The sequence below is a fragment of the Prionailurus bengalensis genome, chromosome B2 (assembly GCF_016509475.1).
Source record: "Prionailurus bengalensis isolate Pbe53 chromosome B2, Fcat_Pben_1.1_paternal_pri, whole genome shotgun sequence".
NCBI classification, from domain to species: domain Eukaryota; kingdom Metazoa; phylum Chordata; class Mammalia; order Carnivora; family Felidae; genus Prionailurus; species Prionailurus bengalensis.
Window position 1 is genome coordinate 98,034,024 of NC_057349.1, and position 121,896 is coordinate 98,155,919.

The 121,896-nt window shown below is 41.7% G+C and overlaps 1 protein-coding gene across 1 annotated transcript; it reads left to right on the forward strand.

The window, feature by feature from the left end:
* The first annotated feature begins 7,744 nt into the window (after nt 1–7,744).
* Nucleotides 7,745–115,819, forward strand: ARMC2 (armadillo repeat containing 2). Its single transcript, XM_043592066.1, has 19 exons — nt 7,745–7,966; nt 14,436–14,482; nt 16,130–16,390; nt 16,868–16,940; nt 26,036–26,207; nt 33,333–33,540; nt 47,548–47,624; nt 52,569–52,667; nt 56,791–56,966; nt 62,700–62,802; nt 63,877–64,100; nt 82,494–82,639; nt 85,785–85,884; nt 98,306–98,621; nt 101,816–101,938; nt 102,247–102,360; nt 104,945–105,077; nt 105,840–106,000; nt 112,783–115,819. The coding sequence occupies exons 3-19, from the start codon at nt 16,173–16,175 to the stop codon at nt 112,938–112,940; spliced, it is 2,601 nt and encodes an 866-aa protein (XP_043448001.1). The 5' UTR covers nt 7,745–7,966; nt 14,436–14,482; nt 16,130–16,172; the 3' UTR covers nt 112,941–115,819.
* Nucleotides 115,820–121,896: the final 6,077 nt, after the last annotated feature.

The window sequence follows — 121,896 nt, forward strand, 5'->3', positions numbered from 1 at the left end:
GAGGCCTATCTCTCCTGGAGTCCCAAGCCCTGGGGGCTGAAGGCTCTGTAGGGTGGCCCCAGTACACAGGTGTTAGCATAGCACAAGAGTCTTGAGGAGCACACTACTGACAGGTCCGGTTCTTCTCTTCCCCTGCTCCCTCTCCATCAGTGCCTCCCATCACCCTGACTTTCTCCAGGGCAGCGGCCAGCCAGGCCACACCTTGGACCTCCTTTGGCTCTCACAACTGAGCCACCTCCCAAATCTCTCACCCTCAGTCCCCTCTCTGACTATAGCCTGTCGCATTCTGGAGAATTCTAGAGCTTGGCTGTCTCTTGGGGGTCGTTTAGTTCAACCTCCGTATCTCACAGATGAGAAAACTGCAGCTATTAGGTGATGCGCCCACAGTCACCCAGCTGAATGACGGCAGAAGCAGCAGTTGAATTAAGGTCTCCTGACTCTCAGCTCAGGGCTCTCTCTACCAAAGCACACCTCTCACTGCCCGCCTCAAACCGCCTTATCTGCTCTGGGCCCTGGTGTGGCCTCAGTCCTCCACCCTCTCCCAGACCTCACAGACCAGCATACTCCCCTCTCACTCTACTTCCCCGTGCAGCCCAGGCTTTCGGCCTTTACCCTCTGAGCCATCCCCAGTCCTAGGTACTGCTCTTCTTTCTGGGCTGTGGGGTGTTGTATAGAAAGCCACAGAAGTGTCTTGACCGGATCCACCATGAACTTGACCGGTGGAAAACAGGAGGCAGGAGGGAATGGGCAGATATATTTCATCTTCTTGTCTCTCCTATGGACTACTCCAGGGTAAGTGCCTCCTTGCAATACTTCCGATGTTCCATGAACATCATGGCTGAGTGCCTGGGGTTTCGAAGAGAGAGGCACCATCCAAAGCCAAGGCACAAAGGTGGGGAGATGCAGGGAGAGTCCAGGCAGTGGCAGTAGTCAGTCTGGCTGAGCACATGGTGTGTGTAGGGATATGGCCTTCAGAGTCAGACCAACTGGGCTTGACGCCTAGATCCACCATTTTTACTACCCATGTGACCGGAGCAGGTGAGGGCACTAAACCTCAATTCTCTTGCATGTAAAGTGAGGATAATACTTGTGCTTTTAGTTTTGAAAGATTTACTGGTTTAAAGTCATCAAAGCACCTAGCACAGGGTCTGTTAGAACCGTCAAAGTAATCCTAGTTATCATAATAAGGCAGAAGTATAGGCTGTAGTACAGATTTCAGAGGATCTGGGATTTAATTTGGTGGTCAGCAGGCAGACACTGAGAGCTTGTGAGCAGAGACAGGCACATCCAGGAATGTGGTTCATGACAGTTACTTTGGTGGTGGAGTGAGAGAGGGGCAGAGAGAGAGTGGGAGACAGAAGTCTGAAGCAGGCTCCAGGCTCCAAGCTGCTAGCACAGAGCCAGATGTAGGGTGGCCTTGGAGCAGGTGGAGAATAGAGTGGGATCAACGGGGCCTAGTTGGAGAGTAGATCTAAAAAGTGCCCAAGACGGCAGTGAAACAGAAGGGAGGGATACCGAGGATAGCATGAGAGTCAGTGAGATCCATTCTTTCATCTCTGGGCATGCTGAGTCCTAATCTTTTTGCTCTGAAAGCCAAGGATTCCTTTTACATCCCTGCTTCTTCTTGGGTCCTGGCTGAGGCCCTCAGGTAGGAGAGCTCTGGTCTTCCCTAAGGCTGGGTTTCTCCATGCTGGCTGCTGCACATTCCAGCATTTTCCACGGCCCTAAAAACTGCAAAACCCATTCCCCTGTGCTCCCTTCTCCTGCAATGGAATCAGAAAATCTGGGGTGCTGGGCGGAGATGGCTTTGGAAGCTCCCAGGGTAATTTAAACGGCAGCTAAGATTGAGCAGTGGTGAGACCAGGGACCATGGCCTCACTTTGGGAGTTAACACCAGACTAGGGTATCCGGCCTTGGTGTTACTTTCAGCTCTCTCCTTCCAATCAGAATGAGTAGCCTTCAAAATCTCTTATCAGGAGATACTCTTGGGGCACCTGGGTGGCTCAGCAGGTTAAGCTTCCAACTGTTGATTTTGGCTCAGGTCATGATCTCATGGTTCATGAGTTCAAGCCCCATGTTGGGCTCTGCGCTGGCAGTGAGGAGCCTGCTTGGGATTCTCTCTCTCTCCCTCCCTCTCTCTCAGCACTTCCCTTGCTTGTGTTCTGTCTCTCCCTCACGAAATACTAAATAATAAATAAAAAAATAATAAAGTTAATTTAAAAATTAATTAAAAAAAAAAAAAAAGGAGACACTCTTCACTAGGTTAAGTTCACCCAGGCCATTGCAGCTGATGTCAACATCTAACCCAACAGATGCTGGAAAGAACTCCCATTTGGTTCAGGTTGTGGCAGCAAAGTGTGCAGAGAAGATGGAATCCCCCAGCAGGCCCCAAACCCCAGGGGATGAACATGGACTGATGTAAATCAATCATAGTAATAGTGATCCATTCGTCTCTGGCAGGAACTGGCACTGTGGGCATGTGACACAGTTCTGAACAGCAAGATGTAAGGACAACACAGCTAAGAGGCTTCTGGGAAAATTTTCCCTTCCCCCATGTAAAGAGAGGTACACGGAGAGGGCCGTGCCCTGCCCCTACTCTGTCTTCCCTGTTTTGAGATGCTATCATGTGAGAATGCACAGCTTAGTCCTGCCACAGCCATCTTGTGACCATGTGGGGAGGCATTACTGATAGTTTTTAATGCCATCCCTGAGTTGCAGGAACAACACTGAAGCAGCCTGCTTTGAGATTTATTGTTTTTTTTTTTTTCATTAAAAAATTTTTTTTAATGTTTATTTTTTGAGAGAGAGAGAGTGTGAGCGAGGGAGGGGCAGACAGAGAGAAGCAGAGTGAGAGTGAGGGAGGGGCAGAGAAAGAGCGGGAGATAGAAGTCTGAAGCAGGCTCCAGGCTCCAAGCTGTTAGCACAGAGCCAGATGCAGGGCTTGAACTCATGAACCATGAGACCTTGACCTGAGCCAAAGTTGGATGCTTAACCGATTGAGCCACCCAGGATCCCTAAGATTTATTGTTAAAATAATAAATGTCCTTGGTATTTAAGCTACTTTGGATGGGGCATTCTGTCATTTGCAGGCCCAAGCTCCCAGGCATGCTCACTTAGTAATCTTAGTAATCTAAGTAGTCTCACAGGTGAGGATGACAAAAAAAAAAAAAAAAAAAAAAAAAGCTGGTTTCTGGTCTTAGTAGGTCTCTTTCAACATATCAGTCGGCAATTTATGATGAAGCAATTCAGACGTAAGACTCCTACTGACTCAGGGGCGCCTGAGCGGCTCGGTCCATTGAGCATCTTGATATTGGCTCAGTTCATGATCTCACAGTCATGGGATCAAGCCCCATGTGGGGCTCCACGCTGAGCATGGAGCCTGCTTGGGATTCTCTCCCTCCCTCTCTGCCCCTCCTCCCTGTGTGTCCACTCTCTCTTTCCTTCTTTCTCTCTCTCAAAATAAATAAATGAACTTAAGAAAAGACTGACTCCTACTGACTCAATCCCTGAAAACTAGAACACTCTCTCCTCCAATGAAATCCCAAGTAGTTAGAAATTCTTTGTAATAAACTGGTAATTAAATGAACCCTCATTCATTAGCATCCCCAGCAACAATTTGACTTGACTACTTCTGAGAACATGGCCTAGGGGGGTAGGGCTGCTCGGGTGGGAATGATGTGCTTAAAGGCAAAGTAACACTTAAGATGCACAGGTAAAAGCTAAGCCCCATTAAATAGAGAATTTTCATGTAGTTTTTTTTCAGCTGATAAATTTTAGCACCATTCCACAGTCTTGTAGTTATGCAGTTCCACTGAAGTTAGTTAATTTTCATTGCATTGTAAATTTCCACCAAGTTGCATTTCAATGTATTTGTACCTTGAAATTTGTATGCAGAGATTGCACAGGCTATCAATTTGATGAACTCCTCACAGAAATTATGTGATAAATATAATTAAAGCACCGAGATTCCATATTGACAACAGCAGAAAGTGTCTTGAAGTGAATGTTAGAGTTCTAAATTGGTGATTTTTATTCCATGCCAGAAGCAGTTCCCCCACCCCCCCACCCCCACCCCGGGAGTCCATCTCTGTTATGTCATAAAAATCACTGGGGGAATTGTGAGCATCAGGGAAGTATTTATTTAACATGCATCTTTTCAAGAATATACCTAATATATAAACCAAGACAAACTTACAGATATTAAATATGAGATGTGTGTGATGGAAACTATAATATAAACTATAAAATCCACTGGTAGCCTGTGGATAAAAGCAGGAGTTCAATATCTTGTTGCATTTTTGCATCGTAGAGTGTGTAAGATAACATTATTACCCATCCCAACACCTGTGTAATTCTCATCTTAACTCAAAATCCAAAAGTCCAACAGGCATTTTCAAGTGAATGTAAAGATTCTTAAGTTCCTCTTGATCCCTATAGCCCTACACAGGATGTACTCAGAGATAAGTGAAAGGAGAAAATGAACAGCACATCTTAATGTTTCAGCAGCCTAGGAAGTACCTCTCAGTGCCTCTCAGAGGCATCAGCCTGAAAAATTGCATTTATCTGTGTACAATGACAGGTGGCACATGGGACTGGGCATCAAAAACACCAGGTCTTAGGTCACTTTACTAGCTCTGTGGAAGTGGGCAGATCAGATCATTTACCTTCTCTGAACTTCAATTTTGGCCAGTTTCAAATTGGGATAAGAATCCCAGAACTAATCACCTCTCAGGCTAATTGTAAACTCCAAATAACGCAATGAAAATGAAATGCTTCAAATAGATGCAATTTGGAAATTATAAAATGCTTTATAAATGTCAGGTACTTACAATTAATATTTTGTTTTCCCCTTTAATCTTTCTAAGGTGTAAAAAAAATAGCAATTTTGTGTCTAAAATAATTCCACTTGCAAATTTAATTATGTCAGATTCTGTTAAATAGCCATCAGGTAGCCATGTAGGAATAGCCAGGTCAGTATAACAGTCCATTGTTATGATAGCCTCAATATTTTCTCATGTCATGTCTTTCAGTGAGATAATCTGGGCAGCTTTATTGCTTTAAATAATTTCTTCCTAAAAGTCTTCCCTTGTCACTCTTTTCAATTGTTCTAATCTGTCTGGCAGACATTTTCCTGGCTATCTGAGTTGGCTGGCTTCAGGGTCCAGGAGTGAGCTTTCTTGTGTATTTTAGACCAAGACCCTGGGTGCAAAACCATAGTTAGCAGTTGGCTGCACCACAGATTTTTAAACTGCAGTTTCAGCTGAAATGGTAATTGAATAATCACCAGTCCCAAAGTAAAGGTAAGACAGAGTCTCCATAGGGCAAGTTATAGGGAATTATATAGACTCCTTGGACCCAAGTGTCCAGGCTGAAGCTAAACGTGAGAAGCTAGAGTATGTGTGGGGAGGATGGGTGAGGAGATTTCTTTGGAGAATAGTGTGGGGTGCCAACTCCTTCATCTCAAACCCAGTGTGAGGACTTCCCAGAGGGGTCTACAAGAGACTGCAGTTAGGTAGTCTAGAAGACTGGAGTCTGACTTACTCAGGGAAAGCTAAAGCTCCACCCTATGACAGCATGGGGGGCCACAGGAGGCTGCATTAGGATGTGCCTGCCCTCTCACTCTCAGAGTCACCGGGGAAAGAGATGTCTGTTGTTTTTCTTGGACAAGATGTGGTGCTGTCTTGGGACCCATCTCAAGGGGCTGGAGTAAACCCTGGATTTCTAGGGTCAGAGGAGGAGTTGTAAGCAAGCGGTGGATATCTCTGCATCCACCTGAAAAGTTCCCTTGGAGAGAGATCTTCATTAATGGGAAACTATGAAGAACCCAGGAGTGACCTGCATGGGCTGCTTTAATCGTAGCCCAGGCACAGCAAGCTCAAGGCTATTCAAATCCCGGAAGAAGAGCTCCATCTCCTGGCTTCTCTTCTCCCCACTTCCTGCTCACCTCCGTCCAGGTGGTGTCTTTTTTTCCTTTATGTTTATTTATTTATTTATTTTAAGAGAGAGAGAGAGAGAGAGCAGGGGAGGGGCAGAAAGAGAGGGAGAGAGAGAATCCCATGCAGGCTCCACGTTGTTAGTGCTAAGCCAGATGCCAGTCGTGAGATTGTGACCTGAGCCGAGATCAAGAGCAAGACAGACAATCACCTGAATAAGCCACCCAGGGACCTCCACCCAGGTTGGGTCTTAAAGTAGCCTCTAGTGAATGGGGGAGTGGAGCCTAAGCCAATTGCATCCCTGCTGGGAAAGTCATCTGGAGACCTGTTACTGGAGAGGGGAATGAAGGGGGCAACTATCAGGTATCTAAAAATGAGCAGAAAATACAAGGACTTGACCCAACTTTCCATGTGGGGTCAGGGGAAGATAACCAACACTGAATATATCTTAAAACAGCTGTGAGACACAAAAATATAGTTGCATTTTAATTACATGTCACAAGTTGTGAATTCAAAACATTAGTTATGGTTTTATATTAAGTAGTCAAAGTTCCCTTTGCACAATGGAGTCCAGTGGCAGTAAAAGGGAGTTGATGATGTGATAAGTCATGTTGACTCACCGGAAAAAAAAATTCCAACCCGGAAGAACACAAATACTTCGCTTCAGATCTTAAAATTACCCAACCAACTAAGTGTGTATTGTCTGCTATGTGTAAAGTCCTGTTGGATACTTTGAAGACTACTTACATTCCTTTAGTTTTCAGTTAGTATTTCCCAGCTAGCATGATGCCTTACACATAATATGCACTCAAGAATATTTTCAATTTAATTATTCTTTACAAGATACTTAGCACCAAGGCATGTGGCATTTTTTATGTTGACAACACTTCAGCTGAAAAATCCCCATATTTATAAAACGCAGTGCAAACCTGAATGGAGTGATTATGGTCTCACTTGTATTTAACACTGTAAATAAAGTGTTGCTGAATAGTCTAAATAGGAGAGAACAGAATTTAAACCAAAAACATAAATGGGGTACTTTTTGCCAATCAACGGTAAGGGCGCAATAAGAACAAAAAATGTTTGTCTATGGGAAGCCAAGACTTGAATCTATCACTGTCACTCACTACACCCTGGAACCCTATTTTGTCTCCTGTGAATGCGGACACCAGGCTTGTTAGGTCAGAGTGGCAGGGACGCTTCAAAAGAAAATATACAGTAAAACACCCTTTGTAAACTCTAAAGCGCTGCACCCATGCAAGGGCTTAAAAATAGCTAACAGTTCAACATTCATTCCTTGCCACGTGCATAGCGCTTTGTATCTATTTTCTCATTCAGTCTTGCCACAGCCACAAGACCTAGGTAGGTACTCCTAATTCCTTTCATTTTACACATGAGGAAACTGAGAGGTTAAGCAACTAGTTCAAGTCTATACAGCCCTGCAACTTGAATGAGTATACCCTGACTCTTAACCCTAAAGCACTAAGCTGCCATCCTGCATATTGTTACTTAATAGTGGTGCTGAGTTCTCGTAGGGTCTCAACAAATGTGGTTCCTAAGCTGCTAATTTAAAAGGTAACTCCTCGCCACCCGTCTTCCAGGGCGATGCAGCGCACTACGGCTCGCAGCTCTCGCCCAGGATCCTCCCGCCAACGCACTGACCCGCCAGAGCCTCAGCATTTCTACGCATGCGCGGGGAAGGGCGGGGGCGGTGGTGGTGGGGGGGTGGGTGTTGTGGGTGACCCGCGCAGGCCCAGTGGCCGAGCGACGCCGGGAGACCTCCCAGTCTTGCCTCTCCGGGCCCCGCCCCGCCCCGCCCCACCCTGCCCGCGCCTTCGCCGCAGACGCTGCCTCGGGAGAGCTCGAGGATGAGCTGAACCTCCGCAGCTGTTAATGTCACCAGCGCTAATCACAGGGACTTTGGGGCTGGCCGGAAGCCCCCTTCCCTGCGCCCACTCCCAGTTCATTTCCTGTCCCGTTCCGCCCGCCCAGCAGCGACCTGGCTCAGCAGGCAGGCGGCCCAGGCGCCCCGGGTAGGTAGTTTGTGTACGGTTACCATGGAGACGCTGGCAGGCCTAGTGGAGCGGGCGGGCTAGCAGGCCGGGAGGAGGGTGGGCTGGCAGGCAGGGTGACCACGCTGTACCCTGGCCTGAACCCGTGGAGGAGGGGGCATTGCCGGGAGTGGGGAAGCTGCTGTCCGCACGGGAGGTGAGGCGTCCCTCGTGGGTTCACCGGGGACCTCTCCTGCCCTGGTCCGCCTTTCTGCCCCCAATGTGGGGAGAGAGGCCCTGTGTATGCTCTCGGGGTCGGTTCGCGGCTGTCCTTATTTCTTCTGTACACTGCTCATTTAGCTAAGTGCATGGCGCTTAACAGAAGCTTGGAAATACTTGTTGGATGCCAGAGTGGTAAACCAAGGGGCTTTGTCTAGACAGCGACCTCGCCACCGTCACACAGATTGTACATAAGGAGGGCCCCAATAAATAAAAAAAGGTGTGTGTAACAATATACAGTAAACTATATCGTATGTACATATAATGCCTCTTATTATCAGTTCCCACGACTATCACAGCAGGCCTTCCATCCCTAGAATTGTTTTAACTTGGTAGAAAAGCAAGTAGCACTCTGTTTGTATCCTATTTTGTGAGTCTACAAAACTGATTAGTTGTTGATTTGGCCTACCTGATATTCGATAAAATACCTATTAAAAATTCTCCCTTTTCATAAAAAAACACTCCTCATTTAAACTTGAACTTGTGAAATTTATGGAAACACTGAAGAAACATCATTTACTTTCATTTTGCCATTTCTTATTTTAAATGCATTTTTTTTTTTATTCATGGGAGAATTCTTATTGTATCCTTTTATGATATAGTGCCTGGGTAGTAGTTAACTCTTCCTTAAGGGCCAGGCACCATGCTAAAGCACTTTACATGAATTATGTCATTTCGTTATCAGAACAATCCTATGAGGCAATCAATTATTGTCACCATCGTCGTTTTACAGATGAGGAAAAGGAAGCTTAGAGTCATTACAATCCTTGCCAAGGTCACCTAGCTGTGAATTGCCAGAGAGTATTTGGGCCCCTGTTCCAGCACTGCACTTTAACCACTACCCCTCTGGGTGCTCAGATCAACAGAAAAGTATTTCAAAATCATGGAAGGTCTTGAGTACAGATGGCCCTGACTCACAGTGGTTCAACTCAAAAAATTTCAGCTTTACAACGGTGTGAGAGCAATATATATTCAGTAGAAACCATACTTTGAATTTTGATCTTTTCCCGGGCTTGCACTATGTTCTACGATACTCTCTTGTGATGCTGGGTAGTGGCAGCCAGTGGTAGCCCTCCAGCCAGCCATGAAATCATGAGGGTAAATGATTGATACACTTACAACCATCCTGTACTCATACTGCCATTCTGGTTTTTATTTTCAGCATAGTATTCAATAAATTACATGAGCCCTTCAACACTCATTCTAAAATAGGCTTTGTGCTAGACCATTTTGCCCAACTGGGGGCTAATGTAAGTATTCCTGAGCATGTTTAGGCTGTGCTGTCCTATGATGTTCAGTAGGTTAGGTGTATTGAATGAATTTTCAACTTAATGATATTTTCAACTCACGACGGGTTTTTCAGGATGTCACTCTATTAGAAATTGAGGATGATCTGCATTTGATTTGCAAGGAATAGAGGGGTGGAGATGGTCAGCCTTTCTCTTGTCGCCGACATCTTGATAGTGCAGTGCTGCGTTTAGCAAGAAGGCTCTGGTTCAGGTGACTACTGGCAGCAAAGGTAAAGACAGGTCTTTATAATGAACTATGAATTTTTACAAATAATGACTCTGAAATGTTCCCCCAACGAGTGAGAAATATTTTGTTAAAAATGAAGGTCTCCAGCTTCAAGTATCCTACTGCTGGTGGTGTTCATCCTCTAGGGATCCTATGGACGTCGTAAACTCAGGACAATGATGCAAGACAGAACGCAACCTTTTTCTTCTTTCCCTTCAAAGTCTACTCCTGTTTTCTTTTAAAAAAGATCCCCTTGCCCTCTGATCCCACCCCTTCAGGTTTGCATAAAGTGTCACCTCTGGCTCCTTCCTGTCCTCTCCGACACCAAATCCTATTAGTTCTTCTGTTCTTGTTGTCCCTCACTTATTCTCATCTCTCTTCTTCCCTTTGTTTTGCCTTTACTCCTTTATCTCAGGCTTTCCATGCTGCATTCACAGATCACCCCGTTGATCAAGTCTTACTCCATGCCAGGCAACTTGAAGTAAAGGCAAGGAAGGAAGAGGCGACTGAATTTGATCTCATATCACCACATGGCTCAAGAATCAGATACCATTTGAGATAAAGTCCCATATGCCTTTCTAACCCATTGTAACAAATGTCTCCAATGAAAGAAGCCATATTGCCTTCAGCTGGATATTTCTTAGATCTATATTTGAATATGGAGTTCAGCGATTCTACGAGTGTTGACCTCCACACCTTCAGCTGTGCCTCACATAAAGAATTGCGGCTCAGAGTCTGGTGAGGCAACACCAGGAGCACAGTGGGAGGGTGTACTGCTAGAGGCCAACCAGTGACCTTGCAGAGTATGGAGGAGGAACACCTAACTGAGGCTGGAGGAGGGGGAGAGGCATGTCCAGGAATGCTTCCTTGAGGACCTCTAAGAGTTAGTTGGCTGATTACACAAGAACTACCTGATTTTGTCCCTTCTAGTCTTTTTCCTTTTCGTCCTACCCACCCCTGCCGGATCACAACATGCCTCAAAATCTATTAATTAATTTGCTCAGCAGCTTTTATTTATTTTCTTGACCTGCTATTCCATTCTCTCTCTGGTCCAACTCCAGTTTATATTTCCAGAGCTCATTCTTGTCCAGCACACACTCCATATGTTCTTGGCACTCTGCCTTGGCTCACCCATTGACTTTCCTGGAAATTCCTTCTCTACTGCAGCCCTGATATCAGCCATTGCCGCATGCTTCAAATTCAGCATTTTTCAGAACCCAGCTCAAGGACCAGCTCCTCTAGGAAGTCTCCCTGACACCTTCTCCCAGTCAGAAATCCCTTCCTTTTTTTGTAATAACATGGGAGTTATCTCAGTTTTTTTCATTGACCCCATAGTTTCTACATTGTATTAAGATTATTTGGAAGCAAGGCTGACATTTAACTTGTACACTCCAAGAAAGCTGCTCCTGATGTGAAAATATTGGCATGTCTCTATATTGGTGCATAAATAGCTGTAGCCCCAGGGCCTCTGACTGCCCTGCTCCTCCCACCCCATCTCATGAGTAACAGTTTGAATATCATCTCTGGGCATATGTCATAGCTTTTGTACTATTGTCTAAGACTCCCTCCCTCACAGAACTGCTGTAGGGATTAACTGAGAGGATGTACTCGAGACTGTTTAGCATAGTGCTTGGTATTTAATCCATACTAACTGAATGGATTTGTTCCAATTGTTAGGAGAATTTTTATAAAGTTAAAATTTCTGTGATACTATTGTCTTCTAGTTCAGGTGTACTTTACTATAACAGACAAGCTTTCAAACTCTGAGTGATTGTTGAAGTTGGCAAAAATCCTCTTTGATAAGAATTTGTAATTTAACAAATATAAAGAAAAAAAATACTTCCCTACCCCCCCAAAACAAACTTCTAACTCAGTTCACTTATATCACTGAACATTTCCATATTTGATTTAATGACATATTAACATTAATATAATAATAGATTAACTGTGTAGATCTTACATTATTGAAACTGCTTCTCACAATGTAACTGTTAAGGTTTGGGAGGAGGAGAAAGGAAGAGGGAGAGAGAAAGTTGTGTTAGAATTAGTGGTAAAATTTATGTACAAACATATTTTTAAGCCCATTATCTATATTATTTCCTCCAATATTTAATCAATTTAAATTACTGTGTGCCCAAATAAAGTACAAAATTGTTAGCATTTGACCTGAGTAAATATTCCTGCTTCCTTACTCCATGAAAGAATATAGTTTTCCATGCAAACTAAAATACAAAACCTCAGTCAGGAATGATGGTCCATTATCACTCATCCAAAGCACTTTCTCTAATCTTTATTGTTTGCCAGATTACCTTTGATATTGCTAGACTTATTAGTGCTATGTGGGGCCAAAGGAATCACAAACCTGATTTGGGCTCTGGGGGACACCTGTTCATTATATAGAACTTCTTCTCACTGAGTGGTATACTTTCTTTACTGCAGTGGGCCTTTTAAAAAGTGATATGGCCACTTGAATTAGATGTGATGGGACTGAATTTATATTATTTTGCATCCAGAAAGAATACAGGTATGTCCTACTTCTGAAGATTCATGTTATATCACTTTGCTTTTATGCAAGACCTGCATTAGGGCTTTCTTTGTAAAAGTGAAAATCCTCTTCAGATTTCTACTGAAATCTATTTCAGTGAAATCTATTTCACTGGTGAGTGAAAACAGGTTATTAATGTAGGTCTTTTGTAAAAGCAAACTGGCAGAAAGTGGGGAATACGGTATGCTTTACGCCATTTCGGCTTACCAGAGTTTTCATAGGAATGCTCTACTTTTCGATAGCAGGGGAAACATGTATATATGGCTCTATAAAAAACACTTTAGCGGTGCCTGGGTGGCTCAATCAGATAAGCATCCGACTTTGGTTCAGGTCATGATCTCATGACTTGTGGGTTCGAGCCCCGCGTCGGGCTCTGTGCTGACATCTCAGAGCCTGGGGCCTGCTTTGGATTCTGTCGCTGTCTCTCTCTGCCCCTCCCCTGCTCATGCTCTGTCTTTCTGTCTCTCAAAAATAAATAAACATTTAAAAAATTAAAAAACACTTTATACATATTTTTAATAATTAACATTGAATATTTTAAAAAGAAACAGGCAATCATATCAGAAGCATTAGAAGCAAAATGTACTTGGCCTGTCGGTTTTTTGTGTTTTATTTTTAAACTTTTTTTATTTAAGAGAGAGAGTGAGCATGAGTGGGGGAGGGGCAGAGGGAGAGAGAGTGTGAATCCCAAGCAGGATCCGTGCCATCAGGGCAGAGCCCCATGTGGGGCTCAATCATATGACCCTGGGATCATGACCTGAGCCAAAATCAAGAGTTGGATGCTCAACTGACTGAGCCATCCAGGCGCCCCTGGCCTGTCATAGTTTTTGTTAGTTGTATTAATCTACATGATTTTGGAGACTTTGCTTAAATTCAAAATCCTAGATCAAAAATTCCTAGAATATGACTGCTTAAAGTAATTTTTTACTGTTTTACCTCACTGGGCCTTTCCATATGAAAGGAATGGCATATTGTTTGTGGTTTTCATCATGCTCTTTTCCTCAAAAACTTTTAGGGTAGGGCCTGGGTAGAATGAAACACATGTTCTTGTTGTCTGTTGTTATATAACAACTTAATGTATACAATCATAATATAGTAAATCCTCTTTACTTGTCTAAGGAATCATCTGTTGACTCTACTTATGGAAATGAAGTCTTTTTAGTTTCCTTGGGCATATGTCACAAAAAATTTTTTCTTTTTTGCAGAAGTTATTCTAAAATTGGGCACTGAAATATAGGAATAATTTCCAGTCCTCTTTCTCCTTAGAGATATAACATTTTCAGGACATCCGAGTTGTTACTGTTTTTTTTTTTAATGAACACCTATTACCATATACTAATTAGAGTTATGTTTTTAAAATCCCTTTTTAAAGTTTAGAGCTGTAGAGGTGTCTTGCCATGTTAACCAGACCTCCATGGGGACACATCAGCATTTAAGAAGGATCTGCATTCTCAGGGTGTCTGGGTGGCTCAGTCAGTTAAGCATCCAACTCACAGAATCTGAAGCAGGCTCCAGTCCCCAGCTGTTAGCACAGAGCCTGACACAGGGCTCAAACTCACGAGCTGTGAGATCATGACCTGAGCTGGAGTCGGATGCTTAACCGACTGAGGCACCCAGACACCCCAAGCATCCAAATCTTAATCTCAGCTCAGGTCTTGATCTTAGGGTCTTGGGTTCAAGCCCCGTGTTGGGCTCCATGCTGGGCATGGAGCCTACTTAAAAAAAAAAAAAAAAAAAAAAAGAAGGATCTGCATTCTCATTGCCCTTGGACATGACTTTAACTCCTTAACTGAGAGAGTGAGCCTGGAAAAGGATATTTGATATTGATATTTAGCATTTATTCATCTAAGACACTATCTCAAATTGAAGGGGACTTGAATCAATTCATTCAAATACATCATGGGCAAAGGTGGGGCAGAAACTTAACCTGAGTTTACAGACTACATTTAGAAAAGCAAATATAGCTTGGAAATAGGACTCATCTGCCTAAATCTAACCTTATACTAGCAATTTGTGTGGAGGACAGTGGGGGGGAAAGGAAACTTTAGTTAAAATTTTAACAGATCCCCCCAGTGTTGTTGTTGTTGTTGTTGTTTTAACATATTAGAGAATATGAGATGATTTTCTCTTCCTAGTCTGTCTTCTTTCACGATCTATTGTCTTTCTCTCCAGGTTTAGCTTTCATCTTGACTCTCTTCCTTGAACATCATTTCCCTCGAGTAAGTATATTCCCATAGGCATAACTGTGCACATCAACCTATATTGTTGAAAGCTTTTTTTCCACCCTGATCTTGTAACTGTAACTGTCTGGTAGATTTTTAATTAAAAAATGTTTGTGACTTTTTCTAGTTTAGTTATAGAGGAATGGCTTAAGCATGTGTGGATGAGTTTAAGTACTCCTTTCTTTCTTTTTTTCTTATATTTTAACTTTATTTTTTAAAATTTACATCCAAATTAGTTAGTATATAGTGAAACAATGATTTCAGGAGTAGATTCCTTAGTGCCCCTTACCCATTTAGTCCATGCCCCCTCCCACATCCCCTCCAGAAACCCTCAGTTTGTTCTCCATATTTATGAGTCTCTTGTTTTGTCCCCCTCCCTGTTTTTATATTATTTTTGTTTCCTTTCCCTTATGTTCATCTGTTTTGTCTCTTAAAGTCCTCATATGAGTGAAGTCATAGGATTTTTGTCTTTCTCTGACTGACTAATTTCACTTAGCATAATACCCTCTAGTTCCATCCACGTAGTTGCAAATGGCAAGGTTTCATTCTTTTTGATTGCCGAGTAATACTCCATTGTATATATATACCACTTCTTTATCCATTCATCCATCGATGGACATTTGGGCTCTTTCCATACTTTGGCTATTGTTAATAGTGCTGCTGTAAACATGGGGGTGCATGTGTCCCTTCAAAACAGCACACCTGTATCCCTTGGATAAATGCCTAGTAGTGCAGTTGCTGAGTTGTAGGGTAGTTCTATTTTTAGTTTTCTGAGGAACCTCCATACTGTTTTCCAGAATGGCTGCAGCAGCTTGCATTCCCACCAACAATGCAAAAGAGATCCTCTTCCTCCGCATCCTCCCCAACATCTGTTGTTGCCTGAGTTGTTAATGTTAGCCATTCTGACAGGTGTCAGGTGGTATCTCATTGTGATTTTGATTTGTATTTCCCTGATGATGAGTGATGTTGAGCATTTTTTCATGTGTTGGTTGGCCATCTGGATGTCTTCTTTGGAGAAGTGTCTATTCATGTCTTTTGCCCATTTCTTCACTGGATTATTTGTTTTTTGGGTGTTGAGTTTGGTAAGTTCTTTGTAGATTTTGGATACTAACCCTTTATCTGATATGTCATTTGCAAATATCTTCTCCCATTCTGTCAGTTGCCTTTTAGTTTTGCTGATTGTTTCCTTCGCTGTGCAGAAGCTTTTTATTTTGATGAGGTTCCAATAGTTCATTTTTGCTTTTGTTTCCCTTGCCTCTGGAGACGTGTTGAGTAAGAAATTGCTGCGGGCAAGATCAAAGAGGTTTTTGCCTGCTTTCTTCTCTAGGATTTTGATGGCTTCCTGTCTTACATTGAGGTCTTTCATCCATTTTGAGTTTATTTTTGTGTATGGTATAAGAAAGTGGTCCAGGTTCATTCTTCTGCATGTTGCTGTCCAGTTTTCCCAGCACCACTTGCTGAAGAGACTGTCTTTATTCCATTGGGTATTCTTTCCTGCTTTGTCAAAGATTAGTTCCCAGATGTTTGTGGGTCCATTTCTGGGTTCTCTATTCTATTCCATTGATCTGAGTGTCTGTTCTTGTAAGCACTCCTTTCTAAAGTCCTGGATGAAAACAGTTAATATTTTGTACCATATGTTTGCAGAGTGGGGTGTCTACCTGAAGAACATTTTATTTTAAAAGGAAAGATGCTATCTCCAAATGATAAAAAGTTAGAAAAGCTGGATCCATTTTATCGACCTTCTATGTCCAAGCAGAAGACCAGCGCAGAGATCATAAGTGAAGCACGAAATGCATTAAGAACAGTTAGGACCCAACGACCATTTACACCACGGGAAGACCAAAGAAAGCTATTTGGGCCGGCATCTTCAAGAACACCAGAAAATAGACCTCCTTCCTCCTTTAGGTAATGACATTTCTCTTGCCTGTACACTTGGATATGTAGCTACCAGATGACATTTTCCCTTAATTCTAGTTATGGATAGTTGCTTTCTAAAGTTGGATGTCTGCTAATTGCACCTCTTGTATCTATTCAAGATTCCTAAATATTAAGTCCAGACCTCAGGTCCCAGAAGTTGCTTTGGTTTAAAATGGTAAATAGTGGTTGTCATAGCAAATCTGTAAAGCAATATGAACAAAGCTTTTTTAAAAAATCACTGTATACATTTCTTCTCTTCATTATTCGGTAACTTGTAATCCCCCTAAAAGTAATGAAAAGACTTACTAATAAAATGTTCTAAGTACTGTGATTTTTTAAAATTGTTTCTTCCTCAAGGCTTATGCATTAAATGCTTTTACTTGGTTTGGGCTAAAGTTAACTAACATATACTAGAAATAAATGATTCTTCACAAACTAATATTTCTGTTCCATCTCCTCTGCTAGCCTCCATGCATCCAGTTTTGAGTCATCTGATTCCAGGCCTATCTCCAGTGCTCGTCTCAGTCCACTAGAGCTTGTGAGTACTTTATATTTAAGTGCTGTGAAATGGAATTGACCCAAAATACTTGGAATCAGTACCTATATATGCTAAGAAAAGGATCACGTAGACCTAAGTATACTAATAATTTAATATGAAAGCAATTTATTTTTTTTTCAAATATATTTCATGTCTAATGAAACACTTCTATTATTTATCTATAATTTCATAATAAAGAAGAATTTAGAAATATACAGTGACCTGGCAAACAGAATGTTTTGCAACATTTTTTTGTTTTTCACAATTTTGGGGGTTTTTTAAAGTTATGCATGTATATTATTTTTAATAGTTATGTATACAAATAAATTATATGTATATGTACATAAAGTTTCAAAGATTTGTTACCCAAAACATTCCAGTGGTCTCCTGTCCTCTTATTCTTCATTTTATCCTTCCCATTGGTTCTCACTTTAAACTCTTTTAGCACATTCCTTTGGTATATACATCCAAAATTTTAAATAACAGTGTCTTGCTCCTCTCTGGCTTATGAGATTGAGGAATTATCTAATGACTTCTCACTAAGGAAGATGAGGATTTAACTCTTGTCTGTCCTCCCACACATCATTACAACACATTCATCTTTTCTGTCCCCACTGCTACTCTCAATATAGATACATCATAATTTTGGTTAATCTCTTTTCTCTATGATTATATAAACCCTGTTTATAACTGAGCCTTGAACTATTGATGATTACTTCTCCTTCCCTGTAGCACTTTTTGTTTTCCCTGGTATTAATAATTGCCTTGCTTTTTTAGTTTTGTATTATTACCATTTCAACCCTAAGCTCTTCTCCAAGATCTAAATCTCCTTCATATATCCAGGTACATAAGGTATTTTATTGATTAATCTCTTTGGAGAACTTTTCCCACTTTCTCTCAGACCATTTACCCTGGGCACCTGGCACACATGTAGTTCTCCTTCTTGTGAAAGCTTTCTTGTTTCCTGTATCCCAGATTTTTCTCTGTCTTGATTTGCTTTTGGAATACTTGCTCCAGTAGCTTCTAGAGAAAGAGTGTATGGGAAGTACATTATTTGAGATCTTGATGGCTGTTTTTGCTCTCTAGAAGTTTGTAAGATTTTTCTCTTTGTTTCCAGTGTTCTGAAATTCCATGACAATGGACCTTTGTATTAGTCTGTCTGTCATGATGGGTATTCTCAATGGAATCTCATGCCCTTCAACTCTGGGAAAGGTCCTTAAATTATTTTGGTGTCTCTTCCCCTCTTTTTTGTTCTGATTGCTCTTTCTGGAATTTATTATTCCAATATAGGATTCCCTGGACTTGTACTTTAATTTTCTTTTCTTTTTTTAAATTTTTATTTCCCTTCTCTTTTTGGAAGAGACTTTATCTTCTAATCCTTTTATTGAGTTCTTTTCATTTCTGCTATCATATTTTAAAAATATTTATTTTTAATTTTCCAGAAGCTTTTCCCCACTCTTAAGTTTTTTCTTTTTTTAAAAAAAATTTTTTAATGTTTATTCATTTTTGAGAGAGAGAGCCAGAGCATGAGTGGGGGGAGGGGCAGAGAGAGAGGGAGACTGAGAAACCGACGCGGGGTCCAGGCTCTGAGCTGTCAGCACAGAGCCTAATGTGGGGCTCGAACTCACAAACTACGAGATCATGACCTGAGCTGAAGTTGGAAGTTTACCTGACTGAGCCACCCAAGTGCCCCGGTTATCTTTTCATATGTATATATGTATGTATGTGTGTATATATATATATATATATATATATATATATATATATGTATGTGTGTGTATATACACACACACACACACACATACATATACATATACGTATACATATATATATACATGTATATAGTATTCTTGTGTTTCATGGTTGTATCATCTTGTCTGAGTATATTAGTGATAATTTTGGTTTTTGAATTGTTTCCTTCTCCCTTTAAAATTTTTGCTGTTTGTGTGTGTGCATGCATCTTAAACAAGAGAAATTTATTTTCTCACAGTTCTGAAGATTAGAAGTCCAAGATCAAGGTGGCAGTAGGGCTGATTTCTACTGAGGCCTTTCTCCTTGGCTTGTAGATGGCCATCTTCTCCCTGTGTCTTTACATGGTTTTCCCTCTGTGTCTCTGTTGCATTTTTATGTTTATTTTGCTCTCTGTTTTTCATATCAGAGGCTCTCCCCTGATAGCTCATGCTGCTTGTTTGGCTGCTCTTATTTGGAAGTAGAAGCATGCGGAATGGGTTGATCAACCGGTAGGTGATACCTACTCATATCAGGGAAGTTTAGCTGGGCTGTGTTGTTTGTGAAAGTCCCAGTGGTGGTAACTTTAGGAATTTTCTGTGACTAGTTTATTGGAAGTATCTCAGAATATCTTCCAAGCTCTTGCCTACAGGATAAAAGCTGGTTGCTAACTTACAAGAACCAGCTGGAGGATGAAGTTAGGAATGTCTACCATTCAGTAGGTAAATATTCAATTAATATCTATGTTTATAATAAGTACCCTGACACTCAACTCTGGAAGGCAGCTATGCTTAGCACTATACCACCAATGCCTGCTGTGACACTCAACTCTGTATGATTAGCCTGATGAAGAGACCCTCTGTTTTACCTTCTCTACAGAACAAATCTCCCATCCATGTGGCCTGACTTCATGGAACTGGGAGGGAAGGAGTTACACAGATTTTTACCCACTCGTCCTTATTTCAGTCACCTCCCCTTATAGCCCTGCTGCATAAGTACCTGGTGATACCAGTCCTTTAGACTTTCATGGAATTGGGGTGTTAGTCAAGCTACTTTTCAATTTTTTCTAAAGTTTTATTTATTTTTGAGAGAGAATGAATAGGGGAGAGGCAGAGAGAGGGAGAGAGAGAATCCCAAGCAGGCTCTGTGCTATCAGCGTGGAGACCAATGTGGGGCTCAAACTCATGAACCTTGAGATCATGACCTGGGCCGAAATCGGGAGTTGGAGGCTCAACCAGCTGAACCACCCAGGTGCCCCTGCTTCTCAATTTTTATTACTATGCATGTATGCATATTTGTGTGTGTGTGTTTGTTTTTGATGAACTATTTGTGGGTTTTTTTGCTGAACTATTTGAAAGCAAGTTGCAGATCTTTTAAGACTTCATCCATAAAAGTTTAATTTGCATGTCATGTGAACAAGGACAGTCTCCTACATCACCACCACATTATCATCACAGCTCAGAAAATTAACATTACTCGGTAGTATCATTTAATGCACAGTCCATGTCCAAATGACCCCAACTGTCTCAAAATGTATCTTATATTCTTATGCTTCTTCTTATATTGCAGATGGCAAAAATAGGGTTCCAAAATAGTAAGCATGAACCGATATGCAATAAATACTTTTGCCAGCCATTTATTTATATGTAGTTTCTTACACTTACAGTCTTGGAGAACACTTGGGTTCTGGGCCAGCTACAACAAGAGGGAACCCCTGTTTGGCAGCCCAGTGGGTCCACCTTATCGTAAAGTGGCTCTCTATTTTATGATTCTGTCATTGGACTCCTATGAATTGTTTTTAACATTCTGTAGTTGTGAGTGATTCACTCAATAGGCCTATTGTTTTCTAAAAATTTCTAGTTGTAGAGTTAACCTGGTCCTTGTTACACTGGTACAGTCTTTAGACTGCAGGATTGGATGTTAGACAAAGATAATATGGACATTTGCCTCTGTTTAGGGTCATTATAATTTCATTATAAGTTTAGGGTCACTATATTTCTTTACTGCAGAATGTCTAGGTGCTATGTACAAAGTAAAAGTGGACTCAGAAGTCCCCATGTCAAGTAAAATAGCTCTTTTAGTTTGAAATCTTTTTGTTATAGCAGACTATGTGAGGGTCTTAAGTATATTTCATTTTAAACATAATTAAAGTTTGGAGCCCCCAGTCAAAAAAATCCTAAAAGTGAACTTATGCTATTGCCCCTCCGCCTTCTTTCCTCTTTTCCATCTCACCCCTGAGAGAACCTCTACTCTGGGGACTACTATCCTGGCAAAGTGGGGAAGTAGGAATGGAGGAGGAAGGAGTGGGGAAAAAGGAGGCAGCTGGAGGCTGGGGCTGGGGTAGCTCACAGATAAGGGGCTCACTTGTGGAAGGAATCTGTGAATACCTAACCAACAGAACCTCAGTACTTTCTGGCTCTAGGTTCCTTTCTCAGGCTAGTTTGGCTTTTAATGATGCCTTGACTATCAGTCAGTCGAGGAAGAGGGACCAAGAAAGCAACCCATTCCAGCTCCTACATTTAACAAATCAGCTCTACTTCTTTGAGCGTAAATGTACTTCTTTGAGCGCCTTCTCCCTGTTTCTACCCCCCCACCCCACCCCTCCCCCCGGATCTGGCCTGTGCTCCTCCCACTGCCCATCCTCCTGCAGGTGGTGGACTGTCTCTACTCAGGGGCACTCTGGCTCCTTACCACCCAGGCCTTGACTGCCCATTAGCACCTGTAATCCTATAAGACATGAAGTAAACATGTATACCTACTTGCTATATCAGTATGCCCTGGTACCCCTGTTTTCTTTTGTAGCAGCGCCCCACGTTCCCACGACAACTCGACATGTGGGGCTGCTGGGTGGTGGTTGTTATGGCTGCTTTCATTCTGCTCCCCTGGTTATAGCTGGTGTTCAGATTTATATTTATACAGGAACAGCTGCTCTCTTACTTTGGATTGTATAAAGTAGGAAAAGAGATGTGGGCCTGTGCATAAATAGGAAGTTTTGTCTTTCATCATTATTATTGTCAAAACTGAATTCTCTTGTGTTTCCTAAACTTACAAAGTCTAGTTGTTTAAACCCCAAGTGTTTTTTTATTAAACTTTTTATTGCCACACTAAAAAGACACAGATCATGAGTGCAGCTTGATAAATTTACACAGACTCAACATACTCTGTAACCAGCATTCAGAAAGGAAAAATAGATCATTACCAGCATCCCAGAAACTGCCTCCCTAGGGTGAATATTGTCTTGATTAATCACAGCATAGATTAACTTGAGCTATTTTTAAAATATTTTATAGGAACCATGCTCCAATTATTTGACAAGGAAAACAATGTGGTTTATTTTTAAAAGAAAGGACTTGGGGGGTGCCTGGGTGGCTCAGTCGGTTGGGCGTCCGACTTCGGCTCAGGTCATGATCTCACGGTCCGTGAGTTCCAGCCCCGCATCGGGCTCTGTGCTGATGGCTCAGAGCCTGGAGCCTGTTTCAGATTCTGTGTCTCCCTCTCTCTCTGCCCCCTCCCCCGTTCATGCTCTCTCTCTGTCTCAAAAATAAACGTTAAAAAAAAAATTAAACAAAAAAAAAAGAATGGACTTGGAATCCCATATATACCTTGGGGATAGGAGAGATCCAGGGTAAGAAAAAGAATGAGAATGAGAATGTCAAAGCAATGTTCTTTCTGTCACCATTTCTGAATGGGAACATTACAACAGTGAATCACATGCTGAGAGTGACAGAGGAGCCCAGCGTACCTGTGGAGAAAATCATAGTAATAGAGGTGCACATACAGTTACCACATCCAAGGGTTATAGGCTTGAAGGAATTGTTTTAACAGCTTTACCGAGGTATAATTTATCTACAATTGTATCAAGACTCGGAGTTTTCCAGAGAAAAAGACCAGTAGATAGATAGATAGATAGATAGATAGATAGATAGATAGATAGACAGACAGACACAGATAGATATATAGAAAGAGATTTATTTTGAGGGATTGGTTCACATGATTAAGGAGCCTGAGAAGTCCCCCTCGGTCTGCTGTCTGCAAGCTGGAGGCCCAGGAAAGCCAGTGGCCTAATTCCAGTCAAAGCCTAAAGGCCTGAAAAACTGGGAGGGGTGGGCTGGGGGGAGAGGGTAGCAGGTAGCCAGTGGTTTGAGTCCCCATCCGAATGTGAAGGCTCGAGAACTGGAAGTATTGGTGTCCAAGGGGAAAAAGATGGATGTTCCTGCTGAAGCAGAGAGGGCAAAAACACCCTTCTTCATTTCCAGGAATTTTTAATATTTGCTTTCTAACTTCCAAGAGGTCTTGTGTGTGTGTGTTTGTGTGTGTGTGTGTGTGTGTGTGTGTGTGTGTGTGTGTGTTTTGTTGCTCTGCAAATTAAATCATAGCAACTTCCTGAGGTGGGATATGGCAGATTCCCCTTCCTGTAGAATAGGGGAGACCCTGCCTTTCCATCTGGTGGCCCAGAGGAGCCGTGCCAAAAATTGGTCAAGGCCCACAATACTGGGAGAAAAGTCAAGGCCAGGCAGATTCCTTAAATGTTCTAGGAATTCTGTCTTTTTCGATTGGGTTATTCTATGAAAATTCTTTCTTTCTTCAACAAACTCTAGCAGTTTGAACAGCCAGAACAGAGCTTAAAATCTGACTTTGTCAGTGTCCTTGATTATATTCACGTCACTGGTTAGTGTCATGACACACAAAGTGACTGAGGTGAGGTTCTCAAGTGAAAATTTCAACTTACTTACATTGTTCTCTGAAATTCTAAAATAAAGTGAATCTTATAAGAAAAAAAGTTCTTTTACTGTTTTGCTTCATAAAAGCCAGTTTGCTCTACAAAGTGGAAGAACATTTTGTAGAACCTGGCAGGATAGAAATTGATGTCTTGTTCAGTGGTTTTCCCTTGAAGAACTAAAAACACTTACATGTATTACTTATACTTTAAGTAGTCCAGTGAGGTATATGTTTAAATGGGGTACATGATTTTAGTTAAGGACAATAGTCAAATGGGACTCATTTTTCACTATACAATGACTAATTTTGCACTAGGAAAATGGTATCTTTTATCAAGGGGCAGTTAAAGGGATTTATCTTGCCATGCAGAGATAATTGAGTTATTTTCCTTTGGATAAAAATTAGCTTTGCATATTTTCCCTTTTTATAAGATCTTTTACTTAGTACCCAAAACATTTATAACTGTTAGGGCATCTATCAAAGAAGTCATCTACTTTATTTACATTATTATTAATTGGCAGACTTCTCAATCTTTGTTTCAGATTCAGGGTACCTGCAGAGCACTGGCATTCTGAGATAAGAAAACCTCCTATCTACATTCAATATTGACATTATCCTTATATACTTCACCTTTCATAAAGCTCTTATTTTCCTGTATTATATTTTTTGCTTTTTTTGTTACTATTAGTTTCATGACCTAAGTGGCATTCTTATGAATATTTTGTAACAATTAGACTAAACAGTAAAGGGACTATTACGTAAATATAGCATAATTTATACAGACAAATGAGTGTTGCCCCTTCAGAAGAGACCCCTCTGAATTCAAAATCTCTTTTTCCAGCCAAGTTGTGTCAGAGGCTAGGGCCTTGACTTTTGAGACTTAAAAGTAACTTGGAACCAAATCTGGTTAATAAAGGGTGAGCAACTTACATAGGGAAGGGAGCTTCATTTCTTGAGTTTCCATAGAGGGAATTGTATGTATGTCAGCGTCCCTGAAAGAAGAGGCCTCCTATCTCCATTTGGTAGCTGGGCAAGTTCAGAGAAAGGAATGGCCTGCCCAAGTTCACTCCACTACTAGTAAATCGACTGCACTCCAGTTTGGGTTTGATCTCAGAGTCATTTACTCTTCCCCTATATTAGGCTGAGTATTTTATTTACCTTTAGAGAAGGTTTATTTACCTTCTTTATTTAAAGCCGCTTTATTTACCTTTAGAGAGGACACACTTCTCTAAAGTCATGAAGCTAATATTTTTCTATCTGGCTTATGGGTTGATTCTAATTGCAAATGAATGAAATGATACAAAACAAATATTTTGAAAAATATCATCAGTGTTGAAAGAAGCAACTTATTGGAAGGAGAAGTCTAATATAGATGTCGAGGCTCTATTAATGTATACGAGAAAATGAGTGTTGGGAATTATGTGCCATATATGATAGATAACCTCACTCATTTTTCCAAATTATCTGACTTAAATTTCACACTGGATTTTTAAGAAATTTGTTGATTAACCTACCAGATTGAGAATCACTCATTTCACATATTACGTAAGTAACTTCAGGAACTCTAACTCAGTTGTTTTTGGTTAGAGAGCTAAAAGCACCTGCTGCCATAAAATTGCTCGTTCATAAGCACATGATCTTGTTAAGGTTGGAGGGAGGCAGGGTCTATCACCAAGCCACACCAGAAGTGGGAGTTGAGGCCCACGTGAGGTTCTGGCGCTGGGCTGGGCGCTGGGCTGGAGGGCACCACCACCTGAAAGTGGGACCGCAGGGTGCTCTGGGTGGCACAGTGCTTGGTGCTGGTATTTCTATTTATTTATTTTTAAATGTTTGATTTATTTTTGGGAGTGAGGGAGGGAGGGAGGGAGAGAACGAGCAGGGGAGGGGCAGAGAGACAAGGGGACAGAAGATGCAAAGCAGGCTCCATGTTGACAGCAGCAAGCCCAGTGTGGGACTTGAACGCATCATGACCTGAGCCCACGTCAGCCGCTCAACTGACTGAGCCACCCAGGCACCCCGTTGTGCTGGTACTTTTAAAAGTACTTTTAAAAGTAAGGAATTGGAATGTTGCCCATAATATTCCTTTTCAAGGGGTATCAGCATAGAATTCTGAGAGGTAGAAAATAAAACATTTTTATATCATAAGTCCAAGACAACTTCTTGCTCTTAGGTTTTATGACTTTATAATCTAAATTATTCAAGGATATTTATACTCTTAAAAAAATACTTTTCTGGAGTCCAAAATATGTTAAGGCAGTATTTATATTCCCCATAATTCTTGACATGTATGGGTGCCAAGTAACTGTTTTCTGAGCTGGCAGGAACACAAAAATTTACAAAGCATTTTGAGTATACTCTGTCAATATTGCAGTCTCTTATACAGATACCTGTTTCCTAGCGTGCATAAATTGTTTTTTCGAATATGCTAAGCCCGATAGAGGATTTAATACAATATATTTGACAAAAGCAATGGGAAGTTGCTATACATACACATACGTGAGATAAAATGGCCCGTGAGGTGTAGAATCGAGTGGCGGGGTGAAGCGAAGCTGGAAACCCCCCCTGGAGGTGTCAGTGCCAGTGCCAGGGTGGGGGTCTTATTTGAGACGCGGAAACTCATGCCAATCATTTGAAAAATCTCTTTCCAGAGACCGAAAGCTCCGGCATCTCCCGCCCCGGAGGAGGACCTGTGCTTTTCCTTTCCCAAACCCCCAGTGGACGCTGCAAAGATGAGAAGAATAAGCAGTGCCCGGGCGCGCTTATTCAGGGCGGCCTCCCAGGGGGCTCTTCTGCCTGACAGGACGCTTCCTCCCGCTGAGCGTAAGGCTGGGTGACATCCTTTAAACCGGGGGGTGGGCAGGTGATTTGAATTTGCACATACAAGTTATTTTTACAGGACTTTTTTTCAAACCCCACAGGATTTTTACAGTAACACTTAGTTAATATTATGCAAAAGCTGGTGAAGAAACATTGTTCATATATTTTTCTGAGCATTCATGAAGAGTACCTAAATATCACAGTTTTTCTAAAAAAGTTACTTGGTAGGAAAAGAGTATTAGGGTTAAGTGTTTTCTAATGAAGGAGTTCACCTGTATTGGAAACAAGTGATTTTTTTAAATTAGTTCAAACAGTTGTTCGTTTCATTAGGCACCTTTAAAGATTCATACAATGTGCCCTAGGCTTAGGTCTTTGAAGATACCTTTCCAATCCCATGTGACAAAGTAAGCTAAAGTTGGAGGCTTTTCCAGTTCTTTCCCACAGAATTGCTGGCAGGTATCTACACCTGGAGGCAGAGGTGCTACAAACCTCAAGCTCTAATGTGTGCCCCAAACATTGGAATCAACCCCTGTCCAGAGTACACTAAGAGTTTTTCAGATTCTGCAGGAAATGTCTCTTCAGTGGGATGACAATGAGTCTAGAGCATCACACCAGTATTGAGAGAAAAAAAAAAAATGAAATAGAATAGAATAGAATGGAAGACATCAGGGCACATCACAGATCGTAGGGCAAGTATTGCTTCAAGGAGACCTTACTGTGGTCACGTACATGTGTGTTCAGGGTCATATTATTAATTTATTATATATTACACTTAATTTATATTATGAACTTATTTTTACTGCATGTAGTCCAAAAAGTTGGAAAACCACTTTACTAGGGGCTGCAGAACGGGCCCTCCTTCAATCAATAAGATGAGTAGGGGTAGGTGTACAGTCACAGAGAGGAGATTATCTGAAGATGGATCCCAAAAGTTACAAGTCACTGCCTGAGGATCCTACTTGTTTGATATTCAAGGGTTTTCTTTTAATGAGTCACCAACACTTAAAGGTAGAAGATCTCATGGAAGCATCCAGATTTATGACTTCTTATGAAAAAATTAGAAGATCTGGCAGTCCTGGGCCTTTGTTCCGTGTGGCACCCATCCACTCCCATTAGCCCGGGGTATGGGCTGCAGTTCCCTATGTCTCCCCAGCCCACTTTACTCATGTTCTGGTCCCTCTGATCCCTGTAATCCCTGACATGGCCAAAGAGACTCATGAAGAAGTCATGAAGAAAGGGAAATAGGCAATCCAGGGCACTCATGTCACACGGTAACAGATGCTGTCACGGGATATATAATTAGGCAACTTGCTTTACCTCGATGTCCCAATTTGTTTCCTTCTAACAGTCAGTCAATCAGATATTTATTGAACCCCTTCTAAGTGCCAGATACCATTCTAGGTTCACAGGGTCCTGCCTTCAAAGAGCTTGTGAGGGGGGATAGACAGTAAACAGGAAAACAAAGAAATAAGATAATTTGGGTCCGACGAGGGCTATGAAGAAGATACGCAAGATGACAGGATGGAGAATGTCATGGCGGGAGTAGCTCAGGTGGCACAGGAATGTGCTTGAGGAGGTGACCCCTGGGTTGAAACGTGACTAGGGAGAAAAAGGCAGGTCTATAGAAACCTGTGGATGAGGTGCCCGTACTGAGGGACAGCGAGGCCCGAGACGGGGGGAGGCTCGGATGGTGGAGGCTGGGAAGGCCAGTGTGGCGGGAAGGTGGTTAACCATGGGAACGTGAAAGGAGCGGAGGCCACAGCCCGGCAGGGCCAAGCTGTGGAAACCAGCCCAGACTTTACTCTGCTTGCACTGAAGAGCCAGGGCAGGGTTTAAGTGAGGGAGAGACCTCATCTGACTTCAGTTTCTCAGCTATAGCCGCACCTTAGGATCACCTGAGGAACTTTTCAACCGTTCCCCCACCAGGGCCCCAGTTAGACCAGTTAGATCCGGAAGGATTGGTAATTGCAGGAGCAAAGCCCCTGCCAGCAGGAGAGGGGATGGGATCTGGAGTCCGGGGTCAGGGGTTGAGGTCAGACCTAGAGAGCAACAGCGTCTCTCCTTGTAAACGGGTGGTAGAGCTGGTGGGCCGGTACTGTTGTTTGCTAGATGTCTTGCTATCAAGCCTGAATGCCGCCTCCGCGGCGTTTAACTCCTGGTTGCTCACCGTGGGAGCCTTGCTGCTTCCTGAGCTGTTCACGTCTACAGGGGAGTGACTGGAGAGACAGTGCTTCACCCACCATTCCCATCTTCTTTGCTTCCCTTGTGGCTCTGTGCCTTCCCTTCGAGGCCACCTGGCCCTTGACTGTGCACCCACAGCACACCTGTGCTTGGGAGGTGCCATCTGCGGGTGTCATTTCCCAGCACCGAGGCCGTCCCCACGCCTCCGAGCGGTCAGAAACAGGTCTTTGTTGCCGTCCTTTTATCCACCCTGTCTGCAGGTGCTCCCTGCTCATCAGCCCTGGGGTCTGTGTCAGCACTCAGGAAACAATGGCAGTAAAAAGTCAGAGTCATTTTAAAAGCACCGTTGCCCAATTAAAAAAATATGTTATATATTATTATATATGGTATACATGTATATTTTAATGCTGCAGCCTTGGAATTATTGTCATTTGTGCAGGAGCTCCCTGGGCTTTGTGTCAGAGACTCTATTGTTTAGTAAAGGTGTCTTTCAGTGGGTGACTGGGGTGTAAAGGCAGCCGTGCTTGGAGACAGAGGGTGTGCCCCTTCCTTTGATGTGAAGTCATCTGTAGCCGACTCTGCCTCGGGCAGGGCTGGGGGTGTGGTGGCAGGCTTGGAATTCCTGATTTAAGAAAATGAAAGGGGAAGACAGGTGTGTAGTGATCTTCACAGGACCAGCAGTTTAATTGCTCTGTGTTGAAATAGGCTTTTCGGCTGGACATGGCAGTGATGCTAAGGCCGCCCCAGTTACTCTAGCTGGACAGAGACCTCAGGGCAGTCTCCCCACCACCCCCCCAACCCCCCCCATCCCCCCCTCCGCCCATTCCCTGCCCTCTTTGCCTTCACAGGGAGAGCCCTCGACAGGCTTCCTAAATGGGCTTCCTAAGCATCTTCTGGGTCCGCATTTCCCTTTCTCACCACTGCTGCACTTCTGTTCTCACCTCTTGCCTTGTGCTTGGCCTTCTAGGCCCCTTTCTCATCCTCCCTCAGCTCACTGATGACCCTCAGCCCTTAGAGCAGCCAGAAGAGCCTGGAGAAACCAAGCTGCCAACCACACATGGCTGTGAGCAGCCGCCTTCTCCCTTCATCCCAGTGGACCGTGAAAATGATTATTTTCTGTGTGTGCCATATGGGCCAGGAAGCAAATAAAAATCAAATTGCATCATCTTCTTGCTGAAAACCCTTTGGAGGGCTCCCTGTGCCTTAAAGGAGTGTTTGCCAAACTGAGTTCCAGCATTCCCTTGGAAAAGTGGTTCAGCACTCAAATCAATCTGCCTGCTTCCTCTCCCTCTTGGAGAGTCCTGGCGCACATGGGCATATTTGAGGGTCAGTAAAGATGCCTATTTAATTTTAATTCAACCCAGCATTTTACAAATGTACTTGACTGTGGAATCTATCTTTTGAAAAATGCAGTTTGGGAAATGCTGACCTAGCACAGAAGTTGGCAGACTTTTTCTGTAAAGGGCCAGAGAGTAAATATTTTAGACCTCATGGGCCGTATAGTCTCTGCTCAACCTACTCAACTCTGCTATTGTAGTGGGAAAGCCACATAGACTGATTTATGGCCACTGAAACTTGAATTTCCTGTAATTTTCACATGACACAAGATAGTGTTCTCTTTTTGATTTCTTCCCAACCATTTAAAAATGTAAAAACCATTCTGAGTTTGTAGGCAGTACGAAAACAGGAGGCAGACTAGATTTGGTGGTTAGTTTGCTGACTCCCGGCCTAGGGGATAAAATCTCTGCTCCTCATCACGCACAGCTCCGTAGTGATCTAGCCTAACATTCCAGGCCCTTCTTTTGACTCTCCTTTCCCTACCCTCCACAGCCTGTGCACCAGCGGTTTGGAACTCCTTGCAGTTTCCCATCCTGGTCCTGCTGATTCAAGCCTCTTGCAGGAGCTGCTCTATAATTGCTGGACCCAGTGCAAAATGAGAATGTGGAGCTCTTTATTAAATTATTGGGAATTTCAAGATGGTGACAGCCAAGCATAGGGCCCTTCTTTGTGTGGGGCCCTGCTTGACTATACAGCATGTATGCACATAAAGCTAACTCTGACTCCAGACTTTTGTTCCTTTTTCACAGAACTCCTTTTTGCCTCCTGTTAATCCTTGAAGAATACTTCTCAGGCTCTGCCTCCTCTATGAATCTTTCCCTGACCAACTTCCACACCCCTCAGGACTCTCCTGTTCTCTATACCACCCTTACTGGCTCAGACCATGCTGTACTGCATTTCTCTCTTTACATGTCCTCCTCTCTATCTCCCCTACTAGACTGAGCAGCTTCAGTAGGAAGAGAGGTTTTCTTTATTTCTTTCGGTAGGAAAAGAGCCTGAGAACCTAAAACAGGGTCTAATATATAGTAGGTGCCAAAGCAGTATCTGTGAAATGGAACCATTCCTGTATAGTAATACTATTTGTTGTAGACTTCTTTTTTTTAATGTTTATTTATTTTTGAGAGAGAGAGAGACAGAGACAGAGTGCGAGCAGGGGAGGGGCAGAGAGAGAGGGAGACACAGAATCTGAAGCAGGCTCCAGGCTCTGAGCTGTCAGCACAGAGCCAGATGTGGGGCTCAAACTCACGAGCCTTCGAGCCATGAGGACATGACCTGAGCTGAAGTTGGCCACTTAACTGATTGAGTCACCCCTGTTGTAGACTTTTGAAGTTGAGCCATGATCCATTACAAAATTAGTAAAATGTGCTACAGGTATTTACCAGGGACACACAGGGCATTGTTACGAATGCTCAGTTTAATGGTGGACATCCACCATCCACCCTGGAAGACTGAGCCCCAGGGCATCTCTTCGCTGTAGTAATAAGTGACAGCTCACCCCAATAGATTGTGAAGTTAGAGGGGGCCGCAGCAACTCCCCCTATGAGTATGGGTGTGTTTCCCCTCTAGAAGAGAAGCTCCCTGACCGCTGGGACTTCTTGGTTAGACCGCCAGCACCTGGAGCAGCACCTGGCATGTAGCAGTGAGTGCCTAGTAAATATCCATGGAGTAAATGAAGGAAAGAAACAGATGTTAAAATACAGGAATAGGCTAAAGATGCTTTGTGACCTAAAACAAAACACGTGCTTTGTTATTCAGCAGGAAAGATATTTAAGGCAGAGTGGTGCTACTGAGCGTGCCCTGGACCAGAAGTCGGGATTCCTGGGTTCCCTTAATGATGATGAAATAACTTCTGGGTTTTGAGTAAATCACTTTACTAGGCCACATTGTTTAATTCTCACCACATCCCTAAGAGGCGGGGACTACTGAGAAAGGTGAGAGAAAGGTTGAGTGACCTGCCTGCGTGGGTCAGCCAGTACTTGACCCCAAGTCCGATGGAAGGGCAAAGCCTACGCTCCTCCTACCGTATGGTCCCAGCTCTCCCCAAACTTGCTCTGTGAACTGAGACTGGTCACTTAACATTTGGGTTTTCAGTTTTCTCATCTGAAAATTGAAATTTGGGCTAGCTGATCTCTAAAGTTTCTTGCAGTTTTGAAATGCATTGTTTTGAAAGCAGGGGGCTTGGTCAGAGTGGACCAAGTGGTTTTGTTGGTTTTTATTGGTTTGCTCGTTCAAGTGCAGAAAAAGACACTTTGGGTGTTTGCAAAACAGTGTTTTTCTATAAAATCTCATCCCTCCCTGCCCTTTTGAAAAAAATATTCTCTCAGAGATTCAAGCATGGTAGCAGCATCACAGATGAACTATGCCTAATGGCCATTTGTTGATAAACACTGTTGTATCACAAGTTTAAGAATCTGCAGTCATAGACACAATAGACGTTTCAGTTTAGAGACTGGACTTTTTGCAACTCTTATTATCTTACTCCTCTTTAGAAAGCCTTATAAGCCAAAGCTGTCTTCCTACCACCTAGCAGTGGTGTGTAAGGCCTCCACCATCTGGCTGCTGCCCCTCTGATCACCTCTCTTCTTCTTCTCCCTCACATACTCCACTCCTATTGTGCCTTAAGCATGCCAGGCACACTCCTGCCTTAAGACCTCCATACCTGCTAATCCCTCTGCAAGGAAGATTATCCCTCATCAACTGATAACCAGATGCCTTGCCTCCATTAAGGGTTTGCCTACCATACCCACCCTGTTCAAAACTGCTACCTGCCCCCATCCCCAATCCTCTTTAGTTTTCTCCATTTTTCTACTTATGCTTTGTTTTGTTTTGTTTTTTCCGTAGCAGTTATTCTATAATATACCTCATTTATCATGGTATATTATTTATTATCTCTTCATACCTATTAGGATATAAGCCCTAAGAAGTCAGGGATCTTTGTTTTGTCACTGCTACATCTTTTTTTTTTTTTAATTTTTTTTTTCAACGTTTATTTATTTTTGGGACAGAGAGAGACAGAGCATGAACGGGGGAGGGGCAGAGAGAGGGAGACACAGAATCGGAAACAGGCTCCAGGCTCTGAGCCATCAGCCCAGAGCCTGACGCGGGGCTCGAACTCCGGGACCGCGAGATCATGACCTGGCTGAAGTCGGACGCTTAACCGACTGCGCCACCCAGGCGCCCCTGTCACTGCTACATCTTGAATGTGTAGACCAGTGCCTGATATCATGGAGGCACTCAAGATTTTTTGAGTGAAAAATTATTAACATGATCAAATTCAGGAAAAGGAGTCATCACTCTGGGATGCAGATGTATTTAAATGTGGACGGAGTTATTCATAAACCTAATTTGAGTGTTTGTCCTCTGGTAGACTCAGAGAGTCAAGAGAAGATCCCACTCGTTTCTGATGAATTGGTGCCACCAAGCCTGAAATAGTGGTGAGGTATTGTAGGTGTCCAGGTAGGCTTTGGCCGTACAATTCCAGACTTGGTTATAAGTAACATATAACTTTTGCATTGTACCAATTCTCAGACTGAAAAAAAAAAAAAACATTGAAATAGTGATTCTTAAAGTAAGAAATACTTTGACGAAACATTTCCTTGATTGTTACAGCAAAGAAGACAGTGGAATCCAAAGAAACCGTTGTGAAGGGGGACCCTATGGTGAAAATAAATGGGATTTATTTAACAGAATCAAACGCCATGGGCCACTTAAAGAGTCACCCACTTCAGCTAACTTACGATGGAGGCTTCAGTGAAATTCAGGAGCAAGAAATGTTTAAAGGGACAACATCCTTGCCATCTCACCTCAGAAGTGGAGGGTCAGTATTCTTTTGATTTGATTTTCTGGTCTGGATAAGTGTCAATACCAGTTTGTTTCCTTATCTTATGGAGATGATTGATTTGCATTTTCCCTTTTACATAAACAAATTTTTCAGTTAATGATGCATGAATAGGAAAGACTTTTTTTCTTCATGGCTAGATGGAGTTGATTTTACATCATTCCCTATTTAATTCTTGGGAGAACGTTTATTCATACCTGCCAAGTGCTGCGTTGATAGGACTGTCAATAGTCTTTGCTTTAGACTGTTCCAGCCAGCCCTTGAGTGATGAGTGATTGTTCTGTTTGTGCGTTATTTGAGATTCTTGCCTGGCCTGGAATCTCTTGTTCCCTCCCTTTGGACTAGTTCACTGTTGTTAATTCCATTGAAGAGTGGACACTTATTTTATTCTCCAGTAGATACTTGGATTTAAACATTCGTTTTGTCAATGGGTAAACAGTTAAAACAGAAGAATCCTATAGATTTCTGTCATCCATGGTATCTGTCTACTAATACCTCATAAAATGAATTATTGGGAATTACTTTATTTCATACCACGTTCCTAGGCAGGGCTTTCTAGGGCTTCCCCTAAAAAATTGAGGAACAATTTTCTTATCATATTAAAGATTTGTGGAGAAATGTTCACTGTACAGACCATGTGAATTCTCACCCTGGTGTTTTCCTAAAGAAGCCTTGAATAACTAGGGATGGGGGTCAGGGGTGGAGTTGGGAGAGAAGCCTCTGTTCTCCAGTCCCAGCCAATAATGATGCCAAGATAGGCAGAAGGTCCTGGACTGGACAGGGTCATTCAGTTAGAGATATTTTTCTTTGACTTTCCATTGGGTCATTATGGACAATTGCCTGGTTCAAATTTGCTTAACAAGATTAAATTCCATGGGCCATTTTAAGACCGAGTGCTTGTTGCCCTCACTTTAGATTTTGGGTCTGACTTTGGCTTGTACACACGCAGCGTGCTTAAAATTTTCCCGGAACTGGCTGCTTGGCAGCTGGTTAGTTTAGCTAAACTGACCTTGTCTGCTGACACAGCCTGAAGAGTGTCGCGCATGTGGAATTTATATTAGGCAACCCAGCGGTCCTTGTAATGTTGCTTTGCGTTCAGAACATTTTTTAAATTAAAGGAAAAATGAAATGTCTCCTTAAGTGGAAGAGAATGACTTCCAATTGGGACTTTGGGAGCTGAGCACAAAACATCAAACTGGCCATTGCAACCAATCTTTTCCAGTCGGTGAGTAAGAATAGGCTGCAGACCTCAGAGCTTGCACATGAAAGACTGCGGGAGAGCTCGTGTTGCTCCAGCACTGAAGCGAAAAGGAAACATTTCTCTTGCTGCACCCATCCTTATAGTAATTAAAGTTGACGAGGAAAAACCAGACAAGAGCTGTTTTATTTTATTGTACTTTATTTTATTTTGCAAACCTTCAGATGTTGCAGAATAATCTGGCAAGCCAGAGTTCATTATGTCTTCCGTCAGGGACAGCAAAGGCATTTTCAGTTACATATTTGATCCCACAAACGGCAAAGGAGAAATCAATTAGGGACTGGAATCACCTCTTCCTGACTGTCCAGAATTATGAGGTGTTGGCAGCGGCACTAATTGTTTTTTTTCTGTTTTGTTAGGATGGCTTTTGCGTCGTGTAATGATTGTGTCTGAGTTGGGTTTGCAGTGCACCCTGGCAAGTTTAACTTCCAGTAACATTTCTGCTTTATGAATCTGTACCTCCTTTCATCATCGATGGGTTTTTGGTGGAGTGGCGCCAAAAAGACAGTTTATACAGTAGGATTAAAACAAACCGGAAAATGGAAACTATTAGCAATTCCTTCATTAATTGCATTTGTGAATCAGTCTGGGACACTTGATAATTGTTTCTTGTAAACATTTAAGTGAATAATTCCAAGAAATGATCTTTGCTATGCAGTGGAGTATTCCCAGTTTTGATGCTAAAGCCTTACTCAATTAACATTTTTCCATCTTTAAACCATAATGTGGAAAATGAAGGCTCTTGTCAGTGAGCTGGGCTGGCAGGAGAAGGGAGGGAGGGGAATGCAAAGTAGAAAAGGAGGAGGCATGAGATGACTCCGGCTTGAGGAGACCAGCAGATCTCTTCAAGGGGACAGAGGAAGTGAGCGCCTGCTGCCCGTGCACGGTCCTTACACCGTGAATGGGGGAGCGGCCCTTCCCGCTGAGTGCTTCTCAGCTGGGGAGTAAAGGGTCAGTTTGTTCCAGTGAACGAGAATTCACTTAGAATATGGACAACTCAGACCTGGGATGGACTGGAGTTTCACTTTATGCCGGTCGTGATGGAAAAAGGATTTGCTAAGCAAGGCATCATCATAAACAAGATCTTGGGGGACTATTTAACGTTCCAAAAGAGAACATACTCTCAAGCACTTATCAACCTGTCATCTTCAAACAGCGGTGCAATTACGCCACTCTCTGTGTGTCCATTTAAGAATCCATTTAAGGTTTGGCAGGCCTGCCCCGTAGCAACACTACACTGTCTCTTACTTTGAGTTGGCATGTGGACTGAAAATAATAAAGCTTCCATTAAAATACATATGTATATATATATCTCTGTCCATCTGTCCAACCATCCATCTATCCATCCATCCAGTGGTTCAGTCTGATGAACCCTTTCATATATCTGCTTAAAAACCTTTTAAGGCTTTCTGTGTAAATATTCAAACTATTGCGGTTTGGAAATGCAGTCTTCAGGAGGAAAGCCCAAGAGCAGTCAAGAACTCTTTGCTGGGAGCTGTGATCCTTGGATTTAGGTTCACTTCTCTCTCAGCCATTTGATTTATCTGCATGCTGGGCTCAGTTTTCTAATCTGTAAAATGGAAACAACTGTGCTCCTTCATTCCCATCTCCTCCCAGTTTTCACTGTAGGTGGTAGAATGATTATTAAGGCTTAAAAGCCTTATTTGTAAGTTGTCAAGTGCCAGTGGTGTTTTGGGAGTCAAAAATAAGAAAAGAGGAGGGCATCGGAGTGGCTTATTTGGTTAAGTGGCCAACTCTTGATTTCGGCTCAAGTCACGATCTCATGGTTTGGGGATCGAGCCCTGTGTGGGCTGTGCATTAACAGTGCACAGCCTGCTTGGGATTATCTCTCTCCCTCTCTGTCTGCCCCTCCCCAGCTTGCATGCTCTCTCTCCCTTTCTCTCAAAATAAATAAATAGACATTAAAAAAAATAAGAAATGAGGGCTTCTGGTTAAAGATGGTAAAGCAAAGGCATTCTGCAGAAACTGAACAAAAGCAGCAGAGAATGAAAAACACAGAAATAAATGCCATCAATGAAATAGAGAAATAGTTCCAACCCCAAACTACAAAACATGGAGCAAACTTTACACTGCATATGGGCTTGGTTATTTTTGTCTACCTAGCATACTTCTTTTTGGAGGGCGAGCCGCCTTGCGTCGTATAATAAGTCCTGCTCAGTCAGTGTTTAGAGAGGGACTCTATGTTCCCTAGATACCTTCCCAGGTGTGATTATGAGGCCCCGGACTGGCTATCAGAGTTCTCCAGCCCACCAGTCACAGCAGTTGGTCTCAGGGTGTGCACATGATCCCAAACAGGCCAGCTGAATTCCTCTCTGGGCCTTTTGCCAAAGCCTTTGAGGAAAGTGCTCTTTCAAGTTCATAAGTGGTAAAGATGATGTGGTCTTAGAGCCAACAGTGGCCATTTCATTGCCTCGTGGAGGATAACTCTGAGAGGGGAAGTGATGTGTAAACAGAGCCAAGGAAATGGAGCTACTGATCAAGTTTAAGGATGATATATTTATATACCCCTAGATCTAGCTGTGCCTGAGACCACCATATCCACATTGTAGATAGCTCTGTTTTGTGAACCAATGTGTTCGTTCGTTCTTTCTTTCTTTCTTTCTTTCTTTCTTTCTTTCTTTCTTTCTCCCTTCTTCCTTCCTTCTTTCTCTCTCTCTTTCTTTCTTTCTCTCTTTCTCTCTCTCTCTCTTCTTTCCTTTCTCTTCTTTCCTTTATTTATTTTGACAGGGACGGCTTACGGTACTTTAGGTTTTTGTCACTTGGAATATTGCAACCAGAAGAGTCTAGTTAACCTGCCAGAGTCTATGGAATGTAGATGAAAACAAGGGGTAATTTGAGAGCAGACATTGACCTCCTCAGACATAGAGCAAGAAACAGATTTCCCCAAGAGTGAGTCTCTTAGTTCAGAAAGGTACATATCCAATAGTCTTTAATTAAAGAAATGAAACCTAAGGATGTGGGCCAGCCACAGAAGAAGGGGGGATGCCCCTGTTAAGACCCCATTCAAGATCCAGATGGTGAAAAGACAGGAGAACAGTGCTGAGGGTGATGGTCTCCTCCAGCTGGTGCGCGTCTGTATACATGGGGAAGAGGGTTTGCTAGATTAGAACTCAAGCAGCCTATCATGTAACAGGGCTTTTCTGTGAGTCACAGAAACTTGCTACACACAGACCAAGGGAACACATGCTTCAGGTTAAGAAAAAAAAACAGAAAATGGATTGTTCAAGAAAGCTAACTGAAGTTGAAGTCACAGAACATCCTAACTCTCTGCCTTGGTGGATCCTGTTCATTCTTCAACAAATAAATTGTTCTGTTTAAAGATAAATAATATGAGGACAAGCATTAACAGAGGGCTCAAGCATAGATATGTAAAAAACATAACAAAAGACAGATGAAGAAAATGGATCACAAAAGGAACTGCCCTTTAAAAACAAGAGTTAGAACAGTTTTCCATAGTGTCAAAAATTTTTTTTAAAAAGGAAAAAGGAGCTCTTCTTTGGGTTATAAGAATTCAAATTAGAGATTCTAAGCCAACCTAAAGAGATGAAAAATATGTTTTCAGTTCTCAAGAAATGAAAGAAAAATGTGTAAACATGGAGAATAAAGTCATATTAGAAATAAAGTGAGAATGAAAACAGTTGAAAATGTAATGAGACATGGTGTACAGGTTAGAAGGAACCACACAAAAAGAAATGAATGAAAAGGTATGAAATGAGTGGAGCAATTGAAATTGATACGGGAGGCATGGCATGGCATGGCATGGACCCTGAAGGAGAGGGTCCTCTTCCACGCCCCCTCCTAGTACTATCTTACTTTCAGCTAAGTGCCAGCCACTCTTCCAAGTGATTTACATACATTAACTCCTTTGGTACTCACAAGAACCAATTGAGAATGGAAGAGACCACTTTCTGCAATAAAAATTTGAATCTGAACCTCAATGGACACATCCTGTCCCAACAAAGTTTGAGGCGGAATACTCCACACTGAGATACTTCCGGCGGTGTTTGGCACTAGAATACCCGGGACGTAGTACACACTCAATTAGTAACTGTTGATTGGGTGGATAAATGGAAGAAGGTATCCTATGACCATTCAGGCTGCACAAGTGAGTCACATAGAAGGAGGAAGAGGCAGGCTGCCTCTGGCTTTATTAGAGCACCTCTGAGTGTCAGAAGACAGTGAAGTAGTGTCAATGAAGTTCTAAGTATAAGAAGGATAACCCAAGACTGTATCGCCAGCCAAGTCGTTTTTGAGTACAAAGGCAACAGATAGACATTTCCAGATGTGAATGTACTTGGGGACTATAGTACACATGCACTTTCTAGGAAAGTCTTGACATCAAAATGATGAGTCAAAATTCTGAAATGAAGAAGCTGTGGTAAAGGCATTCATGGTGAGTATTGACTTTATTTTCATAGTGAGTTAAAAGTCTGAAAATGATGGCTATGGAACAGAAACGTTAATGATGTAATAGTCATGTAAATAACCGAAACCAGTACTTGGGAAGAAGTGTGAGTCCTAATTATTTCACTTCATGAGAGGAAATAGATTTGTCAGTAGCTACAGTCTGGAAGTGAAATATAAATTTAAAAAAGAATACTTCAGCATCCTAATGTTTTTCATTATTTTTTTTCTTAACTTCAGAGAGATCTTTTAGAAACTAATATCTCTTGGGAAGACCCATCCATCTGAAGTTCTACAATTCCTTCAGTTTCATCTCAGTTTCTGTTTCTCTGTTAAATTCAAGTAAAATTTATACTTAATACTTTAAAATTACAATGACACGTATGGTATGATCCCATTTATATGTGCCCTTTACTGCCCTCCCTCCAAGTCCCTCTTCTTTCTTTTCTCTTTTCATCTGAATATATGCAAAATATGTCTGGAATGATGTTTACCACATATTAATACTTATGGGTGGTTGGGTTCTGGATGGTTTTTTGAAAAATCTTCTTTGTACTTTCTTATATTGCCTGGCCTTAAAAATTTAATAAATGAATCATTTTTGTTTTCAAAAATAATGAAGTCATTATTATTTTAAGAAATTAAGGGTAATGTGCCTGAAAAACTGTTTCCATTTGGAAAAAACAAGCACTGGCCAGGAGGATTTTGTAGAGTCCCACCTTACTCCACCGTTTCCATTTGATAAGCATTTCTCGGTAAGCAAAGCTGAGGGGTCGGGGTTGGGGGGGCGGTGGTGGGAGACAGAGAAATGGACCCTGCCCATGAAGCGCTTGCACGGCAGCAGGCTGGCTGCTCAGGTGTGGGCTCTGGAAGAGCAACGTCAGCATCACCTGGGAGATAGTTACAAATGCAGAATCTCGGGCCCCATCCCAGACCTGTTGGATTGGAATCTGCATTTTTAGAAGATATCCAGATGATGTGAATGCACACAAAAGTTTTGGAAGCACTGTTCAGTGATGAACTCCGATGCTGGGGGAACGGAAGCAGAGCTGGAAGCTGTGCCCTGGGAGTTTAGATGTGAGAGCACTTCATTCTGACCTGAAGATCAGGGGAGGCGACCTGGGGTGCGTGGTTTTGGGATGCCTCTTGTGGCTCACTTTCCGTCGGGGTCGGACATTGTGCTTTTTGCTAACAGAACGGCAGAAGCTGAGGATGTTTGACTTGGTGGCAGCAGGTTCAAAGAAAGGCAGGTGGCCCGGTGCGGCAGGAGCATGGGTCCGGAGGCTGTAGACTGCAGGGAGCCACTGACAGGTTTTCAGCAGAAGACAAGACGGACTCTGGCAGCAGAGTGAAGGGCAGGGAGAGGGGAGAGCCTGGGACAAAGGAGCCCACTGAGAAACATCGGTTGCAGCAGTTCTGGCGGAAGATGGCCGTGTGTCAGTACCCCACTAGGACGTGAGGGAGGAAACAGAGAGCGGAAGGTGCAGGTGCCCAGAACCAGCATAGGCAGTGACTTGCTCTGGAAGAGGGCAGCCACAGCTCCTCTCCTGGACGAGGGAGCCCCCATAGCTACCACCGTGGGAAGTCACAGGCTTTTTGCCTGAGGTGTCTTGAAGCCATGGACTTGTACTCTAAGCTAGGGGAATTTGAGTCTTATAGATCTCCCTTTATATGTTAGGGCACGTTTATCCCTCGCTGCTTTCAGAATTTTCTCTTTATCCTTGTATTTTGCCAGTTTCACTATATGTCATGCAGAAGATCGATTCAAGTTACGTCTGAAGGGAGTTCTCTGTGCCTCTTGGATTTCAGTGCCTTTTTCCTTCCCCAGATCAGGGAAGTTCTCAGCTATTATTTCTTCAAGTACCCCTTCAGCACCTTTCCCTCTCTCTTCCTCCTCTGGAATACCAATTATGCGTAGATTATTTCTCTTTAGTGCATCACTTAGTTCTCTAATTTTCCCCTCATACTCCTGGATTTTTTTTATCTCTCTTTTTCTCAGCTTCCTCTTTTTCCATAGTTTTATCTTCTAGTTCACCTATTCTCTCTTCTGCCTCTTCAATCCGAGCCATGGTCGTTTCCATTTTATTTTGCAGCTTGTTTATAGCATTTTTTAGCTCCTCCTGACTATTCCTTAGTCCCTTGATCTCTGTAGCAATAGATTCTCTGCTGTCCTCTACACTGTTTTCAAGCCCAGTGATTAATTTTATGACTATTATTCTAAATTCACTTTATGTTATATTGTTTAAATCCTTTTTGATCAGTTTGTTAGCTGTTGTTATTTCCTGGAGATTCCTTTGAGGGGAATTCTTCCATTTGGTCATTTTGGATAGTCCCTGGAATGGTGCGGACCTGCAGGGCACTTCCCCTCTGCTGTCTTCAGTAACTGGAGTTGGTGGGCGTAAGCTAGGGGAATTTGAGCTTCACTAAGTTAAGCTAACATGGTTAGCTATGAAGCCATGTCTAATCAAGTTTATGCAAGTACCACTCGAAGAGTAACCTCTTAGTGATTACCGAACAGGGTATTGAGATTATATGTAGAATTTCTAAATATGTGCTTTTTAAATCTTGGGCCACAAACCTTGGAAGACTTAAAATTTTGATCGTATGGGCATTTCTTTAAAATCATGTTTTTCAATTTCGTTATGTTTGTATGTAGCTGTTTAAGTAGAATTCTATTTTTAACATTAGTTATTAAAGACAGAATGCTAATGGGGCGCCTGGGTGGCACAGTCAGTTAAGCGTCTGACTTCAGTCAGGTCACGATCTCACGGTCCGTGAGTTCGAGCCCCACGTCAGGCTCTGGGCTGATGGTTCAGAGCCTGGAGCCTGTTTCTGATTCTGTGTCTCCCTCTCTCTCTGCCCCTCCCCCGTTCATGCTCTGTCTCTCTCTGTCCCAAAAATAAATAAATGTTGAAAAAAAAATTAAAAAAAAAAAGACAGAATGCTAATATGTCTGGAAACTATATGTCTGGGGCTTCAGGCTATGAAAACATGATTAAAGCCCCCCCCCCCCCCCCCCCGCAACTCCTTGGTGATGGCCTTCTCAAATTGCAGTCAAAGAATCTAAAGAGATTACAAAGCAGGGGTAAGCAAACTGAGCCCCGTGAGCCAAATCCAGCCTATTACCTGTTTCTGTAAGTAAGGTTTTATTGGAACACAGCCACACCCATTCATTCACCTATTGTCTGTGGCTGCTTGCCCACTTCAGCAGCCAAGTTGGGTAGCTGTAGAGACTGTGTGGCTGCAAAGCCTAAAATATTTACTTCCTGACTTGAATCTATACAACTTGAGTCTAATTCTAAAAATGAAGTGTCTTTTTCTTAGGGTAAGGAAAGTTTAGCTCAAAATTTGCTAAATTTTCTTTTTATCGTATGCTTATGATAATTAGCACATTTAAAATTTAAATAGGCTTTAAAATTTTAAACATACCTTTAAAATTTTCTTTCCCATTTTCTTACATGTGATTTTTTTCCAAATGGAAATAAATTTATTGCTTTTTTTCCCCTCGCTTCCAAATCCTTCTTAATGTCTTTATAGTTCTGCTTTAAAGCAGGAGTCAACAAACTACAGCCCAGGAGCCAAATCTGGCCAGCCACCTGTTTTGTTTTGTTCTGTTATACAGCCCTTGAGCTAAGAATGGTTTATACATCTTTAAGTCATTACACTTAAATGGTTACAAAAGTACTTACATAATAGCTTCTATTTTGCCATTTGGCCTGCAAAGTGTAAAATATATACTGTCTGGCTCTTTAAGAAAACGTTTGCTGAACTCTGACTTAATCAAAATAATTGAAAAACCTGTCTAAATAATAGAGAAATCTGAGTTTTAGAATATTTTTAAAGAAATATACTTTATTTCTTCAGTGCATATGTGGTCCAGAAGTAGGTGTTGCTATTGTGACTGATTGGTGGATGAGCAGTCAGCCTGTGTGTGGCATTGCCTTGACGACAGAACTTGGTTCTGGTGTTCAGAGTGAAATGTAGGACTCCAGTCAGTGACTGGGAAGAGAACACCTTACTTTTGCTCTGATTGGTAGTCGATCAGAGGCCTGGGAATGCCATATAGCCGTTTCACCTTCTTCACTACTCCAGCCTGATTACAAAACAAAGGAAGGGCAGAACCGATAGAACTGCAGAAAGATGGAGCCAAAGCCCTGATCACACCACACCTAAAACCCGCCCTAGTGTTCAACTTTTAGATTATATGAGCCAGTATATTCCATTTTTGAGGTAAGTCTGTTAGAATTAGGTTTTTGTTGTTGTTATTGTTATTTGTAGATGAAGATACCGTAACTAATTAAATGGTGTTATTCTGCCTCCTAGAAGAATTTCACAAAAGAGCTTTAAAGAATGATTTTTGGAATTGTTTTATTATTGGACATCAAAAATCATTGCACGAAAATTAATTATGGTCTTTGACAACATGGGACAGGAAACTGGGAAGAAGAACAATTATACTGGATGACTGAATCAAAATACAGAAACATCTGATAGACAGGAACCCTTTGCCAAATATAACTGTGAAATTTAATGAATCCACCATGGATGGAGAAAATCTGCATTTGCTGCATATGTGAGAAAAAAAACAAGAATTGACCAACACTGTGATGTGACCACCAAAACCACTAATGTAGCTCTAGGCTGCATTATTTAGAATCTCTCTTCTTTGTTCCTCAGGCCATACCTTTATCTCAGTGCCGGGTTCCAGACTCTAAATGGGTCCCGACAAACTGCCACTCACTCAGAGTAACTGAATAGGCTGGCAAGGAGATTTGAAACCACATCCCATGAGGATGCATTGAGGGACTGGAGAAATTCGTTGCTGACATCAGTGATGGCAGCTGTAATAACAGTAAACATTTACTGGGTACTTACTAGGTACCTGGAATTCTGCTAGCAATCCCACATTGGATCATTTAATTCTCATGACAACCTTATATAGAGGGTTACTATTATTTACCACCCCCTCATATATAGATGAGGAAACCAAAGCTTTCCTGGTTTGGAAAACGGACCTGGAGTCACACAGCTAATTAGTATGATGATAATTAGCTGATGATGTAGCTAATTGAACCATGGGATTTAAACCATAGGAGATGATGTTAAGTGGTCACACCACATTTTTAAATATGTGAAGGATTGTCAAGAGGAAGAAGGATAAAGATGTGTTTCATATGGCTCCATTTAGTACATAGAACCAGGAAGCTACAGGAGAACAGATTTCCACTAACTATAAGGCCACCCATTCTTCTCTTCTCTGGCAGGGAGAGGATTTTCTTTTCTTGATGCCCCTCTCCCCACCTCACTCCTATTGTGGGACTTCTGTACTGCTCCCCAGAAGCCCTGTAAGGCATACCCTGGCCAGACTAGACAGTTCTTCCTCAGTTTTCGTCTTGTTTGACCTGAGTTAGTCATGCCTGTCTTCTCAGCATGCTTGAGATGCATGAGAACATATTTTATTTCTCTTCTTCCTTTGCACTCCTTTTCCCCTTGCGATCCTTTATATGAGTATTTGACAAGGCCTTGTCCTGAGATTCTGGTCTCCAAGCCACAAACCTGATGACTCTAGTCCCTATATACCACTCTGAGCTTTAACAGAACTCTTTTCCTGATTTCCACATCTTCTTTGCCGATACTCCATTTTTCACCAGAAATCAATATGGCAAACCTCACGTGTGCTTTACTCCTCAAACCCCCTAACCTTCCCATTTCTGTTGATGGCAACCCTGCTATCCTGCTTCTCCAAGTGCACTTTCTGTCCTTTCTTCTACCTGAAATCAACCACCAATCCTATCAGCTTTTCATTTACAGAATCTCTTCAATTTGTTGTTTTCTCCAGTCCCACTGGCGCCCCCGAAGAATTAGTTCTTGTTACCTGTCTCCAAGTCTCCTAAATGTTCTTGGCACCACTCCAGATCCCATTACTTCCTTGTGATAGAACCTAAGACAGCTCCTTACTGCACAACAGACCAGCCCATTGCCTCCACCCAGAGTTTCAGGCAGCTGTTCCCTGTATGTCCCAGCAGAAACCTCCTATTCCTTCCTTGCTGGCCCTGTGCAATTATCCCTTACTCTGAGTACCAGGCTGCTCATGCTTCTCTCCTGAGAGTAGTGTTATCACTTGCTGGTTCAACTTTTATTCTTTAAGACCCACTTTGTGGCCCACATCTCCCTCTCACTAATCACTTCCTTCTCAGCATCCCTCCAGTTCTTATAAACTGCTGACTTTCACAGTCTAGTACTTGATTAGAGACTCCATTGGAATTTTCCATTAAAAAAAAGGTGCTTAATTCCTTCAAGTAGATTTTAGACTTCTTCGGGGCAACTCTTCATATATTCTTTATCACAATAACATCCAGCATTGGATTATTCAGACAGGTGCTTGTTGACCCAGAACAAAAGAAAATACTAACATTGACTGTTAAGTTCTTCAAACGTACCAGTCACTGTACTAAGGAGAGGAATTGCCCTCATATTGAGATTAGAAAACCGAGGCTAAAAGCTTAAGTAAGTGGCCCAAATCCACATAGCTGATAAGTGTTGGACCCAGGACCCAGGGAGTTTGGATTCAGAGCCTGCAAACTCAATCACTGTATACTGATGATCACGGAGGGTATTAGTAAATCCCAATCCATGCTCTTTTTGAGAATTAGTCAGACCCAGCACTGTTGAACTTTGGTATATCATAAGAAAAAGGACCCTTCTTTTTTCCCCCCCACCCAGAAGTGGGGATACATAAATGTGGTATAATTTAGGGAGGCAACCTCATCACTGGCCATGACTCAGAGGGAGTGGACCAGTGACTTTGGAAAGCTATTAGTTGAAAACTGTCCTGCTTGATTTCAGTAGTTGCTTAGGACAATAGTGAAAAGAAGGACTTGCCTCTATTGTTCTCAGACTTTCTTGTTATTTCTAGGAGTGATGAGTGTGAGAACTTCCTTGGCCTCACATCCTGTCACACTCTTGGTATTTTACCTTCTCATAGGGTAGGTTTACTTTATTTTTGTCTTCTTTGAGATCTGTTCCATTTGAATCTCAACTCTTAGAGTGTTGACAAAGAAGATCCATCTCAACCCACACTCTTTCTTTGATTCGCCAGGGAGATCTTGCTACCAGATCTATGTTTTTCCACTGAATAAAAATAAAGCAATAGTCTCAGAGTATGAAATAATTAGACATTTTGAGGAAGATTAGCTTGATCTTTAGTCTACTAAATGATAAAACGAAGTGTCAAATGTTTTTAAAAAAAGGACATTTTATGGAAAAAAAGTGATATTTGGAGAAGCTAATCTTTAGGGCAGCAGTAAAAGCCAAGGGCCAGGACGTAGCATTGAACATTTCCTAGGAATCTTATTACACAGGCACACATTTGGATGCTTGTCAGTGACCCTGGCCACAAGTATATCCATTCTTTGTGATTTTTTGATAAAAAAAAAAAATGTTGTAAAACTTGCTCTCAGTGTTTTTTACCTTGGAATTTTGTACAGATGTTTAAAATAAGTGCTTTTAAGTATCACTGTAGCTAAAGAAAAGTTGTATCCTTCCCAGATGGTCTCTACATTAACTATAACCTTAAAAAGGCGGGGGGGGGGGGGGGCAATATAATCCTGCTATTGGCCAGCCACTAGTCTTTTATTTGGAACACAAAATATTATCATCTGGGGGCTTCCTGAATTTACCTTCAATTTTTTCACATTTAGACTGTTTCTAAAAATAAAGCATTTTGAGGAACACTAATGAATTTTTAAAATGGAAACAGGATACTCTGTGATGAAGTAGAAGGAACTGTGAATTGGAAATTATGAGACCTGGGCTCCACACCTGACCCTGCTTTTTGACCTTGGGCACATCTGACCAATTTGGGAATAATTTTCTTGTGTGCAGGGAGAGAGAGGAAGGGCCTCTTATAGCTCCTGAATGCTGGTCTTTTGTGATTCCTGCATACCAGAGTTCTTTCTTATTGTAACAGTGACCTCTTGTGGTATATATCCTTATCAGTTTTTTGATTTGCAAAGTAAACTTAGGATGTATGTCTGTATGTCTGTATTTATTTATTTATTTACTTTTTGGTGTTTCTGGTAACTATATTTAATATTTTAAGCAAATCCGACTTGTTTTTCGATCAATAAATCTTAGTTGGAAATCAGATGTTATAATTAAAGGGGTATAGAGTATCAAACCACATCTTATAAACAATTCTCTGTGGTTTCTTGACAAGCTACATATAACCAGCTCTACACTTATAGAAAGAGAAATACTTTGGTTTTTGTGCTGAATGGTGTGCGTATTCCTCTTCCTCCTAGGGAGCAGGGGAAGAGGTGTTCGAGAGCCTCATCATATTCCAGCAGCTCAGACGTGAGCCGACTGGAAGCCAGAGCAGGTGAGGTGCTTGTGTTCTTGAAGGTCTCCAGTGCTCCTTCCTCATCAGCATCTCCATTTGTAGGAAAGACATTTACACTGAACATGTCTGCTGTCGGCTCTCTGTTTGAAAACTCTAGTAACTTCGTCCAACTTGGTCTCACATCAACATTTGTTTTTATACATTTTTTATTATTTTTACAAGTCTTAAAATTCCTACCATTACCCAGTTCTAGTGCCCCAAACATTTATAGATTACAGTATTAGTGATTGTACGAGAAATTATTTTGTAAAAGCACTTGGAAAATTGTAAAACCTGACACTGACATAGTTCTTAAGTTCAAAACCTGAGTTCAAAATCATTGCTCACTTAAAGGAAACTATTAACTGTGTGAATTCAGCCTTTTGGGGCTTTAATCTGTTTGAGAAAAAAATATATGACAATATAAATCACAGACTAGAAATGATGCAAAATGTATTCATGCAATGAAATATGGCGGTTAGAAACATGAATTAGACTACACTTATAATATTGACTGAAATGAGTGCACATAATATTACATGAAAACATTAAGTTGCAGAAACAATGACATTATGCTGTTTATGGATGCAGATCCAGGTGGTGACATGTGAAGTCAAACATGATAAAAATAACCACCTGATTTAAAATGGCAGTGACCCGGGATGCTGGGTGGCTCAGTCAATTAAGCGTCTGACTTCAGCTCAGGTCATGATCTCATGGTTCGTGAGTTTAAGCCCCTGCGTCAGGCTCTGTGCTGACAGCTCAGAGCCTAGAGCTTGCTTCAGATTCTGTGTCTCCTTCTCTCTCCGCCCCTCCCCCACTCACACTCTTTCTCTTTCTGTCTCAAAAATAAATAAACACTAAAAACAAAGAAATTTAGAATGGCAGTGACCGTTGGAGGGAGAGGAAGGAGGGGGAATGGACAGGGGGAGGCACCTATATCTGTAATGTTTATTTCTTTGAAATAAGGGAGAGGCTAAAAATACGATTCATATTTGACCTAACTATTTGTGGGTACACAGGTGTTTGTTATATTCTTCGCACTATTTTTATGCACATGAAATTTTATGAAACCAAACTATCAGGCTAGAAAAGTATTTTATTACTTTCACAACTAACTTCTTATCAATAAAATGACTTTTGTGGCCAATGGGAATTTCTGTAACACTCAGGAAAATCTTAGACTGATTTCCACATCAGAATTGTTGCTAAGGATTTTACACTTACTTGCTAAAAACATCAGCCAATAAACATTGTGTCAAGTTTTTGTATCCAGAACTCAAAGCTGTGGTTAAAACCTATAACCACTGAGACAGCAAAATCGTCAAAAACATGCTGAAATTTCTGCTTGACTTACCCAATTTCCTGTTGAATCATAATTTTTATATTTAGCAAACTGTGAACCTAGAGGAAAGTGCTTTCTAAAATATTAGGTTGTTGCCCAAGACTGAGGCAAAGTTTATTTATTTAGTTTTTGTAAATCTTAAAGAGTAATCACAGGATTCCATGCTTCAGTTGCTAGAATGGAGACTGGTCAAGTATATAAAATGGGATTTCTGCAGAAAGCAGAGTTGGGGGAGGGGCACAAGGGGGGGAAGACGTGGAAAGGCTGGGGCTGGGCACCACTCCTCACACTGATTCTTGGGAGAGGGCTGAACCCTTACGCCACAGTGTCTGGTTCACTTCTCTGAGAGGAGACAAGTCGGAAGGGCCTGCAAGAACCTTTCCTTTCCCAAGGTTAAACAAACTGTTCTGTGATTTCTGGCTCCCCCCTGTAATTCAGTTCTTCCCAGGGTGAGCATGTTATTGATTTTGTTTGTCCTGAGAAGCAGATTGATAATCATGGTTTCTCACAGAGCTGTTTTATTTAACAGCATATTGCATGGGAGGTAAAAATGCTGATTTGGACTTACTGGACTTGGAGTCTGTATTTCTAGTAAACTTAAGTATGTCATAAATATTTGGTGATTAAATTATTTGTCTGAGTTATTATCTTCTGGCTTTTCACTTGCCTTGATATATGTTGACTTTATTCACATTCTTTGGACTTTGTGTCAGATACTTGGGACTATGAGCAGCCTTGTATTCTGCTTGAATATTCAGGTTTACTTTTAGACTCCGTACCTGTAATTTATCAGGTTAGGGTAGGCTCATAAAAGTAATGACCCAAAAGATTGAGATGGTGGTCTAGCATCCATTACCTACGGTTCTGAAATCCCAAAGCTGCAGCTTGGGAATGCTCTGAAAGCTGAAGTATTTTTCAGACTCATTTAGTGGCCGTGCCTGACCTGAACTGATGGTAGGCCAAGATTAGTCTTTCTTTTATTGGTGTGAATATGCACATATCTTGCTGCAGGGTGCTGCCGGAAGACCCTACTGGGGGTGGTGTGTAATATGCGGTGCGTGTACCATTTTGCCTTACTAAGGTTCGAAACTTTTTGAATCCCAAACCACGTCTGCTCCAAAGGCTTTGGATAAGGGACTGTGAGCCCGTACTAACGTGGACCGATTTTGTCCTAAAGACATTGCACCTTTGTGTATTATGGTGAATTTTTCTTTATGGGTTAGACAGATTATGTGAAGCTGTGCTATGCAAACTGTTGACAGCACACCTACACTGTTTAATTATAGCTTCGTTGACAACCCCTTTCTGTCTACTTTTTCTGCTCAAATGCTCTTCAGACCCAGTGTACGTCATCCCCGCTTCGTATCAGGAAGCCTTGATAAGAGGCAAGCCTGGACTCACTGCAGCTGGAATGGCTATTCCCAGGGTGGAGCGGATTGGAGGGGGCCTCCATGCGCTGGGAGGCATGGGTAAATTGCATAGTCTCCCTGCTTCTTCTCCTGGGTGACATCGTCACCGTGCACCTGGGAAGTTTAGACTGTATGGTATATTTCTTTTCTTCTCAAGAGTAATATAAATACAGGAGCACAAAAGAAATTAACCCCTAATCCTAACTTGGAAATGACCCTTGTTACCTCATTTTACAGAGCAAAGTGATGCGACTTGCCCACAGTCTACCAGCTAGTAGGTGGGAGAGCTAGGATTCAAACCCAGACAGTGAATCTAGAACCTGTGCTCTTAACAGGCCTCCCTGGTCAGCTGGTTGTTTGTTTTGTTTTGTTTTTTGTTTTGTTGCCCAGTTAAAACAATCTAAAAGTAAATAGGCCATACACCTTTTCATTGCTCTCTCTCTCTCTCTCCTTCCTCTCTATGAAACCCTCGTTGTACTTATCATTTCTTTTCTTTCTTTGTGTGTTTATTTATTTTTGAGAGAGACAGAGCACAGGCAGGCAAGGGGCCTGGGAAGGAGGGAAGGAGACGCAGAATCTGAAGCAGGCTTCAGGCTCTAAGCTGTCAACACAGAGCCGGGTGCGGGGCTTGAACTCATGAACTGAGAGATCATGACCTGAGCTGAAGTTTGACACTTAACCAGATGAACCACCCCATCTCTATCATTTCTAAGTCTTCATGTGATATATGTAGGATCTAGGCACCCACTGTGGACACTTGACTGATCGGTACCGGGTCCACTCTGAGCAGGCACAGACTCTAAACCAGTATAGACTGGGCACCGTGTGAAGGCCTTATGGGGCAGACATCAGAGAAGGGAGGCTAAGCACTGCTCCTGAGGGTTCGCACAGCAGTGCCTCCTCCAACTACACTGTCTTGCTTTAGATAGTGAGCTATAGCCTGTGTGAAATGTAATCATGATTTGCAGTTTCTAATATGATTCACATTTCCCTCCTACCTTTCAGTTTACCGTTTTTGCTGTAGGGGTGGAATAGCATAGAGAGAGGTCAAGTGCAAGGGCTATGGAACTATATGACCGTGGGCAGGTAACTTAATACCCCTGAGCCCCACTTTCTTCATCTGGAAATGGAGGCAATTTGGGCACCTCCTCATAATGTTGTTACAAAAATTAAATAGAGGCACGCTGCATCTTAAAGTACCCAATCAATGGTAGCTATTACTCTTCTACGGCCTTCATTCACGGGCAGCATCTGTTTTTGATAATTCGTTGGTATCATGCAGCTGGATAAACTTCAGACAGCAGTGGCCTGTTGCTTTTTAATTAGGAAAATGAAATTCACATTTGTTGTTGCTAGACGTTAGGCACTGGGCTCTGAGCTTTACCTATATCATGTCTTTTAATTCTCATAGCCCTGAAGGCAAAGATTTTCGTCTTCTGTTTCACCGATGAGGCTCAGAAAGGGTGAAAAACCAGACCCCGGTCACCCAGTACATCTGTGATGAAGCTGTGATCTGAACTGACATCTGTCAATGCCCAAAGCACAGGCTTTTCCCACCACGCCGCACAAAATCTCAACAGCGCCACAATGATGTGGACATTTTATTTTCTATAGGAAAGAAAGTTTCTGCAGGCCTTCTTCCTTTGAGAAAAATTTTCATCAAACATTTTCAAAATCCTTATTCTTTACATATCTATAGTTTCCTATTTATTCCATATTACGGAGAGTACAGAGTGGTACATTTAAAATAAAAAATAACTGAAAACTATCTGCCTTCCTGGGCACCTGGCTGGCTCAGTCAGTGTAGCACGTAGCTCTTGATCTCAGTGTCATGAGTTCATGCCCCGTGTTGGGTGTAGAGCTTACTTAAAAACAAACAAACAAACAAACAAACAAAACAAAAACCACCTGTTTGCCTTACAATAATTCCAACATTGACAAAGCTTAAGACATTACACAATGTCCCAGCCAGAGTTTAAAGTTCTAATTTCTTTACATGATCTTGAGTTTGATTTGAGGTGATTTTATTAAGAGACACATAGTTCTAATTAGAATTAGTTGGGCTTAGGGGGCGAGGTATAATTTAATTACAGAGTTGGTTAATTTTAGTGATGAATAGCAGACCTGGGATGGTGCTCTAGGTACAACTCCTTTTTCACAGCTTTCTCCTGATCTGGGTTTCTTTTGCAGTCTCAAAAGCCAACTTGCAAGAAAAGGATACAGAAATAGAAGTAGACGAAGTCTTTTGGAATACAAGGATCGTACCGATTTTGCATGAATTAGAAAAGGGTAAAAAAAAAGTTTGTTTTAAATTGAGAATGTCTGTAGTTATTTATATGTTCCCCATTGCACTGATATTTTTAGTATGCTTTGACTACCATTTCTGTGAACATGTTCAAAAACAAATGGAGTTATCTCTTTATTCACCTAATAATGTATATATGAAGTACATGCAAACCTAATTTTTAGTGACTAAAAATTACACTTTAAATGCTGGGAGAGAGCTTACTTCTAAAATCCCCCATGGAATATAAATGAATTCATCACCTTCTATCCGCCCAAGGAAATGCTGGTTTGAACTCTCCACGGTGACAGTTAATACATGAAAGTGAAAGATTAAAACAGACTTCAGGCCCCTGAAACTTTGACTAACTCTCATAGACTGGCATCTGTGGCAGGTGTGCCGATGGTTTTCTAGATCCAAAGGTGTATTTCCTACTCTTGTAAGGCTCCCACACCTGTTGGGAATGCCACTCAGAGCTGGAAGCAACCTGGAGTGCGCCCAGCCCTCACACTCTGAAGTGTCCCAGCAGTAAAGGCCGGTGATCAGTGGGTCTCTGCAAAAGGTGACCTGTGGAAAGGTTGTCAGGAGCATGACCCCTGCCGTCTCTCCTTCGCGGCTCCTTAGGGATTCCATTTCTGTAGTGAAAATGGGCTCCCTCTGGAGCTGTAGTCACGGCTCCGGGCTAAGCTCAGCAACTGGCACACACACACAGTAGGCCCTCACCAGGCATTGTGGAATGAGTGCTCCATGGAGGAGCAAACCGCAGGATAGCCTTGGGAAGAGGACCTCAGAGAAGCAGGGTAAGTAAGTCCTCCCCAGCAAGCAACGAAGTCATGTAAAAGACCTACTTCCCAAAAGGTTCGAATGGCCTCACGGCTCCTTGGCTCCCTGTTGTACTTGGCTGTGTTTGTGGTTCATGCGGGAGCCCTGGGCAGGGTTTCTGGCTCCGGTGTTGCTACTAACTAAGCCTGTGGCTGTGGGGGAACCACCTAATCTCTGCACGGCAGTGTTCTCATGCCAGGTGATGGTGGCTTAGACTGGACCATCATCTCTGTCCACTGCAGCTCAAAACCACTGAGTGATGACTTTCCTCCCTCTGCAGCTACTAATTTTCACCCTCAGATTAGCGAGCCAGCTTAACTTTGGGCCCTTTATTTTAGGAGATGTGTGCAAAAACTAGTGACAAGAGCAATCAGTCTGGGCAAAGGTTAACAAAGGAGAACATGCTAGGGAGAGCACAGTAGGAAGAGTGGTCTGGGGCACGAAGGCCTGTCTCAGAGGAAGTCTTCAGTCTGAAAGATTTTACGAGAGTTCTGAGAACACCAACAGAGAAAATTGAACTGGAGTTTGGGATTTGAAATGTGGGTGAATCTGCCTTCTCGGAGGATTGTTGGCCCTGAAGTATGGCATCTCTCCCTCTCCCAGATGCAACTTTAAGAACAGTACATGGGGGAAGGACTGGGTTACTTGAGCTTTTGAGCATCTTTCTTTCTTCTTTCCCCTTCCATCCTTCCTTCCTTCCTCCCTTCCTCCCTCCCTCCCTCCCTCCCTCCCTCCCTCCCTCCCTCTCCTCCTTGCCCTCTCCCCCTCCCTCCCTCCCCCTCTCTCTCTTTCTTTTTCCCTCCCCTTTCCTCCTCTCCCCTCCTCTTCCCTTCCTTTAATTCTTATTTTCCTTTTTATTTTTCCATAATTTCAGAGTTATAGAAAAGTTTCAAGAATAGTACAAAGAAATCCTGTATGCCCTTACCTCAGATTTCCCAAATATAAATGTTTTACCACATTTACTTCATTATTCTCTTTCTCTCTTCCCCCCTCTTGCTCTCTTTTTCTCAGTATCCCCCCCCCCACCACACACACATAGGCATTGTTTTTTTTCCTTTTTTGAACCATTTGAGAACAAATTGCCAACGCGATGCCCCATATCCCTAGGACTCTGGCACACGTTTTAAGAAACAAGGACATTCTGTTACATATCTGCAAATTATCCTACAACGCTATACAAACCATATTCAGATTTTGCCAGTTACCCTAATAATTTCCTCTATAGAAAAAGCAAATCCCGGATCATAAGTTCATGTTATTTGTCATAGCTCTTTCATGATCTTGACATATTTGCCAATTATGTTATAGACTGCCCCCACAAGCTAGTTTTCTCTGGTATTTTCTCACAGTTAGACCCAGACTAGGCATCTGGGGAAGGTGTGTGGCATGAGTACTGCTGTGTCCTTCCCAGTGCATCATAGCAGAAGGCACATGATGCTGACCCGGTCCATTACTGGGGGTATGAACTTTGATCACTTGGGGAAGGTGGTATCTAGGTTTTTCCACTGTGAAGTTACTGTTTTCTCCTTTGCAATTAATAAGTATCTCATGGGGGAGAAGTTACTTTGAGGCTACATTGCTTTCTGTTACTTATCAAACTTTCACCCACTAGCTTCAGCCCTTTGAGAATCTTGAAAGCTCTTAAGTTCAAGTTGTCTTTTGAGGCTATATGGCATTTATTACAAACCAACTGGTGTAAAGTTAATTTGATCAACAGTTTAAAATTTGACCCGTGAGCCTTTCCTTTTTAACTTATTTTAAGCTAAAACAGCTACTCCTAGTTGAATGCACCATGCTGAAGAGTTTGCAGAGGGAAGTATTAGACAAATGCCTTGAGGTCTACCCTCTACCAGAGAGTGGTCCACGGCCTGGACTTGGGGTTTGTGAAGAAACTGCCAGTAACAGAAGAATCAAACAACAAAACAAAAGCGTTCTTACAATAGAGCTCAGGTTTTCCCCTTTATTTAAAGTTAGTCTAAGTCATTTCCCAAAAATTCATTTATTTAAGTGCATAACTGAAAGGCATTGAAGGTTACTGAGCTATTGAGGTTTAAAATTTTTTCTTAGATGTTATTGTTGAAAAGAGCTAAAAATGGCCTGAGTCATTTCCTTCTTCAGGCACACACTTCCTCTATGTGGGCTTTTAAGAGCACATTATGGTATTTATTTAAGATTGGTTTCCTAATTTTAAATTCTGTGATGGAATCTACCAGATAATATTTTTCAACTGAATATCTTAGACCTTGGATTCTTATATTTCCCCTCATATTCCATTTTGTGTGGTAATTTTCTTCCTTTATGCCTATTGGTATGGATACCACTTTCAAAAATTGTTGCCCTCAGACTTCTACCTATAAAACAAGATGTTCTAGGTTTCTCCTATTTTCCAACTAATGCCTTTTTTTTTTTTTTTTTTTACTCTCCCCTCTCTTGTAATAACCACCTGTAAATAATGGTGGGTGAGGTGACATTTTGAGATTTTGTTCCATTTGAGCCCTCTTTTCTCAGATAATGAGCATTGTTCTCCGAGAAAAACATTGATCATTGTTTTCATCAACAGATATATTAGAAAGCCAGTATATATGAAACTATGTTATAGATTGTCAGTACAGTATTCTCATTGTACCATGCTCTGTTGATGCAAAGATATGTACAGTATTCTCATTGTACCATGCTCTGTTTGATACAAAGATACAAAGACACAATTCCTACTCACTTAGCATGGCATCTGTTTGAGAGCACTGGGCATATAACACAACACTCGTGTGTATGTGAAAAAAAAAAAAAAACAGGCTACAGAGTAATGTTTGTTGAATGTAGAAGGCTGCGACTTTTCTGGAGGAGCCAGAATATAAACAGAGCCTTAAAGGACCAAAATCAGTAGGAATGAAGATGAGGAGAACATTCTAGGCCAGTGGAACTATGCCACAAAGGGTTGGAGGCAGAGACACAGTGCCGTGCTTCACTGAGACTGAACCAACCAAGCACTGTGAGGTGGAAAGCATTTGGAACAAAGCAGACCCAACTGGAATAGGTGCAATTCATTCTTTACCGCACTCTTTGAAAGACTGTGTGTTCTAGATAAGCTGACCGATGCGTAAATAAGTCAACATTATAGGGGGTGGATCAACAAAAAGGAAAAACAAAAGCAGGTCGATGGAAATTACAAGAGAAGGGGAAAAAAACATTCAGGGATTTGAAGATGTTCTGGGAAATAACAACGGGGTTTTACTTACACTGTGTTTGACACACTTGAAAGCTTGACCTTAATTAGTAAGTGCCGCTTTACTCTCTTTGCTCTGACAGAAGAAAACATTGAAACAATTTGTGCTGCTTGCACACAACTTCATCACGCTTTAGCAGAAGGAAACATGCTTGGAAATAAGTTTAAGAGAAGAAGTATTCTCCTGAAGACCCTATATAAACTAGTTGATATTGGTTCAGACTTGCTCAGCCTTAAACTTGCAAAACTTATTCTAGCAGTAAGTTTTTCTTTCCTCTGGTCTAGTAGACTGTAGCACTTAAAAGTTTTATCTAACGCTTTGTTTGTAAATATTACAAAGAAGATTAGAAATGCAGTGTGTTCATTTAGAAGCTTGAAAAGAAATTAAGGTAATAAATTGACATCTCAGAATTTGGGAAGTACTATCTAAGGAACTAAGGCTGAGTACGTGGAAAATGCTCAAATAAACGCTTACATTTGGACTGTGGCTAAGCTTCAAAAAAAGGTGACAATAGGCAAATACATGCAAAACAGCTTGTCAAGTAACTTGAGATCAGTATCGGAGCATGCAGGCTGTGGTTTCTGCCCCATGGTTTCTGCTCGGTGCTTGATTCTGCTACATGATTTAATAAATAACTTAGGATAATGTGGGCCATGGACACAATGGCCAGGTGCTTTATGAACCAGTATGAAACAGAGAAACAGCTGCATGTGGTCATGGGAAGGTGGTAACAGAAGGCTCCCGTGAGGTGTTAGAAGAAAAGGCCAGACACCAAATAAAAGTCTGTAGAAACTCTGTCTCGAACAAAATGATATCATTGTTTGAGGGGAACGCTTTGTTGCCACAGCCATAAACAGTTGGAAACAAAAGATAAGACACAGTTATTATAGAATGTTCTAAAAGAGCCGCTAAAACAAATGAATGAAGCTTTGTTGACCTAGTTTCAGAAAAGTGATAGCTATTATGTTAACACCCATAATTCATATAATTTAAAATCTGAAAGTACACAGGGAAGGTAAGCATTGGCATACTTACTCAGAGTTTAGTAAGAGTGCCCGCTGTTCCTTAGTTTGATGTCTTTGATGAAGCAGAATATTCTGACTACGTACTCTATGTAATTTTTTTTTTAATTTTTTTTTCAACGTTTATTTATTTTTGGGACAGAGAGAGACGGAGCATGAATGGGGGAGGGGCAGAGAGAGAGGGAGACACAGAATCAGAAACAGGCTCCAGGCTCCGAGCCATCAGCCCAGAGCCTGACGCGGGGCTCGAACTCAAGGAGCGTGAGATCGTGACCTGGCTGAAGTCGGACGCTTAACCGACTGCGCCACCCAGGCGCCCCGTACTCTATGTAATTTTTTGAAGAAGCTACATTCTTATTCAGCTGTCATCAAAAACTATTCACCCTCTTGTAAAAAAAAAAAACAAACAAACTGTAATATGTGACTCAGAAAGTAGCATTTCTTTGAAATAGTGATTTCAGCAGTATTTTAATCCCTTCATTGAGGATAACTGGTCAATCAGTTTTAATGAAGCAAAAAGAGCTTATAAGCCACAGAGATAATTCAAGTCAAAAGTTGTAGGTAGACTATATATGTTAGCTAACTGGAATTTAAACATAAGCTTGAAAAAGAAAAGAAAAAGTTGTAGGTAGAGGCAAAAAGATATCTGCCTGCTCACCCTGTTTCCTCTCTGACCCTGGGTTTGGGGTACTCCCTTGGCCCAGGAGAGCCCCTGTGAGCTGGAAGCCTCTACAGTGTAGCTGCCCCAAGATGCCAGCTGCTGAGGGATTGACTGCCTTTGGTTTTTCATCCTGATCCTAGACGTTTTGCTCCAAACCAAGCCAAAAACTAGAGAGAGGAGGAGGAAAATGCCACAAATTAATCAGTGCTTTGCCGAGAAAATATCATTTTGGTTATAAAAGGTGCCATTCAAATTAATTATACACATGACACAATTTATTTTAGGGTAAAGGGCTAAGTGATTGCCAGGCAGCGATCGATCGCGTTCTGAACTAAATTTGATTAGATAAGGCTCTCTCTGTGACATTGACTGCCTTGCTGAATCAGAGTCAAGACTGGCTAGGCTGCACTCCAGAGTGCAGAGATGGGCAGGTTGTTCCTTCTGATTAACTATAGAACCAGGTCAGGAGGGACTTCCAAGGCCATCAATCCCAACTTCCCATCTGCTACCTGAATCTCCCCTAATGTTCCAAGCAAGACACTGTTTTCCATGGGCCTTGGTGTTGGAATTCTATGTAAGTTTTAAAAAGGCCACATCATAAAAAGCTGTCGAAAAAGCAAATAATAGTAATAATAAAGATATATGGAACCAAGATGTTTTTAATATCTTCTCTAGTGTCTGCCAATATTTTACCTACCAGTGTAGTGTTACAATTCAGACATTTAAAATTATTTATAGTTAAAAAAAACTTGGTGAGCATAATGTCAGTTTTTCTGATTTCTTGCCTTGTTTTTCTTTTTGGTTAAGTAAGTTGGGGGGTTTGCCAGACAGCGATTTTAATTTTAACCTTTGTGTCAAAAGATCTTTCTGGGGCGCCTGGGTGGCTCAGTCGGTTAAACGTCTGACTTTGACTCAGGTCACGATCTTGCGGTCCGTGAGTTCGAGCCCCGCGTCGGGCTCAGGGCTGACGGCTCAGAGCCTGGAGCCTGCTTCCGACTCTGTGTCTCCCTCTCTCTCTGCCCCTCCCCTGTTCATGCTCTGTCTCTCTCTGTCTCAAAAATAAATAAACGTTAAAAAAAATTAAAAAAAAAAAGATCTTTCAAAAATTTATCAGTCTACATTAAGAGATTTTTTAGGGGCACCTGGGTGGCTCAGGTTAAGTGAATTGGTTAAGTGTTTGACTTTGGCTCAGGTCATGATCTCATGGTTCATGGGTTTGAGCCCCGCATCAGGCTCCTCACTGATGGTGTGGAGCCTGCTTGGGATTCTCTCTCTCTCTCCCTCTCTCTCTCTCTGCCCCCCCACCCCCAAAATAAATAAATAAACTTTAAAAAAAAAGATATTTTTTAGTACAAATGTACACACAATGAATGCAGCTATATTCAGGAGGGGGGAAAATCTAGTTCTCTGTACAGGAGGGAGAAACAGAAAAAAAAAACAAAAACCAAAAAACACCAATATGTCAACAGTGATTATGCATAGTAAGTAGAATTATAAGTGTTTTTAAACTTCTCTTTAGTTTTCCAAATTTGCTTTATAGAGAAAAGACTGCAGTCTTGAATGTAAGAAATAAACTACCCACTGTAAGAACTTACTTTGTGCCAGGGGCCCTTGACCCTGGGGATACAAGTGAATGAAGTAGCCTCTGCCTTCCTGGCTGGCACTGTGGCAGGAGAGATTCTGCTAAACGCAGAAAATGCCCAACGGGGAGGATGAGTACTGGGGGCCAAGTGCACTGCACAGGAAAGGGGATGGACAGTGTGGGGGAAAGAGCTGTTTCATGTGAGGTTGTCTGCGCTCCTTGCATGCAACTTAAGATTACTTTTTCATGCCCCAGAGTCATAATTTTACAGTGATCAAAAGAGAAGGTATAGGAATGCGCTTTGAAAGTAATTTGACCTTAGAGCAGACTTGGAAATTGTAGACTGACTGTTTGATTGATTTTTTTAATGAAAACCCTGACATGAGTTGTTGTCATTTTTCCTTTGTCACTTTTCACTGAAAATGTAAGACTTGGGTGGGGGGCGGGGGCTGAGGTTAGTTGTATTCATTCATTCATTCATTCATTCATCAAGTTTTATGTTATGTTTTTTGTTTTTTTTGTTTTTTGGGTTTTTTTGGGGGACAGAGAGAGACAGAGCATGAACGGGGGAGGGGCAGAGAGAGAGGGAGACACAGAATCGGAAACAGGCTCCAGGCTCTGAGCCATCAGCCCAGAGCCCGACGTGGGGCTCGAACTCCCGGACCGCGAGATCGTGACCTGGCTGAAGTCGGACGCTTAACCGACTGCGCCACCCAGGAGCCCCATATGTTATGTTATTTTTAAGATTATTTATTTATTTTGAGAGGTGGGAAGGGGCAGGGAGAGAGAGAATCCCAAGTAGTCTCCGCACTGTTAGTGTGGGGCCCCGCGCAGGGCTCGAACTCACCAACCACGAGATCATGACCTGACCGGAAATCAAGAGTCAGACGTTTAACTAAGCCACCGAGGCGCCCCTGTTCAACAAGTTTTATTAAGTACACAACACGTGCTACATATCACAGTGTCATAGGGGACTGTTAACTGATTAAAATATATTCCCCTTGTTATGATGAGCACTGGGTGCTATATATAAGTGATGACTTGGTAATTTCTACACCTGAAACCAATTTTATCAAATTTGTTAACTAGAATTTAATTCAAACCTTAAAATATATTCCCAAATATCAAGGACAATATATATTTCCATTCATTTAGAATTTCTTTCTGTTTTCTTTAATCAGTTTATTTTCTCAGTTTTTAAATAATTTTTTAAACACCTAAGCATCAAATTTTTTTGTTTAATTTCCATTTCCTTTTTCCTCCTGAGAACAGAAGGAATCCCCATGCTGCCATGTGTTAACAGTTTGTGAGGCTTCCACAAGGGAGCTTCTCAGACTTGCATGTGCACTGGATCCCTGGGCAGCTTGTTAAAATGCAGATTCTGATTCAGCAGCCGCTGGGTGGGGACTATGAGTCTGCACTTCTAATACTCACCCAGATTCCTCAGGTGCCAGATGGAAATGACAACACCTGAAGTGCAAGGTGGCTCTGAGGTAACATGTGGAGGGGCCCAGTGCAGGGAGGCGCATGGAGGCCACTCTCTGGATAAATGCTTCCATCCCTCTGCCCCTCCGGCACAGGGCTGGCCATGTTCGTCCTTGTGCTGGCCATGTTCGTCCAGTGAACAGCACTGTGCTTGATACACGGTAGGAGCCCATTAGTATTTGCGGATCAAGCACACAAGGAATCTTTAAAAACGTGTCTGACAAATCCCATTATCTTTTTTTTAACGAACTGATGTTGAAGATGATTTTAGGGATACTTTTTAATGATAAAATAATGACCCATATGCCATCTTTTTCACACAGATATTTATTTAGATGACCTCATTCCTACTAACATCTTTTACATTCTTGCCATGAGGGCACATAATATTTCCATTTTGCAGTAGGTTATAAATGTCTTTTTTTAACATTGTGTTCACAGTTACACTTTTTATGACTGCTCAATATGAGTAGTATTGATGTTCCACGGTTTATTAAACTATTTCCTAATATCACTTAGGATGTTTTTTATTTTTAATTTTCACTACTTTAGAGAGACATACAGCTGATTGAGACCATTCGATGTAGTTAGTCCCCCTCTACTGTGCTTATTTGACGTATACTTTATTTCCCCTGTGCTTAATTTACTTGAATATTTTTCTATGATTTAGAAGGTAATTTTAAGCTTTGAACATTACACGCCATTATCTCAAAGCATTACAGGAATAGCCTTAACAATGAATATATAGGTATTATCTAATTAAAGAGTATTACTTTTTTGGTTTTCTTTTATTTAAATGATAAGAATTGTACTTTCTCCCGTCTAGGTATTCTTTTCTAAGTTAATTCAATCTGAATTTTGGTATCTGTGTTCCTTTACTCTTGTACGTTAAAGCAATCGCCCCATTTAGTTAAGTTTCTCAACATCCTCCCCGCTGTTATCCTCACATACTCTTTAAAAAGTAACTAATAACCACACGTGTAAGGATGAGACTTTATGAACTGAGAAATAAAGGCTTATCATTAAAGCATGCTTACGCTAAAGATCATTTATATTGTATTTACCATAAATGAGTTAATGAAATACTATAGTTGGCAAGTTTGTAGCCTAAACTTAGAATTCTTCTTTACATTTTAAAAATACTCCTACAGCACTTTTAAAATAGATGTGCGTGTTAAAAAATTACGGCGCGTCTTTATTTCCCTGTGCGATAAAAGCATAAGCGTTTCCTTTCTCCGCAGCTTAAAGTGAGTAGAAAGAATCTCCTTAATGTCTGCAAACTTATATTCAAAATTAGCAGAAGTGAGAAGAATGACTCTCTGATTGAAAATGACAGCATTCTGGGTGAGTATCAGCACCACCACCGAGTGAATGTCGCACTTGAGTGTGAATGAGAAGTTTGGGGAGCAAAGTTCTCACTAATGGTGGCTAGAATATCTTTATTTTCTACTAATTCCAGAAGTGATGCGATGCCTATTGTTGCTCTGTCCATCTCTGTGTTTTCCACATTCCTTTGAATGTATCCTCGTTAGCTGTTTGTTTTCAATGTCTGTATTAACATCATGTGACTATCAAGTGTTGCCTATTTAAAAATTCATCTCCTGGTCTTGGATTGACTGTCAGACAAAATACACTTAATGGTATTTAACATAATTGACATTTAACATAATTTTTGGTCTTTTGATGTAGTAGAAATGACAAAAACTTGGAAGACAAACTGGAAGACAGGTGTTGTAGGCATTTGACATCAAAGTGTCTCAAATGTGTTTCAAATATGTAGGTAGAGAAATTTTATTGCCCTGTAGCTAGCTACATAATGTTTAAATAGCTAATAATGTTTAAATCTTAAACATTAAATAATTAAGATGCTTCAATAGTTATCTAAATAGAAATCTTTTATGAATTAGTATTGCTGATCGAAGGGAAGGCAGCGGAGTTCTTTTTTTGCAACATAGGATAAATGACCTCTTTTTTTGACCTCAGCAGACAGTTTTTGAGAGAGACAGAGACGGAATGTGAGTGGGTTAGGGGCAGAGAGAGAGGGGGACACAGAATCCGAAGCAGGTTCCAGGCTCCGAGCTGTCAGCACAGAGCCTGATGCGGGGCCCGAACTCATGAGCTGTGAGATCATGACCTGAGCCTAAGTCAGATGCTCAACCGACTGAGCCACCCAGGTGCCCCAAGAACATGTTCTTATTTATATATTAATTATCCCATCCTTTTGCTGTCACTGTTATTACAGAGATTTGTCTTTGCTACACGTAAGCTTTCCTCTTTACATCACATGAGTAACCCTTAACGAGCATCTGTGTGTAGGTTCTCACTAACATTTTAGAAATTATGTTTGGTGTTCACATGCAAGTGCTTTAAAATGTCTCTCTCCAGCTGTTATACATTTGTCATAATTCATCTTGACAGAATCATTATTGGAGGTCCTGAGAAATGAAGACCTGCACACTAACACTGAAGCTTTTTTATACTGTATGGGGGCTATCAAATTCATCTCTGGAAACCCAGGATTTCTCGATGAAATGATCAGCAAAGGTGCTGTGGAAATATTGGTGAATTTGATAAAGCAAATCAATGAGAACACCAGGAAATGTGGCACATGTCTGCCTAACTCAGGCCACTTGTTAGTCCAAGTGAGTATTTTACTTGAAAAGGTTATATGTGTAAAATTAGTTTTTATGTTACCTAACGCTAGTTACCTGCCAGGTGTAACAGGTAACAAGGGGGCTGTTACCTAGTCAGGTGGGGGTGCCTGGCCTTGGGGTTCAAGAACAGCAGCCACTGCTCCACCTCTGCCCCCGTGTGTGCCCATTTTCCCAGGAAAGGCCACTCCATGGCTTTTCACCAAACAGCTCTCTGTGTGGCTTTGAAATCCATTTCCGCTACCCTGCAGAGAAAGTAGGCCTGAGACAATAAAAAGTAACCTCTCTCTGCAAAACAATTGCATGCTATTACCAGAATTTTAACATGCAGAGTTTTAACTTTTAGAGCTTCAAAGACTGAAGATTGTTCATGGTAGCTAATGTCATGGATCTCGTACCTCCAGTAAAAAGCAGAAGTTAACAATACTGGGGTGTGGAGATGACCCACAGGCCTGAGACTATAAGCATGAAGGTTAGCAAAACTAGATCTGTTTAACATGACCAGGGGCAAGAAAAAAGAGATTTGGTCCGTGTTAGTTTTATTACTTCTTTTGTGGCAGATTAAATTTCATAGTTAAATTATTTTCATTGGAGCTGCTTCAGCTCTCATGTTCATTTTTAGATGAGATTTTACTTTTTAATAGGATTTGTATATCAGATAATAGCATCTTTGATGTAATGCTTCATGAGATTTGAAATGTGCCTGCCAATTAATGAGGATTGATTGAGCACTCAGGGTGCTGGCAGCTTTGGGGAAAGTGTGTTAAAAATTAGATTTGAGCCCTGCCTTAAAGATGCTTAAAGTGTTTGTGATGATCATTAATTTTGGACTTTGTGGTCTGTCTCCATTTTGAAAAAAGATTATGAAAACCCCTTTTAGTCGTGAATGATTCAGAATTATATGGGATGAGCCATCTTTTGTCTAGGGAGGCTTAGAAATATTATTTTCTTACTGCCAGTGTTATTGAGTTATTCAAAAGTTTTCCTCAATGAAAATAATTACTTTGGTTATATAATTATTATATCTCCTTATTAAAATGCAAAAAAAACTATAAGGAAGAGTGTAAAATTGCCTGAAATATTTTTACCCTGAGATAATACACCTCCAGCATTTTAGCAAACATTTTCCCATGCATTTTATGTATATATACTTACATATGCATAACTTTATATAATTCTTAACGTTTTTATCATGAACCATCTTATTTTTAATAGCTATTCTCACTTATTTTCCCTTATTTTCCATTACCCTCTTCCTTCCTCATTTCTCCTGTTCCAACCAGTTATTGTCCACACTGATGTGCTCAGCACCTTTTAATGCAATCATAGGTTTTCAAAAATGGGGTATTCTATGCACTTCTCTGTTCTCATTTAACAATACATTGTAAGAACCCCTTGGAGACTTATTTTACTTTTTTTTTAATGACTGCACAATATTCTGTGTTAAGGATGTACCTCAGATTCTGAACTGTTCTCCTTTTGGGATATTCACTCTTTTTAATTTTTATGCAATGGCTTTTAGAATTCTTGTCTGATTAAAAAATCTCTTTCCAGCCCATTTATATACACATATATAAATATATATGTAAATATACTGTACTATAATATATGTTGTAATATACAACAAAATAAAATATATACAATTTATATGTTTATTTATATTTATATTTATTTATATATTTATATACTTATATATGTTAAAATATATGCTATATAGAAGTAGGATCATGGGGCGCCTGGGTGGCGCAGTCGGTGAAGCGTCCGACTTCAGCCAGGTCACGATCTCGCGGTCCGTGAGTTCGAGCCCCGCGTCGGGCTCTGGGCTGATGGCTCAGAGCCTGGAGCCTGTTTCTGATTCTGTGTCTCCCTCTCTCTCTGCCCCTCCCCCATTCATGCTCTGTCTCTCTCTGTCCCCCAAAAAATAAATAAACGTTGAAAAAAAAATTAAAAAAAAAAAAAGGATTCTCTCTAAAAAAAAAAAAAAAGAAGTAGGATCAGTTGGTATAAAGGAACACTGACCGTTTTTCAAAATATTTATGTATTTATTTTGAGGAGGGGGAGGGGCAGAAAGGAGGGAGAGAGACAATCCCAAGCAGGCTCCAGGCTGTTAGCGCAGAGCCTGATGTGGGGCTGGAACTCACAAACTGTGAGATCACGACCTGAGCCAAAATCAGTAGTCGGACACTTAACCAAATGAGCCACCCAGGTGCCCCAAGGAGCACTGGGTATTATTGTAACCTGGATCGCCAGTCCCGAACTAGGACCAGTGTATACCAGTAAGTACAGTGTAATCCCCATGTTCCCCTTCTTTCCCTTCCACCTACACTCAACATCCTTAGGTTCACTAGGTTAGATGTCTTTTTCCTTTCCTGGCATCCATGCACCCTGCTAGGTGGTGTAACAAGGGGCACTCTAGTAACTTCTTCCTCTCTGCCTGCCGCTGCTCACCAGGCACTGTCATTGTCCCCAGATCCCTCCTCTGAACCTGTCTAGGATCTGGCATAGCCAGGGCTTACATGCCTGAGGTTTCTCCCTGGAGCACAATCCAGCAGGAGAAAGTGCCACCACCTGAGAATGCACTCCTGCGATGGGCACCAGGCCCCACTTGCACCATCTGTACAGTGTCACTCTGTGTGTGTGTGTGTGTGTGTGTGTGTGTGTGTGTTTACAGATCTGGGAGGAAGGAGATCTTGTTTTAGGCTATTTTATCATGGGACCCCCTGAACTAGACATTCCCTCATATTTAATTAAAAGGAAGAAAAGCTGTTGTGTATCATACAGTTGATAAAATGTAAGCAACATGACTTCATTATAGGAGCAGATGAAAATCTCTACTCCTGTGGATGTGTAACACTGACTGGCTGTTCACTAGCCGGCCCATGTGCAAATTCAACCAAACAGATCTGGCCATGCACAGAACTGTTTGTTCATACTAGTTTTCAGAACTTGGTAACTCTAGCTCATGAGACATTTTTAAAAAGCAACTTTGTTCAATAGAAAAAATAAGTTGATTACAGTGGCTGTACCAATAAAATGTCTGTAAGCCAGAGAGAACCTGGCAAGACCAAAACAACAAGGGTAGGTAACTGTGACTACAAGGGTAGTCACAGTTGTGACTTCCTCTTTTCTATGACTTTCAACCCGGAGAACCTCAGTAGCTTCAGCACACTTTCTGGGCACCTCCTGTTATAGAACTATACGTTCTAGCATGTGGCCCAAATGCTGGAGTCATTCTGTTTCCCCAAAGCTGCCCTCTTGGGCACCCAGAAGCTGGAGCCTGAAGCTTGTGTAGGATTTGGGAAACTGGAACGAAGGGAATGGGATAAGGTGTGTTTGGGGAATGCCAAGCAGGTAGCTTGTCCAGAGCCGAGAGGTTCTGTGAGGTTCAGAGGCCACAGCCCTGAGTCTCGAACACCAGGCTATCGAGTGTGGACTTGGAGGAGCCGCTGGAGGTGGGGGGCATGGGGAGGAGGAGGGGAGATCAGAGTGGCAGAAAGACGAACATGCACGAGACAATAAATTGGAAAAGACCAAGAAGCTGACAAGCGATGGGAGGGGACTGTGTCAGTCGCACAGACTGGTTGGAGGGCAGAGCTCTCACACACAGCAGCCCCGGTTACGAGGCATTGCTGCAGTTATTAGGGTCGGGGCAGATTATAATAGAGCTAACGGGAAGAGATCAAGGAGTAGGTGTGGAAGGAAGACTCCTCCACAGCATCTGGGCTAAAGCTGCTTACAGGAAAACACGAAGTTCTGAGATCTTGAAGGTTTTCTTTATGTTGTTTCTCACTTGTATATATATATGGAGAGGGAGAGGGGTATATATATATATATATATATATATATATGTATATATATGTTTATGTTGTTCACTGTGTGGCTGAAATCAAGAGACGTTGATTTCACAGGTGTTGCTCTGTGCCAGGCGTGTTCTGGGTGGGGTAAGGAACACAGTTGCCAGTAGGGGCCTACCGTCTGGAGATACCCCATGTCCAGATAATAGTATTCTGATGCCGCATTCTTCTACCATGGAAATCATGGTATTTACACACGTTCAATGCTGCATTCAGTTCTGCCTACCATATACTTAATAGCATTTTGAGAGGGTGACTGTAGCTGCTCAGAGGAACCGAGGCATCGCTGCCTGTGTGCCAAGTACAAGTATTAATACAGAACTGGAGATACGACTTTGTAAAATGGCAGGAGTAAAGAAGTTTAAACTGTGTATGTTTACTGAATTCTAGAGTGCTAGGATTTCAGGAGAGCCCTCCAAAAGTTGGAAAAAGACAAATATAGGCCAGACAAAAGGCAAGGCCCCCTAAATGCCAGTAGTAAATTGTATCACCCAAGGAGGTGACAGACAGAAATAGGGATTTGTCAATGTTGGTCTTAAATGAATTATCAGTAGGTGTTAGGTTCATGTCTGACGTCTAAAGCCTAGCATTTGGGAAGGTATAACATGGGAGTGGAGGTAGACTGCTAGAATCACCTCCATCATAAAGTTTGTTGTGGTCTCCATCATACCCCCTTCCTAGGGAATGGGGAAGAGTCTTCTATATATGTCATAATCACAACCCAGCTCTGATTGCCCTGGTGTCTTGTCTGTCCTCTTGCATTTTGAGAACATCATGTACACAGCTGCTTTACTGTAATTGAAGAAATCTCAAGGTATCACATTTATAGTTAGGTAATTTATAGGTATATAATGTAACTATTTTTTAACCTTTTTTTTTAAGTTTATTTATTTATTTTGAGAGAGAGAGAACACAAGCCAGGGAGGGGCAGAGAGAGAGGGAGAGAAAAAAATCCCAAGAAGGCTCCACACTGTCAGTGCAGAGCCCGACCAGGGCTGGATCTCACCAACTGTGAGACCATGACCTGAACCGAAACCAAGGGTCAGTTGCTTAATGGACTGAGCCACCCAGGAGCCCCTATAATGTAACTGTTAAAACCCAGATTGTCTTGAACTAACATTCCTACTTTTTCTTATTCCTTTGTATTTCCACCCTTTCTGCTTTACAGCTTGACCCACTTGATTTTGAGTTTAATCCATAGAGAAATACATTCTTTCCCTGCTTCAGATACAACATTTTTTACTGTTTTGTGACATCCAGATAACATGGTTTGCTTCCTTCCCTTCTTCTCATGTCCGCTCACTTCTCTGGCCTCAAAGCCTTCAAGGTCACCCCAGAGGGTCCTTCACACCCTAGTTGCCTCCCTCCTTTGCCCAGTGCATCTCCTGAGTTATCTTCTTCCTTTTTCTCAGAGAAAATTTCTTAGTATTGTTAGTCCTCATGGCCCTCGTCATTCCCTGCTCCATTCCTTCACTTTGGCTTGCGTTTGGGAGAAGGAAAGTGAATTAAACCAAGAGAGATGACTCAGACATTTTGAGCCCGGATGGTTCAGAAAATGATACTATCATCATTAGAAATTAGAGAGTTATACAAGGAACTCATTTGGTGAGAGAAGGAAATTAATTACGTAATTAGTCTTAACTGAAAAATTTAAAGTGCCAGCAGAATAGCCAAGTGGGGCTGTCCAGTAAGCGACTGCAGTTATGAACGGGTGCTTAGCAGAGAAAGTAAAGCTGAGAAAACAGATTTAGGGCCGTCTGCATGGAGGTGATAGTTGAAGTCAAGAAAGACCAAGGGGAGGGGTGACTGGGTGGCTCAGACGGTTAAGCGGCCGACTTTGGCTCAGGTCATGATCTCACGGTCCGTGAGTTCGAGCCCCACGTCGGGCTCTGCGCTGACAGGTCAGAGCCTGGAGCCTGTTTCAGATTCTGTGTCTCCCTCTCTCTGACCCTCCCCCGTTCATGCTGTCTCTCTCTGTCTCAAAAATAAATAAACGTTAAAAAAAATAAATAAAAAATAAAAAAGAAAGACCAAGGGGAGAGTATAGAAAGTTAGTAGAGGAGGTCAGAGAACAGATTCTATAAAATGGCCACATTTATGGAATGGGGGAAGAAAAGAGAAAATGCAGAGGCCCGGAAACTAAGAAAGGACCATGTACAGGAGAGTAGAGATCTTAAAAGCACGGACTGGGTTGGTCAGCTCCGGGAAATGCTGTGGAGAGCACCCACGGGAAGAGGACACGTGTTCTTCGTGTGGGGAAGTTGGAGTAGGTGGGTGCGATGGAGTCATGCTCCAGTGCTCCGTGCTGTCTTGGAAGCTTGTAGGAGTTCTTTATCCCTGTTTTTTTTTTTGTTTTGTTTTTGTTTTTTGTTTTTTTTTAATGAAAAGGTGTTTTGATGTAATTGATTTTTTTAAAAAAATGTCTAAGCCCCAGAGTAGACTCCCTGCTTTGAGTCATTGGAGTTCACTGCTGTATTCTGTGTGTGGCCCTCCTCCACCCTGTCTTCAAAAGCCTGAAGGTCCATTTGGCTTTGTACCCAGCGCTGGGACAGGACTGTCTAGTGAAGAGAGCACACGCCTGAGCTGGCCTTTCGTCTCTGACCCTAGCAGCGCTTCTCAGCCTCTGAGCCCCGCTTTCCTCATGTTTAAAGGACCAGCGTAACGTGTAGTTGGGAAAATTAATGAGCTAATCAAAGCACTAGAATAGAATACGGCACATAGTTGGTACTCAGCAGAAATTTATTAAATAAAATAAAATCAGAGTTTCCAAAACCTGAAGTTTTAATTGAATAGCAATTTCTTCTGGTGAGAAAAAAAAAAATTAATCACAAGAAATTAAGATGATAGAAGTAGATTTCAAATCTTGGATCTTTTTATGTTCTTCCGTCTTTGACAAGCTCTGTGGAGAACCGTGCTGAATAGAAACTAAAATCTGGAAGGGGGTGCTATATTGGCAACGTAGGATTCTGGGTACTTCACGGACCCCAAATTCTCAGAGTCAACTATTCTCTGCTTCAAGGATTTAGGGAATTTAAGTGATGCCTTTGTCTGAAGGCTGGAGATTCAGTGAAGCGGTGATTTACATTATGTTAGTAATTAACAACTGTACCTGTAAATCTTGCTTGGGGTCCTTTAAATCTCGTGTTAGTTATATTTAGTCATTTTAAGATGTATTTAGGTAGTTAATTATTATGAGTATGCACACTTAACTAGGAAAGTATGTTAACTCCCTTTCGGTGGCTTACCCTGCCTATGGGAAATCTACCTCTCAGGCCATAAAATCAGAACCAAGGCAATAACTTCCACCTGATGGAACCTTGTTCTGGTTATTGGAGGAAATAAACTGCATACCTATAAAAGGAGAGCAAATATTCCCATGCTTATATTTCTTAAATTCTTATAATTTTCTTGGAGATTTGATGATTAAGCAGAAATATTTTTAAAGCATCTTTTTTAAAGGTTTTGTTTGAGTAGGAAGAGGCAAATGAGGTCATTTATTTTCTTATTGTTTTAATTGAGGCATATAATTTATGATCCAATGAAATGCTCAGATCTTATATGTTTGATGAGTTTTTTTATATGTGATTTCTTGTCAAATTGGCTTCCATACAACCCAGTGCTCATCCCAACAAGTGCCCTCCTTAATGCCCATCACCCACTTTCCCCTCTACCCCACCCCCCATCAACCCTTAATTTATTCTCTGTTTTTAAGAGTCTCTTATGGTTTGCCTCCTTCCCTCTCTGTTTATAACTTTTTCCCCTTCCCCTCCCCCAATGTTTGATGAGTCAAAAGCATACAGGGGGGTGGGAGGGAGGGGAGGGTGGGTGATGGGTATTGAGGAGGGCACCTTTTGGGATGAGCACTGGGTGTTGTATGGAAACCAATTTGACAATAAACTTCATATATTGAAAAAAAAAAAGCATACAGCCATGTAATCCACACCCTGTCAAAATTCAGAAGATTTCTATCACCTCAGAAATTTCCTCCCACCGCTTCCCAGTTAATTCTCATTCTCCTACCCACAAAGGGAACCATTTTTCTGATGTCTTTCACCATAGATGAGCTCTGCCTATTCTAGAATTTAACAAAAATGGAATATATGGTGTGTGCTTTTTTTGTGTCTGGCTTGTTTTCTTTAACTTTTATGTCGAACCAAATATAGGTTCACAAGATGTTGCAAAAATAGTACAGAGGAGTCCTGTGTACCTCTCACCCAGCTTCTCCCAGTGGTGACATTTTACATAACTATCGTACATTATGAAAACCAGGAAATTGAATTGTATAGTACAGTTAACTAGAGTACTATTTCTGGCTCAATTTGCTTATCAGTATATTGTTTTTGAGATGAAATGAAACTTTTTTTGTCACAATCTTTGGTATTGGCCACTAGGCTTGCTAATTTTGTAATGATGTATTTGTTAGTGGAGAGGGGACCAGCATTTGCTACTTAGGAGGCTTCTTTCCTATAAGGAATACCCAGTGTAACTAAAAAACCTAATCAGCCAACTGGCATGGGGGGGTGGCAGTCATAGCCCTGGCCCTTCCTCTTCACTTCTCCTCCCTTTCTTGGGAAAGACCTATGAATAGGTAACTCTTGCTCACCTCAGATTCTCCAGGGATAGCATATCTAAAGATTTGGGGAGGGGTGCCTGGGTGGCTCAGTCGGTTAAGTGTCCGACTTCGGCTCAGGTCATGATCTCACGGCTTGTGAGTTTGAGCCCCGCATCGGGCTCTGTGCTGACAGCTCAGAGCCTGGAGCCTGCTTCAGATTCTGTGTCTCCCTCTCTCTGCCCCTCCCTGACTCATATTCTGTCTCTCTGTCTCTCAAAAATAAATAAACATTAAAAAAATAAATAAAACAAGTAAAAAGATTTGAGGAGACTCAGAGACTCCAGATGTGTAATGTAGTGTCTTGGGTTTGAACCTAGAAATAAGAGAAAAACTAAGGCAGATGGGGATGGGGAGAAAGTTATCATCATGGTTGGAACTTATAATTTATAGGTGAGGCAGACATACATTCTCAACCTGAATCCCTGAATTAGACCATCACAAGCTGTATCTGCCTCAGAAGGAGCAGAGGAGAGCATCCTGTGCTCCCTAGTCAGGAAGTAAGGGATGGAGATGGGTCGGGAGTATTATGCTAGAGAGTATCTCTTCACAAGGAAGGAACATCAAGAGTGGGAAATAAATATTCCTGTGCCTACTGTTTCTGGGAAGAAACATTTACTTCTTTAAAAAAAAAATTTTTTTTTATGTTTACTTATTTTTGAGAGAAAGACAGAGAAAGAGCTTCAGTGGGGAAGGGGCAGAGAGAGAGGGAGACACAGAATCCAAAGCAGGCTTCAGGCTATAAGCTGTCAGCACAGAGTCCAACCTGGGGCTCGAACCCACGGGCTGTGAGATTATGACCTGAGCCTAAGTCTGTCACTTAATCAACTGAGCTACCCAGGCACCCCTAAAAAAAATTTTTTTTAATGATGATTTACTTTTGAGACAGAAAGAGTGGGAGTGAGTGAGGGGCAGAGAGAGGGAGACACAGAATCCGAAACAGGCTCCAGGCACTGAGCTGTCAGCACAGAGCCTGACGAGGGGCTCAAACCCACAAACCGTGAGATCATAACCTGAACCAAAGTCCGGTACTTAACCAACTGAGCCACCCAGGCATCTGACATTTGCTTCTTAATTACTGTCATATCTGCTCAGCCTCATCTCTTCATTGTAGACATATCAGTTCTGGCAATAAAGAAATGTCACTAACTTCAACATGTAATTAGGAAAATTGGTGTTATGGTCGTTCTTGGTATCACATTATCTTTTTCCGATTCACTTTCCTCATTTTACCATATTGACATAGTACATAGTTTATACAACACTCAAAACTCCAAGCATGCTGATACATGTAATAGCTGCAACTAGCGGAATCAGCTACCTCCTCATTTTACCAAAGTAACTGACATAGAGACAGTAAGTGGAGAAACAATCACGAACACAGGCGAGTGTTAGTCTCTGAGCACGGCATTGGGTGTTGGAGGAGGACGGAACCACTTCCTGCTGAAGTAGGACACCCATGATAGGAATGTGCCAAGTGGGCTCCATAGCCAGGCACCAAGCATTATCAAGGATTATGAATTATTATCACTTTCATGTGCATATATCTTAACTCCAATAAAACGCTTAGGAATTTGGGTGCTGGTGGTTTCATGTGTAGGTGGCATCATTGATTTCTCTCATCTCAGCCAGAACTGTATTAATCATATATGAGACAATATGAAACTTCTTGGGTTACCACAGAGGCTCTGGGTTAGGCATATATTGTGGTCGCAATTGGGCACGAATCCAAAAAATGAGTGTGCTTTTATTAATAGAGGGAGATGGTTTTGCTGAGGTTGGAAAATGGTGTGGCTTTGGCTCTTAAATCATTTTACACTGTGGTCTCTGGCGGCTGTGTTTATTCTTTCACATCATCAGCGGGAAGTGAACCATTTTGCAGTTGGCAGTTAAGTCGAGATAAAGCTCGAGGGATTTTGGTTATGGATATTCCAGGTGATTGAGAAATAAAATGAATGCTTTTAGAGATAGCCAAAAGGTGAGGGGGAGACAACAAACAAGGAGTCAGAGCTTAGGATGTTCACCTACCTGGTAGCAGCCGGTGGGCTTTCTGAGCCTCAGTTTTCTCATCTGAAAAGTGGGGCTCATAATACCTTTCCTGTCTGCCTTAGGGGGCTGGTATAGGGAGCAAATGAGATCACGTTCACAGGATAGATTTAAAAACCATAAAGTAAGCTGCTCAAATTCTTTCCATGATAGCATTCAATATAGAAAAATAACTAAAACTGAATCTTGATGCCGATTTTGGTAGAGGAAACATAATAATTTTCAAATTAATGGTGCAGTCTTCAGTTGTGTTGTGTTCAAACCGTTTCTTTGAAACCTGGTTTTTTTGAAATAGGGAAAAGTGTTTCTCCAAGGAACAATACCATGATTGATGGTGAAGTTCCAGGGCCAGCCAAAAAGCCTGTTGAACTTCTGCTGCACCGCAACGGGAGTTCTGTGGTGGACTGTGATCTGCAAGCCCTTCTGCTCTGGAGCAGTCCTCAGGGTGGAATGTCTTCTAGAGCAGAGGCTGATTAGTCCCCTGGGGGCTGAGGATTCTGATGGACAAAGGTCCAAAGGGAAGAGAGAAGGCTGTCCTCTCTGGAAATGCACAGTGCGTGGAGGCTCAAGTCAACCAAACAGCCCACCCTGCCATGTGCCCCCCTGCCCCTTGCCCCTGCAGGAGAGGCTGCAGGAATGAGGCCCCAGCTGCTGGGCCTATGCTGTCATTCTTTTAAATATTTTTTTTAATGTTTTTTCATTTTTGAGAGAGAGAGACAGAGTGTAAGTAGGGGAGGGGCAGAGAGAGAGGGAGACACAGAATCCAAAGCAGGCTCCAGGCTCTGAGCTGTCAGCACAGAGCCTGACGTGGGGCTCGAACCCATGAACCGTGAGATCATGACCTGAGCCGAAGTCGGATGCTGAACCGACTGAGCCACCCAGGTGCCCTGTGCTGTCATTCTTAAATCCTGTGATGTAAATCAGGAAGGCCTCATATTTTAAGACAATGATTTCTTGTATTTGCTGAAGTATTTCAGTTAATAGTTAAGAACATAATTTGAAATTGATAATTAAGTGCCTATAATGAAAAAGTGCCTATTTGAAAAAAATAGGTGCTTTTGAATTCTAATTTTACTGGGCGCCTGGGTGGCTCAGTCGGTTGAATTCCAATTTTACTGTACTAAAATGCTGTTTATAAATTATAAAAGCTTCATGAATCATCTCATCACTTCTCCATGTAATCTTTCCCTTTAAAATGCATCTCCCATGGGGCACCTGGGTGGCTCAGTTGGTTAGGCGTCCAGCTTCGGCTCAGGTCATGATCTCACGGTCTGTGAGTTCGAGCCCCATGTTGGGCTCTGTGCTGACAGCTGAAAGCCTGGAGCCTGCTTCGGATTCTGTGTCTCCCCCTCTCTCTGCCCCTCCCCTGCTCATGCTCTGTCTCTCTCTGTCTCAAAAATAAGTAAACATTTTTAAAAAATTAAAAAAAGGGGCGCCTGGGTGGCGCAGTCGGTTGGGCGTCCGACTTCAGCCAGGTCACGGTCTCGCGGTCCAGGAGTTCGGGCCCCGCGTCGGGCTCTGGGCTGACAGCTCAGAGCCTGGAGCCTGTTTCCGATTCTGTGTCTCCCTCTCTCTCTGCCCCTCCCCCGTTCATGCTCTGTCTCTCTCTGTCCCAAAAATAGATAAACGTTGAAAAAAAAATTTTTTTTTAAATTAAAAAAATAAAATAAAATGCATCTCCCAGTGTTGACTACACAGTGAGAACGTTCAGTGCTAGATAGGACAGCTTTGCCAAAGCCATCAGGCGTTTTCTTGGAGATTCTGATGGAGGGTGAGGCCCAGTACCTCTTATGAACAAGAAATTTGGGGAAACTGGAGAGAAGAAGCTGCCTCAGAAAAAATGAGCACCATAAAGTTGTAGAGTGTAGCTCTGTCATTTTTCAGGAGTAAATTAGTAACGGGAATCACACCAGAATGTTTCTTTCTTGATATATACCAAAAATGTGGGCGATGCCTCAGACATCATCTAACCACTACTAATAAGCAAGGACGACTAAATTCTTATTAATCATCTTGGGAGACGATCAGTTCTATATTCTTCTCCTTTTTCTTCTTCCCACTGCTTGCCTCGCTGCCCCCATGCAGTTGCACTGTTAGGAGACAGGAAAAAAAGAATCGAAACTCATGTTCTTTGGTTTGCTATTTCTTTGTGAGATGACACCTGGGAACTGCTCCTTTAGAAGCTCAACAGGCATCTATGTAACCATGTCACTTGCGCTTCTTTTTTGTGTCCCAAAATAAAACAGAAAAGTACATAACTAGGGTTAGGAACAATATAAATTACAATGGAAAGTTAAGAGATGGATACACTTCCATGAGCATAAAGCTTGGATTTTGGTGAACTCCTGTTTTAGGGACAGGCCCATTGGGTGGGCTTTCCAGGGGGGATGGAAAACTCATTAGTGATTTCTGCAAATATATCTCTGTTAAAAGTTGGAGCAAGGCTGAGAGTTAAGTGGGTTGACTAGAAATCTGCCTTTACTGTCACGGCAGTATTTAACTAGACTCTCCTCCCACCGATCTTTTACATTTTTCCCAGAAACAGCCCCTTGTCTGTGCTCGGTGGTCAGCCCCACCCCCACCCAGCAGTGAGATTGGTGGCTCCCTGCCAGCCTCTCAAAATGGGGGGCCTGCATTGCTTCCTCCCCCTGGTGACCTCCTCCTGATCTGCAGCCCTCAGGGCTTTGAGCTCTGGTTTACCACCAGGCCTCTGTTAATCCCCTGCACTTTTTTGCCAGACTCTTCTTAAAGGGGAAGGTCCTCCTTTTCTGCTCCCTTGTCCCTTCAGCTCCTTGTCCTCCTTTTCTTCTTTCTCCTCCTCATCTCCTTTTTATCCCCTTCTTCTGTGCTTCATCCTGCCAGCTTTTTGTGGGCTTTTTATTTACCATCTTCATAGTAGAAAGAAGAATAAGAAACCATTTGTATACAAAGGAGCTCACAGTGGGAGAGAGGGTGCATGAAACCGTGGCTTTGCTTCTGTGCTGGGCATGGTACAGGCATGAACAGGATGGTCTGTTAGCCTAGAGGAGATCGTGACCAGGTGCCAAAAAGTCTGCACAGAAAAGTAAGCCTGAGCTGGTCCAGAGAAATGAGCAGGGGATGGGCAGGCTGGAGAAGAGGTGGGAAAGGGATTGAAGAGGCCATTCTGGACTTGTCAAAGGATGTGAGTGTGGTGCAGCATTTGAAAAGAGGAAGGGGGACAAGAGGTGAGCTTGGAGGCGTGAACTACACTGTGAAGAGTGAGCACCCTTAAGATATGCATTGTGCCTGATAGGCCAGCAGAAGTCAGAGGAGGCCTTTGAACAGGGAAGGTTAGAGTTTGAGATGCTTCCTGTGGCCACAGGGAGTCATGTGGAGAGATGACAGGGGAGAGGCTGGAAAGAGCCTGTTGAGAGGTCTGTAGAGTTTGGGAAGGAGGGGACACAGGCTTAAATGGAACCAGCAATCCCGGTGATGGAAAGAAGAGGAAGAACAGGTGACCCTTAGGTGTGAAGGGGGAAGAGTTTAGCTCCTAGAAAGGAGCTGCTATAATCAATAAGATGGAATAGAGAATGCACAGAGAACTGGGCCCCCTCCAGGAAGTCCATTTTTCTTTCATCCGTTATTTTTTATTCCTCTGCTCCTTTAAAATCACCTTAGAATCTACTTCAGAGATATTGTCTGATTAATTCGTGGCTTTCTGCTATCCTAACCTTTCTATTTATCCCAGTCTTTCCTTTATAGGTATTCACCCATTCAGTCATTCCATCCACAAATGTTTATTGAGGACCCACTGTGTGCCAGGCACTGGCTTTGGGCATAGGGGCACAATGATGAAAAGACCGTGCATAGGCCCTCACGAAAGCTTCGAGTATAGAGGAGTGGACAGACAATAAAACATAATACTAAATAACCTAACATTAAACAGCTTGTGGGGGGGTGTAAGGTAGGAGATGAAGTTTGAGGGGTTGGTGAGAGTCAGATCATACAGGGCCTTGTAGACCATGGTCTGAAGATGGAATCTTATCCCAGGAGAAGTGGACAAAAAGCTAGTAGGGCTTGTGGTGACAGAAAGCAGAAAGACATGGTTCTGGGATGCCACTGAGGTTGGGGCTTGAACAACCAGGTTGACGGTAGTGGCATAGATTGAGGTGTTACTGTGTATTTTTCAAGTATGTGGCTCATGTTGCACTTAAGTTATTCTACCAGCATCACAGCTGACACACCTGGCAATACTTGATGTCACAACTCAGCTCTGCACACTCCCCACAATGTGACACGTACAGTACATGGCGAGGCCATGTCACATGTAAACGTGTGCCTCCACTCTTGACTTGGGCCATTGAATCAAAGCTGTGTTTGGGAGGAGAAGAACCTTGAGCTGTTTTAACTTTTTGTAATGAGGTAAGAAAAATGGTCGAGAGAGGGAAAAACTGAGGCCGAAACAAGAAAATAAAAGCTCCTAAGAAAACTGTTCCTTTTGCTGACAGCAGAGGCTGGATGTGGGGAACAAGAGGATGGCAGTAGATCGAGGTGCCCAATCCGTGAAGCCTTAGGGACCAGGGAAGAGGACATGTTTCTGTGCATGATGATTAGAATGCATGTTCCCTGGCGTCTGATGGCCTGGCTTCAGGTCAGGATTCACATGGGCATCTGAGCTCTTTGGACTCTGAGTTGGGAAAGCTTGTGAGTCATTCCTCGGGTTGATGTAAACAGCGGTGCTTGAGTGAGTGCCTGGGCTGTCTCTGGAGAAGGAGAACAGATAGAGCCAGGGTCTGATGATGAGAATTTTCCATTTTATGGTGGTGATGGCCCGGAAAGCCTAGAATGATTTATTAGCCTTCACACAAGACCATTCCTTAGCTTAGGAGACTATATTGTATAGAGCCACAGTGAAGTGGAATGCTCAAGTGGTTTGTTTTCCCCTCCAATGTTTTGGATGCTGAAGCTTTCAGGGAATACTTTACTGAATTGCTGTGTAATTGAATTGACTTCAAAAGGCTTGAGCACATTTACTTGAAGCATTATTTTTATTTTCTCTGATTTCAAGGTAGTTATATTTTAACTAAATCTTTTTGTTTCTGTTGTTACAAAGGAAAACTAATCAAAATATGTACCTTAATAATTGTTTTTAAAGTTTATTTATGACTATAATGAAGCCTTATATTTACATAATGCTTTACAATGCACAAAAACATTGTCCCATGTTTCCATTTTATACACACAACCACCCCAAGAGGTGAGCAGGGATTGGAACCCCTTTTCACAGATGAAAGGATGGGGAAGTTGTGCAATGAGTGGGTGCCTCAGTCACATAACTAGAAAGAGATTTGGGACTTGAGTCTCTACCATTTGACTCTAAGGACAGGTATCTCTCTTCTGTATTTTGGGTGTGAAGTCCCACAGAAAATGTGGGAATGGGACACACGATGTTTGAACTCCTGTTTGGTGATGGGCATTGGTAATGCCCTTCACACATCTTGTCTCATTGAATCCTCACAACTCTAGGGCAATTATCACCATCCCCACTTTATTGATGAGAAAAATGTTCCCCAGAAGGTTCACAAACTAACCAAAGCTAGTGAGTGGTGGGGCTGGGATTTGACCAGGAATCCAAATCCTGAGTTGACTCTTCTTAACCAAGAGCCTGTCTGTACTGTTCCATGAGGAAAGATCACACTGCATCAAAATCCTAGAGGAGAACACAGGCAACAACTTCTTTGATCTTGGTCACAGCATCTTCTTACTAGACACATCACCAAAATCAAGGGAAAATGAAAGCAAACATTATTGGGACCTCGTTAAGATACAAAGCTTCTGCACAGTGAAAGAAACAATCAATAAAACTAAAAGGCAGCCTAAGGAATAGGAGGAGATGTTTGCAAACAACATATCTGATAATGGGTTCATATCCAAAATCTATAAAAAAGTATCAAAGTCAACACCCAAAAGACGAACAACCCAGTTAAGAAATGAGCAGAAGCCCTGAATAGACAGTTTTCAAAGAAGACATCCAGATGGCTAACAGACACATGAAAAGATGCTCAAGATCACTCATAATCAGGGAAATACAAATCAAAACCTTGATGAGATACCACCTCCCACCTGTCAGAATGGCTAAAATTAACACAAGAAACAATAGGTATTGGCGAGGATGTGGAGAAAGGGGAACCCTCTTGCACTATTGGTGGGAATGCAAACTGGAGCAGCCACTCTGGAAAACATTATGGAACTTCCTCAAAAAACTAAAAATAGAACTACTCTATGACCCAGCATTTGTACTATTAGGTATTTACCTAAAGAATACAAAAATACAGATTTGAAGGGGTACATGCACCCCAGTGCTTACAGCAGCATTTTCAACCGTAGCCAAACTGTGGAGAGAGCCCAAATGTTCATTGACTGATGAACGGATAAAGAAGATGTGGCATATATATACAATGGAATATTAGCCATAAAAAAGAATGAAATCTTGCCATTTGCAATGACGTGGATGGAGCTAGAATGTATTATGCTAAGCAAAATAAATTAATCAGAGAAAGACAAATGCCACATGATTTTACTCATGTGTGAAATTTAAGCAACAAAACAGGTAAACATATGGGAAGGGGGGGAGAGAAGAAGGGGAAACCACAAGAGACTCTTAATGATAGAGAACAAACTGAGGGTTGATGGAGGATTGTGGGAGATGGGCTAGATGGGTGATGGGTATTAAGGAGGGCACTTGTTATGATGAGCACTGGGTGTTGTATGTAAGTGAAAAAGCACTGAATTCTACTTCTGAAACCAATATTGCACTGTATATTAACTAACTAAAATTTAAATTGAAAAGGAGAGACTTAAAAAATAAACGTATTAGGTAACAGCAGCATTAATTTTACTAAACTTTACTAAATTGGATTTACTAAATTATTCTCTTCTTCACTTTTAGACAAAGATAGCTCTCCTAAACATTTTTTATAAAATAAGACGAATATGCAAGAAATAAATACTTGTCTCTTGGAAGAGAATGGAACTAACAGTCTTAAATATCCTTCGGTCACAGCAATATTTGATGCTACTCTTAAGACTATGGACTGAGGGGCACCTGGGTGGTTCAGTCAGTTGAGAGTCCGACTTTGCCTCAGGTCGTGATCTCGCGGTCTGTGAGTTCAAGCCCCGCGTCGGGCTCTGTGCTGACAGCTCAGAGCCTGGAGTCTGATTTGGATTCTGTGTCTCCCTCTCTCTCTGCCCCTCCCCCACTCATGCTCTGTCTCTGTCTCAGAAATAAATAAACATTAAAAAAAAAAAAGACTATGGACTGAGAGGTTTCTTTTTTTAATATTTTTCAAAAAGTTTGTTTTGAGAGAGAGTGTGCATGCACGTGTGTGCATGTGAGTGGGGAGGGTCAGAGAGAGAGAGAGACAAAGAATCCCAAGCAGGCTCCCCACTGCTAGTGGGGTCCAATACAGGGCTCAAAGTCACACCGTGGGATCATGACCTGAGTGGGAATCAGACGTTTAACCGACTGAACCACCCAAATGCCCCTGGAAATGAGATTTCTAATCTGTGGAACTGATGTCACATGTCTCAGTGTGAAGTGAAAGTCTTATTATGGACAGCTAACAAACCCGGATGATGATCTATTTAACCCTAGGGTTTTGGTATAATAATTGCTTATTAACATGAATTTCTCATTCTTCACCTTTGAACCAAAGTAGGCTCTCTTTGTATCCATTTTTGTTTTTTTTCATGCTACTTGTCCTTAGGCCCATGTTCTCTAGTAGGAGATGCTTAAAAGGGGCTTGGTTTTGCTACTGATTTAATGAAGCTTGTAGGATGAATCGTGTTGTACTGATTAGTATTGCTGTATTTTCCAATTAAAAACAAAATGGCGCAAATGTGCTTTTATCCCAGATGACTGCTACACTGAGAAACTTGGTTGATTCACCACCAGCAAGAAGTAAGTTGCTAAGCATCAGTGCCCTCCCCCAGCTCTGCGCGGTGATGGGACAGTACATGGCTGACAAGGATGTCTGCACCAATATTGCCAGAATATTCAGGTAGGTGGACTAGGAAAACAAAGCAGCCTTACACAAATGCTAAGGCTTAAATTTGGGGGGGTATCTTTAATATTTGCATGTGTGTGGCTGGCAAGGAATCCTATTTTGCTTCTTACTTCACCTAAAAAAAAAAAAAAAGTAAATCTAATGGCCTAAGTTCAAAAAAAATAATTTAAACTGATGACTCCATTTCATGTGGTTTTCTAATGCGATTCTAAATTCATCCATTGTAAGTCACCTTAGTTCTTTGGTGAGTCAGGAGTTATCCTAGGGTTTTTACACAAACAAAAATTCCTCTTAGCTTATTGGAGATAAATAACTATATCACAAAACATGGTAAACTTTCTAGTACACTTGGAAACGGTACTTAAGGGGAACATTGCTTAGAAAGTCTCATCTGACCTGATTTGTAAGAGAAGGTTATTTTATTTCAGTTGTTTGACTGAACTTTGGCTCACACATTCACTAATCATGTTCACACTTCACTCCAGGAGTGATGACGATCTGAATCCAGGTTGCTTTAAAGCAAGATGTTTAATTTCAGAACAGTCTTTAAATTATTATATTTGCTCCCTCACTGCTCCTTGAGCCAATGTTTTAACATAATTATCCTTCTCAAGAGACCTGGGCATTTCTTGAACTTCACTGTAATTATTTAGCAAAATAGAAGAGTTCCCGAACACTGAATTGGTAATTGACCACACTATGAGGTTGAGTCCAGATTTGATTTTCAGCACTGTGCTTTCCTGCCTGGATATTTAATTTGGGGTACTTATCACTCTCATTTTGAAGCACTGTAAAATCATAAGTTTTGTGTTTATCCATGGTGGCATGTAGGGATCCAATTTTCATTTTTTTTCCACGTGGATAGTCGGTTGTCCCAGCACTTTTTATTGAACATGGCATTTTGTTTTTGCACTGATTCTAAATGCCTAGTTAGTTAAACACAAGCAAGATTCCTTATACTTGTAGGTCTGTTTCTAGGCACTTTGTTCGGTCCGTCCTCAGACCAGTACCACACAGTTTCCAGTGTTAATAGATTTAAGTCTTGCTATAAGGTAAGATGAGTCCTTTGCCTCTTTTCTCCTTTAACGTCCAAATTCTTCCCTCTTTCTCATGAATTGGAGAATCAGCTAAGGTCTGGGATAGGAACTTTAGCATTTTTCAGAGAACAGCACTGAGTATGTAGAGCAATTGGGATGCAAGAGTGGAGAATTGACACCTTTATGATACTGAGTCTTCCACCAATAAACATTTATGATGTCTTCTTTTATATTTTTCCATAAAATTTTATTATTTTCTCCAAAAAGATTTTGCACATCTTTTGTCAGATTTATTTTTTCATGGCTTTTGCTGCAATTATGAATGCAATCTCTAAACATATTTTTAAGGGGACTAAGAGGTACAAACTTCTACTTATAAAATAAATAAGTCATGGGGAAGAAAATACAGCATAGGGAATACAGTCAGTAATATTGTAATAACTTTGTATGGTGACAGATGGTGACTACACTTATCATGGTGAATATGTTATAATGTATGGAATTGTCAAATCACTGTGTTGGAGACCCGAAACTAATGTAATAGCACATGCTGACTATAAAATATATATATATAAAATATTTCCTAATAGGCTGTTGCTGGTGTACATAAATAGTATTTAATTTTTGCTTATTAATTTTAATCCAGGAATCTTAATGAAATTTACATCTAAGCATTAGTCTATGGATTGTCTTGGATTTTGTATGCAATTTGTCTGCAAATAAGAATAGTTTCGGGTTTTTTTCCCCATCATTACAACTCTTCCCTGCTGTCCCCACCTCTTTCTAATTGTATCACTCAGGATGTCCCATACAAAGTTGTAAGAGTGTTGGACCTGCTGCCTTTCTCCTGCAGAGAAATATTTGAAAGAAAATATTTGAAAGAAATACTTTTGTGGTTTTACCAGTTAAAAATAATATTTACTGCAGGTTTTTGTAGATACCCTTCAGAAGGTTAAGGAACAATTTTCTTGCACTAATGGATGTTAGATTTTCTTGAATGCTTACCTAGCATCTATTTTGATTATGTAGATTTTCTTTTCTAAATTCATTAATATAGTAGATTACAGATTAATAGGTTGTCTGACGTTAAGCTGCTATACACTGCTAGGTTGAATTGACTAATATCTTGTTTAGGATTTTTCATCTATGCGTTAGATGAAACTTGTACTTTTCCTTTTGCATTGTCCTTGTTTGGTTTTAGTGGCAAGTTTATACCAGCCTCATAAAATGAGTGGGGAAGTGTTCCCACTTTTTCTCTATTATCAAAGAATTCCTGAAAATTGAACTTATCTGTTTCTTGAAAAGTTTGTAGGACTTGCTTGGAAAGTTATTTTATCCTGGTGTGTGTGTAAGATTTGTGTGTATCATTGACCAGAGATTCACTTTCTTTAGTGGCTATATATCCAGGCATATTTCCTCTTGGGTTAGTTTCAAAAAGTTATGTTTTTATAGGAATCTGTAAAAATCTACAGCACTACTAGGAATTTACCCAAGGGATACCGGAGTGCTGATGCATCGGGCACATGTACCCCAATGTTTATAGCAGCACTTTGAACAATAGCCAAATTATGGAAAGAGCCTAAATATTCATCAACTGATGAATGGATAAAGAAGATGTGGTTTATATATACAATGGAATATTGGCAGTGAGAAAGAATGAAATCCTGCCATTTTGCAGCAACATGGTTGGAACTGGAGGGTATTATGCTAAGTGAAATAAGTTAAGCAGAGAAAGATAGATATCATATGTTTTCACTCATGTGTGGGTCTTGAGAAACTTAACAGAAGACCATGGGGGAAGGGAAGGGGAAAAAAATAGTTACAAACAGAGAGGGAGGGAGGCAAACCATAAGAGACTCTTAAATACAGAGAACAAATTGAAGGTTGATGGGGATGGGGGAGAGGGGAAAGTGGGTGATGGGCTTTGAGAAGGGCACTTGTTGGCATGAGCACTGGGTGTTGTATGAAAGCCAATTTCACAATAAACTATATTTAAAAAAAATAAAGTAACCCTATGTGTATTTGAGCTTTCTGGAAACCAAAACAAAACAAAACAAAAAAACCAAAGTTTATTTTTATTTTCCCATTTGGCATTTCTGCAGCAAACTTACTTCTTACCATGACTGCTGTGCAGCCTTGGCCAACTGTTCCAGATGTTATGCCTTGTTTTTGAAAGTGATAAACAAATACCAGAAGAAACAGGTCAGTTCTTCATGTACTTAATTCTTCAGTTTGTCTTTGCATTGGGGTATTTGTATAAGCCCATGTTAAATGACCTTATGTTTTGAACGTACAGGTTTCTATCAGAAGCTTCCATTTGATGTGTAATGGGCAGCCCCAGGAGTCAGAGTTATCTGTAGGAGTTGAGGAGAGACTAGTTGGAGGGAGAAATGGCTACAATGGGATGTTGATGCGGTAGGATCCCTGGTTTAGGGAAGAGGATGGATGCACAGTGTTGTTGCTGCCAGTGATCCCTAGACACTTAGACGAGAGTCATCCTGGGGTGGGATGGGGGTTATTTGCAGGCCCAGTCCCAGGCTTGCTGAGTGGGTGGGAAGGGGCCTGGCCATCCACACTTGACTGAGAACCACGGGGACTTCTGATGCAAAGCACAGTTTGGGATCCCTGCACGGGTATACTCTAAAGATTCTTCTAGACTGGAAATTCTCTAATTCTTTGACACTTTAGTATTTAGAAGATGAATCATTCCAAACAAAGGTAAATATTAGAAAGAAAACAGAGACGCCTGGGTGACTTAGTTGTTGAGCGTCTGGTTCTTGATTTCATTGCAGGTCATGATCTCACAATTCGTCAGATCGAACTCTGCATCAGGCTCTGTGCTAGCAGCCCAGAGCCTGCTTGGAATTCTCTCCCCTCTCCCTTCCCCTCCCCTGCTTACTCTCTCTCACTCTGTCTCTCAAAATAAATAAATGAACGTTTAAAAACGTTTTAGAAAGAAAATAATTTGGTTTTAATGAATTGGGTAACAGTATATAGAGCTATTTAAAAAAGGGAAGATGTCACAAATGACTCCACCTTAATATAATCATAATAGTACAGACATTAAGTTTTATTATGAGTCTTTGAATATTCATTAAATGCAGTTTATTCAGATTTATAAATGATTACAGTTACATCAACTGTTTAGTGACATATTTTATACATGAACACAATATATATTTCAAATATGGTAAACTTTCAGAATCGCACACTAAGTTTCATCAGCTTTAAACCAAATAATTTATATGTATACTAAGAACATTTTAATATAAAGCTTTTGTGTTTGTTTATATTGGCCATCTCAAAACCACCTCAAAATATAACCCATGTTTCCACAAATAGCGCTGAATTTATTTTTACCCAGCCAAGTACTTCTGCTGAGAATAACTAAGTTTGTCAGATTTTATGCTATTATTAGCTAATTTATTAAAATGTTACTAGTCTCTTTTTGGTTATACAGATGACAGAGAAGTATCTATGCTAATATTACACTATTACTACATTTTAAAGATGGTAAAACCTTGCTTAAAGTGTTAGTAATTTTTATTTGGCTTTTAAACACTGATTTACAAATGCGTACTTGAGTTTCTGATTCTGAGAATTTGGGTTACAAATGCTTTCACCTACATATTTTGTATTTTTTCTAAATTACATACTTTGAAAGATTTCAAGGTATAAGAATTTGCTACGTCAGGTGAAGAATGATTTGATTAATCTACCTGAAAGATTCTCCATTGCTGTTAAGTGTCCATTAAGCATTTGTCTAGATCTTGGCATAATGTATTATCATAACTGTAATCTTAGGGCAAGTGAATTAATCTGGTGAAAAGCTTAGGCACTCCTATTCCTGGTTTTCTTTTTAAGTAAAAGAATAAAATGGCAGAAATATATTTTACATTAAAAGAATTCTTTTAGATCTTATACTTTAAAAGTTTAGTTATGGATTTTGTTTGTAAATGTGCTTTTATGATTTTCATTGTAATTTTATTTTACCATCATTATTCTTTTTTGCTTTGGTGTTTTGATTTTGGATGATTTAGATAACTATAACCAGAGAAGGCATCTTTGCTTGCACTAGAATTTTCAAATGAGGGTTAAAGAATGCATTTTGGTTTAACAACTTGAATTCAAGTTATGTCATAACCTGTAAATTTTTAAAAAGGAAGAATACACATCAGTTCAGTACTGATAAATAGTCCTATTGTTTTGTAGCATTACTAGTAAATAACCGTTTGTTTTTCTGATTATAGCTTGGATGATGGCCGTGTTTAATAAACAGACAAAAATCCTGGTATCTTGCCAATATAAGACATTTGAGATGTCAACACAGCTAAGGGTATGCTTTTGCTGGTGTAAGGGACTATATATCTTAAAGTTTAATCTGCATAAAATTTTACTGTGGCTCTTAGCAAACTACTTTTCACCTTGGACCAAAAGTTCTCATAAAGCAAAATTGGTGTTTCAAAGCCATCTTTTTTCTCTATTGATCTATATGACAATTTTGTGTTCCTATTAAAATTATTTTGGTTACAAGAAGAATGAAGAGCACCTTGCAAACTATGTACAGTTCATGTTGTTTCCAGAACCATCAAGGAAATGCATAATTTATTAAATTATTTTAATCATTGCAGTGAAGATCATATTAAAATATATTACATATTTCCTTGCTTTCTTAGAAGACACTAAGAATAATTTAATCTCTTCTTGATGCCAAAGGTCAATATTACAAACATTAATTATTGCTCTAGAAGCTATTTGTCCCATAGTGTGAGCATGAGTCTGTTGATGAGATTCTTTTTTTTTTTTTTTTTTTGAGAGGGATACAGAGGGTGAGCGGGGGAGGGGCAGACAGAGAGAGAGAGAGAGAGAGAGGCACAGACTCCGAAGCAGGTTCTAGGCTCTGAGCTGTCAGCACTGAGCCCCACGCAGGGCTCACAAACTGTGAGATCGTGACCTGAGCCCAAGTCAGACACTCAACCGACTGAGCCACCCAGGCATCCTTGATGAGATTCTTTAAATGTTTTTGTCCTTTCTGTAGATTTCTCTCTCTTCCCTTTCTATTGATTGTTAACTCTGTCCTTGGTAGTCTTTACTTGTCTTTACTTTCCTTTTGCAATTATTTGCTTGCAATTAGTAGGAGAACCTCATAATAAAACTTGTTAAAAGTATCAGCTAAAAGGGGCACCTGGGTGGCTCATCGGTTAAGCGTCAGACTTCGGCTCAGGTCATGATCTCACAGTTCATGGGTTCAAGCCCTGCGTTGGGCTCTGTGTTGACAGCTCAGAGCCTGGAGCCTGCTTTGGATTCTGTGTCCCCTCTCTCTGCCCCTCCCCACTCACACTCTGTCTCTCACTCTCAAAAATAAATAAAACATTAAGAAAAAGAAGTCTGTTTTTATTTATTTTTGAGAAAGAGAGTGAGCATAAGTGGTGGAGGGGCAGAGAGAGAGAGGGGACAGAGGATCCCAAGCAGGCTCTGAGCTGACATCAGCAAGCCTGGAACGGGGCTGTAACTCATGAACCTTGAGATCATGACCTGAGCCAAAGTCAGACGTTCAAGTGACCAAGCCTCATGTCTTCTGCTTTTTGCGCCAATAGCTGGAGCCTTTCTTAGCTAGAGAAAATGAGATGGTTTATTAGACTCTTCCGTGAATTTTTTCTGCCAGACTTGTGTCAAAACAAGTAGTCCTGGAAAAAACAAGACAAACAAAAAAACTAGTCCTGGGACCAAACCCGGTGATAACATTGATAATGCTTTGATAACACAGCCAGTCACACTGATGAAGCTTCAGGCACTGGTCAGAATGAACCACTTAGATTCATTCAGGTGAGTTCAGGTCTTCTCCTGCAGGACCCTCAGAATGGCTTGCAAAAGGCAGGGCTCATTAACCTCAGTTAGCTAGACAGACCATGAGTTGCTGATTCGTAATTGGTGAATTAATCCCCAAATTTTATTGTTAAAATAATCACCAAATATTCCTACCGATGTCCTGCTTTGAGAAAGTTCAGTATATACCCATATTGAAATTTTGTAAGTTTGCAACAGATAAATTTGAGGAAGATTAGTGCATATACAATCAAATGATGGCCCAGTTTTTTCCACCCCTCTTTGCACTTCTGTGACGTGGGCCTGTGTCTGAAGGCTGTGCTACCAGCCAGGGTTTCTGGTTTATCAACAGTCTCAGAGAAAAGGAATCCACCCCTCCCAGCTCTTACAAAGGACTTCCTCAGGGAGAACAAGGGAAACTTCTTTGGCTCCTGTCTGGGAGGTTAATTGGTCCAAAATCCATGGTACGACTAATCACTCCAGTTCCCATACACACAAAAACGGAGAGCGAAGCACAACGTTTCGGTCAGCTCGATGCAGTTTGAAAGCTAAGCTTTAGCATTAGGTAAAGCCTCTATTAAAAATGGTAACCCAAATTCAATTAAATGACAAATCTCATTTAAGAAATGTGCACATATTGTATGCTCTCTGGTGTAAACTACATTTGGTACAAACCAAATGTACAAACAGATGGGCCTAGTAACGCAGGGATGAGCAGGGTCAGTATCAGCCTTGCAAATCAGGGCCTGCCCTAGGAGGTGCCTCTGACATCACCATTGCTGCATTTAGCATCTCCGCAAAATATGCTTGGGTTTGTTTTTTGGAAGAACATGAAGGGATTTTCCCCATTTCTTCTGTAAATATCTACTGGGCAAGAGATCCAGTAAAATGCCTCAAATGAGATTTGTATGATGGGCAATTTTTTACAGAGGTCATGGTCTAAAAAGAATAACCTTTATCTACATTCCCATCACATGCCCATTGAGCAACTGACTATCTGACTCTCTCCATTTGAGATATGGCCAATTTCTTGTTTTTTTTTTTTATTGTTGTTTTTGTTTTTGTTTTTGTTTTTGTTTTTAACAGAACATCCAGAGGTAGGACCCTCATCAGAGCCTTCAAAAACACTGTCTGGGAATTGCCCGACATGTCCTTGCTTGTGCTGCTTTTAAAGTCATGCCTCTCTCATTCCATTTAGACTTCTTTTAGGGTAAGCGATCATGTTCGGCCACGTACGCACAGCGAACACTGTCTGATTTGGAATGCTCAGGCATCGTGGTGTTGACAGTGAGACCTGGAATGTCTGAAGGGTATGGGCTGAGAGCACAGACATCTGCCATTTTTCTCGCTGTTCCTCTGTGATGCAGCCACAGCCATGCGGCAGTCCAGAGATAACGTGACCTCTCTCTCCCCTCCATCTTTTTTGGGGCCAGTGAGGATTTGTTAGGGAGGTGCCTCCACCCCTTCCTCTGGAGCCTTTATATGGTAACTTGGCTCCTGGCTCACCCTCTTCCTCCTGCCTGGCAGGAGCATGCCCTGTGGCTGTATTCCCAGCCCCTCTGCAGACACATTCCCACTGCTAGCATTTGGCTGAGCTTGCTCCTTTTTTCAGCCTTGGCCTTGGTCTGCACCCCTGACTGGGCCGGCAGCACAGTAAGCCCTTAGCTTGTTCATTCTTTCCAGCTCCTGCTGCTTTGCCCTTGTGGAACTGGCTCTACGCCGCTCAGCACGGAACCCAAACGCCTGACTTATGTCTGCAGACTTAAGAACAGAACAGAGCACAGTGAAATTCTAGCCTCGCCTGGTGCTTTTGAGGGATAGCCACGTCCAGAAGCATATAGTTGGTGCTCAGGAAATGGCTGCTGATGGAATGGATAGATGAATGGAGGCATCAAGTATAATCCCTGCAGGTTTTTAAATGCTCCTCTACTTAGATTCTGGGTATTGAGTCACCAGCATCCCAGATCCTGCCATTTTGTATGGTTCAGCACTTATGCAAACTGCTGACCCACTTTCAGCACCGCAGGGTTAATTAGCGTTTTTGCCGTGGTGCAGTGTGTGTTCCAGATTGGTAAAGTTTATCTGTTCTTCAGCTCACCTGTATGTTCAATTCATGTTGAGGTTTCGTTCGAAGGTGGGAAGTTGGGTAAATGTAAAATTGCAAATCGTGATTCAGCTCTCAGATCCAGATTGCATGAGAAGTTCCTAACCACATTTTAAATGGGGCATCTTGAAAATCTTTCTAAAATGTTTTCTTTTACTTAGTAGAAGTAGTTCTCTCCTAAGTAAGTGGAGTCTGATGAACATAGTTTATTCTTTCTGTGATAGTTTGATGTAGTTCCTTCCCTATGGTCAACATTATACACACCAGTTATTTTCAGGCCAGGTGGGAAGGGTGTGGGAAATGAGCAGGAATGTGTTCACCTTGGCTGGCTATGTGCGGGGAGTAATAATGTCAGGTAATGCAGAACTGGTCACATGGGGCTGGATGGTGCATTGGACACTGGCTTTGACATTTAACAGGCAGTGGATGTTTTTGAGCAAGGAAATGATGTAAGAGCTGTGCTTCAAGAAGTGGTATTGACAGTGAGGCGCCTGGTTGGCTCAGTCAGTTGAGTGTCTGACTTCGGCTCAGGTCATGATCTGACGGTTCAGGGGTTCAAGCCCTGCGTCGGGCTCTGTGCTGACAGCTCAGAGCCTGGAACCTGCTTCAGATTCTGTGTGTGTGTCTCTCTCTCTGCCCTTCCCCTGTTCATGCTTTGTGTCTCTCAAAATTAATAAACATTAAAAAAATTGTTTTTTAAAAAGAAGTGGTATTGACAGGGGCATCAGGGTGGCTCAGTCAGTTAAGTGTCTGACTCTTGATTTCGGCTCAGGTCATGATCTCAAGGTTTGTGAGTTCAAGCCCCATGTCGGGCTCTGTGCTGACAGCACAGAGACTGCTTGGAATTCTCTCTCTCCCTCTTTCATTGTCCCTGCCCCACTCATTTCTCTTTCTCTCTCTCTCTCTCTCTCTCTCTCTCTCTATCTCTCTCTCAAAAATAAACTTTAACAAATTTTTAAAAATTAAAAAAAAAAAGAAGTGACATTAACATTGATCACAGAGGGAGGATCCCACCAAGGGTCTGTGACAGGAGGCTACAGACAGATTAACCAGAACAGACATGGGAAGAAGGTGGTGGGGGGAGATTTTGAGATGGCAGAGCAAAGGGAACTCAGTGACTGGTTGGTGAGGGGAGTGAGTAATCAAAGATGCCTATAGGACCAAGTCTGAGGGATCTGGCAGATGAGGGTTATGGTGAATGAGGAGTTTCGGAATCCGTCTGTAAGCACAGATGGCCAAGGTCCTGCCTCTTTTCCTCACCAGGGTTGGACTTTGGGGTCAGCAAGCCCCGTGAAGCCTGAGTCTCCACATCTCTGGGTAGAAGGAGAGCCTCCTTCGCTGACTTGAGGCCAGTCTCTCTCACATGGACAGTCACATCGACAACTGCTGCTATGGGAGCTTCCCGGCCGCTCAGCAGTGTCCTGTTCCTGGCTCTGTTCCAGTTAAAGCAATTTCACTTACAGCAGTGAGGGGCCCATTGAGACCGAGTAACGTGCTGGCTCCCAAGGGCACAATATATTTGAAACTAAAGAGAATATCCCACCGGCTATAACTGGAGGGTACAGTTGGGGTCAGGTTTCTTGCAATAGGTGTACCTGTTTGTCTGAGTTCTGGTTGGCCGTAACTGTTGCTAGGCTGACTCCATTTTTATGCAAAATTTGAAAGTCAGTATGAACTACTTATACTAGACTGACTTCTTAAAAAAAAAAAAGTCTCCTGATTCATCTTCATTTTGCTGTTTCCAAACTACAAAAGCTGTTGCATATATATATATATGTATGCATATATATATATATGCAACATTGTATTAAATTTGATAAAAATGCTCTAAAAGTTCAGGGGTGATTTATAGGTGGCTGTCAGATACTGTCAGAGAATAAAAGAGAGTATCTGTATCTCAATGGAGAATTGTATACCGATGAAATAATTTCTGCTATGGAGTCAGTCAGTGGTCTCTACAAATCGCTGATGTTGGCCTTTGTCTAATTTTTTCAAGTCTGTATAGAATGTTTAGTTAAGTGGCGTTTGGAGACTTGCAAAAGATTGGCAACAATCCTTAATCTCTCTTTGTGGACCAGTGAATAAACCTCTCTATGACACTGTCCAAGGCGGTCCTCTGCACGGCGCAGGCCGCCCACGGTGAGCCATGGGGCCTTGCAAAGCCCTCTTGCTCAGCCGGTGTCCTGGGGCCTCCAGATGAGTTAAGATCGGCACTGGTGTGGGGATAAGGAAGCACCACCTCTGCCAGCCTCCCGGGAGACTGCTGCTATTTTGGCCTGTTCCACGTTCCCTAGATTTGCAGAGAATAGATTTGTGAAAGGGGGTGGGGGGGAACGAAAAGACGCCCGAGCCAACCCTGAGAAAGAGGACAGAAACAGTGAGCGTAGCAGTTGCTGGAAGCTTGGTGCTACAAACAGCGCAATCTGCCACCCCCATTTGTTGATCCCGCGTGCCATCCTTCAGTTGGCCCTGCTGCTGCCAGGAACCACCCCCTCCTTTTTCCATCTGAAGGCAGGGAGAGAGGTACTGTGGCAGTGTTAACTCTTCCTGCCCTAAAGCCTAGAGTTTCTTCTTCGTGCAGCGTATGCCATGGTAGGATCCACACAGGTATTAGAATAAAAGAACTGCGGAAGTCGAAGGGGCTGAGGGAATTTTCTGAGAAAAGCAGCACTCAGTCTTCCCAGATTAGACCACATGTGACCGTGGAGGGAGGAAACTTGAGTTTGGAAGAATGATGATCTCTAAGGAAAGCTGCCTTCGCCTCCAGCCTGGGATCTGGTCTGCATACCTGGCAGACCAGCAGTGATGGGTAGAGATGGTACAGGGCCAGAGACACCTGCTGAGTTCTGCTAAGGAGGAAAATAAACATAGGAAGAAGAGGCCTAGGAAGAGGGAGAAGGGAGAATAGCGTAGCATCCTTCAGAAGGCAGCTGTGATGTTTTACAGGGTAAACTGATTAGTCCTCATATGAATGAGCAAAGAGGATGCAACCACTTTTTAAGTTTTTAAGGAAGTCATTCAAAATCACATATAACATCTTTCCTGTCTTGCTTCACATGCTCCTGAGGAAATGAGGGAGGAGCTCAATCCGGGGAATAGCATGAGGTCCAGCAACATCAAGAGACTACTGTTAAGTGCCTGAGGGAGGTGACTACGGGTAGAGATTGGGAACACTTTGTTCAGATTAAAGGGCTACACATTATGACTTTTAACGAATTTGCATATCGAAATGCTTGGGACGGGGCCCGGCACGTCATAAACACTGTGTGTTCATTCCTGCTGCTGCTGCTGCTGCTGTTACTGCTATTATGGTTGATTATTAGAATTTTTCAGAGGTAGGAGTCATGTAGAGTGTCTTTAATCAGAAATTATCAGAGTTTATGCAAAAAGCTCATATTCCTCAGCTTAGAAAATATAAAGTGGAATATCCTTCGAGGAGCCTAATTCTTAGAAATACCCTCTGCCCTGGTTGGAAAGGGTTCTGCTTCTTCTCTGTGGGTGTGTCCAGGGTGGAGGAGGGCTTTCCGTCCAGAGCCCAGGGAGGAACCTCTGCCATCGGGAATTAGGTGAAGTAACCAGCACCTTTACGTGAAATGATGAGTGTCATAATGAAATTGTGTGTCCTTATTTAAGATTTGAGAGCCACAGACTTCCTGGTGATCAGAGACAGACAAGGTGAGCCCAGTACCCAGGAAGGGGACTGTCCCAGGTACTTTCTCAAGACCCGCTCCTTTTCGCCTGGCTAACCTACTCCGTCCTCCCCTCCATATATCTGGATTTTATACATTTTTTAATGTTAGACTCAGATTCGTTGGAGGTCATTTTGCCAACCCCCACCACTGTTCTCTGGGCATCCTCTGATCTAAATTTCTCGGAGACTGTCGGGTCCGTCCTGCACAGTTAAATGCCACTAACATGTTACTGATGGTACATGAAAGCGGTTCAGAGCAGTGCCTGAATCATTCCTCATGATTTGTGCTTTACCTGTTTTGTCTCATTTACCCTCGATACAGTACAATACGATACAATACACTACAACACAATATTTCCCCCTTTCTACGAATGAGTTAATAGAGGCATAGAGAGGCTAAGCAAAGTCACATGTATGAACCAGACTGCCTGGCTTTCAAGCTGGAGATTACAATCCCTTTCCGTGTCTAGCTTCCTGCTTGGCCCTTTTAGTCTTTGCTCTTCCCCCACGCTTGTTAGCCTTGTCTTCTCAAATAGATTCGGAGCTCTTCAGAGCATGGCGCCTCACCCTGTTTCTTCGAGTGTATTCTCCCAGGCTCCCAGCATTCAGAGTTCCCTAAGGGCTTCAGGCGCGCGGTGGGCCAGGAGCAGGTTCTCCTGACTGGGATGACTGGGTGCCATTGGTTGCAGGCTGAGCTGAGGTTTTTCCCAGTGTGAACTCTCTCCTGGACCCGCTCCAGTTCTTGCTGGCGTGTCAGCCTCCGACTTTCTTAATGTTGACAAATGGTTCCCAGCTGCACAAGCAGTGGCCTCGCTTCTTCTCGGCCAGTGCCAGGGAAAACTTTTCTTTCAAGAACAAGCAGCAACAAGTTGGTATTGGCAGAGGAGCCCCAGGCAAATCCCATTTTGTCCTTTGCCTGTGACCTTCCACTCTCTGCCACTGACAGTCCCTGTGCTGCCCAGCCCCCAGCCCCAGCCCCAGACCCACCTAGACCTGGTTCCCCCATTAAAACAGGTCCGGGCCTCTGCCCTTTGTCCCCAGTCCTTAAGTCTGCTAATTACTACAGATCTGATCAACAAAGTCCAGTTTATAGGGAATCCCTCCTGGTGGCATATTTGGGTTTTAAAAGGAGATAACTCCTTGACTGCTCCGCATATGGCAAGGCAAAGGAGATCCTTAAATGACAGGCCATGTGGGAAGCAGGGCTTGGCTGCAGAAATGACTCTGGATCAGGAGAATCCTGGTTTCCAATCCTGACTCACCTCTCACTAGCTGTGTGACCAGACAGCTTGTACGAACCCCAGTTTCTTGCCTGTCAAATCGCACAGTGCCTGGCACAATGAGAATTAGCACCCAGGTCAGTGGTAGCCCCTCAGTGAGTGTCTCTGTAAAGTCTCTTCCTCCCACAGGAGTTTCCTCACTCTCCGTGGGTATGGGTGAGGCCAAGAGTACTCATCTGTCTGTCGTTGTCGAATTAAGAACATAATTATTTTTGCATTCTGCTTAGTTGTAAATTGTTCTCAGCTTGGGACTTTAAGAAATATTTATTTATTGTGAAATATAGTTTATACACAGAAAAGTACATGAAACACACATGTGCAATTTAGCAAATAGTGATAAAGGTGTCTCCCAAGTAACCACTACCCTGATCAAGAAAAACAAGTGATGAGATTTTGGGGTGATAGTGGGCCAATGGCCAAAAAAGAATTCTTGGCGACGTCTTTGGTGCAAAAGGGTGATTTTATTAGAGCACGGGGACAGGACCCACGAGCAGAAAGAGGGGCGCTGGGGTTGTGAAGAGTGGCTCCTTATATGCTATGGGGCTGGGGGAGGTAAAGTCAAAAGGGAACTTTCCAAAGAGATTTTCATATTCTAAGGACTCACAGATTACTGGAGGTCTAGCTATTGTCAAGCTAAGGCATTAACATTAAGACAGTAGGGAGTTCCTGGAGAAAGGTTTTACTCTGCCTGCCTTAAGTGTGTGTCAAAGGGCTGCAGGTTATAAGGAAATCTAATTTTATCTGCCATTTCCTTCTTGCCTTTGTTTCCCACATCACTATGGAGGGGAGGTTGATGCTGGGGCTCCAGGAAACTCAGTCTATAGGTTTCTGGAGATTAGGCTGTTGATAAGATTGCCTTTGTCTTCTAATTTACTAAGATAGTTGTGACCTGATGGAGACTTTATCAGTTTAACCATTTGTTTTTGGTCCTTTCCTTTGTCCTTGGGCAGCCTGGAGTGCCTGAGGAATGCCACACACATCCCACCTAGGAGGGCTGGGTGATGCTAGACTGTGCGTGGCCCTCAGTTTGCCTTATGTTCCCTCATCACTAAGTGGTGGCTTTATATAACACAGTGATTTGATTCTCAGCTGGGGCTGATTTTGCCCCCAGGGGACATTTGAGCCTTTTTGGTTGTGGTATCTGGGCAGGTGCTCCTGGCACCTAGTAGTAGGGGCCAGGAATACTGCTACTAAATACAGCCCCCCAACAGCAAAGATTATCCTGCCCCAGATGTCTGAGTCAGGAAAGCCTGCTGTAACACTATCTGATTAGCCATTGTGTAGAACACCCGATTTTTAGAAACACAATGCTTCAGCAGGAGGTGAACTTTTAGGAAAAGATTTGGGTGCTCAAGAAACCTGTTAGTATCAATACTTAGATTTACATAACACAATATCAGTAATCCTATGCCACTCAACTAATTGTTCTCTAGGGGGTTTAAAAAAAAAAAAAGCCGGCCAGAATTTCAGATGAAGGATCTGAAGTTAATAGCCCTTGCTAATAGTATCAATCGGTTTGTATTCTTTTGTTGTTGCCAAATGCTTTTAATCTCCTCTGTCAATTTGCACCAGTCTTGGGACTCAAATACTAGACAAGTGAGTAAAAGCCAGATGTTGTTCCATTTTGCTATTAATTAAGTCGTGAATAAATTAAATACTGTACCCTTTCCAACAACTTGTCCCAGCCCCTATGCACTTGTAATGGTCTTCCCTTTATTGCAGGATTTAGTTGTCCGTATTGTCTTTATTCTTGGCAACCTGACAGCGAAAAATCACCAGGCTCGTGAACAGTTTTCCAAAGAGAAAGGGAGCATCCCGACCTTGCTGTCGTTATTCCATACATTCTACAAACTGGACCTGTGTGCTGAGGAGCAGATGGGAGAAGCCCCGCAACCCAAGGTGCAGAGGCCGCGGGCCCCCGCAGAGGACGTGCTCATCAAGCTGACCCGAGTACTGGCCAACTTAGCCATCCACCCTGGCATCGGCCCGGCCCTGGCCACCAACCCGCACGCCGTGGGCCTGCTCCTCGCCACGCTAGGTAAGGCTGCTCCCAGCAGGGGAGACAGTTCTGTGGCTCCGGTGCCCCTAGGGGTTTAGTGGCACCACTGGCTCGCTTTAATGAGCCTTCACAGCTGCAGGAAGGAAAATTCCTCCACTGTGCAGAACTTCCTCAAAGGTAATACAGGTAATATTTTTTAAAATTTGCGAAAAGAAAAGAAAAAAAGAAAAAATTGTACTGAATCTCATTGAATTAATTGTATACCTGGAAAGGGTGAATTTTATGGTATGTGAATTTTATCTTTTTTTTTTTTTTAAGTATACTGGAGGCGCCTGGGTGGCTCAGTTCTTTGAGTTTCCAGCTCTTGATTTCTGCTCAGGTCATGATCCCTGGGTTGTGGGATGGAGCCCCACATCGAGCTCAGCTCTGAGCATGTAGTCTGCTTGGGATTCTCTCTCTCTCTCTCTCTCTCTCTCTCTCTCTCTCCCTCTGCCCCTCTTCCTCACTTGCGTGCTCTCTCTCTCTCTCTCTCTTTCTAAAATAATAATAATAAAGTATACCAATCAAATTACCAAAGATTGGCCAAACTAACCACAAAGAGTTTAAAATCCTTAATTTTTCCTTAATTAAAGTTTATTTATATTTTTATTTTTCAGGCTTTCATGGTATCTATAATTATGGCCCCCAATCATTTGTGTCCCATTTCCCCCCTTTATTAGCCATCTCACTCTTCCATAACAAAATGCCACAGACTGAGTAGCTTAAACCACAGAAATTTGTTTCTCATGGTTCTGGAGGTTGAAAGCCCAAGGTCAAGGTGCCTGCCAGTTGGGTTCCAGATGAGAGCTCGCCTCCTGGCTCGCAGACAGCTGCGTTCTCACCCTGTCTTCACATGGCATTTCCTCAGAGTGTGCACTCAAGAAAGAGAGAATGATCGCAATCCCCACCCCCCTCTTCCTCCCCCTCCTTATAAGACCACCAATCCTATGAGATAAGTAGTCCACCCATACGACCTCATTTAACTTTACTTCCTAAAACCCCTATCTCACACACAATCACATTGGAGGTTAGAGCTTCAACATGTGTATTTGGGGAAGGGGCTGCGTTTCAGCCAATAGTATTCTGCTCCTGGCCCCCTGCCCAAAATTCATAATCTGTTCTCATAGTAGGATTAGTACCTTATAAGAAGAGACACCAGAGAGCTTGCTCTTGCTGTCTCTTCACCATGTGAGGACACAGCAAGAAGGCGGCCATCTGCCAGCCAGGAAGAGTTCTCACTAGAACCCAATCATGCTGGCATCCTGATCCCAGACTTCCAACCTCCATAACCGTGAGAAAATAGATTTCTGTTATTTTAGCCCCAAATCTGTGGTATGTCATTATGGTGGCCTGAGCTGACTGAGACAGATGCACCTTTTGAGTATTAATTATTGTGGGTTCAAATGCTTGTAAGCACATTTAAAGCATTATTAACTATTTACTTTTGTGGGGCTAAATGCACATAAAGTGCTTGGTGCTGTTCATGATATATGCCTCATAGCTGTGAATGCCTACCCTCTTGCCCCTGATGTCAGTCACTATTCCTTCTGGCCAAATGTGTAGTCCTACAGAAGGTGGTGATACAGAAGAGGTACCCCCCCCCCCGCCTTTTTTTTTCTGGACAAGCTAATGAATTGTCCTACCAAGGCAAGAGACAAAAAACAACAGATTCCCAAACACTGCCCATGGTCTAGCGCCATCAGTGGGGGGTAGCAGAAACCAGGGCTCCTAACTGGCATTGCTACATCCACCAAGAGATGAGTCTGAAGGCTGAGTAGAAGGCAGGGACAAAATGACTAAGGGCCTTATATGCTAAATACAGAGTTAATTCCTTCACTCATTCTTGCATCCAGCAATTATTTATTGAGCACCCCTATGTGCCAGACTCTGCTCTAGGTGCTAGGAATGCAACAGTGACTAAAACAGATACATCCCTAGTCTTGTGGAGCTTCCATTTTAGTCCTAGAAGACAAACATTAAACACTGAACAGGTCAGGTGATTATATGTGCTATGGAGAAGATAACAGTAGGGTAAGGGGAGGGGTGCTTGGGAGATTCGGTTGAGTGTCCGACTTCGGCTCAGGTCATGATCTCACAGTTCGTGTGTTTGAGCCCCCTGTCTGGCTCTGTGCTGACAGCTCGGAGCCTGGGGCCTGTTTCGGATTCCGTGTCTCCCTCTCTCTGCCCCTCCCTCATTCATGCTCTGTCTGTCTCTCTCAAAAATAAATAAACAGTAAACAATTTTTTAAAAAGTAAGGTAAGGGGAAGAGAATAATGGATGCTATTTTATATAGGGTGATTAAGGAATGTATGCAATAAGGTGATGTCTGAGCAACAACCTGGAGGATGTGAGGAGTGAACCAAGTGAATAACTGGAAACAGTATATTCTAGACAGAGGGAGTAGCAGCAGTACAAAGGTTCAGTCAGGATCATGCTGATATGTTAAAAAAAAGGGGGGGGGCAGGAAGACCAGTGTGGTTGGCACTGGGGACCTGGGGGCTAGAACACCAAATGAGGCCAGAGATGTCAAGATTAGGGCTGCCCAGGTAGGGCCTGATGCTCATGTAAGACAAGTGACCTTAGCTGACTTACTATTCAAGGATCATCGTGTTAAGGATGGGCTCAGGGAGGAAGCTGGAAGAAGAGTAGCTAGTTAAGAGGTGAGGGATGGGCTAGGTGGTACTAGAGGAGGTGAGAAGTGATCAGAGTCTGCGTGTTTGGCGGGCAGCACTGATAGGAGTTATGGATAGAGTTTGCCCCCAGGATCGTTCTGTTGCGAGGTGGAAGGGTGAGGAACAGACTGGAAGTGTGGGGAACAGACTCGCAGGGTGGAGCCCCCAGAGAGCTCAGGAACACGGCAAACCAGTGGGGGTGAGAGAAGCTCAGCTTGCTGGTGTGTTGGCACCTCCACTTTACTACAAACACAGGGCCTAGATCAGCCCAATTTGTCCAGACCCCCTGGCTGGAGGGACCGAGCTTAGAGTGTTCTAAAACCTGGCCAGGAGTGGTCCTCTGCTTTGGATGCACTTCCACGCAGGAAGCGTCCTGGGAAATAAAGCAGCAAACAGTGCCCTTGCACAGACGTTGCCTGGGACAGTGGCTTGTCCCGGGAGCTGCTCTTGCTGCAGTTAGGATGTCGTTGTTTCTGCCCCTGCAATGAGCCTTTGATACCCTTTTCCTTACTGTGTTTCAGAATACAAGTCAATTGAGGATTGCGAGGAGCTGGTGATCAATACTACAGCCACAATCAACAACTTATCTTACTACCAAGTGAAGAATTCCATAATTCAAGACAAAAAGCTATATATTGCTGAATGTAAGGTTCAGTGTTGGGTTTGGGTGGATGAATATTTAACATTTTGACTCTATTTGCTAAACACAGACCTGGTGGCATTCCTATTTTCCAATTTCTGGTACAGATATCAAAGAGCCTCATTCAATTCTAAGAAACTGGAATATGGGGAAAAGTTAGTGCCCAAGTTCTTGCTAAAGTCTCTTACAGTTTGTGTTTTATTATTGCTTTAAGATTTTGAGTTATCAGTATTTAGTATAATACTGGAGCCTAATAGCCTTTAAATTAAAACTTAAATTCACTGGTTTTATTTCTCTGGTCCCCAAACCCAGTGCTCATAAAGCTTCTTGTGAGTAATAACATGGATGGAATCCTTGAAGCTGTGCGTGTTTTTGGAAATCTCTCCCAGGACCATGACATCTGTGATTTCATTGTGCAGAAAAATGGTGAGTTAATGATACTCCGTGTTCAGCATGTACTTCTTGCCAATAAACAGCTAAGCAGTTCTAGAGCTTGGGTCATGACAATGTGATGCTTGTTTCTGCTTTGGGATGCGTAGTGCTTGACATGCGTTCCATGCGTGTGGAAGGCTCTCCACTCGATATGCCAGGATAGATCTGGCAGGTGTTCTCAGGGTTCCCCTTTCCCTTGCGCATGGTCTTCCGAGTTCTCAGATGGTGTGTGTGTGTGTGTGTGTGTGTGTGTGTGTGTGTGTATGTAAGGGAAACAATCTATAGTCATTATTACTGTCCATGAGAATGGACTCAGTTGACATTCTCCTTCACGTACTAGAATGTCCATTACAGCCCTACTTGTAATAGCAACAAATGGAAAAAACCTAAGTGTGCATACATCATGATATGTTCATGCAACAAAAAGTTCTACATCAATTAAAATAAATGAACTAGAGATTCGTGGATCAACATTGATCAGCCTCAAACATAATATAGGAGCAAAACAGCTAGTGATTGGAGGGTATATACAGAATAATGCCATTAATATAGGTTTTAGAACATGCATAATGATTTTGAGTATTGTTTATGTAATGTATAGTCATGATGTAAAGGTACAAATTACATTTGGAAATTGTAAACTCCACACTTAAGACAGAAGTCACCGTTGGAAGGGAAGGCATGCCCAAATATATGAAATTGGATCTGTAACATTTTTTTTTTAAGTTTATTTTTTTTATTTTGAGGTCAGGAGGGGCAGAGAAAAGGAGATAGAGAATCCAAAGCAGGCTCTGTGCTGTCATCCACGGCTCAATTCCAAGAACCATGAGAGTATGACCTGAGGTGAAATCAAGAGTTGGTCACTTGGGGCACCTGGGTGGCTCAGTCAGTAAAGCGTCTGACTCTTGATTTTGGCTCAGATCGTGATCTCACGGGTTTGTGGAATTGAGCCCCTAGTCCAACTCTGTGCTGACAGCATGGAGCCTGCCTGGGATTCTCTCTCTGCCCTCCCCTCTCTCTGTCCCTCTCTCTCTCTGCCCTTCCCCCCACTCATGCTTTCCCTCTCTCTAAATAAATAAATAAACTTAAAAAAAAAAAAAAGTCCAGGGGTGCCTGGGTGTCTCAGTCAGTTAGGCTTTGGCTTTGGCTCAAGTCATGGTCTTGTAGTTTGTGAGTTCGAGCCCTGTGTCAGGCTCTGTACTGACAGCTCAGAGCCTGGAGCCTGCTTCAGATTCTGTGTTTCCCTCTCTCTCTACCCCTCCCCCACTCACACTCTGCCTCTCTCTCTCGCTCTTAAAAATAAATAAACATTAAAAAAAATTAAAGAAAAAAAAGTCGAATGCTAAACTGACTGAGCCACCCAGGCACCCCTGTAACATTTTATTTCTTAAGCCGGGTGGCAGGTACACAAGATAACCACCTCTATACATCTCAAATATTTCATGTAAGTATAATACCTAAAACTTCCTGATTATCCATGGTAGCAAATTTAGGTAATACAGATATTAAGGGGAAAAAGCAGCAGCAGCAAACTGTCACCCATAATCTCACTCCCCCAGAGATAACTGTTAACGTTTTGGCGCATTCTTTAGACTCTTAAACACACACATGTATGTGTCTGACCCATCAATGGGACCAAAGTCAGAACAAGATGGCCACCTCTTAGGTGATAGGGTGGAGGCAGAACACACTTTATCCAACCTCCCCCAATCTTTTGCCCAGCCCCTTCTGGGGGTATAAGAAACCAGGATAGATGGTTCCATTTCCTAGGTGTAAAGGAAAATGGTTCCTAGAGGTGGGAAGCCTATCTTGCCCTGAGCTGCCCCCTACCCTGGAAGTCCTGCCTTGCTACAGGCCAGTTTCCAGCCATCTGAGCAGTTCTTTTACAAGCCCTGGAAGACTTTAGAGATCTCAACAGGAGCCTACTTCCCCCCCGGGGTTCTGTATTTAATTTTTTTTTTAATGTTTATTTATTTTTTTTTGAGAGAGAGAGAGAGAGAGAGAGAGAGAGGACCAGTGGTGGGAGGGGCAGAGAGAGAATGGGACAGAGGATCTGAAGCAGGCTCTGTGCTGACAGCCCTTTGCAGGGCTCGACTTACGAACCACAAGATCATGGCTTAAGCCCGAGGCAGATGGTTAACTGACTGAGCTACCCAGGCACCCCCAGGGGTTGTGTATTTAAAGAAAATTGCTGCAAAGGTTCAAAGGGGCCCTTGAGAAGAATCAGATGTTAGAGATGAATGTCACCTGTGTGGTTGGAATTTGTGATTTTTTCCCCCCCCCTTTCTACTGGAAGGGACTATATCATTGCCCTGGGGAGGGAGCTGCTGCCTGGGTCAGATGCAGCACTGCTGGGGGACCAAGGACTTGGGGGATGGGGAGCAAGTTCTAGATGCAGTGGATGTTGGCAAACCCACAGCTGGGCATGAGTAAAGCCTTAGGTAGAATGGATTAAGTCCCCTAGCAGAGTTTCCGGTTTTTCGAGCCACTCCCCATTTCCCCCTTTGCCATTTATAATCTAAGGTACAGCTGGGAACCCGGAGCCTTATTGGTCCACATTTGTTCTCTGTCCTCCCAGTACACAAGTTCATGATTGCACTGCTCGATGCTAAGCATCAGGATATTTGCTTTTCTGCCTGTGGCGTTCTCCTAAATCTCACTGTGGATAAAAGCAAACGTGTCATCCTAAAAGAAGGAGGTGGCATTAAAAAGTAAGTTTCAAGGCATGGAGTCCTGACTCTCAGATGTCAGAGGGAATGGTTTCCCATGGAGCTGGGCCCCTCTCATCACTCTTCTGGGGTGGAGGTATTTCAGCATTTGGAACTGCCAAGCTACGGGCTGAAGAGGAAATTTAGGTGCCACTGGACTCTTAAAACCGTTCAGAAGTAGGTTATTGCTACTTTGTAGCTACTTAAATTTATACATGTGAAATGTTAAAAAAACCACTGAATTACATATAATACATATTAAATAATACAGGATGATCGTCATTATGCTAAAAATACAAAAATTAAAGAGATTCTGACCAATAACTTTTCTTTTTTTTTTTTTAACTTTTTTTTTTTTATTTATTTTTGGGACAGAGAGAGACAGAGCATGAACGGGGGAGGGGCAGAGAGAGAGGGAGACACAGAATCGGAAACAGGCTCCAGGCTCTGAGCCATCAGCCCAGAACCCGACGCGGGGCTCGAACTCACGGACCGCGAGATCGTGACCTGGCTGAAGTCGGACGCTTAACCGACTGCGCCACCCAGGCGCCCCTAACTTTTCTTTTTAAGCTTATTTATTTTGAGAGAGACAGAGACAGCTTGAGTGGGGGAGGGGCAGAGAGAGAGGGAGAGAGAGAGAATCCCAAGCCAAGTTATGCACCGTGAGATCATGACCTGAGCCGAAACCGAGAGTTGGACGCTTAGGTGACTGAGCCACTCAGGCTCCCCCCTAACAACTTCTTAATTTGACTTTTATTGACTTAGGTTGGTGGATTGTTTAAGACATTTTGGTCCTACCGATTGGCAGCTGGCCTGCTTGGTTTGCAAAACTTTATGGAACTTCAGTGAAAATATCACCAACGCTTCATCATGTTTTGGAGATGAAGACACCAACACATTGTTAGTCCTGCTACCATCATTTTTAGGTAAGACTCCAGACTGTGAGTCTGTGAGTTTTATCAGAGTAGGAGAAATGTTCTTTTCTGTGACCAGCATGGGTAAAGATTGGTGTGTGTTTGAGTAGCTGTGTAAATTTGGAAATATCTGAGAAGAGGCAGAATGTTATTTACAATGGGGACACAAGGACTCCAACTCATTGGATTCTGTCATGGTTTTTTTCTGTGGCTTTTCTCATTTTTTTCTTTTCTGAATTTTTTTATAAACTGCCTAAATACCAGATGTGAGCATAAATTATTGGTGTTGTTTAAAAATGTATAACGTTGGAATTGATAAAATATGGCTAAAAGTTACTCTCAAGTCATGGTTTTAATGGAGCTATACATTTTAATTAGCAACTATGTTATGTGGAGGAGGGTCTGTGAAATTATTTGACATTGCAGTGGGGTTCAGACCATTGAAAGGGAAGCAATCACTGATACAAATCAAAGGAAAGGATAGTTTCTTATGTTAAAAAAAAAGTTTTTTTAGGAGAATTTTTTTCATTCTGGGTTAGGTCTAAAAACAATGATTTAAATAAGTGAATGTTTTCAATAATCCTTTTTCTCAAAATGGAGACCATGTCTGTACCATTGCCCAGCCACCGTGTTGCATCTGCAAGGCCATGTGGAAGCTCTCAGTGTGGCTCAGAAGCTGTGGATTCCAATGCTGGTGTTTTCTTGTGGTGTGATTTGACCAGAGAATTTCAGAACCTGTCTTTTCATCTCTGAGATGGGGACATGATAACCCTAGCCCTGCTCTGGGGAGTAGTGAGGATCAAATAAGCATCTGAGTGCATAATGGAAAGACCACAGGGCCCATAGCACACCGTTCTGAGTTTAAGCCCTTGCTTTTGTCACATATAAACTTTTAATGTTGGGCTTAACCTCTCTGAATTTATATTTTTTCATCTCTAAGCTAGGGACCATTGATGGCCACTTTGTGGAGTTGTTAGAATATAAAGGAGGAGACATTGTACAGAGAGCCTGATAGAGTACCTGACACACAAGGAGTCCTCAAAACAGGGCTGTGAAAGTGCTTTGTAAATGCTAAGTGTTGTAACAATGTTATTAAACAGGAACTCAGAACCAGAAGTTACTTGAAAGAATCAGGATTGCTAGATGGATGTGAAATTTGCTCTTTTCAGGTAAATATAATTTTGTGGGTGTAGGAGTAAGAAAAAAAAATGAACATGATTTTAAATCACTGAGGTTCACAGTCTGCTCTGGTAACACTGAGCTTTCTCGGGTTGCCAGGAGCAGAAGTCCGTGCTCAACTTGCCTTAATTCAGTTCTCAAGTGGGGCAGAACATTGGAATTGGGTGTGGAATTTAAAAAACACACACTCTTGTCCTGGCCCCATCCCCAGGCATGCTGATTGAGGAACTCCAGGGTGAGGCCAATTGTCTGTGTTTTTTTTCAACGTTCCACAGGTGAGTTTGCTATGCAGCCAGGCTTGAGAACCCCTACCTGCTCAGTGAAGGAGTTTCAGGGAAGGGTGCACAGGGAAGAAGGAGGCCAGGAAATAAGCACATTGCCCAAAGCCTGCTGGAGGGGCACTCAGGACCTAGAAGGTCATTCCGGATGAAACCAGAGTCCCTGAGTGACCCCTTCAGTGGCAGGCCATCATCTGCTCCACCCTGCTTGAGACTCTGCTCGGTCTCCGCTGTGATGTAAAAAGTCCCTAGAGGCTCCTGCTTGGTCACGCTTCAACTCTCTCGAGGCTTCTTAGTGCTGCCCTCAGCATGTGTCTTCTCTGTTGTTGGCACGTCTTTCTATGTGTCTCCTGTTTGGGGAAGAGGTGTGGTTGCTTTCCTGAATCACTCACTTGGGATGTAGGGCTTTCAGGGCTAAGGCCGCAGCTGTCTGTACCACAGCCTACCTGTGGCTTCCTTCCCTGGCACATAGGTCCAGAGCGGTCAACCATAAATAACAAAATGGTGGGGACATGTTACATATGGGCCCCTTTGAATTTTTTTTTAATTAAAAAAAAATTTGTTCTGAAGTTTATTCATTTTTGAGAGAGACAGAGTGCAAGTGGGGGAGGGGCAGAGAGACAGGGAGACACAGACTTCGAAGCTGGCTCCAGGCTCCCAGCTGTCAGCACAGAGCCCGATGTGGGGCTCTAACTCACTAACCGTGAGATCATGACCTGAGCCGAAATCAGGTGCTTAAGTGACCGAGTAACCCAGATGCCTCACATAAGGGCCCCCTTTTTTTTTTAATTTTTTTTCAACGTTTTTATTTATTTTGGGGACAGAGAGAGACAGAGCATGAACGGGGGAGGGGCAGAGAGAGAGGGAGACACAGAATCGGAAAGAGGCTCCAGGCTCCGAGCCATCAGCCCAGAGCCTGACACGGGGCTGGAACTCACGGACCGCGAGATCGTGACCTGGCTGAAGTCGGACGCTTAACCGACTGCGCCCCAAGCATAAGGGCCCCTTTAAACCCCGTGTGGGCACGGGCAGCTTCTCAGCAGAATGCAGTACCCGGCAGGCACTTCATTCTAGTAGCCCCTCCCTCAGGCTTCCCTTAGAACCAGGGCAGGCTTCTCCTTGTGCTTCCCCAACCTCTGAGCCTTTGCATGTGCCTATCCCAGCCAGGTGCTGCCCGTCCCTGCAGACCCTTCTCACACAGCTTTTCAAGCCCACAGTGTAGTCATAGGAAATCTGTACTTCTTAAATAGCAATCGTGAACTGTGTAACTTCTCCTGTGTTATTGTTTTGTAACTTTTATCTTGTTTCCCCACTCCAACTGAACCACTTTAGGGAAATGATATTGCCTCATATGAAGTAGGTCCTTGATAGATGCCTGTAGATTGGCTTTCTTTCTTTCTCTTTCTTTCTTTCTTTCTTTCTTTCTTTCTTTCTTTCTTTCTTTCTTTCTCTCTCTCAAGTTTTTTTATTTTGTGAGTGAGAGAGAAGGAGAGAGCATGAGCAGGGGAGGGGCAGAGAGAGCAGGAGAGAGAGAATTCCGAGCAGGCTCTGTTCTGTCAGTACAGAGCCGGAGGCGGGGCTCGGTCCCAGGAGCCATAAGATCATGACTTGAGCCAAGATCAAGAGTCAGATGTTTAACAGACTGAGCCACCCAGGTGCTCTGATTGACTAACTTTGTAAATCCTCACCCAAACCCATGGAAGGGAACTGTGGTGTGGAGAGCAAAAATAAACACATTTGATCAGGGAGCCACAGTGTGTGAGGGATTTCTCACGTGGTCACTAGGCCCTCCTTACAAATTCTAAGGACTGAGCTCTTTCCTGGTGTTTGCCTGTGCGGTGCCAGCCTCAGACCCTTACCTCTGACAGGGCTGTAGTATGTCGGACCAGCCAGGATGCAGCAATTAGTATGGATAGGTGAGTGAGAGTGTACTGGAATTCCAGTTGTTTCACACAGATAGCTAAAAAGCTGGCCATTTTGAAAACAGAATGAGCTGTTAAATCACAAAGCCCACACTGAAGTGTGCACTGCTTTTAGAAGTAACAACAAGGCAATTGATACAGTAATAGAAGTTAGCCAACTTTTTTTTTTTTTATGGGTGACCGAGGAAAGACAAAAAAAGGAGAAAGTAAGGGTCCTTAACATGGTTGGGACATTGGGATGTTGATGTTCTTTTTGGAAAGTAGCTTAAAAAGAAAATTGTCTGAAACGTCTTGATGTATTGCAGTCACTTCTTATAAACTCATCAGTAGTGTGTTTATCTTGATGTTTATCTTAAGTGATGTACACAAGTCTGGCACACTGTTCTACCGTGAGCTTCTCTCAGGAGAGCTGGTAACTGGTGATCAGTGTGTGCAGTTTACTAACACAAAGAACACAGGTTATTTTATGTTCATCGTAACATATGTTCAACTTAGCACCTAGCTTGTGAGACAAGGGGTAGAGTGAGGCCTGGTGTTCAAGTTAAAGGATCACATTAAAGGGGCTCCTGGCTGGCTCAGTCAGTGGAGCATCCGACTCTTGATCTCAGGGTTGTGAGTTCAAGCCCCATGTTTTAAGTAGAGATTACTTAAAAATGTTTTTCTAAAAAAATTAGAAGAAAATAAAGGATGACATTAACAAGTCCACACTGAAGAGCATGGACTGTGAGGACTGGGCCTTATAATAGGAAAATAATCAAACCTTCTTAGAGCTACCTGGTGCTGAACAGAAAACTGGGAGATAGTGAAGTAAGAGAAGCATTAATTGATGCTGCAGGATACTTAAACTACAACAGAAATCGTGATACAATGATCACTGAGGAATTTATTGTTTTGGGTTCTTTACTCCTTTCTATACCTTTCTAAAACTTTCCTTTAAATTCTAGTATTAGAAGTATGCTGTTCACACAGAAAGCTTAAGAATGATTGGTTATCAAAATCAGTGCTTTCCATCCTGTGTCCAACATCTTTAAAAAAATGAGGTGGTAGCAAAGAAAGAAAATATCAGAATATATTACATGCAGTAAGACTAAGTATTCTATTGTGAAATGGTTGTTAATTGTAAATAAATATGTAAGTTATAATGTACAGTCCTGGTGTATGTTTCTTTTAGGTCAGTCAAGAGTTTGAAAATCATAGATATAAATTGTTCCTAAATTTGCCTCTGCTATTGTTTCTTAAAAAATTTTTTTTTAATGTTTATTTTTGATGGAGAGAGAGAGAGAGAGAGCATGAGTGGGGGAGGGGCAGAGAGAGAGGGAGACACAGAATCCAAAGCAGCGGCCAGGCTCTGAGCTGTCAGCACAGAGCCCAATGAAGGGTTTGAACTCGAGAACAGCAAGATCATGACCTGAGCCAAAGTCAGACGCTCAACCGAATGAGCCATCCAGGCGCCCCCTCTGCTATTCTTTACTGCAAAGACTACACATTCCAAAATATAATATCTAGTGTAGTAGGGCACTTTCTTATGTATTTGCTGTATTTACTTTCAAACTTCAGACTGCTTTTTGCTTTTACTTGTAGCTGTTGGGCCACTTTTGTTTCCTTGTCTAAACCAATTTACAATTAATAGGGTTCGAGTGGGGATTAACTAATCATAGGCCAGACCTCAAGAAAGGTAACACAGTCTTGACATTAGATTGAAAAAAGCCCCAAAACACTCAAATAGAGATTTGCTAAATCCACTAAATCCAACTAAAACCTGTGCAGAGGAAGAAACTGCCAAGTGCCTGGGCAGCCGGCAGCCCTAAGCCTCTTTGGAAAGAAGGGCATTAAATAAGAGAATTCATCGTCTGACATGAGTTTGTGCTCAGAAAACCTGGAAAAGAGTGAGCAGGAAGAGGATCGAGAAATCTCTCAGGCTTCTCATGTCTGGAAGTAGCTCAACATTGGCTTTGAAGGCCCAGAAGGCCGTAGGCATTCTCCTCCCCTCGAGGCCCTGGTTAGCTTGTGGGTGGGGACGTCCAGGTTTGCCTACAGGAGCTGGGAGTGCCTCAAAGGGAGTGCCTTGCTGAAGTGTTTGTGTCTGTCCAGAACTTATCTCTGAGCGGCACGGCTGTCCTCTTGGTTGGAGGAGAGGTGGGGGAGGTCCAAACTGGGATTGCAGGCTGCCTCATCTTACTCAGGGTACTGACACTAACACCAACAGTGCCAAGGTACAAAGGATATATGAAGATACACAGTGCAGACAATTTGATGTAAACAGTAATGAAGCATTTGATAATGGGATTTTAATTGGCCCTATTAAAAAGTTTGCAAGTTACGTAAGTAGCAATATTTGTGGTCATTTTAGGGCTTGGTGGTTACCACTTACCATGTCTGCCTCAGCCACAGACCTAGGAAGTGGAAGAGCCAGTCTTCTGACCGGCAGTCCAATCCATTTTCCTAAAATCCTTCACATACGGGGTGTGAGGCCCAATATAAACAAGCAAAATATTGGCACAGAACGCTTAGTGGCCATTTATCTTCCTATTTGGGTTGGATAGACTTTCAGTGTTTACAGAATTCAGGGTGCCCTTGGAATAAGAAGCAAAGTAAGGTTGTAATTTTTTTTTTTTTTACTAGTGCTTTTCTACATTATATGTGGACTCACTTGGGATTCTAATACTACTTCACTACTTCAGATTCTCAAAGTCTCCCACTTTTCACTGTTATTGGTGAGAGCATAGGGGCCTTTACAAAGAAGTACACTGAGGCTGCTTTAAAGCCAGCAAAATTGATTTTCAAATCAATTGTCAAATTCAACTGTGTTACTTTCCGAAAAGATTTCCTGACTCCTTTTAGATCTGTCAACCACTGAAGTAATTCACTTTTCTAATGTGCAGATAAGGAATATCTATTAATATTTTGTTTCTCCTGAGAAACTGTGATCTGACTTTTGGATGTGGATATAAACACTTGGGGATTAGTTGAAATAAGAGCTCAACTTAATCCAGGATTTTTTTTTTCTTTTGAGAAGATTATTGTCCTTTTTATAGTGAAGAACTACTTCTATACTTTTTTTTTAAATTTTTAAATTTATTTATTTATTTTGAAAGAGAGAGCGAGTGGGGGACGGCAAGAGGGAGAGCATGAATCTTCAGCAGGCTCCACAACCAGTGTGGAGCCCAACTCTGGGCTCGATCTCACAAACCGGAATGTCATGATCTGAGCCGAAATCAAGAGTTGGGCACTGGACCATGCAGGTGCCCAAGAATTACTCCTATAAAAAACAAATGTAACCCCCAAATCATATCTGTGTTATATTGAGATTAGAGATGACCCAGGATGAATTTAACTTATGCCATCAAAATGTAAACTTTAACCAGTAGGATTACATGCCAAAATAATTGCTGTAATTTTAATTTTTTGGGTGCAGATGAAGAACTAGCACTGGATGGCAGTTTTGATCAAGACCTAAAAAACTATCACAAACTCCAGTGGGAAACAGAATTCAAACCTGTGGCCCAGCAGCTCCTGAACCGAATTCAGAGTCATCATACCTTCCTGGAACCACTGCCTATTCCTTCTTTCTAACATGATGTAGATTAACAACAGAAGCAAGAAGTCAGGTCTCCTTCATTCTTACGGAGTGGTAACATGCATGAACATTTGTTTTTCAGTATGGACAAGTAGTGAAAGTTTTTCAGATACTGATTTTAGTGAGTAGTTTAAGTATCTTAGAAGAAATAGGCATTTCTTCTCGTTAGGTAGGTATTATGGAAAAATGAATATAAATGTGCTCTCTGCTATGAGAAATGTAAGATGAAAATATATTCACAGTTTTTCAAAGTACATGACTTCTTCTTCTATTCTGTATTAAATACTTCGGTTCCAGTCTTAAAATCTGGATTTAACAACTTTGGAATTTAAGTGTTTGTCAGTTCAGTAAGTGAACTGTGCAATGAAGACTCCTAGATTTTGTATCTGGGCAGAACGGTGATCAACACTGTGAGGACCACATCACTACATAACCGTCTGTACTAATTCTTTATCCTCTAATAATAATTTTCTGGTCAGGTACCAGTATTTTTCTTGTTTTCATGTTAAGAGTGGGAGTAAGCAGAAAAATTTAGAGACACCTGCTTTGGGCAATCTACTCTATTAAATAAGTAAAATAGATGAAAAAGGGAGTATTTTACCTCTTTCTTTTCATTTGAAATAAAATGACTAGACCACACAGTCCTTCTAGTTGTAACTCTCTGTGATTAGGGAGGTGATAGAACATCCTCAAAAGGGTATAGGCTTAGGTAAATGGCAGATCTCAGCTTGAATCCTAGCTATCTCCTGTGTGGACCTTGGGCAAGCAACTTAATTTCTTTAACTTCAACTGTAAAATGGGAATAGTAAAATAGGAATGTTTTATTCTAGTGCAATTTGGGAAAATAACAAAAACATTAAATGGGCAAGTTGCCTAGCATAGTGTCTGATGTGTAAGTAGGTGCTCAATAAATTATAGCATGGTGATGGTAATTTTTTAGTTTACTATTCTTTGCAGGGTAAGTTTGGCCTTTGAAAAAATGATAAAAACCAAAGAAATTGAGATTATTATTCTATATTAGCCAAATGAAGATTTGGAAATAAAAGCAGATGCACTACTCTGCTTGGAGAAAAGCTGTTATGAATGGCTCATCTCTCACCCTACAAAATACCAAGACTAATGGGAAGAGGGCATGTACTCCAGACTGGATGGGCTCTCAAAGACCATTAGAATATAATATCTAAATTTTCAGGAATAAATAGACTTTCCAAGGGCCCTTCTAGTCTGGGCCTAGTCTCTGACAAGGGCTCAGCAAAATCCCCCAGGGACACTTATTGTATACCTTATTGTATAGTCTGAGGGGCTGATCTCTCAAAACCATTTAAGGGTCTAAGTCTTTTTTTTTTTTCTTTTTTCTTTTTTTTTAATCCATAGCAGGCCATATATTCTACTTTCACTGAAAAAGATCAAACTATTTCTCCCCCCAAAATAGCCCCCTCAGTATTTATAACTAATATAATAACTCATGGTGGAATACCATTATTCCTATTCTCCATATAAACTCTTCACCCTCACACTCATGTGCAAGCTGGACCTTTTGGAACCACCTATCTGCCTTCCCCTTCGCTTTTTAAAAATATTTTTTTAGGGATCTCTACACTGTACATGACGCTCAAAATCACAGCCCTGAGATCAAGAGTCACATGCTCTACTGACTGAGCCAGGCACCCTTGTTTTTTTGGTTTTTTTTTTAAGTGATTAAAAAAACACATAAAATTTACCATATTATTTTTAAGTGTGCAGTTTAGTAGTGTTAGGTATATTCACATTGCTCTGCAACAGAGCTCTAGAACTTTTTCGTCTTGCAAAACTAAAACTATGTTCATTAAAAAAAAAATCCCCATTTCCTCTTCCCCCCAGCTCCTAGCAACCACCCTTCTACTTTCTGTTTCTATGAATTTGATTAGATACCTCACATAAGTGGAATCATATGATACTTGTCTTTTTGTACTGGCTTATTTAACTTAGCATAATGTCCTCAAAGTTGATTCTTGTTAAAGCATGTGACAGGATGTTCTTCCTTTTTAAAGCTGAATAATATTTCCTTGTATGTATATGCCACATTTTGTTTATCCAGTCATCCATCAGTGGACATTTGGGTTGCTTGTACCTCATAGCTATTGTGAATAATTCTGCTGTGAACATGGTGTGTAAATAGCTCTTTGAGATCCTCCTCCTTTCAACTCTTTTGGGTATATACCCAGAAGTGGAATTACTGGATCGTATAGTAGTTCTATTTTTAATTTGGGGGGAATATCTATAATGTTTTCCATTGAGGCTCCACCATTTTACATTACCACCAACAGTGCACAAAGGTTCAAATTTCTTCATATCTTTGCCAATGCTTGTGATTTGTTTTTTATAGTAATCATCATAATGGGTGTAAAGTGATAATGTCATTGTGGTTTTTATTTGCATTTCTCTAATAGTCAGTGATGTTGAGTGTATTTTCATCTGTTTGTTGACTGTTTATATATCATTCCTGGATTAATGTCCATTCAAGTCCTTTGCCCATTTTTTAGTCGGTCTGTTTGGGTTTTTTGTTGTTGAATTGAAGGAGTTCTTTATATATTCTGGCTATTAATCCCTTATCAAGTATATGATTTGCAAATATTTTCTCTCCTTCCATAGGTTGTCTTTTCACTGTTGATTGTGCCTTTTGATGCACAGAAGTTTTTTGTTTGTTTTTATGTATGCCTGTCATGGGGCTCAAACTCATGACCCCAAAATTAAGAGTCACATATTCTACTGACTGAACAAGCCAGGTGCCCCATTGATACACAGAAGTTTTTAAGTTTGATGTAGTTCCATTGGTCTATTGTTTCTTTTGCCTTTGCTTTTGGTGTTATATCCAATAAATCATTGACAAACCCAATGTCCTGAAGCTTTTTCCCTATGTTTTCTCCTAGGAGTTTTATAGTTCTTATATGTAGGTATTTAATACATTTAATTAATTTTTGTGTATGGTATAAAGTAAGGGTCCAACTTCATTCTCTTGCATGTGGATATCTAGTTTTCTGAGCACCATTTATTAAAGTGATTGTCTTTTCCTCATTGAACAGTCCTGGCACGCTTGTGCTTAATTTGACATACACATGAGGGTTTATTTCTGGGCTCTCTGTTCTATTCCATTGCTCTGTATGTCTGTCTTTATGTCAGTACCACACTGCTTTGATTACTATAGCTTTGTAATGTATTTTTAAATCAGGACATGTGAGACCTCCAACTTTTTTTTTTTTTAATGGAAGTATAGTTGACCTACCATATTATATTAGCTTCATGTGTACAACATAATGATTCAACAATTATTTACATTACAAAATGCTCACCAAAATAAATGTAGTTACCATCTGTCATCATACAAAGTTATTAATAACATCATTGACTATATTACCTATGCTGTACTTTTCATCCCCATAAGTTCTTTATAACTGGAGGTTTGTACCTCTTAATCCCTTTTACCTACCTTGCCCATACTCCCATGTCCTCATCTCTGGCAGTTGCCAGATTGTTCTCTGTATTTATTAGTCTGTTTCTGTTTTTTATTTGGTTGTTCACTTGTTTTTTAGATTCCACATATAAGTGAAATCATACAGTATTTGTCTTTCTATGTCTGATTTATTTCACTTAGCATAATACCCTTTAGGTCCATCCATGTTGCTGCAAATAGCAAGATTTCATTTTTTTTTACTGCCCACTAATATTCCATTGTGTATATATACCACATCTTCTTTATTCATCTATCAGTGGATGCTTAGGTTGCTTCCATAACTTGGCTAGTGTAAACAATGCTGCAATAAACATAGGGGTGCATATATCTTTTCAAATTAGTGTTTTCTTTTTCTTTGAGTAAATACCCAGTAGTGGAATTACTTGATTATATGACATTTCTATTTTTAATTTTTTAAGGAACCTCCGTACTGCTTCACATAGTGACTGCACCAATTTACATTCCCAAAAGTGCATGAGGGTCCCCTTTTCTCCCCATCTTTGCCAACACTTGTTAGTTCTCGTCCTTTTGATAATAGCCTTTCTGTGTGGTATGAGGTGCTATCTCATTGTTTTGATTTGGATTTTCCTGATTAGTGGTGTTGAGCATCTTTTCATGTGTCTGTTGGCCATTTGTATGTCTTTGGAAAGATGTCTGTTCAGGTCCTCTGCCCATTATTGAATCAGATTCTTTGTGTTTTGGTTTTTTTTGTTTGTTTGCTTGGTGTTGAGTTGTAGGAGTTCTTTATATATTTTGGATATTAACCCCTTACTGGATATAGCATTTGCAAGTGTCTTCCCCAATCAGTATGTTGTTTTGTGTTTATGGTTTCCTTCACTGTGCAAAAGCTTTTTAGTTTGATATAATCCAACAGTTTATTTTTGCTTTTGTTTCCCTTACCTAAAGAGACCAATCCAGAAAACTATTACTAAGACTGACATCCATGAGTTTACTGCTTATATTTTCTTATAGGAGTTTTATGGTTTCAGATTTTACATTTAGGTCTTTAATCCATTTTGAGTTTATTTTTGTGTATGGTGTGAGAAAGTGGTCCAGTTTTATTCTTTTGCATGTAGCTGTCCAGTTTTCACAACACCATTTATTGAAGAGACTATCTTTTCCCCACTGTATATTCTTGCCTCCTTTGTCATGGGTTAATTGACCATATAAGTGTGGGTTTATTTCTGGGCTCTCTATTCTGTTCTATTAGGATCTAAGTGTCTGTTTTTGTGCCAGTTCCACATTGTTTTGATTACTTTGTAGTGTAGTTTGAATCTGAGGTTGTGATACCTCTAGCTTTGTTCTTCTCAAGATTGATTTGGCTATTTGGGATCTTTTGTGGTTGCACAGAAATTTTAAGATTTTTTTTCTTCTAGTTCTGTGAAAAATAATATTGTTATTTTGATAGAAATTGCATTGAATCTGTAGATTGCTTTGGTAATGTGGACATTCTAATAATATCCTTCCAGTTCATGAGCATGGTATGTCTTTCTATTTATTTGTACTGTCTTCAGTTTTTTTCATTAACATCTTATAGTTTTCAAGGTACATATCTTTCACCTAGGTTATTTTATTCTTTTTTTTAATTTATTTTTTTTCAATATATGAAATTTATTGTCAAATTGGTTTCCATACAACACCCAGTGCTCATCCCAAAAGGTGCCCTCCTCAATACCCATCACCCACCCTCCTCTCCCTCCCACCCCCCATCAACCCTCAGTTTGTTCTCAGTTTTTAACAGTCTCTTATGCTTTGGCCCTCTCCCATTCTCACCTCTTTTTTTTTTTTTTCTTCCCCTCCCCCATGGGTTTCTGTTAAGTTTCTCAAGATCCACATAAGGGTGAAACCATATGGTATCTGTCTTTCTCTGTATGGCTTATTTCACTTAGCATCACACTCTCCAGTTCCATCCACGTTGCTACAAAAGGCCATATTTCATTCTTTCTCATTGCCACGCAGTATTCCATTGTGTATATAAACCACAATTTCTTTATCCATTCATCAGTTGATGGACATTTAGGCTCTTTCCACAATTTGCCTATTGTTGAGAGTGCTGCTGTAAACATTGGGGTACAAGTGCCCCTATGCATCAGCACTCCTGTATCCCTTGGGTAAATTCCTAGCAGTGCTATTGCTGGGTCATAGGGTAGGTCTATTTTTAATTTTCTGAGGAACCTCCACACTGTTTTCCAGAGCAGCTGCACCAATTTGCATTCCCACCAACAGTGCAAGAGGGTTCCCGATTCTCCACATCCTCTCCAGCATCTATAGTCTCCTGATTTGTTCATTTTGGCCACTCTGACTGGCGTGAGGTGATACCTGAGTGTGGTTTTGATTTGTATTTCCCTGATAAGGAGCGACGCTGAACATCTTTTCATGTGCCTGTTGGCCATCCAGATGTCTTCTTTAGAGAAGTGTCTATTCATGTTTTCTGCCCATTTCTTCACTGGGTTGTTTTTCGGGTGTGGAGTTTGGTGAGCTCTTTCTAGATTTTGGATACTAGCCCTTTGTCTGATATGTCATTTGCAAATATCTTTTCCCATTCCGTTGGTTGCCTTTTAGTTTTGTTGGTTGTTTCCTTTGCTGTGCAGAAGCTTTTTATCTTCATAAGGTCCCAGTAATTCATTTTTGCTTTTAATTCCCTTGCCTTTGGGGATGTGTCGAGTAAGAGATTGCTACGGCTGAGGTCAGAGAGGTCTTTTCCTGCTTTCTCCTCTAGGGTTTTGATGGTTTCCTGTCTCACATTCAGGTCCTTTATCCATTTTGAGTTTATTTTTGTGAATGGTGTGAGAAAGTGGTCTAGTTTCAACCTTCTGCATGTTGCTGTCCAGTTCTCCCAGCACCATTTGTTAAAGAGACTGTCTTTTTTCCATTGGATGTTCTTTCCTGCTTTGTCAAAGATTAGTTGGCCATACGTTTGTGGGTCTAGTTCTGGGGTTTCTATTCTATTCCATTGGTCTATGTCTCTGTTTTTGTGCCAATACTATGCTGTCTTGATTATTTTATTCTTTTTGATGCAATTGTAAATAGGATTGTTTCTTAATTTCTCTTTCTGCTATTTTGTTATTAGTGTATAGCATTGCAACAGATTTCTGCATATTAATTTTGTATCTTGCAACTTTACTGAACTCATTTATTAGTTATACTAGGTTTTTGGTGAAGTCTTTAGGCTTTTCTATATATGGTATCATATCCTCTGAAAATAGTGATAGTTTTACTTTTTCCTTACCAATTTAGGTGCCTTTTATTTGTTGTCTGATTGCTGTGGCTAGAGACCTCCAGTACTATATTGAATGAAAGTGATGAAAGTGAACATCTTTGTCTTGTTCCTAGTCTTGGAGGAAAAGGTTTAATTTTTCACCATTGAGTATGTTAGCTGTGGGTTTGTCATATATGGCTTTTAATATCTTGAGGGATGTTCCCTCTACACCCTCTTTGTTGAGAGTTTTTAATCATGAACAGGTGTTGAATTTTGTCAAATGCTTTTTATGCAGCTATTGAGATGATTGTATATATATATTTTTTATCGTTCATTTTGTTAATATGGTGTGTCATGTTGACTGATTTGCAGATATTGAATACCCTTGCATCCCTGAAATAAATTCCACTTGATGGTGATAAGTGAGACTTTATAAATGTATTTTTGAATTCAGTTTGCCATAATTTTGCTGAGGATATTTGCATTCATGTCATCAGGGATATTGGTCTGTAATTTTATATTTTTTTTGTAGTGTCTTTGTCTGGTTTTGGTATAAGGGTAATGCTGGCCTTATAGAATGAATCTGGAAGCATTCTTGTATTTTTGGGGGAATAGTTTAAGGTATTAGCTCATCTTTAAATGTTTGGTAGAATTCACCTGTGAAGCCATCTGGTCCTGGACTTTTTTGTTGTTGTTGGGAGTTGATTACTGACTCAGTTTTGTTGCTAGTAATCAGTCTATTCAAATTTTCTGTTTCTTCCTGATTTAGTCTTGGAGTATTGTGTTTCCAGGATTTATCCATTTCCACTAGTTTGTCCAATTTGTTGGCATATAGTTTTGCATAGTAGCCTCTAATTATCCTTTGTCTATCTATGGTGTCAGTTCTCCTCTTTTATTTCTAATTTTATTCTTGAGTCCTCTCTTTTTTTCTTGATGAGTCTGGCTAAAGTTTTATCTTTTCAAAGAACCAGCGTTTAGTTTAATTGATTTATTTTTAAGTCTCTACTTATTTCCACTCTGATCTTTTTATTTTTTTCTTCCTTCTATTAAGAGTGGGATTTGTTCTTTTTCTGATTCCTTTAGGTGAGAGGTTATATTGTTTATTTGAAGTTTTTCATGTTCCTTGAGGTAGACCTGAATTGCTATAAACTTCCTTCTTAGAAATGCTTTTGCTGCATCCCAAAAGATTTTGAACCATCGTTTCCCATTTTCATTTGTTCCAGGTATTTTTTTTATTTCCTTTTTCATTTCTTCATTGACTCATTGGATGTTTAGTAGCAGGTTTAGCCTCCACTTATTTGTGTTTCTTCTAGTTTTTTTTCCTTGTAATTGATTTCTAGTTTCATACTGTTATGTACAGAAAACATGCTTGATAGGTTTTTAATGTTAAATTTACTGAAACTTGTTTTGTGGCCTAACATGTGATCTGTCCTGGAGAATGTTCCATGTGCACTTGAAAAGAAGTGTATTCTGCTTTGTTTGGATGGAATGTTCTGTATGTATCTGTTAAGTTCACCTGCTCTGTGTCATTCAAAGCCACTGTTTCCTTATTGACTTTTCTGTCTGGATGATCTATCTCTTGATGTAAGCAGGACATTAAAGTCTTCTACTGTTATTGTTTTGCTGTCAATTTCTTTATGTCTGTTGTATTCGTTTTACATATTTATGTGCTCCTATGTAGGCGTGCATAGATATTTATAATTGTTATATCTTCTTGTTAGATTGATCCCTTCATCATTTTGTAATGCCCTTCTTTGTGTTTTGTTACAGTTTTTGTTTCTAAAGTCTATTTTGATATATAAGCATTGCTCCCCCTGCTTGTTTTCCACTTCAATTTCATGGAATATCTTTCTCTATCCCTTTACTTTCAGTTTCTGTGTGTCCTTAGGTGTGAAATGAGTCTCTTGTAGGCAACATATAAGTGGATTTTCTTTTTTTTTATCCATTCAGTACTTTGATTGGAGTATTTAGCTCATTTAATTATTGGTAAGTATGTACCTGTTGCTATGTTGTTAATTGTTTTCTGGTTTTTATAGTTCTCTGTTCCTTTTTTCTTTTATACTTGTCTCTTGTAATTTTTTTTTTTTAATTTTTTTTTTCAACGTTTATTTATTTTTGGGACAGAGAGAGACAGAGCATGAACGGGGGAGGGGCAGAGAGAGAAGGAGACACAGAATCGGGAACAGGCTCCAGGCTCTGAGTCATCAGCCCAGAGCCCGACGCGGGGCTCGAACTCACGGACTGCGAGATCGTGACCTGGCTG

Bases quoted from the DNA above. Each gene is read 5' to 3' on its own strand.
- ARMC2 (XM_043592066.1), top strand. From the start codon at position 16,173: ATGCTATCTCCAAATGATAAAAAGTTAGAAAAGCTGGATCCATTTTAT. The intron at 16,941-26,035 runs GTGAGTACTTTA...ATCTCTTTCCAG, and splicing joins GTCTCAGTCCACTAGAGCTT to AGACCGAAAGCTCCGGCATC. The intron at 106,001-112,782 runs GTAAGACTCCAG...TTTTGGGTGCAG, and splicing joins CCTGCTACCATCATTTTTAG to ATGAAGAACTAGCACTGGAT.